General features: G+C 36.9%; 7 protein-coding genes and 1 pseudogene across 8 annotated transcripts; 2 read left to right on the top strand and 6 right to left on the bottom strand.

Annotated features, from left to right (window-relative positions):
• Positions 1-10,678: 10,678 nt before the first annotated feature.
• LOC107821770 (eukaryotic initiation factor 4A-8) lies at positions 10,679-14,150 on the bottom strand. Its single transcript, NM_001326083.1, is given in 5 exon segments — positions 10,679-11,519; positions 11,919-12,349; positions 12,948-13,054; positions 13,195-13,264; positions 14,105-14,150. Coding segments are annotated over 4 exon segments (1,242 nt in total). The 5' UTR covers positions 13,263-13,264; positions 14,105-14,150; the 3' UTR covers positions 10,679-10,883.
• A 2,368-nt stretch (positions 14,151-16,518) lies between these two features.
• On the top strand, positions 16,519-19,383 carry LOC107821769 (glycylpeptide N-tetradecanoyltransferase 1-like). Its single transcript, XM_016648221.2, has 2 exons — positions 16,519-16,657; positions 17,792-19,383. Exon 2 carries the CDS (start codon positions 17,817-17,819, stop codon positions 19,113-19,115), a length of 1,299 nt encoding a protein of 432 aa, XP_016503707.1. The 5' UTR covers positions 16,519-16,657; positions 17,792-17,816; the 3' UTR covers positions 19,116-19,383.
• Positions 19,384-60,628: 41,245 nt separating this feature from the next.
• Positions 60,629-72,482, bottom strand: LOC107820375 (U-box domain-containing protein 35-like). The gene is made up of 10 exons (XM_075218909.1): positions 71,994-72,482; positions 71,775-71,866; positions 70,587-70,708; positions 69,447-69,647; positions 68,377-68,989; positions 62,585-62,668; positions 62,046-62,474; positions 61,216-61,968; positions 60,984-61,107; positions 60,629-60,888 (listed from the first exon to the last, which is right to left on the bottom strand). Exons 1-9 carry the CDS (start codon positions 72,160-72,162, stop codon positions 61,060-61,062), a joined length of 2,511 nt encoding a protein of 836 aa, XP_075075010.1. The 5' UTR covers positions 72,163-72,482; the 3' UTR covers positions 60,629-60,888; positions 60,984-61,059.
• Positions 72,483-75,003: 2,521 nt separating this feature from the next.
• LOC107818451 (large ribosomal subunit protein eL20z-like) lies at positions 75,004-78,813 on the top strand. Its single transcript, XM_016644478.2, has 5 exons — positions 75,004-75,226; positions 76,431-76,483; positions 77,753-77,879; positions 78,030-78,147; positions 78,416-78,813. Exons 2-5 carry the CDS (start codon positions 76,474-76,476, stop codon positions 78,467-78,469), a joined length of 309 nt encoding a protein of 102 aa, XP_016499964.1. The 5' UTR covers positions 75,004-75,226; positions 76,431-76,473; the 3' UTR covers positions 78,470-78,813.
• A 1,849-nt stretch (positions 78,814-80,662) lies between these two features.
• On the bottom strand, positions 80,663-83,437 carry LOC107818452 (threonine synthase, chloroplastic-like). The gene is made up of 2 exons (XM_016644479.2): positions 83,146-83,437; positions 80,663-82,297 (listed from the first exon to the last, which is right to left on the bottom strand). Exons 1-2 carry the CDS (start codon positions 83,385-83,387, stop codon positions 80,962-80,964), a joined length of 1,578 nt encoding a protein of 525 aa, XP_016499965.1. The 5' UTR covers positions 83,388-83,437; the 3' UTR covers positions 80,663-80,961.
• Positions 83,438-84,371: 934 nt separating this feature from the next.
• LOC107818453 (PHD finger protein ALFIN-LIKE 3) lies at positions 84,372-89,128 on the bottom strand. Of its 2 annotated transcripts, none has more exons than XM_016644481.2 (5): positions 88,865-89,128; positions 88,538-88,570; positions 86,578-86,806; positions 85,371-85,506; positions 84,372-84,889 (listed from the first exon to the last, which is right to left on the bottom strand). In XM_016644481.2, exons 1-5 carry the CDS (start codon positions 88,977-88,979, stop codon positions 84,620-84,622), a joined length of 783 nt encoding a protein of 260 aa, XP_016499967.2. In that variant the 5' UTR covers positions 88,980-89,128; the 3' UTR covers positions 84,372-84,619. The 2 variants fall into 2 exon arrangements, with proteins under 2 accessions (XP_016499967.2, XP_016499966.2); XM_016644480.2 differs by having other exon boundaries at positions 84,423-84,892.
• A 24,079-nt stretch (positions 89,129-113,207) lies between these two features.
• Positions 113,208-125,336, bottom strand: LOC107811063 (polyadenylate-binding protein-interacting protein 3-like; annotated as a pseudogene).
• A 1,548-nt stretch (positions 125,337-126,884) lies between these two features.
• On the bottom strand, positions 126,885-131,854 carry LOC107811062 (phospholipid:diacylglycerol acyltransferase 1-like). Its single transcript, XM_016635913.2, has 6 exons — positions 131,413-131,854; positions 130,567-130,789; positions 130,189-130,472; positions 129,333-129,660; positions 128,241-128,497; positions 126,885-127,912 (listed from the first exon to the last, which is right to left on the bottom strand). Exons 1-6 carry the CDS (start codon positions 131,829-131,831, stop codon positions 127,432-127,434), a joined length of 1,992 nt encoding a protein of 663 aa, XP_016491399.1. The 5' UTR covers positions 131,832-131,854; the 3' UTR covers positions 126,885-127,431.
• Positions 131,855-137,510: the final 5,656 nt, after the last annotated feature.

Genomic DNA, 137,510 nt, shown 5'->3' with positions numbered 1-137,510 from the left:
AATTATTAACTAATTATGCCATGTGACTTTTTACTAGGCTTTCACTTGGCTTAATGTGGTGCTTTTTTTTTTTTTTTGCTTTTAATAATATATAACCTACTCCTATTACACACGAGACTAGGACTAATTACATATATTCACATTGCTATTAACACTCCCCCTCAAACTGGTGCATACAAACCATATGTACCGAACTTGTTACATATATAACTAATACGAGGACTGGTGAGGGATTTGGTGAAAATATCTGACTTCACAAACTTTGTAGTAATATCTCCTCAGAGTATCTTTCTTTGACGAATTGATAATCAATTTCAATGTATTTAGTTCTCTCATGGAACACCGCATTCGATGCAATATGAAGGGCAGCTTGATTATCACACACAAGTTTCATTTAATGTCATTGCTCGGTCGTGAGTGTTGCCATAAATATTGCTTGATATTCTGTTTCTGCACTAGACCGAGCAATGACATTCTGTTTCTTGCTCTTCCAATATACCAAGTTACCTCCTACTAAAACACAATATCCAGACGTAAAATGTCTATCAGAAGGTGATTTTGCCCAATCAGCATCTGAGTATCCAACAATTTGCTCATGGCCTCTATCAACAATAATCCTTTGCCTGGAGTTGATTTTATATATCGAAGAATGCAGACAACTGCATCCCAATGACTATCATAGGGAAAACTCATAAATTGACTCACCACACTCACAGGAAAGGAAATATCATATCTAGTCACTGTGAGAAAATTTAATTTACCAACCAACCACCTATATCTTGCAGGATTGCTAAGCGGCTCCCCTTGTCCTGGCAGAAATTTAGAATTCGGATCCATATGAGTGTCAACAGGTCTACAACCTGTCACTCATGTCTCCTTAAGAATTTCTAAGGCATATTTCCGTTGCGAGATCACAATACCTGAGCTAGACTGAGCGATCTCAATGCCTAAAAAATACTTTAATCTGTCTAGATCCTTAGTCTGAAAGTGCTGAAAGAGATATTACTTTAACTGAGTAATACCATCCTGATCATTGCGGGTAATAACAATATCATCAACATAAACTATCGAATAAATACAGAGATTTGAAGCAGAATGCCGATAAAACATATAGTGATCAGTTTCACTACGATTCATGCCAAAGTCCTGAATAACTGTGATGAACTTACCAAACCAGGCTCGAGGAGATTACTTTAGACCATGATGGACCGACACAACCGACATACAAGGCCATTAGACTCCCCATGAGCAACAAAACCAGGTGGTTGCTCTATATAAACCTCATCCTCAAGGTCATCGTGAAGAAAAATATTCTTAATGTTCAACTTATAGAGAGTCCAATGGCGAACAAAAACCATGGCCACGGGAGAGAAAGTATCACTGTAATCGACCCCAAATATCTGAGTATACCCTTTGGCAACAAGACGAGCCTTAAATCGATCAACCTGGCCATCTGGACCAACTTTGATTGCATACGCCCAACGACAACCAACAATAGATTTATCCAACGGGAGAGGAACAAACTCCCAAGTACCACTCGTATGTAAAGAAGACATCTCATTAATCATATCCTGTCGCCATCCTAGATGAGACAGTGCTTCACCTATAGACTTAGGGATGAAGACAGAGGACAAAGATGATACAAACACATAATGAGGTGATGACAAACGATGGTAACTTAAACCGACATAATGAAGATTAGGATTAAGTGTGGGCCGCATACCTTTTTGAAGTGCAATTTGTTGACTAGAAGGAGACAAGTCCACAGTAGAAGTAGGGTCAGATGCAGGATGTGAATCAGCCTGGCCTGATGTTGGGTGCAAACGACGATGATAAGTCAGAAGTGGTGAAGTTGTAGAAGGTTGAACTGGACTAGGTGATGGAATTAGAGCTATAGGTGGTGGAGTTAGAACTGAAGCTGTAGATGGTAGAGCTGGAGCTGTAGAGGAAGATGAACGGGAGATAGTGACTGAATCTCCAAAAGATGGAACCGATAGCACCTTAGAAATATCTAAGTGACTACCTGAACTTGTGAAGTATGATTGGGTTTCAAAAAAGGTAACATCAACAGACATAAGGTACCGATGAAGGTCAGGTGAATATCATAGATATCCCTTTTACGTTCTCGAGTAATCCAAAAATACACACTTAAGAACACGAGGAGCTAACTTATCTTTTTCTGGAGTAAGGTTATGAACAAATCATGTGCTCCAAAAGACACAAGGTGGAAGAGAGAACAAAGGTGAGTGAGGAAACAAAATAAAGAATGGAACTTGATTCTGGATAGCTGAGGATGACATACAATTAATTAGATAACAACATGTAAGAACTGCATCCCCCCAAAAATGCGACGGAACATGAGATTGTATGATTAGGGTATGAGCAGTTTCAATAAGATGTCTATTTTTTCTTTCAGCTACCATATTTTATTGAGATGTGCATGGACAAGATGTCTGATTTATAATCCTATGAGAGTTTATAAACTGTTGAAATAGGAAAGACAAATACTCTATGACATTATCACTATGAAATATGCAAATTAAAATCCCAAATTGATTTTGAATTTCAGCGTGGAAGGTTTGGAAAAAATAAAAAATAACTCAGATAGATTTTTCATCAAAAATATCCAAGTGCACCTGAAGTAATCATCAATGAAACTGACAAAGTAGCAGAATCCCAAGGTAGAACTGACCCGACTAGGACCCCAAACAACTGAATGGACTAAAGTAAAAGATAACTCTGCTAGATTATCAAGAAGCGGAGGGAAATGACAGTGAGTATGCTTACCGAGCTGGCATGACTCACACTCTAGAGTGGACAAGTGAGATAAACCAAGTGCTATTTTCTGAAGTTTTGACAAATTAGGATGTCCCAAGCGTTTATTTAATAAATCTGGTGAATCAGTAACTAGACGAGTTGTTGAAGGAAGATAAGATGTGAGTCCATGTGATTTTGTAAGGATAAGGTATTAAAATCCATTTGATTCACATCTGGTTCCAATGATCCGCTCCGTACTGCGCTCCTGTATAAAAACAAGGTCATCAAGAAATAAAATCGAGCATTTGAGTGATTTTTCTAAGCGACTAGCGACTAACGACTAACGACTATGAGATTAAAAAGACTATCGAGAACATAAAGAACTAAATCTAAATATAAGGAAGGAAGTGGGCTTGCTTGACCTATTCCAGTTGCCATGGTTTAAGACCTGTTGGCCATTATAATTGTTGGAAGAGCTTGAGAATACGAAATAGTAGTGAAAAGAGATTTATTACCAGAAATGTGATCATATGCACCTGAATCAATGACCCAAGACTCGGAGGATGAAGATTAGGAGACACAAGTCACGCTATTACCTATTTGAACAATAGTAGCAACCTTAGAAGATGTTTGTTTACATGCTTTGTACTAAAGGAACTCTATGTATTCCGATAAAGAAAATATCTGGATTGGATTCAATGCATTGAATCCAACGAATTGTGAGTCAAAGGCTTTTGATACGAATGACATTATAATGTTTACGCCGGAAAAATCATAATTTTTTTGGAAGTTATTGTTCATGTCGGAAATCACTCTTCACGATGGAAAAATATAAAGAGAATCGGAATTTAGTTTAAATTAGATGGGTAGGCTCGGAATTGCAATAGAAACAAGCTGTCCTGAAGAGTCGTCGCCAAAAACTGGCCGGAAGGTGGCCCACGCAGCGGCACATGACTTTAGAGGGTATTCTGACGGAAATTTTTTTATGGGTTGGTCATCGGAGGCCGATCTACTTCGTGGTGGTGTTGGTTTTTATATAACACTGACGAATAATAGCTTTTTACTTGCGGCAGACCCTTGTTTGCCGGAAAAAGACGTCTGATTGACTGTTTTCTCTTTCCGGAGTCGCTGGAATTTATGCACAACAATACATCTCTCACGATTGCTCTGATAACATGTGAGAAAGTACGAGGAAAAAATATTATTGATATTAATTGTAATACAATAAATCCTATTTATAAGTACACATAATATATAACCTACTACTATTACATACAGAATTAGGACTAATTACGTATATGTTCACGTAGCTATCCTACCAATTACTAGTAATTAGTAGCAAGTATGGTGAAACCTGCACATGTTAAGAAAAAGGAATATGCCCCCTCAAACGCCAATCATCCATATCGAGCTTATATACAATTATGAAGAACCAATAAACGAGGTTGTGGAATTCAATGAAGTTTCCTAGTATTAAATGCATATGCTTTGAGGGACTCAAAAAATCTCTCTTCTGGCTCTGTTCTATCTTTCTGAGCAAAAGGCAAATTCCCAATTTAACATTTCATAATACTGTACAATCTACAATTAGTCAATTAAATTTTGTAATTGAAGGCGATAACTATTGCAATCGGAGTAGTTAATTAGTAGCCAATATAATACTGAACCGAACCTAATGTTTTGAATTAATGTTTCCATCTACCAACAAAAAACTAAATAAATCAAACGAATGCTCACCCTAAAATATTCTACTGTACTAATTGAAGGCAGCCTTCTTGAATCAGTTCCACCTGGCCAGATACCATTCTTTCCTTTGTAAATTTTGGGTCGTGACAATATATATATATATATATATATATATATATATATATGTAACAAAACAACAATAACCTAGTATAATTTTATTAGTGGGGTTTGGAGAGGGTAGTGTGTACACAGATCTTACCCCTACCTGAAGGAGTAGAGAGACTGTTTTCGAAAGACCCTCGGCTCAAGAGAATAAAAAGACAAAAGGAGACAATATTAGTTTCACTATAGAAATCATAGGGAAAATAGGAACATAAACGATGGCTAGTAATAGGTCCTGCACTGAAAAGAAAAAATAAGAAGATACGACATTGCCACTAGCTATCTTAGACAAAAACCCTACCAGACTAAGTTCACAACCCTACAACCGTAAGGGTGTCAAATAATAAAAGATCTGCAAGAGGAGAACGCTCTGTTACATTACAGTGATGATTTTGCAAGGTCAAAACACTCCGAACATTGATCAGATCAATTTTTATAAGATGAAAACTCTCTTTTTCTAGCTCTCTCATTAACAGAAGATTAATAAATGCTTAATTAATTCTAAAAAAAAAATATTATGAAAACAGCCAAAGAAATTAATTACCACAATCCATTGATAACATGGTTGCAAGTATTTTTGATCCATCTAAAACTTTTTCTAAATGAACCTTTCATTTTACCTTCCACAGCATAAGCCTTATATCCAACTACTCTTTTCTTCCTCTGCAATTCAGGATCATTAAAACACCAATTCTTTAAAGAAGAAGATGACATTGCTTTGCTCTTGCTCCTCTTGATCTTCATTTCCTTATCATAATTAGGGTTTTGCTCTACTGATGAATAATTACAAGAAGTGTGTGAAGTACTATAACTCCTTAAATCTTGCATGTTTTTTGGACTTGCTCTACCACTGTCACTGCTGTAATAGTTTTCTATTGGCATACTTCTTCTTTCTCTAGTTGATTTGGATCTAAAATTCTCCATTTGTACACAAAGGAAAGAAAAGAGTTATTAGGCTTTGCTTCAAGTTTCAGCTTGGAATATATAATGGATTGATCAGTTCAATGTGGTGGCTTTAATATCTTTATTCTAAACTTTGAAGGGGAATCTTGGCTGGCGTAATTGGTAAAGTTGATGTCATGTGACCAAGAAGTCGCAGGTTCGAGTCGTAGAAATAATTTTTTGCAGATATATAAAGTAAAACTGCGTATAATAGACCCGTGTGTTCCGACACTTCCTCGGACTCCGTATATAACGAGAGCTTAATGCAGGCCTTTTTATTCTAAACTTTGATGAGTAGGTTTTTTATGTTCTTTTAGAGGTGTGCTATGACTTTTCCAATGATGCGAAATGGCTGTAAAATTAATGCTGTTCCCCACAAATTGCATGCTTATAGCGCATGGGGTATGACTCATGAAAGCTGCTGAGTGTATCATCATATTCATTCATTCATACTATATTATAAATATGAACACTTTACGTCAAAGTTAATTTACAAATTTACCCATCAAAGATTGAATGACGATTTTACCCTTAAATTAAAAAAATATTCAAACAATATTTATGTACAAAGAGGTAAATATACATTCCAATGAAAATAAAAAATAAATAAAAATTTAAATTAGAATGGGGATCCATTAAGATGACCAACTTTTAATAAGGCCTTATTAATGGGGATCCATTAATAAGGACTTCTTCGAAATTGTCTATGCAAACTTGAGTATTTTATTTATTATTCTACATTCAAAATTGTATAGCAATTATATTAAAAAAACTATTGTTGCTCAATTCATTACCGATGACCGTGAGCCTAGTTCTATTATATAAATATAAGCATTTCGTGGTAACTGACATTCAAGTTACTAGAGTCTCTTTTGCTTGCTACCGTAAAAGCACTAAATAATATAAATGTATCTGGCACCTTTGGAGTTTGTAAAACTTTTAGTATTCTTAATTAATTAATTAATTAATTATGCCACTTATACATTATGAACTCAATTCATGAAACTTTTGAGAAGAGAAAATACAAATCGAAATACAAATGGTCACAAAGCTCTCCCTGAATATATTGCTACTTTTGTTGCAGTTGCGTCTCCGTCCTCTTGATAGAGAGACATCAAAGCTCTCCCTGAATATATTACTACTTTTGTTGTGGTTGCGTCTTCGTCCTCTTGATAGAGAGACATCAGATGATACCAGTATAATGCATCAAGGAGCTGAAAGTTGTGTATCATCCAAGACGTGCGCGGAGATGATAATATACTATAAGCTATGGGCTCAAAGAAGTTTTGATATTTATGCTTGCTAAGTCAGGAAATATTTTCCAGTTCTTTTTTTTAAGAATAAGTGCACAATCCGTGTTTATAAGAGTAATGTGGGGTTTTCAGATGGGAATGAATTCAGAGCTCAGGTTTTTTATTTGTTATCAGAATTCTTTAAGTTTTACTCGACGAAAGTTCTTTTGAAATTTGGAATAAATTGGTTGAGGACAAAACTTGAAATTGAAAAGTAGAGGTAGTAATGTGTTTGATAACAAATAGTTTATATCAACAAGGGTTGTGGGGAATTAATAATTTATTCGTCCTTAACTATAGCTCTCGAGCCTTGTATGGAGTCGATAACAAATAGTTTAGCCAATTTATTTAATTTGCCAGAAGAAATGTAGTATATAATGATATGACGTAGAACTAATTAACTGATGACATCCAAACAAATGTTCTTGTGGAAGAATTTAGCCTCTGTCATACTAAACCATAATTAAGAATGAACTATTGGATATCTACTCATTCTTTTTTAGTTATTCACGACTTGGTATGTTTTTATCGCAAGTCAAGATTCTTTCTCCCTATGTGTGTTGCTCATATAGGTCGTATTATTGCATATTCTTTATTAATATGAATAATTTGACTGCACAAATAATTATATTACTAATAGTACAGAATAATCTACATTTAGGAAAAGAAGATGAAAATGGACAAAAAAGAAACAAAGTTTGAGACCATTTATAAATGCAATGTGGTTGCCACAATTTTTAGCCATCTATATATCATCTCTCTTTTTTTTTTGTGTGTGCACGCTTAATTTAGCCAGTCAATTAGGGTATTTGAATTGGCTTTTAAGATGGTCAAATCAACTTTTAAGCTGTTTTTAGCTTTTCTCAGTGTTTGACAGTTAAAAATTGCTTAAAATTAAAAAGCAATGCCCAGCTTATTGTTTTTGGCTTAAAAGCTATTTCTACTGAAAAGCCACTTTTTAAGTCAATCCAAACGGGCTCTAAATCAGGCTGAGAGATAGAGAGTTTTTGTCTTTCTTAACTAACTTGTTTGAGTAGAAGAAAATGACCCTAACGATCTCCTATATTAATTTTATAGATGTCCTATATTATTTTAACAGATATTTTATGAAAAGATATTATAATTAAAATAATACACACGTTATATTAGAACTTTATACTAAAAAAGTATCGTCCCATATTAGAACTTTATACTTTTAACACATGATACACACGTGCAACGCACGTGATCAAAGACTAGTTCTTTCATAATCACATGCAGGGCGGGGCTACAGTGCCAGAAGCGGGTTCGGCCGAATCCAGTAGCTTTGGTCGAAATATGTATTTGTCTTAAAATATTCATTAAATATATATAAATTATTAATTTAAAACCCAGTAACTTAAAATGATTAGAATTCCGAACCTATAAGCTTGAAATCCTGATTCAGCAGCCTCTGATCACATGGCGTGTGTATTATTATTAGTCAATGTTGACCGTTGAACCACATTGGAGTTCCTTTCTTTGAATATTATCAAATATAGTTGTCAATAACATACTCTCAATGGTTGATGGTTGAATAAGATTAGATTAGTCTCCCTAAATTCGTTGTCGAATGATTCATCGATAGAATTAGGCTTAGGTCTATGAAAATTTCTTGTGATTTCCCTTCTTTCTTCGACGAAGGCATACACGCATCGATAGGGAACCCAAATTTTTCATTGTGAAGCCTCAGCTTCGACTTTTGGTATATAATCGTTTTTTAATAGGGATCGCTTTAACCCTAATATGAAATTTCTCAATGTGTATCCGAATGTAATCGTACCCCAGTGCGACTATTTTGGTCATGATTCATGAGGCTACAATTCAACCAGTATACCACCACGACTTATGGTAATACTTGTAAGATACGTGTAGATTTAAAAAAAGACTTGGTCTATCTAGTTATCTTTTTAAATTCCTTTTTTTAACTCTTAGGAGAATGAGAAACTATTATCTTTTTCTTTTTTGTTTCTTTTCGTCTTTTCTAGGTAGTTTACATAAAGCAAATGACATATGAGAAATAAGCCTCTAAAAATGACTTGGGGATGTGATATTTTAAGATTTCCTGTATTTTTATGTCAATCCAAAGAAAATTTGATACATATTTGGTTTATCCATTGACTTGTTATATGAGGTTCAAGAAAGTAGAAGGAAAAATTCCATGCTTAGACTTTATATATGGGGAGAATTGAGAAGGAATATGTGTTCATATAAGTTAAATATTTTAGCAGTCTAATTTGAAGGGAATGCAAAAACTCCCAATTGAACAAGCAGTTGACAAATAGAAGTTTATTTGACCAAGCCTTGGCATTAACGTGATAGTTTGTTTTCATATGTAAGTTAAAAGCGCACTCCGTTGCATAAAGTATTTCATATCCACACAGAGTCAGGAGAAGGGCTGCACCTCAAAGGTATGATGTAGACATCCTACCATTTACACTAGCGGCTGCTTCCAGAGCTCGAATCCTTAACCTATAGGTCATACGAAAACAACTTCGGTGCGTAAAGTATTCACGTAGGGTCCGGGGAAGGGTCGTACCTCAAGAGGTGTGATGTATACATCCTACCCTTTGCACTAGCGGTTGCTTCCACAGCTCGAATCCGTGACCTATAGGTCATACGAAAATAACTTCGGTGCATAAAGTATTTCATATTTACGCAGGGTCTGGGGAAGGGCTGCACCTCAAGGGGTGTGATGTAGACAGTCTTCCCTTTTCACTAATGGCTACTTCCACAGCTCGAATCCATGACCTATAGGTCACATGAAAACAACTTCGATGCATAAAGTATTTTATATTCACGCAGGGATCTGGGGAAGGGTTGCACTTCAAGGGGTGTGATGTAGACAGCCTACCCTTTTCACTAGCAGTTGCTTCCACAATTCGAATCCGTGACCTATAGGTCACACAAAAACTACTGTAGTGCATGAAGTATTCCATATTCACGCAGGTCTAGGGAAGGGCCGCACCTCAAGAGGTGTGATGTAGACAACCTACCCTTTACACTAGCGGCTGCTTCCACAGCTTGAATCTGTGACCTATAGGTCACACGAAAACAACTTCGATACAGAAAGTATTCCATATTCACGCAGGGTCTGGGAGGGACCGCACCTCAAGGAGTGTGATGTAGACAGCCTACCCTTTTCACTAATGGATGCTTCCACAGCTTGAATCCGTAAACTATAGGTCACACGAAAATAACTTTATCGTTGTTCCAAGATTCCCTTACTTGTTTTCACATGTAAGTTGTACCAACTAAATTAATGTTATATGTGACTTCACATTGTTTTATGCAATTAAGTAAAGAGTACTTCAGCAGTGCCACACTAAAATATAAACCAGAAACATAGAGTATTCAATGATGACTCCTTGCATCGTCAGAACCTCAACTTTTGTTGTACAAACAACGAATTAATAACTCATGTACATTGAACAATATACCACAACCACCCAACAACTTGGATTTAATGTCATGTTTATTTATTTGTTGTATGCAATGCATTTCAAGTGTATCAACTGTCAATCAAATTGTGTAACTGACAACTTGAAATCATTTTTTTTCTTTTTCTTAGCTAAAAAATAAGGCTACACAAACTTACATGCGCGGAGTCCGAGAAAAGTCCGGACCACAAAGATCTATTGTACGCAGTCTTACCCTGTATTTCCGCAAGAGACTATTTTCACAGCTTGAACCCGCGTGACCTTCTGGTCACAACACTCTCATAAAGAAAAAGATTTCAAGACTTCCCAGTTTATAATTCATGTTTCCATGCAAAAAAAGAAAAGAAAAAAAAGCAAGAACACAAAATTAAGAACTCAAATAAACTACAAAATGCCAAAGAAGTTTAAGAATTAGGAAATGAAAAACAAAAGGCTACTGCAAAATTTGGAGCAGCATTACTGCCTCAGGTCTGTCTTAGACACTAGATGATAATGGTAGTTAAAAGACTAATTTCTATGGAATGGTGTGGACACTATAACATGGTTACTCTTTCTGCTTAAAGCTCCAGCCACAAACATAAGTTTTTCAGAGGAGATCAGCAACATTTGAGGGGAGTTCTTCGATTATCACGTTGTAAAACTTCTGAATATCGAACAACATTCTTTCGTCGTCTGTTGTCACAAAGTTGATAGCAACTCCTTTCCTTCCAAACCTTCCACTTCTTCCAATACGATGGAGATAATTCTCTGGCTGAGTCGGGAGATCATAGTTGATCACAAGTGATACTTGTTGTACATCTATACCACGAGCCAACAGATCGGTTGTGATAAGGACACGAGAAGAACCAGAGCGAAACTCGCGCATGATTATGTCCCTAGTGTTCTGGTCCATATCTCCATGTGTAGCTGAGACTGTGTGATCACGGCTTCGCATTTTGTCTGTTAACCAATCAACCTTGCGCCTGGTGTTCACAAATATGACACTCTGTGTAATTGCTAGCGTCTCGTATAGATCGCAGAGTGTCTCGAGCTTCCATTCCTCCTTATCAACATTGACATAAAACTGTTTGATACCCTCAAGTGTCAATTCATCGCGTTTAACCAAGATTCTCACGGGCTTATTCATGAACTTTCTTGTGATGTCAAGGGCTTCTGGTGGCATGGTCGCAGAAAACACTCCGACTTGGACTTTTGTAGGCAGCATCTGAAAAATATCATATATCTACCAGTATAGACACATGAAAAAAGAATCAAAATTAGCAGTTTCTCAAAGTCCGCATAAAATCAAATAAGAGGGAAACTATGATCAACTCTGTATATTTACTCTTTATATAATGGCCTTCGGAACTAAATAAATGGGAGGGGTACTCAGTGCCGCCCCAATGACACAAATGGTAAAAAAAACTTCAATTTCTAATTCCCAACAATGATTAAAATGACTGGTCGACAGAGTACAAGAACATCTAACATGATCTAAATTTGGATTTCTATATTGGTTGCTCCAAAGAACTAATTCCAGATATTCTCAAATTGGCAAACCTAGTAGACCTCGGACCTGAACTTGTTCAAACACAGTTATAGTTATAAGGTGTAAAATGCATTACTACAGAGGTTGAAGTACCTGATCCTTAAAACCACGTGACAGCATTTCATCAGCCTCGTCTAGCACAAACATTCTGAGGTAATCAGGACGGAGAGACTGTCTTCGCAGCATGTCAAACACACGTCCAGGGGTGCCAACAATAACATGAACACCAGCTGCGAGAATACGTTGATCCTCCCTGACACTAGTCCCACCTACACAAGCATGGACCTTAACCCCAAGGTAGTCACCAAGTGCTCGCATCACCTTCTCAATCTGTTGAGCAAGTTCACGAGTAGGTGCTAACACCAACGCTTGACATTGAACTAAACCATAATCAAGCTGCTGCAAAATTCCAGAACAAAAAGTAGCTGTTTTTCCTGTGCCAGACTGAGCCTGCTGAATTACATCAAGTCCCTTGCAAAATGGAACTATACCTCTTTGTTGAATTGCAGAAGGTTTCTCAAAACCTTCAAAAAAAGCATCAAAGATTGCATGCAGCAGAAAAGACCATTAAGATGTTGGAATATAAGGTCGCCTCTTCATAATATCATAAGGCACAAAGAGGATGGAAGTGGGAGATAAATATGAAGCACAACTAATATACAGAGAACTCCACTCTTGTGTAACAACATAACAAAATGAGTTTTTATAGGTGCTAAAAGACAATTCTCTCGGCACTACTAAATGCTATCGCACACACGCACCATGAACTTGGCCATCTTGAAAACACAAAAGCATGCATCTAATAGAACAAAAATCTTATCCTTGGAGCCATATGGATAAAATCATACACGTATTATTCAAAATTATTTTTCCAACATTAGAAGCACGGAGTGGGAAAAGGGAAAAGAGGAGAAGGATAATTTTTGAGTTTCAGCACCACTTTGAAGAAACAAAATTAATAAGTTTAAGCGAATTAAATTAAATGGTACTTCTGAACAAGAACCTACTAAAAATCAGCTGGACGCATCGACTTTTTGTGAATAATGGACTGCTTATCAGAATAAAAAGCAAAATCGAAAGAATTTCCGTACTAGAGAAAATTAAAAGGTCTACACACAGTACCATAGGCATAAATGCCCCTGAGAAGGTTCTCTTGCAGACCCATAGCATCAAAACTGTCATAAACTTCGTCATATGATGTAAAGAAATCTTTTCCATCAGCGGCAAGTCTGCACCATATAAGTAATAATAGAGACAAGTGCAAGTTTCAGCCGTTCACTGAGCAAGCAAACAAATATATATAAAAATGGTAATGATTCAAGGAAAAAGCTAATGTTAGTATTGTGCAATGAATCTCATGATAACTTACAAATCGTTCATCTTAGAATCATATTGACGGGCATCAAATTGAGCTCCATCTGGTGCCAAACGTGCCATGACTGTAATGTACGTACTTTATGCATCAGTAAATACTAGTATCGCCCATAGATCAAAATGTTGAACCAATAAGTGAAATAGAATCTCAAAATGATTGATTCTTGTCAACCCTCCCAAAACAAATATGATTCTGTAAACCTTAACAGACAAAAAGAATTTTTGTTACATCGCTCCTATTTTAATGGATCTCACAAACTACACAAAATGGATACTTTTTGCGAACCTTAAACTACAGATCTCATTCATTTCAATAACTATATATCTTCTGAAACTTATCAGAATCTCACAAACACAACAATCAACATGATCAAAAAGAGGAAACATTTCCTCTAATAGTATCTGTCGCGAACAGAACATACAACACTCTGCATTACCACAACTAAGTGCTTTCTCTGCACCCAATGGTGTAGCCACATATAATGAAGGATAATCAGTTGAACACCCTTCATCGTAAAATTGTACTGTATATTTACAAAAAATTATAGTGCATGTATATGAATTAAAAATTACAATTTTTTATACATCTAAATTAAATCTTGAACACACTTAACGAAATGCCTGGTTTCGCCACTGTCTGCACCTAATGAAAAGGTTGATCTTCTCCACTCTCCGATGTTCCAAAGCCAACAAAATAAGATCGACAAGAAATACATCCCAAAACAATGTAAATGAAAGAATTAAAGAGTTTGTAGCAAATTTCTCCATGATTTTCTCAGCGATCAGAAGACAAAACATTCGACAACAAACAGATATAATCCAGAAGGCAACGTTAATTAACAAACAAATGAGATGTAATTAACATGCAAAAATGAAGAAAAAGACAAGATTTAATGAGTTCAAACCTCGGAATGACGATGATAATAACTTTAGCAAAACTGAGAATTAAACAGAAAATTTTCTGTTTGATAGAGCTATCAAGATGGGGTCTGAGTGAGGAGCTGAAGAAACGAGGCAAAAGTCTTTCTAAAAGCATATAAAACGGGTCTGAAGACAGGTGTCAACACAACATTTCATGCAATTCGTTTGCTGTTTTTCCCCCCCACGTAAATAGTGTATTAGTAAAGTTTTACACTAGCGTATAAGTTTGATTAGAGTAAAATTTCTTGACATTGCTCATATTGTATTATAATTTAAACCCATAATTACATCATTAAGATAACGGAAAATGGCCAAATATATCCCGTACTATCAAAAAAGACTTAAATGTACCATTCGTTATATTTTAAGTTTATATATACCCCTGTTGTTATAATATTGGTTCGAATATATTCTTTTCCCGTTAAGTTTGTCCAAAGTGGACATCCAATCCTTCGTGGCACTGATATTTGATGATGTGGATGTCACATGGATTGCCACCTCTCGCCCCATGTGGGTAAAATGGATTAGAGGCGTTGAGGTGGCAATTCATGCATGTGGCATCCACCTCATCAAATATCAGTGTCACGTATGATTCGATGTTCAACTTAGACAAACTTAACAGAAGAAGGTATATTTGAACTAATAGTATTACGGCCGAAGTATATTTGAACCCAAAATATAACGAAATATATATTTAATATTTTCTCATAGTAAAAGAGTATATTTGGCCTTCGGCGCTAAGATAATAACAAATTTACTAACAATCCACGAGAGTTTTCCAAGAGAACACTTGAACTAAAGAGATAAAGGAAAATATTAGAAATCCATTCCCACTAAAAAAAGAAAATAAACGACAGGTCATGAAATATGCATATACCGTACTTTAGCATTTACATAAGGAACTCTAAAAGTATGGTAAAAAACAATAATTAAAGACTTTCTAATTAATAATACACGGTACAATCAAATCTCTCAGTCTCGTTTGTTCTTATATTTTTTGGATATTATAGTGAAGTGCTGTTATAAAGAATATATATTATAACCTAACATAAAAAATTGTTCCAAAGAAAATTTAATCATTATAATGAAGTGTCGTTATAAATGATAACTGTTATAGAGAGGTCTCGACGGCAGAAAGGAAGATAATATCACAAAATGAGGAGTTACTTTCTGAAAAGCTACAGCAAATCCTTCTATTACTACAGCCTACAGCTGGATCAAGTAATTCAATGATTTACATTTCCTTACTGGTTTTTATCATTACCTACCGCTTTATTACCAGGATTTAGAAAGCTTGTTTGAGCTGAATAATTATTTCAATTTATTTTATTATTTTTTCCTATTAACTAGTTATTAATCATAATTAGTGATTATGTATCGAATTAAGAAGTTCTTCCCATTAATTACTAAATATTACATCAATAAGTTTTCTCTTAATTTGGATAATTGGAAATGATTCTCATAATCTAAAGTTCTAAATCAAATTAGTCAGAAGTATTTGATATACTCTCAGATTTGAATGGCATGAAAATGTATGTAATTCTTGCATTTTATGCGACACTCTTATTGTTTTAGTGAGTCGATAGTTTTTTCTTTGACAAGAAGATTTCTTACTTTGTGAAACATTTTAAATTATACAAAATTATGAGTTATATTAGTTTTATGTGAGTTTTAAATACGTAAATTTATTTTAAGTAAATTAAAGAATCACTAAAATGAAATGATTTGGTATTATATATGCCCGAACTTAATGAAATGAATGAATGAAGTACAACATAAGGGAGAAATTCAAAAATAGCCAGATTTATAACTGGTTATTCAAAAATAGGCCAGTTTCAAAAGTAATCGAAATTTAGCCACTTTTCATGTAAAGATAAATCTGAGCGAAAACATTGTTTAAAACCCGGAAAATACGCCAGTACATTATACTGGAATTCCAGTATAAGTATGCTTGAACTCCAGCATATTATACTGGAGTTCCAGCATAATATGATGGAGTTCCAGCATAAGTACACTAGAACTCCAACATAATATACTGGAGTTCCAGCAAGTATAATTGTCCAGTATAATATACTGGAGTTTGGAGCACCGGTGCTCCAGTCTTCAGTATATTATACTGGAGTCAGCAAAGTATACCGGTCCAGCATAATATGCTGGAGTTGATACACAGGTGCACCGAACTCCAGTATATTATGCTGGACTGGTCTCTGTTGCAGAAAAATAGTGGTTATTTTTTATTGACTTCGTAAACGCTGGCTATTTTTGAATGACCAGTCCGAAAACTGGCTATACCGTGCTATTTTTACACAACATAATGGATCCAAGTTCATCCGGCCCAAAAGTAGAATACTGGACAAAGGCCCATTTACAGTTTCCAGATCCAGTTCATAATCGTTGGTTCCTATGCTAGGTGCTCTCTCTCTCTAAAGTAAATCTATTCGATATTTTTTGCCCTCTCAGTCTCAGATGCTCTCAATCAATCACTTTCTGAAACGATAGATCTCGGTCACCCTATTGTATCACTAAACATTGACAAGGTTCGATTTCCAATTTTTTTCTGTATATTCGCATTGATACTTTATCTTTCTTTTTGCGTTTTTAGGGAGAAATTTATTTATTATGATTTAGATCTTACGGAACTGAATTTTTGCTATATTTTGCACCTTTATGCTACCAGTAGACACTGCTTAAGTTTGACTTACTGTTTGTTAGGGTGAATATCGTAATTCAATGGTGAAATTTTGATTTTTTTTTTTGGTTTCCAATATTTCACTACTATTAGATTATGTAAAACTGATTTTAGAACAGTAATGAAAAGTTGATGCTTGATCAGGCTTACGTTGATAATGTGGAATTCAGCTTGGAAAACAGCTTTGCTATCCTCGTCAACAGTTACAATTGAGCTTATTTTATTCTCAGATAGGGAAACTTGAATATGATTTGAAATTATAGTTAAATCATGCATTAATTGATGTGCAAACTCACACGGGAACACATATAACTCAAATAGTGTTTGAAGGGGAGCCTTGGCGTAACTGGTAAAGTTGCTTCCATGTGACCAGGAGGCCACAGGTTCGAGCCGAGTAAAAAGCATCTTGCAGAAATGTAGGGTAATGATGCGTACGATAGGCCCTTGTGGTCCGGTCCTTCCCCGGACTCCGCGCATAGCGGGAGCTTAATGCACCGGGCTGCCCTTTTATTGTTTGTCAGGACGTTTTCTATTCATCTCGAGTAGCAAATACAAGATTCCTTGTTTACTCTTTTCTTTCCAGTATTTTGATTATGATTTCTTTTTTAGTATTTTACGCGTCACAGCAATTAGGAATCAAGAATCTATATCTTTAGATCAAAGAAGGTTCTAGCTGTTGGAATAATGGTATCTTTCTGTGGTATTGTGTTCAGCTCGGTCTCTGTGCATATATAGTTGTGATTATTACGTACATGCATATAGGTCCGAACCCATTTCTCAAGGAAGTAGTGGGTGCAGCAGTACTCTGCATTTTACTGACTTAATGTCCATTATACACCTTCTGCTGTAGTACCTTTATTAGAGCTCATGGACTCTACCCGCATGTATGCCGTAAATCTCGTATGTATTTGCTAATATGTTCTCCATGTTGCTTATGCGTTTTATACTTAGTGCTGGATTTTAATTTATGACGTTATGGCAGAGAATAATATATTGAAGTTGGGAAAATGGCTGACGACAGTAAGGCAACTGAGAACCATAGCGTCACTTCTGATAATAACTTATCTCCAGAGAGCTGTAATGAGGTATCAATTGATTCCTTAGCACGACAGGTGCAAGAATCTCTCTCACTGGCGAAGAAGCATAAGTTTTGGGAGACTCAACCAGTGGGCCAGTTTAAGGATCTTGGAGATACAAGCTTGCCCGAAGGTCCTATTGAACCTCCAACACCCTTATCTGAAGTTAAGCAGGAGCCTTACAATCTTCCTAGTCCATATGAGTGGACCACCTGTGATTTGGACTCCGAAGATATGTGTAATGAGGTCTATGTTCTTCTAACAAACAATTATGTCGAAGATGATGAGAACATGTTTAGGTTCAATTACTCAAAGGAATTTCTTCGATGGGCACTTCATCCTCCGGGTTACTACAAGAGCTGGCACATTGGAGTCAGAGTGAAGACCTCGAAGAAATTGGTTGCTTTTATTACAGGGGTACCGGCAAAGATACGCGCTAGAGATACTGTTGTGGTCATGGCAGAGATAAACTTTCTGTGTGTTCATAAGAAGCTTAGATCAAAAAGACTTGCTCCTGTCATGATAAAGGAGGTCACGAGGAGAGTTCACTTGGAGAATATTTGGCAAGCTGCTTATACAGCTGGGGTGGTCCTTCCGACACCTATATCAACATGTCAATATTGGCATAGATCTTTGAATCCAAAGAAGCTTATCGATGTTGGGTTTTCTAGGCTTGGCCCGAGAATGACAATGAGCCGCACAATAAAGCTTTATAAGTTACCTGATCAGACTGTCACACCTGGGTTCAGAAAGATGGAGCCCCATGATGTTCCCGCCGTTACTCGGTTGCTTAGGAATTACTTGAAGCAGTTTGCAGTTGCACCTGATTTTGATGAAAATGACGTGGAACACTGGCTTCTGCCAAAGGAGGATGTTGTTGACAGCTATCTGGTTGAAAGCCCCGAGACTCATGAAATCACGGACTTCTGTAGTTTTTACACACTTCCTTCATCGATTCTTGGTAATCAGAATTATTCCACTCTGAAGGCTGCTTATTCTTATTACAACGTTTCCACTAAGACTCCATGGATTCAGTTGATGAATGATGCCCTCATTGTGGCAAAGCAAAAGGATTTTGACGTTTTCAACGCCCTAGATGTTATGCATAACGAAACTTTCTTGAAGGAACTTAAGTTTGGCCCTGGTGATGGGAAACTCCACTACTATCTCTACAACTATCGACTAAAGCATGTTTTAAGATCATCAGAACTTGGGCTTGTACTGTTGTAGTTTGTGCACTGAAGATTGTTGGCTGCCTGGGAAGCATTTTTGGTAATATGTGTTCAGTTCTCGCTTTAGCGCCCCCTTAATTGCCCTGTTAAACTTTGTTTGCATCCATGTCTAGATTTAGGCGCCAGTGTGAAACTTCTGAATATAATTTCTTTTTTCCTCTTAATTTAATTGTACTTTATGATGTCTGATCTTCCATGGTTCATCCATTTTTGCTCCCAAGATCATAAGCATTCTTAACTATGGAGAAATAATTTCTTTCTTATCTCTTGTTAATTGTCATCTTTTGCACAATTCCAGAATCTTTTCTTTTCTTGATTTCCCTTTGGAATTTTGAAAGCAATTATATGGAGTATCATATTCAAAGATTGCTAGACTAATGACTGGTCTAATTTTCTTTTGCATATGCTTGGATTGCATATATGAAGAATTCTAGTAGGCTTTTCTATACCGTGAAATATGGACCCAAGAAAAAAGAGAATAATTTATCTACTTTGATTAGAAAATAAGTTCCCTCCAAGTTATTCCCCCTTCCCATTGGAAGAAACAATGCATTTGTGGGGATAACAAGCTGATACTCTGTTAACAAGGCAATCTTAACTTACAGTGCTGTTGATATATAAGGATATAGGGTTTGGGTTGTCATATTTTGATTGGATTGGAAATACTACTTAAGAAACTAAGTCAAAATAGAAATCTTGTTGTGGTTTCTAAACCCTACTAATAGCCTGGTTGGCCAAGCTTCTAAAATTAGCTTATTTTGATAAGTGTTTTTCTCAAAAGTACTTCTGGTAAGAAACAATTTGCTAAATAATTTGAAAAGTACTTCTAAGCAGAAATTTGTGTTTGGCCAAACTTTTAAAAAGTGTTTCTAATAGCCTGTTTGGCTAAGCTTCTTTTAAGGCAAAAACATTTTTTGTTGTTGTCAAAAGTGCTTTTTTTTCTAAAATTAAGGTGTTTGGCCAAGCTTTTGAAAAGAAAAAAGTGCTTTTGAGGAGAAATAGAAGCAGTTTTGGAGAAACAGAAAAAAAGTAGCTTCTCTTCAGTGCACTTTTCTGAAAAGCACTTTTGAGAAAAACACATTTAGAAGCGGTTTTTTAAAGCTTGGCCAAACACTAATTGTTGTTCAGAAGTGTTTTTCAAATTAATTAGTCAAACACAAACTGCTTTTCACCAAAAGTACTTTTGAGAAAAAGCACTTCTCAAAATAAGGTGATTTTTGTAGCTTGGTCATACGGGCTATAAGTGTATTTTTCTCAAAAGTACTAATTCTTCTTTTCCAAAGCTGCTTCTGCTTCTACTCAAAAACAGTTTTTTTTGTTCCGAAAGCTTGGTCAAACAATTCGTACTTTGAAAAAATAAATGCTTTTTGACTTGATGGAACTTGGCCAAACAACCTATATTAGTTTGAAAACTTGAAAGGATTCGTACAAAATCGATGTAGATTTGGTTGTTTCTCATTTGCTTTCAATACAACATAATTATCAAGCGAACAATTCAAACACAATTTATTTTGTTAAACTTTCTCCCAAAAATATTTTTCGAGAAACAAACCAAAGGACTATCTAAACGCACCCTTAGAAAAACAAAATGCGTAGGTTAGTCTTTTGGGCTTGTACCTAATCATGTACAATGTTTTATTACAAGTAATCATGCTTGTTGTTTAACGGAGAAAAAAATATACAGAGCTGGCTGATTCAGTATGCCAGCAAATGTTTCTATTCAACAATATTGTTCCTCACCACTTAAGGGGCAAAGAAAAAGGTCATTTGAAACTCTATGAACAAGAACAAGACAGCTTGTATGGTTATGCCTGAATTGGAATGACTAAAAGATTTTGCATTGGAAAGAGGGGCCAGGAACAACAATGGTTATGTCTCCTTCAACCTATTAGACCCTAATTGCCCTTAACGTTAAATTTAAACCTGAAATTATCCCTATTTTAATAGAAGTTGAAGATGTGAAATACGTGAACTTTAATTACAATGTGACACCTGCTACATAAATTTTATTCCCTTCTCTGTATAGGAAGAACTGTTGACAGAGATGCTCCCAGACACAACTCCCGAGGCATCTTTGTACCATGAATCTTAGGATTCTACCACCACCCACAGATAACCACCCCCATCGCGACCAAAACCCAGCAAAAACCTCCGACCAAGGGCCACCCATGCGCCCTCACGCGCAGCCCTCTTCTGGCGACCTCTCCGCCACGCGTCGACGCGTGAGGAACATTCCAGCCAGATCTCGACCAGCAGCCTTCAGACAACCTGTTCAAGAGGCTATTCCGAGCCTACCCATCGAACTTTTAACAAAATCCGACGACTTTCACTATTTTTCGGCGACGGGGAGGTTTTCTCCGACCAGATTTCAAATTTTCTTCTTCAGTCAGCCTCAACGCGAGGTCTTCGGGACGATCCCTTTTAGAAATGATGGACTCTACTGAGAGAAACTCCTACTTCTCTTTAGAATCTAGAAAATTGGAAAAATATCTTTTATCAAAGCTGCCTCTTGGCCAACCCTAGAACTTGAGGGAAGATGTCATCGAAAGCTCGACGTAGGGCAGAAGCCACACTTCTCACTGTCTGAGGAGCACACTCTCAGGTGCAAGGGTTTCTTGAAATCTTGTCTGATTGGATCTTTCTCCAAATGGGTTGGTTCTCAGAGGCTGTTAGGAATTGGGCAGCAGATGCATGGAACGTTAATGACGGGCTGAAAATAACACAACTGGGGGATACGCAATATCTCTTTCAATTTCTCGACGACTCTTAAGCTTCAGAAATTCTTGTTAGAGGAAATATATGGTTTGATGGGAACTTTTTACATCTAGACAGATGGGTGGAGCACGATGGGTGTCTCGACCATCGTTTCACTAGCGAAACATTGGTGGTCAACATGGTGGGTCTCCCGGTGCATCTTTGGTGCCTTGACCTCTTCAAGAAGATTGGGGAAATCTGTGGGGGCTTCATTGATGTCACTTGCAGCCTACATGATCTATCGCGAGTGAGGATTGTGGTGAGGAAAGGGGGCAGAATCCCTGTCAGTCTCCACTGTGGTGGAAGATGACTACCTGAGTTATAGGGTGTGATTAAGCCCTGAATTTCGCCCTAAGTTTGTGCTTGTGATAGTGGCGGAAGAAAAGGGAAGGTCAAATAGAAGGGAGGGGAGGGCTCACCGGATCAGTGGTCTAAGCCAGAACCAGATGTTAGATCGAGAAGAGACGAGAGGTTTGAATTTGGGAGAAGAAGACAAAATTTCAACAGGAGGGAAAGACGTGAATGAGTTAGTGATGCGGGCTGGAAAGGTAGAATGGGCCGGTCATCTTCTAATTATCCTAGGGACAGGCAAGTTTTTAGCAAGTATAGGTTGGGCCTCCTCACATGGGCCCAACAACTTTTCCCAATTCCATTAGAATTGATCCTAAGGGGCCCAGATTATTTCAAGCTGCGTCTGTTAAGGCTCCTAAGTGTCACACCTCCTTTTTCCGCCCCCGCAAGGGTACAAAGAGTTTTTTCCAATTAAAGGACAATCGAAACGGGATTTATTTATTTATTTCAGAGTCGCCACTTGGGAGATTTAGGGTGTCCCAAGTCACCAATTTTAATCCCGAATCGAGGAAAAGCATGACTCTGTATTACAGTCCGTGAACCAGAAATCCGGATAAGGAATTCTGTTAACCCAGGAGAAGGTGTTAGGCATTCCCGAGTTCCGTAGTTCTAGCACGGTCGCTCAACTGTTATATTCGGCTTGATTATCTGATATAATACGCATTATAAACTTATGTGCAGATTTTATCCTTTAGCCGCTTTTATTATTTTTTATTTATTGTTATTATTTTACGGAGAATTGCAACATTGTGAAAACGTATTTCAAACCACGTCGCAATCAATGCACTCGTGGTTATCGACACATTTCGACTTCGTTGTGATTTGGATTTAGGTTACATAAATGCACACCCATATTTAAGAAAATAATTTGTTAAAGACGCGCCTAGAGCGACTAGCGTATTGTTGATTTGGGAAAGGCCGTAAAATTTCACTAGACGGCCAACTCCGATGTTCTAAATAATTAATACATACATTTGTGAGGGCCCCGCAATCTATACATTTTACTAAGCGAGGCTCATCTCATTTATTTTAAATGGACAAATCTTAAAGTGACTACATTTTTCTATTAAAATTAGTCTCTAAAATGAAGAAAGAAAATCCTAATTAATTACGTTTTTTTTTATTATTTTAAGAAAACATGGATTCTATTGCTAGATTAATACAAATATTGATGAAAAGGAATTTTACTCAAAAAATTCGAAATTATAAATAAAATAAAAATTCGACAACTAATATTCAAAAGAATCAAATATAGCTAGATCAAAACTCAGCATTATTATAAAAAAAAAACTATTGAGATTAATTATTCACAACCATTTGAAACTAGATTTAACCATAATTACTAAAACTTATTAGTTCTTCTAATCTTGCTTGAACTCAAATCATGCCTTAATGCCTAATTTACGAAACTTAATTTAAATTTATGCCTTAGCTAAATTTAGCTACTTGTTCATGATTAACCTACTGTTGATAACCTTGAAACTTCCATAACTAGTGAATTAACCCGTTTTGCCAAACCGATTTATTAAAGACTAACTTATGTTATTTTTCTTATTCCAATTATTATTCAGTAATACATGAAATAGCTTAAATACAATCAATAAAAGGAACAAAGAAAAACGAAATTAAAACTTCAAAATTTCATTCTTCATATGTATTCATGCTTCCACATTATTAGCTTGCAATAGCTAGTATTACAGTCGTGTACCTGGTATTGGAAACAAAAGAAGATGAAGATGAGAATCAGCAGCAGTAATAACAATACAGCACAGCAACAACAGCCCAGCAACAGTAACAACCCAGGAACAGAGTTTGCAAACCGGTGGAGTAGTAATCCCAAAAAAGAAGCTTCAAGCTTCGATGAAACAACAACAATTAATGCTGATTTCAAACAATGAAAGAAAGTAGAAGATTTTTTTTTTCAGTTTTTGTTCTCTCCTTTAGTTTTGAAATTTCTTCAATTTTTCTCTTCTTTTTCTGTTCTGTATTCTCCTTCCTTTTTATTCTCTGTATCTGTTTTTATTCTCTGTCCTCTTTTTTCTGTTAAAATCTTTTTCTGTATTCTCCTCTTTTTCTTGTGTCTCCTCCAAAAAATCTGATCAAGTTCTTTTATTTATATCCCATCCCAAAACCCTTTAATCAATTAATAAACCAACCACTTTCTCCTACCAAACCCATTATCTTCCCACTCATCCCTCACTACATTAAACAAATATATCAACCCCACCCAATTACATCTTGTCCCTCATGCCTAACATAAACAAATACAATATTCCCCTCCACTACATTATGTCTTGTCCCCCATTATATTAAACAATTATATCACCCACACCCCATTACATTTTGTCCCCCATGCTTAACATAAAGAATTATTCAAAATGTTCAATTCCCAAACTACCCCTCCGATCTTATTGCAATTACCATTTTACCCCTGAACGTACTGCAATTTACCAAACTACCCCCATCAGCTATAACCAATAAATTAATCAAACTCAACCAAAATATAGCCAATATGACCAATTTCTACACAAATTCAAACAACAAATCACATGAACACGATTTCTGAACCAATTCAACAACAAATCACATGAACACAAATTGAACAACATCAAATTAATGTGCATAAATCAACCATATTGGGAACCAATCCTGGTTAACTTAGACCAAAAATGGATGAGCAATGAAACAACAATATTAACAACACAATACATGATTCATCAACGAATTAAAAACCAAAATATAAACTCACATTAAATCACTAGATTAAAATGAACTTCAAACCAGATGAACATGAATTAAATCCATTTTAAACAACAAAATATGACGGATTCACATGATTAAACCAACATATTTCCCTATTACAACTAAATTCTTTTAGACAAATAACAAGATCGAAGAAGAAACAATTATGAATTTAAACTTGAATCTAACAACATTAACAATTTCTGAAAAATACATAAAACACATGAAATAAATTGAAGAAATAATTAATTAAATTTCAATTTGAATCTAACAAACATTAAACTAACAATTTCTACCCTAAAAAAATAAAGAAGAACAATAAAACAAACATGAAACAAACTGAAGAAAAATAATAAAACGATAAATACGATTTGGTTAAACAACTAACCGGAACGGAACGACGATAAACTTGATGAGAACAAATCTGTCCGGACACGATTATCGCGCCAAGACTGCCAACGTCCTAACGGATCTTGAATTCAACGACGAACTCACCTTCCTTTTAACCTTGACGAACTTAAAACGACGATCGACGACCTTGACAAAACTTCGAATAAACGAAATGGTGGCAGCGGCACAGCTGAAACAAGATAGCTGCTTGTCGAGCAGTGACAACGCAGCAAAAGCGAGGTGCGTTTGGACGTCACAGAGCTTGGAGTCGACGTTGTAGAAGACGATGAAAGAGGCAGCAAGAAGCAGCTGGTTGAGCAGCGGCAGCAGCAAGAAGCAGAAGCAGCAGTGGACGCAGCAATAGCAGACGTGAAGGGCAGCCGTGGAGGGGTTGTTAGTGTTCGACGAGCAGCTGGGGGGGTGAAGGGGGAGCTGCTCGACGCCTTGGCTTAGTTGTAGCAGAAGCAGCAGGAATTAGCAGCAACACGAAGGGAAGACGACACAGCCATGGCGAAGCTGTAGCAGCAGCATGAAGAAGAAGACGACGCAGCCATGGCGAAGGAGGTGATGAAGCAGTAAGGTGGTCGTTTGGTTGCTGTCGGGGATCACTCAACGTGGGGGGGGGGAGCTGGACGAAAATGGAGCTCGAAGGTGTGTGTGTGAAGGTGAGGCGTGAGGGGGAAGGGCAGCTGCCATGGGAGGTGATGGTGGAGCTTGAAGATGGTGAAGGAGAAGAGAGAAAGAGAAGGGGGGGATGAGTTTAGGGTTTTCTTTTTTTGTTTTATTTTTTATTTTTTTTGAAATGCAAGATAGGGGGTGTTGGGTTATGGATTGGGTCGACCCGGTTTGAAATGGACCGGGTCGTGGGGAAGGTTGGACAATTGTTTGGGCCTGGGATTGGAATTTGAAGAAGTGGCCCAATCCGATTTTTCTTTGTATTTTTGCTCTCTTTTCTTCTTTTATTTTTCTAAAACTAAATTCTAAAAATCCTTAAATTATTATTAAGAACTAAAATAAATTATAAAAGTGCAAATTAACTCCCAATAACAATTAACGCACAATTAAGTAATAATTAAGCATAAAATTGTATATTTGAACATTAAATGCTAAAAATGCAAAAGATGCCTATTTTTGTAATTTTCATTTTTTGTAAAACAAACTTAATTACTAACAATTGTAGAATTAAATCCTACATGCAAAATGCGACATATTTTTGTATTTTTTTATTAATTTAACAAATAAACATGCACAAACAAATACAAATAATTATCCAAAAATGTCACAAAAATTCTCAAAATTGCATACCAAGGAAAATCATTTTATTTTGAATTTTTTGGGAGTAATTCTCATATAGGGAAAAAATCACGTGCTTACAGCTGCCCCTCTTTGCCCGAAGACACGAAGGGTTTTCGTGCAAAGATAAAGTGAGCGAGTTTTGCCCATCCGAGTACTCCGTGTGAAACATTTTTTGAAAAAGATTTGACCGAACCTTTGCTACAGAGGTTTCCTACATATCCTGGGCTGAACAGGAATTAGGTCAATGTAGTTCGGGAAGTTTTGGTAGCTGGGACTACCGTGGGACTGCAAGGTTACTGTTGTTGCATGCTATTATCACTGCTTACCGATCTCCTTGTTACACCGTGCTTAAAAGAAAACAAGACGCTAGGCTAGACTGCAATTTGTTCTTGTTGCCTTGCTTTCTTGTCTGCTTGCGTTTCTTCCGGTGCTTTTCTTCCGAGACTTCTAGCCCTATACCAGTTTTCATCATTTTGTTCGGTCCGATGGGGACATGGCTTTCTTCATTAAGCTTTTCGGCGGTTCCTCTGGGGATACGGCTTTCTTCATCAGATTTGATATGATGGGCATAATTTGATGTTCATATGCCCTTTCTTTCAAAATGTTTTTTCTTCCTTTTGACACATGCACTTGAGTTTGTGCTGGGACCTCTTGTTGCAACCTTCTGCTTCCCGGTGTCACACCTCCTTTTTCCGCGCCCGCGGGGCGCGAGAGAGTTTTTTCCAATTAAAGGACAACCGAAACGGGATTTGTTCATTTATTTCAGAGTCGCCACTTGGGAGATTTAGGGTGTCCCAAGTCACCAATTTTAATCCCGAATCGAGGAAAATAATGACTCTATATTACAGTCTGCGTACCAGAAATCTAGATAAGGAATTCTGTTAACCCGGGAGAAGGTGTTAGGCATTCCCGAGTTCCGTGGTTTTAGCACGGTCGCTCAACTGTTATATTTGGCTTATTTATCTGATTTTTAATACAATATGAACTTATGTGCAAATTTATCTTTTAACCGCTTTATTATTATTGTTTTTACAAGAATGTGAACATCGCTTAAAATATATCTTTGGACTGTGTCATATGAAATGCACCCACAATCCGAAACATATTTTATTTGATGTTTTAGGATTTGGATTTGGGTCGCATGAAATGCACACCCGAGTTTAAGAAAATTAAATTATTAAAGGTGCGCCTAAAGAGACTATCGCGTTATTATTTTGCGGAGGCCGTGAAATTCGCTAAACGACCCTCCTGAATTCTAAGTAATTTTAAACAAGTATTTACTGAGGGCCCCGCAATTTGTATTTTTATTCGGCGAGGCTCATCTCATTCTTATTTTTTTTTTATTATTTTATTATTTTTTTTTATATTTTAAAGGGATGCCATTTTTACGCTTTTAACCATACTAAACCTTACAACTTCTTTACAACTAAAATCTCATAACTTGTTAGAAGTTTAATAAAAAGATTTTTAGCGAATGAGTATTTCGGGAGTAGTAATAACATGTACTAATAATAATTTTTTGAATGAACTAAGCGAAGGAAAGGACGAACAAATTAACGGCAAACTTGTGTCATAGAACAACTAGTCAAACTTAATTAAATGACATCAAATAAACAAGAATCACATAACGCAAAATGAGCAAAAATGCATACGATGAAAACATAAGCAAAAAATTATCATACCAATTTCTATATTGCATTTTTTGAACTTTTGACATAACATTTCCTTATTTAATGCTCGAGGTTTACTAACCTTTGAACCTCAGCAAACTTAGGACGACAAACACGATTCCGACGGAACTCAAGCCGGACCTCTCTGAATGAAGAACAACGACGGAACCTCGGACAGCGCCTCGACGAACCAAAGTCGACCTCGACGGAAAAACAGAAAACTCGGCCAAGCAAGATCGCAGCAACCCACCGCTGCTCGGAAACGCAGCTACGACTGCCTGGCATGCAGCGATAGCTGCTCGTCGGACTGAAAATGGCGGACTGGTTCGTTAGAGCTAGGAGGAGGAGGGGTGGTTGCCGGTGTTTGGTGGTCGAAGGGACTGGGGCTGCGACGGGGTGGGTTGTTGACGTTGGTCGTGGTGCTGGGGTGACAGTGACGGGGGGGTCAGCTGGGTAGGTTTTGGAAGTGGTTTTGAGGCGTCAATGGTGGTTTTGGTCGGTGTCGTTTGGGTGTGTTCGTTGGTGGTGTCGGACGGTGGTGATGGGGTGGTGTTTGGTCGTTGGTTGTGTTGGTCCGGTGCTCGGGGGGGAAAGTCCGGTCAGTAGGGTCGTTTACAGTAGGTGTTTGGACGTTGCGAGGAGGAGGAGGGTCGTCGTGGGTTGAAGAGCGGTGGTCTGTTTGGACAGGAGGAGGAGGTTGGTTGTTTGGACAGGAGGAGGAGGTTGCCGGTGCTGAGGGGGCTGTTCGTTGATGGAGGGGGGCTCCTCTCGTTCTTTCTTTTTTTCGTTTCCTCTTCTTCTTCTTCTTAAGAAGAAGATAAACAGTACATGTTTTCTCTTTTTTTTTTTTTTTTTTCAAATTTTCAAAATCCCTCCCTTTGTCAAATGTGTAGTCCGTGTATTTGGCATGGTTTGCCCCGAAAAATGAGTCCACGTGTGGTGGGGTTCAAGGCATATGTTCCCCACGCGTGGTGGAGTTCCCCATGTGTCCTGGACACGGTTTATTATGGGCTAGGTCCGAAAATTAGGCCTAAAACTGGGTAGTTTGAACCCGAATATTATTCTTTTGCCCGGACCCGAGAAATAGGAATACGTTGCTTAACTAGTCCTATGTAAGCAAAATAACTACCAAAAATAAGACTAGTATTTAAACGAAACTATATATTCTTAAATATTTTTCAAGATTTTAAAATAGCTACAAAAATATTAATAAAACTATTTTTTTGTAATTTTCGTAAATATTAAGATAAAATATGAAGTACTATTTTTGTATTTTTTCAAAGTTAAAACGACTATAAAATATTAATAAAACCATTTTTTGTAATTTTCGTAAATATTAAGATAAAATATGAAGTACTATTTTTGTATTTTTTCAAAGTTAAAACGACTATAAAATATTAATAAAACCATTTTTTGTAATTTTCGTAAATATTAAGATAAAATATGAAGTAATATTTTTTGTATTTTTCAAAGTTAAAATAACTATAACATATTAATAAAACTATTTTTTGTAATTTTCGTTTTTTTTAATAAAGACAAAAATATGAAATAATATTTTTTGTATTAAAATGACTTCAAAACATTAATAGAATTATATATATATTTTTTGTTAATTTTCGAATTTATATAAAGTACCAAAATAAAGTGCAATTTTTTTGATTTTTTTCAAGTTTATGAGGGATACATAAACTAAAATTTATATATATACTTTTTTTTTGTAATTTTTCTTTTTGCAATGAAATAAAGTAAAAATAGTTAAAATAGCTATACTAGACCCAATTTCACATATTCACACTAAAAATGTGAAAATTCTCGGGGAGGGTCAAAAATCACGTGCTTACAGCTGCCCCTCTTTGACTGGAAACACGAAGAGTTTTCCGACAAAGAACGACTAGCCGTGTTTTTGACCCGACCATTACTTGGACGGACTACACTTCAGGAAAGGGAGGGAATGTGACCGAGCCCTGGTATCCGAGCTGCCTACATATCCTTGGTTATACAGGAATCAGGCCACGTGTAGTTCGGAAATGAGAGAGATAGTGAAGTGTACCGAGGTGAAGAACCGATCGAGGTGCCGTTCCGTTGAGGTTCCGGTCCGCGGTCCTATCGTTACAACAAAAATGAAAACTGAAAAAGACTAACTAAGCCTATCAGCTACTAGTTACAAGGATTCCTATCTCTTAAGTCTTCTGAAACTTGGTCTTGAGTCTTGAATGGTGCTTCATACAGACTTTGGATTTGAACCTTGATACTTGCTAGTTGTAGGTGCTAGTTCTTGAGCAGATCACATCCGTTCTCCACTTCCGTGCTTTGGATTCATTCATTTTTTCTTTTTTTTCTTCTTTTTTTTCTCTTTTTTTTTCTTTTTGTGACTAGCTTTTGTTGACCATCCCAGACTGTTGACTTGCGTTCTTGGGGCGAGCTTCTTGTTGCTTCTATCTTGGATTGAGTGCTGGGATTTTTGTTGTGACTTCCTGCCTTCCAATGGGTTACGGCTTGACTTTGAACGATCCCGCTGTTCTACAGGCGGACCCCTAACTTCTTCAATCTTTGACATATAACAATCTTCTGCTCTACAGGCAGGCCCCTGACAATCAAAACAAACAAAACAAACAAAATTTCCTAACCCAGTTTGCACTGGGAAGGTTTGTGAGTCGTTAGCAAAATCGTAGCCCACTGATACTACTGGTGCAGTGCTGAGAGTGAACTAAACACTAGATTAGGATGTATTCCCTTGTTATGCAGGTGGGCGCCTAACTCCAATGCTTGAAATGTAAGGACTGAAATGTATTCCTCCGTTCTATGGGCGGGCGCCTGGCTTTAGGAAAATGACTCTTCTTTTTTTTCAAAATGTTTTTTTTTAGCATCTTAGGAGAAAGATTCATCGGACTAAGATTTTGATCCTAGGAGAAGGTTCGTCAGACTAGGTCATTTTTGTTTTTTGGTTATCTTAGGAGAAAGATTCATCAGACTAAGATTTTGATCCTAGGAGAAGGTTCGTCAGACTAGGTCTCTATCTCAGGAGAAAAATTCATCGGACTAAGATTTTGATCCTAGGAGAAGGTTCATCAGACTAGGTCATTTTTTTTTGGTTATCTTAGGAGAAAGATTCATCAGACTAAGATTTTGATCCTAGGAGAAGGTTCGTCAGACTAGGTCTCTATCTCAGGAGAAAAATTCATCGGACTAAGATTTTGATCCTAGGAGAAGGTTCATCAGACTAGGTCATTTTTTTTTTGGTATCTTAGGAGAAAGATTCATCAGACTAAGATTTTGATCCTAGGAGAAGGTTCGTCAGACTAGGTCTCTATCTCAGGAGAAAAATTCATCGGACTAAGATTTTGATCCTAGGAGAAGGTTCATCAGACTAGGTCATTTATTTGGTATCTTAGGAGAAAGATTCATCAGACTAAGATTTTGATCCTAGGAGAAGGTTCATCAGACTAGGTCATTTTTTGTTTTTTGGTTATCTTAGGAGAAAGATTCATCAGACTAAGATTTTGATCCTAGGAGAAGGTTCATCAGACTAGGTCATTTTTGTTTTTGGTATCTTAGGAGAAAGATTCATCAGACTAAGATTTTGATCCTAGGAGAAGGTTCGTCAGACTAGGTCTCTATCTTAGGAGAAAAATTCATCGGACTAAGATTTTGATCCTAGGAGAAGGTTCGTCAGACTAGGTCTCTATCTTAGGAGAAAAATTCATCGGACTAAGATTTTGATCCTAGGAGAAAGTTCATCAGACTAGGTCTCTATCTTAGGAGAAAAATTCATCGGACTAAGATTTTGATCCTAGGAGAAAGTTCATCAGACTAGGTCATTCTTTTTTTTTTTTTTTATTTTTTTTTTCTTCAAAAACAACTTAGGAGGAAATGCATCTCCTATGGGTAAACTTAACTTTGAGGAAGTGCGTCTCCTGTGGGTACAATAAACTTAGGAAGTGCGTCTCCTATTGGGGATAACTGTTCTTAGGAAGTGCGTCTCCTACTGGGTGAAACTAAACTTTAGGAAGTGCGTCTCCTATGGTGAAACTCGCTTAGGAAGTGCGTCTCCTATTGGTGAAACTTGCTTTAGGACGTGCGTCTCCTATTGGGTGCAATAAACTTAGGAAGTGCGTCTCCTATTGGTAGAACTGAACTTAGGAAGTGCGTCTCCTATGGGTGAAATGAACTTAGGAAGTGCGTCTCCTATGGTGAAACTCGCTTAGGAAGTGCGTCTCCTATTGGTGAAACTTGCTTTAGGAAGTGCGTCTCCTATGGTGAAACTGAACTTTAGGAAGTGCGTCTCCTATGGTGAAACTGACTTAGGAAGTGCGTCTCCTATTGGTGAAACTTGCTTTAGGAAGTGCGTCTCCTATGGTGAAACTGAACTTTAGGAAGTGCGTCTCCTATGGTGAAACTGACTTAGGAAGTGCGTCTCCTATTGGTAAAACTGAAACTTAGGAAGTGCGTCTCCTATGGTGAAACATATAAACTTTAGGAAGTGCGTCTCCTATGGGTAAAACTAAAACTTAGGAGAAAGTGCGTCTCCTATGGGTAAAGACGTGGAATGTATGCCTCTATGATCTGGGCGGGCTCCCAATTTCAACACTTGAAATAAAAAGACTGAATGTATGCCTCTGTTATCTGGGCGGGCTCCCAATTTCAACACTTAAAATAAAAGACTGAATGTATGCCTCTATTATCTGGGCGGGCTCCCAACTTCGACACTTGAAAATAAAAAGACTGAATTTATGCCTCTGTTATCTGGGCGGCTCCCAATTTCAACACTTAAAAGTAAAGACTGAAACCAACATATCCTATTTGAGGGCGGATGAACCCAACATATCCTATTTGAGGGCGGATGAACCCAACAGATCCTATTTGAGGGCGGATGAACCCGACAGATCCTATTTGAGGGCGGATGAACCCGACAGATCCTATTTGAGGGCGGATTAACCCGACAGATCCTATTTGAGGGCGGATGAACCCAACATATCCTATTTGAGGGCGGATGAACCCAACAGATCCTATTTGAGGGTGGATGAACCCAACAGATCCTATTTGAGGGCGGATGAACCCGACAAATCCTATTTGAGGGCGGATGAACCCAACAGATCCTATTTGAGGGCGGATGAACCCAACAGATCCTATTTGAGGGCGGATGAACCCGACAGATCCTATTTGAGGGCGGATGAACCCAACATATCCTATTTGAGGGCGGATGAACCCAACAGATCCTATTTGAGGGCGGATGAACCCAACAGATCCTATTTGAGGGCGGATGAACCCGAAAATATCCTTAAGACTTGAAATGTCTTACCTCGAATACTTGCTGGGGATTGGGATGAATTTTCCCCCTTTTTTTCATTATTATCTTTTTTATTCTTTTTTTTTTGTTTTTGCATAGCTTCTTCCTTCGAAGACTACCTCCCCTGATTTACTTACCTGTTAGGGGTAAAATGTTATCAGCTGAGGGTACCTGACTTCCAGAAAATTTTCTAAATGAAAGGAAAATTTTCTGCCCCAGTTTGATAATATCCCTTGTGGCATGCGTTTCTGCATCAATGCCATTTCCTTTACCTGTTTCAAATCAAACAAAATTTGTTAGTTTAAAACATGGTGGTTGGCTGTGATACTCCTACTGGGATGGCTTTCCCTTTCTCCTTCCTTTCTCTGTGCTCCACAACTTGTTGGGGATGATATCGTGTGCTGGGGATAATCCCTTCCTGCTGGGGATATCCCTCTTCTTTTGTGGCATAGCTCGGAAACTGGCATTTTCCCGACCTTTTAGTCTAGTATGGATTTCGCCCAATCATGCTCACTGCTCTCCTTGCTCTGTTCATGGGCCTTGGCCTTTGAGGTTTATAACCTTGGTTTTGGCAAGGATATCTCTCTTGACGCTCGTCAATCCTTCTGTCAATTCCCTTTGCTGGGGATATCTTTTTGACACTGGCCTCGCGCTTGTTCCTTGCTGACTATACCATTTGGATATACTAGTCAGATCTCATCTTGGAAAGATGATGGCATATTTTGAAGTCATTTCATACTTGTTCTGACCGGACAGACTCTATTGGGGAAATTTTTTATGAAAGGAGAAAGATAACAGAAACAAAATAAAAGACAAAGGAAACGATGACTCTTTTACAAAAGAAACTATAAATAAAAACCTATCAAACGCAGATACCGACTCTAATGGCCATGACATGCATATGGGGCCTATCCTCTACCGTCAATCATCTTTCAAGATCTTCAATTGGCGATTCCCCATCTGATTCTCAATCTTATTCGACTTGTAGTGCCCGAAGGGTTTTCACTATCAAGTCTCTCTTATTTTTGGTTCTTCTCTCAGCTTTCATCGCCTTATGGTGCCTGTGCAGGTTTTCACCAATAAGACTCTCTCGTTTTATATCTCTCTCCAGCTGGGGATTTTGGAGTGTTTCTGGTATGACTCTTTCTGTTGGAGATTAGAGTCATTTCTGCTGTGGAACAGAATGTTATGTTCGCCGGTAAGACTCTTCATTTGTCTGACTTGGCATCTTTTGAAGACTGATCAGAAGGTCTTTCTTGGACCGTAATGTGGGTTTTGGATAGGGCTAGAAAGAAAGGGTATTAAAGGCTCCAAAGTGCATTGATTCTGTGTTATTAATTACAACCTTCGGAATTAGATTTATTTACAACGACCGCAACCTCTGCCCCAGTTTCTTGCTTGGGGATATCTTAATTGTTTTTTTTTTTCATTTTTTTTTCAAAACTATGACCGAGCCGTGAAGCGCCTACGTATCCTCTTTGAGGAATCAGGTCAAACGTATTTTTCATTTGACTTTCCCTTTTTTGCTTTTCGTTATCATTTTTCTTTTCTCTTTTTCTTTTCTCATTTTCTTTTGTCGTTTTTTTTTCTCTCTTTTTCTTTCATTCTTCTTTTCCCATTTTGTTGTTTTCTTTTCTTTCTTTTCTCTTACCCGCCATGCTTGCGTATTTTATTCGTTGCTACTAATTCCGAACGAGGGGTACGAAAGAAAATAAATAAGGCTCAAAAGGGGTTAACGAAGGATAAAGTGCTTGGGTAGCAGAACAAAATGCCTTCGTCATTCCAGTCTTCAAAACATGCCAAGTGCAAACAACACACTTTAAATTTGTAGTCTCTTCTGATGGTGCTGGACTTGACAATTATGTTAAACATTTTATTTTTCCTTTGTCATTTCTAAGCACCGTTGGGCGACACTCTCATTATCATGACCGACCCTCATGCCAATTTGGCGAACCTTGCTTTTAACGGTTTTCTTTGTGCTTAACTTGCCCCAGTTCCACATGACTCGGGCTCTGAATAATCTCGAACCGTCCTTATTTTCTTTAAATGGTCGGATCGCCTTTCCAGGGTTTTATGATTAACTTTAAAGACTAGGCCCAAAGTGTGTGCGCATGTCATGTTCCTAGAATCAGCATCGAATGAAATGATAAAAGGACTAAACAAAAGACGACTGGAACTAACAAAAGACCGACTTTGTATTAGACTACCGGCGAAATGGTTTGAATAATAAAACAAACAAAACAACCAGAATAAAATGCTAACATAAACTAGACAAAATTTAAACAAACTGCTATGACAAAAATGGAAAGATAAGAAGGTTTGACACATGACAAAATCCCAATTACAACCTTAATAATCCGAACAACAGAAATGACCACAAAATAAGCCACCACAAGCTTCTCTCTTGCTGACCAAGGAACGGAGCGTCCTCCCACTTTATCAAATTGGCATTTTAGCCGCTGAGCTTTGCATCAATACTGCCGAGACCATTACCAGCTTCAACCTCATCAACCTCCGTCGGCAAATTCTCGAGGAGGTTCGAGTGCTCCATATCGCTGTTATTAATCGCAACCCGCCCTTCTCGGATCATTTTCTCTACTTCCCTTCTCCAGCTATGACAGCTCTCAATGTTGTGCCCTACGACATTGGAGTGGTAGGCGCATCGTGCTGCCGGATCAAAGCTCCTTGCAAGCGGATTTATAGTACATGCGGGGAGTGGCTCAATCGAACCAGCATGCCTTAGCCTTTCAAACAGACTGGCATAAGATACCCCGATGGGGGTGAGAGCCTCTCCTCGTTTCAGCAACCTCTTCATTCTTGCATGTTGACAGGGCCGGAAACCTGATCCAGATGGCTTTTGGTAGGCTTGTGTAGGTGGGTAGGCATTTTGTGGAGCCGGGTGCCTGGAAAGTGAAGTATGGCGGGGAAAGAAGTGGTGTTGGGGAGCGGAAAAGCATTGAGGAGTGATGGAGCTACTCGGGTAGCTGGGAAGGCTGCCATAAGTGGGTTGGGATGGAGAGTATGGGGGATCTTCCATTATGGTGTTGGGTGCTTGGGCATTGACCGAGTTCAAGAGACTTGGCGGTGGAGGGGGTGGTGCTTTTCCTGTTATCCATGCCTGATACATGTCTGCCACATGCTGTCTCAGCATTTTCACTTCTTCTACCAACCCGTTGTTCTGTTCGACCAATTGTTGTCGGTCATCAATACCGACCCACTCGGTTCTGCGGTTCTGAGCCATTGTCCTTTGATTTTGCTTTGCAGGGAGGAGTTACCACAACCAACCACTTTCTATATATGGACACATCAAAGGGAAGCCATCACGTTAGTGTTAGGGCATTGGACAGACAATCATATATCAGAGATACAATGTACCTAAGCAGTTAGACAATTGTGCCCCCTGAAAATCTTCCACACTCTCTTTTATTTATTTATTATTATATTTTTTTTATTTTTTATTTTAGTGGTGGTCGAATCTTATGGAGATTGCCTACGTATCACGTCCCTGCGTGAATCAGACCTTGCGTAATTCGAACCAATAAATGATAAACAATAATAAACGCACACATTTTATTTTTGGAATTTCCAATTTTCAAATTAAAACAAACTTGATTGCAAAAACAGACTTTTGACAAGAGACAACAAACGGACCCGAAAATCAAAATAATTCGCATACTCTAATCAACAATTACAAACTCAAAAACAAACGGATAGTTCCTTTCCCCGTTTGCTAAATGCAACCGGACGGTTATTTTTTGCAAATGTGGCCCCTTCCAAATTTCATATAAATTTTGAGGCCGGGGAGGATTATTTTATGACACTTTACAAATTTGTCCATTCTTTTACGAAAATAACCTTTCGACAACCGAAGATACTCTAAGGCTATTTCGGCAAGAACGGTTTAAGACGCGGCCGAAGCTGGCTCGGCTTATTATGACAAAAGACGGTATTCACCTGACCGTCGACTCTTTTTCAAATTATAATAAAACTTGGTATTGCAAAACACGGCCCTTCAGCGCCTCGGGGACGAAGATCTTTTAAGGCTGTGTGGGTCAATTGGACCAAATCTAAAACAATGACCCAAAGGTGGCTGTTTATGCAAAGTTAGCCTTCCGGCGTCCCTTTCGGGAACATTCGGCTATTTATGATAAAACATCACCTGACTTATTTATGACTTTTTTTTCGTTTTTCAAATTAGAAAACTCAATATTGCAAACACGGCCTTTCAACGTCTCCGGGACGAGGATTTTTAAGGCTGTGGGTCAACTGGACCAAATCTTAAAAAATGATCCAAAGGTGGCTGTTTTATGCAAAGTCAGCCTTCCGGCGTCCCTTTCGGGAACATTCGGCTATGTCTTGATAAAACAGCGTCACCCGACTTCTTTATGACAAAAATTGAAATTTGACATATATATTTTTTTTATGATTATTATTTGTTTGTTTTTGGCTTTTTAGCAAAACGGTGGGGTTGGACCCGATGAGGGTTGCCTACGTATCTCACATCCGGTGAGAATCAAACCCGCGTAGTTCGGGCAAAAGAACTACTTTAGAAGAAGAAAGGAAATTTGATTGATTTTCTTTTTAAAAGAAACACTTATAAGATATATTTTTTGAATTTTCATTTGCTCTTTTTTTTTCTTTATTCTAGAGAAGAAGAAGAAAATATTTTTCGGAATTTTGCTTTTAATAAAAGAAATGCTTCTCAAAATGTTTTTTTTTTTGGATTTTGATTTTCTTTTCAATTTTGAAAAAGAATCAAAATATTTTCGGATTTGTTTTTTTTTATTTATTATTTTATATTATATTATTTTTTGAAAACAATTAGAAAAACTTCCTAGAGAAGCCAATAATGGAGAAAATATTTTTGGATTATTTTAATTTTGTCACTTTCATAAACAAATAAATAACACATATTTTAAAAACAAGACTCTTTTTTCATTTTTATGGCAAGACAAACAATTTTCTTTTCTATTAATGCTTTTTTTTTTAATAAAACAAACTAATAAGACATGTTTTTTATTTTATATTCTCAAAATTTCGGCAGAGTTTCGACACTACTTGGACATTTGTTTCCTTTGTCTTTCTAAAAATAAGTAGTTATATCTCTACACTGCCATTTCCTCATCTTTTCACGATTTTCTAATTTGTAGAAAATGATGACAACATACAAAATCTTTTGAATTTTCATGCCTTGTTTTTATATGCATTTTTATTTTTTTATGTTTATTGTTATTTTCAAAATGTGGCATGGGAAACATAAGGATTTCCAAGACATCTTGGATTTCGCAAATGTTCCCCATGCGCTTTTTCCAACATATGAAGCGTGGGGGACATATGGGAATTCCAAGACTTCTTGGATTCCACAAATGTTCCCCATGTGTTTTCCCAAAAAGCAAGCGTGGGGGACATAGGGAATTCCAAGGCTTCTTGGATTCCACAAATGTTCCCCATGCTTTGATTAAAATAACATCATGCTGGAAATGACCAAATGACCCATTCGCCCTTGACTGAATACAACATGTAGCACATAGGATGCCATAAGCTGGTCTATTATTTTCAGGTTGCTTGTCCTAGACGGACCCAACCCCTGTGTTGAGTCCCCTAAGTCAAATGCACATGATGCAAATAAACATTCCTACTAGGGATCCGGCATGTGGCTTTGTTATACTAGGTTCAGATCCTGGGTGTTTGTTCTAGACCTGGCTTACCCGAGCGGACAGCTCGAGCCGAGAGGGGGCAGCGTACCGGGAATACAGAAGCTTCACCGGCTTAGCAACTTGTCCGAACCTCGTTCTAAATTGGGGTTTGACACTATACAGAAAAGAAGTCGTACGAACTACACCCTTCTTCATGATTTAGAAGACTCAGATAATATCAAAGCGGTAAAAGCAGCATTTAACACATTAGGCTCAAACATGTAAAAATCAGATAATAAATAAAGCCAAATAATAACAATTATTTCAAGCTCGAATTCTTAACCCTGAACCAGTGGTTCTGGGTCCCAGTCCCCAGCAGAGTCGCCAGAGCTGTCACACCTCCTTTTTCCGCGCCCGCGGGGCGCGAGGGAGTTTTTTCCAATTAAAGGACAACCGAAACGGGATTTGTTCATTTATTTCAGAGTCGCCACTTGGGAGATTTAGGGTGTCCCAAGTCACCAATTTTAATCCCGAATCGAGGAAAATAATGACTCTATATTACAGTCTGCGTACCAGAAATCTAGATAAGGAATTCTGTTAACCCGGGAGAAGGTGTTAGGCATTCCCGAGTTCCGTGGTTTTAGCACGGTCGCTCAACTGTTATATTTGGCTTATTTATCTGATTTTTAATACAATATGAACTTATGTGCAAATTTATATTTTAACCACTTTATTATTATTGAATTTTACAAGAATGTGAACATCGCTTAAAATATATCTTTGGACTGTGTCATATGAAATGCACCCACAATCCGAAACATATTTTATTTGATGTTTTAGGATTTGGATTTGGGTCGCATGAAATGCACACCCGAGTTTAAGAAAATTAAATTATTAAAGGTGCGCCTAAAGAGACTATCGCGTTATTATTTTGCGGAGGCCGTGAAATTCGCTAAACGACCCTCCTGAATTCTAAGTAATTTTAAACAAGTATTTACTGAGGGCCCCGCAATTTGTATTTTTATTCGGCGAGGCTCATCTCATTCTTATTTTTTTTTATTATTTTATTATTTTTTTTATATTTTAAAGGGATGCCATTTTTACGCTTTTAACCATACTAAACCTTACAACTTCTTTACAACTAAAATCTCATAACTTGTTAGAAGTTTAATAAAAAGATTTTTAGCGAATGAGTATTTCGGGAGTAGTAATAACATGTACTAATAATAATTTTTTGAATGAACTAAGCGAAGGAAAGGACGAACAAATTAACGACAAACTTGTGTCATAGAACAACTAGTCAAACTTAATTAAATGACATCAAATAAACAAGAATCACATAACGCAAAATGAGCAAAAATGCATACGATGAAAACATAAGCAGAAAATTATCATACCAATTTCTATATTGCATTTTTTGAACTTTTGACATAACATTTCCTTATTTAATGCTCGAGGTTTACTAACCTTTGAACCTCGTCAAACTTAGGACGACAAACACGATTCCGACGGAACTCAAGCCGGACCTCTCTGAATGAAGAACAACGACGGAACCTCGGACAGCGCCTCGACGAACCAAAGTCGACCTCGACGGAAAAACAGAAAACTCGGCCAAGCAAGATCGCAGCAACCCACCGCTACTCGGAAATGCAGCTACGACTGCCTGGCATGCAGCGATAGCTGCTCGTCGGACTGAAAATGGTGGACTGGTTCGTTAGAGCTAGGAGGAGGAGGGGTGGTTGCCGGTGTTTGGTGGTCGAAGGGACTGGGGCTGCGACGGGGTAGGTTGTTGACGTTGGTCGTGGTGCTGGGGTGACAGTGACGGGGGGGTCAGCTGGGTAGGTTTTGGAAGTGGTTTTGAGGCGTCAATGGTGGTTTTGGTCGGTGTCGTTTGGGTGTGTTCGTTGGTGGTGTCGGACGGTGGTGATGGGGTGGTGTTTGGTCGTTGGTTATGTTGGTCCGGTCCTCGGGGGGGAAAGTCCGGTCAGTAGGGTCGTTTACAGTAGGTGTTTGGACGTTGCGAGGAGGAGGAGGGTCGTCGTGGGTTGAAGAGCGGTGGTCTGTTTGGACAGGAGGAGGAGGTTGGTTGTTTGGACAGGAGGAGGAGGTTGCCGGTGCTGGGGGGCTGTTCGTTGATGGAGGGGGGCTCCTCTCGTTCTTTCTTTTTTTCGTTTCCTCTTCTTCTTCTTCTTAAGAAGAAGATAAACAGTACATGTTTTCTCTTTTTTTTTTTCAAATTTTCAAAATCCCTCCCTTTGTCAAATGTGTAGTCCGTGTATTTGGCATGGTTTGCCCCGAAAAATGAGCCCACGCGTGGTGGGGTTCAAGGCATATGTTCCCCACGCGTGGTGGGGTTCCCCACGTGTCCTGGACACGGTTTATTATGGGCTAGGTCCGAAAATTAGGCGTAAAACCGGGTAGTTTGACCCGAATATTATTCTTTTGCCCGGACCCGAGAAATAGGAATACGTTGCTTAACTAGTCCTATGTAAGCAAAATAACTACCAAAAATAAGACTAGTATTTAAACGAAACTATATATTCTTAAATATTTTTCAAGATTTTAAAATAGCTACAAAAATATTAATAAAACTATTTTTTTGTAATTTTCGTAAATATTAAGATAAAATATGAAGTACTATTTTTGTATTTTTTCAAAGTTAAAACGACTATAAAATATTAATAAAACCATTTTTTGTAATTTTCGTAAATATTAAGATAAAATATGAAGTAATATTTTTTGTATTTTTCAAAGTTAAAATAACTATAACATATTAATAAAACTATTTTTTGTAATTTTCGTTTTTTTAATAAAGACAAAAATATGAAATAATATTTTTTGTATTAAAATGACTTCAAAACATTAATAGAATTATATATATATTTTTTGTTAATTTCCGAATTTATATAAAGTATCAAAATTAAGTGCAATTTTTTGATTTTTTTCAAGTTTATGAGGGATACATAAACTAAAATTTATATATATATATTTTTTTTTGTAATTTTTCTTTTTGCAATGAAATAAAGTAAAAATAGTTAAAATAGCTATACTAGACCCAGTTTCACATATTCACACTAAAAATGTGAAAATTCTCGGGGAGGGTCAAAAATCACGTGCTTACACCCGGTGCTGGGGATTTTTATCGTTTCCTGCTGTGGATTCCTGTTGTAACCTTCTACCTTTCGGTGGGGTTACTGATTTCAAAATATGCAGTATAAGACTAAAAATTATTCCTCTCGTTATACAGGTGGGCGCCTGACTTCAACAAACAACTTTGAAAAATAAAACGCCATTCCTCTCTTCAGGCGGGCTCCTGATTTCAAAAACAACTTTTAAAAATAAACGCCATTCCTCTCTTCAGGCGGGCTCCTGACTTCAAACAAACAACTTTTAAAATAAACGTCATTCCTCTCTTCAGGTGGGCTCCTGACTTCAACAACAACTTTAAAAATAAAATGTCATTCCTTTCTTTAGGTTAGCGAGATTTCAACAACTTTTAAAAATAAAACGCCTTTCCTCTCTTCAGGCGGGCTCCTGACTTCAAACAAACATCTTTTAAAATAAACGCCATTCCTCTCTTCAGGCGGGCTCCTGACTTCAACAACAACTTTAAAAATAAAATGCCATTCCTTTCTTTAGGTTGGCGAGATTTCAACAACTTTTAAAAATAAAACGCCTTTCCTCTCTTCAGGCAGGCTCCTGACTTCAAACAAACATCTTTTAAAATAAACGCCATTCCTCTCTTCAGGCGGGCTCCTGACTTCAACAACAACTTTAAAAATAAAATGTCATTCCTTTCTTTAGGTCGGCGAGATTTCAACAACCTTTTTTAAAAATAAAACGCCTTTCCTCTCTTCAGGCGGGCTCTTGATTTCAACAACTTTTAAAAATAAAACGTCATCCTCTCTTCAGGCGGACTCCTGATTTCAACAACAACTTTAAAAATAAAATTTCATTCTTTTCTTTAGGTCGGCGAGATTTCAACAACCTTTTTTAAAAATAAAACGCCTTTCCTCTCTTCAGGCGGGCTCTTGATTTCAACAACTTTTAAAAATAAAACGTCATTCCTCTCTTCAGGCGGGCTCCTGATTTCAAACAAACAACTTTTAAAATAAACGCCATTCCTCTCTTCAGGCGGGCTCCTGACTTCAAACAATAGCTGAACATTGATAATCTTAAGAAAACTAAAAAAATGACTCCCTTTTTTTCCAAATTCAAACTTCTTCTTTTTTTCAAATTATCCGACTAAGATTTTATTATATTATCTTGGGAGAAAAATTCCATCGGACCAAGATTTTGACTCTAGGAGATAAATCGTCAAACTAGGTCCATTTTGTTGTGATCTTAGGAGAAATATTCATCGGACTAAGATTTGATATCTTAGGAGAAAATTTCATCGGACTAAGATTTAATTTCTTATCTTGGGAGGAAAAATTCCATCGGACCAAGATTTTGACTCTAGGAGATAAATCGTCAAACTAGGTCCATTTTGTTGTGATCTTAGGAGAACGATTCATCGGACAAAGATTTGATATCTTAGGAGAAAATTTCATCGGACTAAGATTTAATTTCTTATCTTGGGAGGAAAAATTCCATCGGACCAAGATTTTGACTCTAAGAGATAAATCGTCAAACTAGGTCCATTTTGTTATGATCTTAGGAGAATGATTCATCGGACTAAGATTTGATATCTTAGGAGAAAATTTCATCGGACTAAGATTTCTATCTTAGGAGAAAAATTCATCAGACTAAGATTTGGTATCTTAGGAGAAAATTTCATCGGACTAAGATTTGATTTCTTATCTTGGGAGGAAAAATTCCATCGGACCAAGATTTGATATCTTAGGAGAAAAATTCATCGGACTAAGATTTGATATCTTAGGAGAAAATTTCATCGGACTAAGATTGTATCGGGAGGGAAATTCATCAGATTAGGACTTTTTATCCTAGGAGGAAAATGTAAAGATCAATGATTTGAGAAACTTACCTTTGTAATTTCTTCTTTTCTTTTCTTTTTCCTTTGCGCTGCTTTGTTCTTGCTTGTTGGGGATAATACCACTGGGGGAGTCTCCTTTCTTCCCCTCATTCATTTTTTTTTATTTTCTCTCAATACTGCTGGGGATAAAAGTGTTATCTTCTTGGGATAACGTTGTTGAGGATAATGCTGCTGGGGAATTTTATCCCTTCAAATCGATGCTTCATTCTTCTGGAAGCTGCTGGGGATGATAATGGCCTTTTGCTTTTTCTGAGCTCAAGTTTCATCCCTTTGTTCTGTCCGCTAGGGATACAACTCCTTTTATTAAAACTCATTATTTTCTTTCTTTCAACACTGCTGAGGATAACTCTGCTGAGTAAATATGTTATCTTACTCCTTCCAAAACTACTTCCTTTTAAGTAGGATGTTTCATTCCTCTACAAACTACTTCCCTTTTTATTTATTTATTTATTTATTTATTTATTTGTGCTTCTTCCTTCGAAGATTACCTCCCTTAAAACTCGTTTTGCCTTTCTCCAAAAGGAACCGCTGAGGATACCGATTTTCACCAAACTTGTGTTGGACTCCTCGAAACTGCTGGGGATAACCCTGTTGGGGAATTATTTACTTACCTGTTGGGGGATAGAATGTTATCAGCTGGAGATAACGCTGTCGAGGATAACACTGCTGGGAGATTCTGATTCCTTCAGAACTAGTGCTTCACTCTTCGGGAGGCTGTTGGGAATGATACTGGCCTTTTGCTTTTCTGAGCTCAAGTTTCATCCCTTTGTTCTGTCCGCTGGGGAACAACTTCCTCCATTGAAACTTATTATGTTGGGGGCAACACTGGTTCTAAGACCACTTCCCTTGAGACTGGTGTTATCTTTATTCTTCCCCGAATGGGTACCTGACTTCCAGAAAATTTTCTAAATGGAAGGAAAATTTTCTGCCCCAGTTTGATAATCTTTCTTGTGGCATGCATTTCTTTAATCAATGCCATTTCCTTTATCTGTTTCAAATCAAACAAAATTTGTTAGTTTAAAACACGGTGATTGGTCATGATACTCCTACTGGGGATGGCTTTTCCCTTTCTCCTTCCCTGCTCTGCGTTCCAAAACTTGTTGGGGATGATATTATTTGCTGGGGATAATCCCTTTCTGCTGGGGATATCCCTCTTCTTTTGTGGCATAGCTCGGAAATTGGCCTTTCCCCGACCTTTTAGTCTAGTATGAATTTCCCAAATCATACTCACTGCTCTCCTTACTTTGTTCACGGGCCTTGGCCTTGAGGTTTATAAACTTTGGTTTTGGCAAGGATATCCCTCTTGACACTCGTCAATCCTTTTGTCAATTCCCTTTTGCTGGGGATATCTTTCTTGACACTGGCCTCGCGTTTGTTCCTTGCTGACTATACCACTTGGATGTACTAGTCAGATCTCATCTTGCATAATTGTAAAGCTGATGGCATATTTTGAAGTCAATTCTCACTTGTTCTGACCAGACAGACTCTATTGGGGAATTTTTCTATGAAAGGAAAAGATAAAAGGGAACAGAATAAAAAAACAAAGGAAAAAGATGACTCTTTAACAAAAGAAACTATAAATAAAAGCCTATCAAACGCAGATAACGACTCTAATGGTCATGACATACACATGTGGCCTATCCTCTGCCGTCAATCGTCTTTCAAGACCTTCAATTGGCAATTCCCCATCTAATTCCCAATCTTATTCGACTTGTAGTGCCCGAAGGGTTTTCACTATCAAGCCTCTCTCATTTTGGTTTTTCTCTCAGTTTTCATCGCCTTATGGTGTCCGTGAAGATTTTTACCGATAAGACTTTCTCATTTATATCACTTTCCAGCTGGGGATTTGGAGTGTTGTCGGTATGACTCTCTCTGCTGGAGATTAGAGTCTTTTCTGTTGTGAAACAGAATGTTATGTTCACCGGTAAGACTCTCATTTGTCTGACTTGGCATCTTTTGAAGACTGATCAGAAAGTCTTTATTTGGACCGTAATGTGGGTTTTGGATAGGCTAGAAAGAAAGGGTATTAAAGGCTCGACAAAAAACAAATCAATTTGGGGTTCAAAATTACAACCTTCGGAACATATTTGTTTACAACAAGCGCAACTCTTGCCCCAGTTTCTTGCTTGGGGATTATTTATTTATTTAATTTTTTTTAATTCTTATTACACCATGACCGAGCCGTAAAGCGCCTACGTATCCTTTTTGAGGAATCAGGTCAAACGTAGTTCCCAATTCCTCTGTTTTCTTCTCACTTTCTTTTGTTTTTTTTTGTTATCATTTTTCGTTTCTTCTTCTTTTTTTTTCATTTTTGTTGATTATTTTTCTTCTTCTTTACCTTCCAGGCTCGTATTTCCTAGTCGTTGCTATTGATTCCGAACGAGGGGTACGAAAGAAAAACAAATAAGGCTCAAAAGGGGTAACAAAGGATAAAGCGTTTAGGTAGCAGAACAAAATGCCTTCGTCATTCCTGCCTTCAAAACATGCCAAGTGAAAACAACACAATTGAACATAGATTTATAGTATCTTCTGATGGTGTTGGACTTGACAATTATATTCAACATTTGCTTTTGATTTGTCATTTCTAAAGCACCGTTGGACGACACTCTCACTCTTATTATCATGAACGACCCTCATGCCAATTTGGCGAATCTTGCTTTTAAACGGGTTTCTTTGTGCTTTACTTGCCCCAGTTTCACACGGTTCGGGATTCAAATGATCTCAAACTATTCTTATTTTCAAAGGGGTCCCGATCATCCCCAAATTGCTTTAAGATCAACTTTTAAGATTAGGCCTAAACTGTGAGCGCATGTCATGTCACTAGAATCGGCGTCGAACAAAAGCAAAACAAAAGGGTAAAGAAAACTAAACAAAGAAGATGACTGGAGATATTAAAAGATCGGAATTTGCATTTAGACAATCGGTAGAACTGTTTAAACAACAAAATAAACAGTTACAACCCTAAAACCAAACCAGATAACACCACATTAGGTACTAGACAAATAAAAGGATAAGGGGGTTTGACCACAAGACAATATCCGGATTACAACCCTAAGAATAATCCGGACAACAGAAATGACAACAAAATAAGCCACCAAAAGCTTCTTTCTTGCTAACCAAGGAACAAAGCGTCCTCCCATTTTATCAAAAATGGCATCTCAGTCACTGAGCTTCGCATCAGGGTTGCCCAGACCATTGCCAACTTCAATATCATCAACCCTAGTCAACAATTCCCCAATAGAATTCGAGTGCTTCTGTCATCAGGCCTGATCCCCGCAAAGTGTGTATCATGATGTGCAGGTAATGGATTCTGCGCGACATTCTGGGTGTCATTGTCCAGCTTACCACAAACCAACCACCTTAACTTTCTTTGTGATTCAAAGCAAAACAGGTTAGAATGGACTCCGTCGGTCCCCATTATTAACAACATCTTTTTCTTTCTTTTTCTTTTTTTTTTCATTTTTTTTTCATTTTTTTTTCATTTTTTGTTGTGGTCGAATCTTATGGAGATTGCCTACGTATCATGACCCCGCATGAATCAGATCTTGCGTAGTTCGGACCAATGAAAGGTAACAACAATGATTTTTTTTTGAATCATCAATTTTCATATTAAAACAAACTGGGTTTCAAAGGTTTAAAGATGACCTACAAACTTGAAAATCAAACGACCCACATATTCTAATCAAAAGTTTTACAAACTCAAAAACAAACGGCCAGCTCCCTTTCTCTGTTCGACAAATGCAATCAAACGGTTATTTTTGCAAATGTGGCCACTTCCAAATTTCACATGAATTTTGAGGTCGGGGAGGATTATTTTATGACACTTTACAAACTTGTCCGTTCTTTTACGAAAATAGCCTTTCGACAACTGAAAGATACTCTAAGGCTATTTCGGCAAGAACAGTTTAAGACGCGGCCAAAACTGGCTCGGCTTATTTTTGACTAAAAATCCAAACGGTATTCACCTGACCGCTGACTCTTTGTTTTTCTTTTTTTTTCAAATTACAATAAAAACCTGGTGTTGCAAACACGGCCCTTCAGCGCCTCAGGGGCGAAAAGTTTTAAGGCTGTGTGGGTCAACTGGACCAAAAATCCTAAACATGACCCAAAAGGTGGCTGTTTATGCAAAGTCAGCCTTCCGGCATTCCTTTCGGGAACATTCGGCTATTTATGACAAAACAGCATCACCTGACTTATTTATCACTCTTTTTATCGTTTTTCAAATTAGAAAACTCAATATTGCAAACACGGTCTTTCAACGTCTCGGGGACGAAGATTTTTAAGGCTGTGTGGGTTAACCGGACCAAATCTTAAAAAATGACCCAAAGGTGGCTGTTTATGCAAAGTCAGCCTTCCGGCGTCCCTTTCGGGAACATTCGGCTATGTCTTGATAAAACAGCGTCACCCGACTTCGTTATGACAAAATTAAAATTTGACATATTTTTTTTGGCTATTTTTTTAGCAAAAGGGGAGGTTGGACACCGTCCGACTTTTTGACAAAATTAAAATTTTGACACGTTTTTTATTTATTTATTGGTTTTTGGCTATTTTAGCAAAAAGGGGGGTTGGACCCGATGAGGGTTGCCTACGTATCTCACATCCGGTGAGAATCAAACCCGCGTAGTTCGGGCAATCCCGAATAAAGTAAATAAACTAACCTTTTTTTTAATTTTATATTTTGAAGGAAAGACTTATAAAGAAGAAAGAAAATATTTTTGGAATTTTACTTTTAATGAAAGGCTTACAAAAATATTTTTGAATTTTGAAATTTCTTTTCAATTAAAAAAACTTTTTAAAGAAATCAATAATGGAAAATAAAGATATATATATATTTTGCAAGACATATCTTTTTGGAATTTTACTTTGAATTTTCTTGGCAAGACAAATACTTTTTGCAACAAATAAAGATATATATATATACATATTTTTTGGAAATAAAGAAAAATACTTTTTGGATTTATATATATATATATATATTGCAACAAATAATAAAACCACGTTCAACGCACGACTCTTTTTATTTTTATTTTTGGCATTTTCATAAACAAATAAATAAAAAAAACATTTTAAAAACAAGACTCTTTTTCATTTTTATTTTCATGGCAAGACAAACTATTTTCCTTTTCTATTTTTTTTTGTTGAAAAACAAGACAGAACAACGACTCTTTTTTTCCTATTTTTCCTTTGCTTTTAATAAAACAAACTAATAAGATATTTTTTTCTCATTTTCTCAAAATTTCGGCAGAGTTTTGACAGTATTTGGGCATTGGGTTTTTTTCAAAAATAAACAATCAATTTCCTAGCCGCTATTTCTTTTTCTTTTTCTTTTTTTTTTTCAATTTCACAATATTCCTGATATTCAAAAATCGGTCGACACACAAGTCTGAATCAAATAAATGCGCAAGTAGCAGCAAGTAAGATGCATCAGGATGGTCATTTTCATTTTTTTTTTGGTATACCTGTCCTAGACAGACCCAACCCCTGTGTTGAGCCTCCAAAGTCAAATGCACGTGATGCAAACAAACGTTCATACTAGGGATCCGGCATGAAGCTGAGTTATTCTAGGTTCATAACCTAGGTATTTGTTCTAGACTGTGTACCCGAGCGGACAACTCGAGTCGAGGAGGGGGCTACGTACCGGGGACCCGCGGGATCGTCCGGCTTTGTAACTTGTCCGGCCTCTTTCTTATTTCAAGGTATGAAACTAATAGAATAGGGAGTCTCGACCAGCGAGCTTCTCCCCGGAGGTAAGAAGAGAAGGGTTTCGGCACAATTTATATATACAGTCAAATAATATCAAAGCGGTAAAAACATCATTTAGCACATTGAGCCCAAACATGTAACAAAATCAGATAAAACCAAATATAACAATTCATCTAAAGCTCGAATTTCTAACCCTGGACCAGTGGTTCTGAGTATCATCCCCAGCAGAGTCGCCAGAGCTGTCACACCTCCTTTTTCCGCCCCCGCGAGGGTACAAGGAGTTTTTTCCAATTAAAGGACAATCGAAACGGGATTTATTTATTTATTTCAGAGTCGCCACTTGGGAGATTTAGGGTGTCCCAAGTCACCAATTTTAATCCTGAATCGAGGAAAAGCATGACTCTGTATTACAGTCCGCCAACCAGATATCCGGATAAGGAATTCTATTAACCCGAGAGAAGGTGTTAGACATTCCCGAGTTCCGTGGTTCTAGCACGGTCGCTCAACTGTTATATTCGGCTTGATTATCTGATATAATACACATTATAAACTTATGTGCAGATTTTATCCTTTAGCCGCTTTTATTATTTTTTATTTATTGTTATTATTTTACGGAGAATTGCAACATTATGAAAACTTATTTCAAACCACGTCGCAATCAATACACCCGTGGTTATTGACACATTTCGACTCCGTTGAGATTTGGATTTGGGTTACATAAATGCACACACATATTTAAGAAAATAATTTGTTAAAGACGCGCCTAGAGCGACTAGCGTATTGTTGATTTGGGAAAGGCCGTAAAATTTCACTAGAGGGCCAACTCCGATGTTCTAAATAATTAATACATACATTTGTGAGGGCCCTACAATCTATACATTTTACTAAGCGAGGCTCATCTCATTTATTTTAAATGGACAAATCTTAAAGTGACTACATTTTTCTATTAAAATTAGTCTCTAAAATGAAGAAAGAAAATCCTAATTAATTACGTTTTTTTATTATTATTTTAAGAAAACATGGATTCTATTGCTAGATTAATACAAATATTGATGAAAATGAATTTTACTCAAAAAATTCGAAATTATAAATAAAAATAAAAATTCGACAACTAATATTCAAAAGAATCAAATATAGCTAGATCAAAACTCAGCATTGTTATAAAAAAACTATTGAGATTAATTATTCACAACCATTTGAAACTAAATTTAACCATAATTACTAAAAATTATTAGTTCTTCTAATCTTGCTTGAACTCAAATCATGCCTTAATGCCTAATTTACGAAACTTAATTTAAATTCATGCCTTAGCTAAATTTAGCTACTTGTTCATGATTAACCTACTGTTGATAACCTTGAAACTTCCATAACTAGTGAAGTAACCCGTTTTGCCAAACCAATTCATTAAAGACTAACTTATGTTATTTTTCTTATTCCAATTATTATTCAGTAATACATGAAATAGCTTAAATACAATCAATAAAAGGAACAAAAAAAACAAAATTATAACTTCAAAATTTCATTCTTCATATGTATTCATGCTTCCACATTATTAGCTTGCAATAGCTAGTATTACAGTCGTGTACCTGGTATTGGAAACAAAAGAAGATGAAGATGAGAATCAGCAGCAGTAATAACAATACAGCACAACAACAACAGCCCAGCAACAGTAACAACCCAGGAACAGAGTTTGCAAATCGGTGGAGTAGTAATCCCAAAAAAAAAAACTTCAAGCTTCGATGAAACAATAACAATTAATGATGATTTCAAACAATGAAAGAAAGTAGAAGATTATTTTTTCATTTTTTGTTCTCTCCTTTAGTTTTGAAATTTCTTCAATTTTTCTCTTCTTTTTCTGTTCTGTATTCTCCTTCCTTTTTATTCTCTGTATCTGTTTTTATTTTCTGTCCTTTTTTCTGTTAAAATCTTTTTCTGTATTCTCCTCTTTTTCTTGTGTCTCCTCCAAAAAATCTGATCAAGTTCTTTTATTTATATCCCATCCCAAAACCCTTTAATCAATTAATAAACCAACCACTTTCTCCTACCAAACCCATTATCTTCCCACTCATCCCCCACTACATTAAACAAATATATCAACCTCACCCCATTACATCTTGTCCCTCATGCCTAACATAAACAAATACAATATTCCCCTCCACTACATTATGTCTTGTCCCCCATTATATTAAACAATTATATCACCCACACCCATTACATTTTGTCACCCATGCTTAACATAAAGAATTATTCAAAATGTTCAATTCCCAAACTACCCCTCCGACCTTATTGCAATTACCATTTTACCCCTGAACGTACTGCAATTTACCAAACTACCCTCATCAGCTATAACCAATCAATTAATCAAACTCAACCAAAATATAGCCAATATTACCAATTTCTACACAAATTCAAACAACAAATCACATGAACACGATTTCTGAACCAATTCAACAACAAATCACATGAACACAAATTGAACAACATCAAATTAATGTGCATAAATCAACCATATTGGGAACCAATCCTGGTTAACTTAGACAAAAAATGGATGAGCAATGAAACAACAATATTAACAACACAATACATGATTCATCAACGAATTAAAAACCAAAACATAAACTCACATTAAATCACTGGATTAAAATGAACTTCAAACCAAGATGAACATGAATTAAATCCATTTTAAACAACAAAATATGACGGATTCACATGATTAAACCAACATATTTCCCTATTACAACTAAATTCTTTTAGACAAATAACAAGATCGAAGAAGAAACAATTATGAATTTAAACTTGAATCTAACAACATTAACAATTTCTGAAAAATACATAAAACACATGAAATAAATTGAAGAAATAATTAATTAAATTTCAATTTGAATCTAACAAACATTAAACTAACAATTTCTACCCTAAAAAAATAAACAAGAACAATAAACCAAACATGAAACAAACTGAAGAAAAATAAGAAAACGATAAATACGATTTGGTTAAACAACTAACCGGAACGGAACGACGATAAACTTGAATGAGAACAAATCTGTCCGGACACGATTATCATGCCAAGACTGCCAACGTCCTAACGGATCTTGAATTCAACGACGAACTCACCTTCCTTTTAACCTTGACAAACTTAAAACGACGATCGACGAACTCGACAAAACTTCGAATAAACGAAATGGCGGCAGAGGCATAGCTGAAACAAGATAGCTGCTTGTCGAGCAGTGACAACGCAGCAGAAGTGAGGTGCGTTTGGACGTAACAGAGCTTGGAGTCGAGGTTGTATAAGACGATGACAGAGGCAGCAAGAAGCAGCTGGTTGAGCAGCGGTAGCAGCAAGAAGCAGAAGCAGCAGTGGACGCAGCAATAGCAGACTTGAAGGGCAGTCGTGGAGGGGTTGTTAGTGTTCGACGAGCAGTTGGGGAGGTGAAGGGGGAGCTGCTCGATGCCTTGGCTTAGTCGTAGCAGAAGCAGCAACAATTAGCAGCAGCACGAAGGGAAGACGACACAGCCATGGCAAAGCTGTAGCAGCAGCATGAAGAAGAAGACGACGCAGCCATGGCGAAGGAGGTGGTGAAGCAGTAAGGTGGTCGTTTGGTTGCTTCCGGGGATCGTTCAACGTGGGGAGGGGGAAGCTGGACGAAAATGGAGCTCGAAGGTGTATGTGTGAAGGTTAGGCGTAAGGGGGAAGGGCAGCTGCCATGGGAGGTGATGGTGGAGCTTGAAGATGGTGAAGGAGAAGAGAGAAAGAGAAGGGGGGGGGGGGGATGAGTTTAGGGTTTTTTAGGGTTTTCTTTTTGTTTTGTTTTGTTTTGTTTTGTTTTTGAAATGCAAGATAGGGGGTGTTGGGTTATGGATTGGGTCGACCCGGTTTGAAATGGACCAGGTCGTGGGGAAGGTTGGACAATTATTTGGGCCTGGAGTTGAAATTTGAAGAAGTGGCCCAATCCGATTTTTTTTTTGTATTTTTGCTCTTTTTTCTTCTTTTATTTTTCTAAAACTAAATTCTAAAAATTATTAAATTATTATTAAGAACTAAAATAAGTTATAAAAGCGCAAATTAACTCCCAATAACAATTAACGCACAATTAAGCATAAAATTGTATATTTGGACATTAAATGCTAAAAATGCAAAAGATGCCTATTTTTGTAATTTTTATTTTTTGTAAAACAAACTTAATTACTAACAATTGTAGAATTAAATCCTACATGCAAAATGCGACATATTTTTGTATTTTTTATTAATTTAACAAATAAACATGCATAGACAAATACAAATAATTATCCAAAAATGTCACAAAAATTCTCAAAATTGCACACCAAGGAAAATCATTTTATTTTGAATTTTTTGGGAGTAATTCTCATATAGGGCAAAAATCACGTGCTTACAAGTACTACAAACAAGGTTTGAATCAAAGATACAATGCTTTGTTCATTTATGCACCGAGCTCTAGTGACCTTCGCCCTTCTTCGATGGCCGCGGCTTCAGGGGCGGCACTGGCTATAGATGGTGCTGATATTTCATGGCCTCCCGCCTCAGATGGACCCAGCTCTATCGCCCCCTCATATGCTCCTGGGCTTAGTTGTGTTGAGACTACACTTCAAGCTTCTTCTTCTTCTGGGAAGATCGTTGAGCATGCCCCATCTGATGTTAGTGTCGGACCAGTATTTCCAGTTAAGATGCCGCCAAGGGCTCCATGCTCTCCTCTTTCCTGCTACCCTACTGGTGTTCCTGGTCATTCATATAGCAGTAGGGTGCTAATTTCAGAGACTGATACCCCTCAAGGAAATGGCGAGATCCTTTCGGCACCTAAAGTTCCTATTGCTAGCAATGCTATGGTCTTGTATTCCTCCGGTAGGGGCAAGGAAAGGATACATATAGAAGACGCATGTCCAATTTCGTCACAGATTGAAGGAGGGGATATGTCTTTCTGGATGAAGGATAAACTATTAAACTTTAGGAAGTTTCTTGGTGTTTCTTTTGAAGGGAAGGAAGATAGGGTGTTAGAACTGTTTAGGGAGATTGAGCAACAATCTTGTTATGATGGTGCAGGGAAGGAGTTGGGTCAAGGTGTTAAGCTAAATAATTTAAGAGATGTAGTGGTGTACCAGAGAAGGGGCCGAGTGTGTGACAGGGAGGAAGGGAGCTCGGTTAGAGGGGGTGGGGAGAAGGGGGATATTATTTATTATGGAAGTTAAGATTCTTTCATGGGATGTGAGGGGGATGAATGACCCAAACAAAAGGGTCATCATCAAAGTGGGAGTTAGAAAGTGGGGTGCTAACCTAGTTTGCTTTTAGGAATGGAAGTTTTGTCGGATGTGATTGTGAGGAGTGTCTGGGGAGGTAGTTAGGTAAAATATGACTGGGTTCCAGCAGTGGGAAGTGCCGGGGGCATTCTTCTAATGTGGGATGATATAAGCTTGGAGGTAAAGGAGATTAAGAAGGGAGTTTTTTCTTTAGCAGCTCTTGTCAAAGATAGAGTGCGTGGGGTGGAGTGGGGATTTGGGAGAGTGTACGGACCGGTAGGAGAAGGGTCCAAGGTATTTTTCTGGGAGGAACTGGCCAATATGATGGGGGAATGCGGCTTTCCATAGGTTATGGGGGGAGACTTTAACACTATTAGATTCCCGGAGGAGAGATTAAGGTGTAGTATGTTTTCGAGGGCCATGGAGGAGTTTTTTGACTTCATCAATGATCACTTTCTCATTGATCTTCCTCTGTCAGGGGAAAGGTTTACTTGGGCCAGGGCGAAGGATTCCAACTCAAGGTCTAGACTTGATAGATTTCTAATATCGCCTTCCTAGGATGAGCTGGTGCCGAATGTGTTGCAGATTCCTTTACCTAGGCTGACTATGGATCATTTGCCTATCTTGCTAGATGGATGCAGAGGGAGGGGGTGCGTGCTCCATTCCGATTCGAGAACATGTGGTTGAAGGTGCCAGGATTTGGTGACAAGGTGAAAGAATGGTGGACAAGCTATGGAGTATCAGGGACACCTTCATTCCGTCCTTTGAAGAAACTTAAATTGCTCGAGGGTGATATTATTAGGTGGAATAAGGAAGTTTTTGGTAGGGTAGAGGTTAAAATGAGGGAGTTTATGCATGAAATGGGGGATCTAGAGAGAGGGGAAGGGGCGAGGGAGTTAGATGAATCTGAGAAAGAGAGATTGGGGGAGGTAAAAAGGGAAATAGTCGAGTTAGCAATAGCTCAGGAGACTAGTTGGCGGAAAAAATCAAGGGCGCTATGGTTAAAGAAAGGGGATTCGAATACCAAATTTTTCCACAGGGAGGCAGTTTCAAATCGAAGGAGAAACTTCATAGAGTCCTTAGTTGTGGATGGGGTGAGGATTGAGGGAGAGGAGGAGGTAAAAGGAGCGATAGTGGGGTTTTATGAGAACTTATACAAAGAGGAAGTTAGTTGGAGGCCGACTTTAGGGGGAATAGAGTTCAACCATATAGGGGAGGAAGACAGTGAGTGGCTAAAAAGGGCTTTCGAGGAGGAGGAGGTGCACGAGGCTATGTCGAGTTGTGCTGGTGATAAGGCCCCCGACCCTGATGGTTTCTCCTTGGCCTTCTTCCAGCTCTGTTGGGACACCATCAAGGGGGAGTTGATGGAATCCATTGAATACTTCCATGTGAATGGTGTTTTTGAGAGAAGTATCAATGCTTCTTTTATTACTATTGTGCCTAAGAAAGAAGATGCATCTTCTATCAGTGACTACAGGCCTATTAGTCTCGTGGGGAGCATTTACAAGATTATTTCTAAAGTGCTTTCCAATAGACTCAAGAAGGTTTTTGACGTGTCTGGTTCAATTTCCCAGAATGCGTTTGTGGAAGGTAGGCAGATCCTGGATGCCGCTTTGGTGACAAATGAACCTGTAGACTCCAGAAGGAAAAATAGAGATCGCGACTTACTATGCAAGTTGGACCTTGAGAAGGCTTTCGACCATGTCAATTGGGAGTTCCTGGATTTCATTATGATGCGGATGGGGTTTGGGGCAAGATGGAGGGGATGGATCAAGTTCTGCATTTTTCTTAGTCAGATTCTCTGTCCTGGTTAATGGTAGCCCATGTGGTTTCTTTAGCAGCTCCAGGGGTCTCATGCAAGGAGACCCCCTATCCCCCATGCTATTCATTCTAGTGATGGATGCTTTGAGTAAAATGATGGATCGAGCGGCGGGCGGAGGCTTCTTGAGAGGATTCTCAGCCCCGATCGGGGTGCCCAGTGCCCGAAGAGTCTCTCATTTTCTCTTTGTGGATGACACCCTGATTTTCTGTGATGCCGATATGGATCAGTTGACCTACCTGAAGCAGGTCCTACAGTGGTTTCAGATAGTATCAGGTCTCAAGATCAACCTCGGCAAGTGTGAGATTTTCCCAGTAGGTGAGGTTGCTAACATCGATGCTTTGTCTTATGCTCTCAGATGTAAGGTGGGTTCCCTTCCCACTACTTACCTGGGTCTCCCATTGGGCGCTTCACATAAGGATATTACGTTTTGGAATCCAGTGATCGAAATGGTTGAAAAAAGATTAGCAGGCTGGCAGAAACGGTAAAAGTACCAAGACGGAAAGGAAGTGCTCATTAAAAGCACTTTATCGAGTATGCCCACCTATTACTTGTCCCTGTTGCAAGCTCATATGAGCATCACAGAAAAACTAGAGCGGCTTCAAAGGAATTTTCTTTGGGATGCAGCAGATGGAACTAGAAAGTATCATCTAGTGAATTGGCAGACAATCACTATCTAGTGAATTGGCAGACAGCCACTTCCCCAAAGAAGTAGGGTGGACTTGGAGTAAAAGATCTTAGGGTATTCAACAGAGCTTTGTTGGGGAAATGGCTGTGGAGATTCGGGGTAGAAGAGCATGCTCTATGGAGGGAGGTCATAGTAGAAAAGTACGATTCCATGGGAGGGGGTTGGAGGACCAAGGCAATCACAACACTTTTCGGGTGTGGCATGTGGAGGAGCATCATGAAGAATTGAGAATCCTTCAGTGGCAACATCTCTTACAGGGTGGGTGATGGAAGATAATCAGCTTTTGGAATCATAGGTGGTGTGGAGAGGATATTCTGAGGGTCTTTTTCCCCCACGTCTTCAGAGTTTCAAACCAGAAGGAATTGATGGTCCAACAGATTCGTAAGGAGCATGTAGGGGGAGGGGGGTAGTATAGGACCTTTCATTTAGAAGTAACATGCAAGATTGGGAGATTGCGGAGCTCCAAGATTTATTGACACTATATGGGCAAGACAGGCCTCAGCCATCATGTGATTCTTGGAGATGGGGTTTGTGTGGCGATTGTCTATTCACCATAAAGTCCTTTTACCAGAGTATGTTAGTGAGAGAGGAGGCCTCGTTTCCGTACTCCTCGATCTGTATTCCTAAGGCGCCTACGAAGGTGTGTTTTTTGCATGGCTAATGGCGAGAGGAGTGATTTTGACTGCTGAGAATCTGTGAAAGAGGGGAATTACACTTGTTAGTTGGTACTATATGTATAAAAGCTCAGGGGAAAAAGTTGATCATCTTTTGTTGCATTGCCATGTGTCCTCAGCTTTGTGGAAGGCGATCATGAACCTTTTCAGTGTTCAATGGGTGATGCCAAGCACTGTAAAGGAAATGCTATATAGCTGGGCTGGTTTTCGTAGAAGAAGAAAGAAAAAGGCGTGGAAGTTCGCCCCGTTAACTCTAATGTGGATAGTTTGGGGGGAGAGAAATAGGAGAGCTTTTGAGGGGATTGAGTCTCCTTTTTCACATCTTAAGAATAGTCTTTTGTCTTTGATCGCTTTTTGGTGCACTCATATAGCCCCTATTTGTATGGAAGATTGGGCATCTTTTGTAGAGAATCATGTTCTGATGTAAATTCTCTACTTTTTGGTATACTTCTTGTATACGGGAGTTCTCTCCCTTTTGATTAATACAATTTACCTTATCAAAAAAAATTACCATGTGGCATTAATTTTTTAGGGAGAATTAAAAAATAGTCAGATTTACAAGTGGTCACCAAAAAAATAGGCACAATTTCAAAAGTAATCGAAATTTAGCCACTTTTTATGTAAAGATAAATCTAAATGAAAACACCGTTCAAGATTTGAAAAATATTCCAGCATAATATACTGGAACTCCAATGGTATATTATGCTGGAAATATACCGGTTCAGCATAATATGCTGGAAGTTCATACATAAGTGCTCCAATCTCCAGTATATTATGCTGGAACTTTTCGTGTGTTGGAGTTCCAACATAATATGCTGAAAGGTCATACACATGTGCACCAATCTCCAATATATTATGCTGGAACTTTCTGTATTGCAGCAAAATACTGGCTATTTTTCAATGACTTTGTAAATGCTGGCTATTTTTCAATTACCAGTCCAAAAACTGGCTAGTCCGTGCTATTTTTACAAATTTTTAATCTACATGTTATTAAACCGTAGCAGATGAAGTATTAAATTTAAGTCTAAAATTATAGAATTTTTTTCTAATAAAATCTAGTCATTGGATAAAGTGAATGATAGAACCTGGTGAACCACTGTGCACTTTGCTCACCTCATATTGAGCACGGGCCTAGTCACTTAACTAATCCACTAGATCAATTCTCTTGGACTTACCCCATAAAGATTAGCTCAATGTGGTTATGTACTGGATACATGCCTATTTTGACAATTCTTGTTCTCAGGTTCCTTTTTACTCTCCATTTGCAGATTCGAGAGGGCAATCTAAACATCAATGAGGAAGGTGTATGGGCCAAAAATTATCCTAGTTATATTTGGGCCACGTCGACATTAAAAGACCTTCGAAGGCTGCCACGCGTCATCAATATGATTTCAACAAAAGACGAAGATAAGGTCGAAGTGACCTGACAAAGGACGAATGCTAGATCGAGGAGTCATATCGAGGTCCTTAACAGAACAATAACAGCTAGTTTTAGGGATAAAACTTTAAAGAGAATATTCCAATGAATATTCTAGAATCTATACTATTAGGGTTTTATGGCTCATGTTCCCTTATAAGTAGTTATAGAAGGGGATGGGACACTTGTTGTAAAAGAACAACACTTTGATATTCTCTGAAGGTTCTTATTTGATATACATACACAATATACATTTTTCCAGATTTGATTCTAACTTTTCTTCCACGATCCAAGAAGAATATTAATATTCAAAGGTTCATCAATCACTTATCATTGTCAGGAGAGATATCAGCGAATCCAACCCTTTTTCGGTTATCTCACTCGCATTTATTTACATAAATACCATTATATTTCATTTATTACTATTGAATGTTGTCTTTTTGTTCTTGGGTCATTAAATACTGTCTTTGCTGCATATTTATTATTATCCGGCGGCACTTGAGCCATTTTGCCACGAAATCAGTCAAACGGCCTTTTGGATATTAATATTAGCTAAAATTAACCCTATTCTATTAGAAAATCTAATTGTTTAAACCTAGATCTAAATTTTAGGTCAAACAGATGGATATACTTTGTTTTTGCACCTGAAGTCAAGTTACATGAAGCAAGTCCTCATATGTATGCACTGACATATACAAATCTGCAATGCTGTTTCTTTACCTTATTGCCTCAACTGCTTGATTTACTTTTGCCATGTTTGTCATAAACTTAATTAATGTTCTGGAGAAACCAAAAGTATGTCTGTTCTTGTGCTCTTTGCATAGGCTCATTTACAGGATTCACAAAAAATGACAAGATTTCATTAGAATATCAGTTGGTGTACAAGATTTCCATTTACTTTGACATTCACTGGTCAAAAATATTGTATTAATGTCAATAAAAAGTATTGTATCTTTCCTGTTTCCAAAATTACAACGGGCGTTGTGGTGGTGACTATAGATTGTATCTCTGTACATTTAGTATTCACATTCTTGCTGGATAGTAGAGGCCAAAATATGCTTGAATATTGAGGTGGAAACCACAGCTGAATGGCATCATCTGTTTCCGAAAATAGTAGTATGAGTTTATCTTGGCATAAAAATTTCAGAAACTATTTGAAAGTAACCTTAGTGAATGCTTCTGGAAATCATTACCTTGCCAATAGGTACTAGTAAACCAGTGCTTGTTGAAAGTAATTCAGGCGTTTTACCCCTTACAGCCATCGTGCGGTTATGGTACTTTATCTGATTGGTTGTCAGAAATGCCGCGTCTTACTTCCTGAGAGATAAAAGGACATAGAACAGCTTAAGTACATGTAATTTCTATATGAATGCATAAACATAAATATCCTTGAACATAAAAGGAAGCTTAGCGTAGATAGCCAACCTCAGTCACTGCTAAGCTTTCTTGTGAACTTGTGGGACGTGAAGTAAACCGACCTCTGCGTCTATAGTCTAATGCAAAATCTTTTAGTCGTTCCAATTCAGGCAATATGTCTGAACCGAGGTCTGGCCTGTCCTTCCTCCTGAGTTCGCAACATTTCAAAGCCAATTTAGCGAAGGATAGAGCCTCCTCCAAGGGCCAATCATTTACTGATGGATCTAGTATATCATCAAAATTTCCCTTTTCAATTGACCTCTCGACGTGGTGTGTCAATCCCATTGGAGGCCTTGCTGTAATTATTTGTAATAACATGATACCCAAAGAGTAAATATCTGATTTTGGATTCAGCATCCCAGTCTGTTGGTATTCTGGGTCAATATAGCAAAATGTCCCAGCAGCTGATGTCATGATAAACTGAGTGACACTATCGGAGACAGACGCTGGAACCAATCTGGCTAAGCCAACATCGCTAATCTTACTTTTGTAGTTAGTATCCAAGAGAATATTAGCAGGTTTGAGGTCTCGATGCACGATGGGTTCTGGTCTTGATCGGTGAAAGAAGTGAAGGGCAGCAGCAATCTCCGCAGCTATCCTGAAACGAGCAGGCCATGGTATAGGAGGACTTCTGTTTTTACAGAACAACCTGTCCTCTAAGCTGCCATTTTCCATATATTCATAGACAAGGCAACCATACTCCGGACAAGCTCCCAAGAGGAGAACCACATTTGGATGTCTCAAACGGTTTAGAACATCAAGCTGCAATAAAAGGGACCTAATCGTAATGGATTTCCAAATCGTCTGCTTTATCTGTAACGAAAAACATGGAAAAGTACCTCTTGCTGAAACTGTGTTTGTCCCTGTGACATGTCTGACCTTAAAACTTTAATAGCAACTGCAGTGTGATCCAGATAGGCTTTGTACACTGGACCATATCCACCTTCACCAATCTTCTTTGAATTGGAGAAGTAATTTGTTGCAGCTTCAATTTCGTCAATTGAGTATCTCCTATAGGGAATTGTACTGCAGGCAAATGCATCTTGTGCTTTCTTCATCTCTTCTGCTTCATGCAGAAATTTCTGTTCTACACGCTTTCGCTTCTGAGATTCCAATTCTGCTATTTGCTGCGCCATCCGTGCTACTTCTAAAGCAGCCTTGCACTTCTGCTTCTCCTTTTCCACCATAGCATGTGCAGCCACTTGAGCCTCCTTGGCTTCTTCTAATTTGCATGCCTCTTCTGACTTCAAATGATCAATCTCTCTTGCCTTTAAAAATGAAAAATAAGTTTCATCGATATGGTCTAAAGTATTTATTATGAATAATGAAGATAAATACTTCATGTGCTGATAAAAATATGTGACTGCCAAATTCTGACCTGTTTTCTGCAAGTTTCATTGTACATATCCAGGGTTTGCTTCAGTTCAAGTTTTAGCCTTTTCATTTCCTCCTCCAACTCTGCCTGCAATGCATGCAAATATGAGCAAAGACTAGTCAGTTGATCTATGTTAGCTGCAATCTTTCACGTCACGTAATGGGCAGTTTTTTGTAAGTTCAAGGACACTTAAAACTTAATTATCTTATGACATGGGCAAAACCGTAAAACAGATCGGCCATATGGGTATTTAGTATAGTTTTTAGGAACACTATGAAGTTTTACTATCGTAAAATAAACTGAGTACTGATGCTATTATCTACTCATGGGATCCGTGGTGAAGCCAGGAATTTCATCTAGGGGGTTCAAACTTGAAAGAAGTTAAAAAAAATTCGATAAAGGGTATTCAATATATATTATATACTTCTAAAATATAATATTTTATCTATATATACAGTGTAATTTTTCGGCTATGTAGCTTCGCCGCTGCATGGGATAGTCATTACCAAGGAAAACAGAAAAGAAGTTCAAATTTAATTGGTATTGTGATTCTTTTGTCCAATGCACAACTATCTCCTAGCTATACATGTCCATTTGGACAGATTTCTAGCAGAATAGCTGCTGCGGATTTCCTAAAAAGCAAAGAGTAGACGACAACATTGTTGCGGAAGCCAAATGTATAGAGTGTGAATAAGTTACAACTACTATACCAAAAATTATGACAACCACCAAATAATAAATAAGACAATAAAGCAATAATAAAGGGAACACCAGAATTTACGAGGTTCGGCTAATTTTGCCTACTCCTCGGACACAACCAAATATTTTATTCCACTCCAAAAATACAAGTGAAATAATACTAAAGAGAGAAGATACAAATGCCTTAAACAGATGAGAAGGCAAATGAGAGGTGTGTTTCAATCCTAAACATTAGGCCTTCTTTTATAGGGGAAAAATCCCCCCAAACTTAACTCCCAACCAATGTGGGACTTTGGCATTTTGCCAAACTTCAACAAATCTCCACCTTGGCAAAATTCCACATTTTCAATTCTCTCTCAATAACAAATTTTGGTTGTGTCTTCATCTTCAATCTTCAGTGTTCAACAATGTTGATCAAATCCAAACAATGTTGAAACTTGACCGCAGTCACCACCTTTGTCAGCATATCAGCAGGATTCTCTGTAGTATGAATTTTCTTCACCGTGACTCCACCTTCTTCTATGATTTCTCGTACGAAATGATACCGAACATCAATGTGTTTCGTCCTTGCATGATAAACTTGGTTCTTCGCTAATTGAATAGCACTTTGACTATCACAAAAAATTGTGATACCTTTTTGTTCAACACCAAGCTCCTTTAGCAATCCTTGAAGCCAAATTGCCTCTTTCACAGCATCTGTAATAGCCATGTACTCTGCCTCTGTTGTAGACAAAGCAACTGTTGACTGCAAAGTAGACTTCCAACTAACTGGTGCCTTTGCAAAAGTAAACACATAACCAGTAGTTGATCTTCGTTTGTCCATATCACCCGCAAAATCTGAGTCACAATATCCAACTACAAACTGATTGTCTTCCTGCTCAAAAACTAACCCGACATCTACAGTATTATGAATATACCGTAGAATCCACTTCACAGCTTGCCAATGCTCCTTCCCTGGATTGTGCATATATCTGCTAATAACTCCAACAGCTTGTGAAATGTCAGGCCTTGTGCAAACCATTGCATACATCAAGCTACCAACAACATTTGCGTATGGTACCTTTGACATATACTCTCGTTCAGATTCATCCATTGGCGACATAGTAGTACTTAGCTTAAAATGGGAAGCAAGTGGAGTACTAACTGGCTTAGTCTTGTCATCTATGCCAAAACGTTGAAGTACTCTCTTCAAATATTCCTTTTGAGATAAACAGAGTTTCTTTGAACGTCTATCTCTAATTATCTCCATGCCAAGAATTTTCTTTGCCTCACCCAAATCCTTCATCTCGAACTCCTTCTTCAGTTGAATCTTCAACTTATCAATTTCTTCCGAATTCTTGGAAGCTATCAACATATCATCAACATATAGGAGAAGATATACAAAGGAACCATCTTTAAGCTTGTGCAAATACACACAATGATCGTATTTGCTTCTCTTGTACCCTTGCCGCAACATAAACTCGTCAAATCGCTTGTACCATTGTCTAGAAGATTGTTTCAATCCGTACAACGATTTTTCAAGTTTGCACACCATATTTTTTTCCAGCAACTTTGAATCCTTCTGGCTGAGTCATGTAGATTTCCTCCTCCAAGTTTACATGTAAAAACGCAGTTTTTACATCCATCTGAACTAGTTCCAAATCCAATTGTGCTACCAAAGCCAACATAATTCTAATGGAGGAATGTTTTACAACTGGAGAAAACACTTCATTGTAATCAATTCCCTCCTTTTGAGCATATCCTTTGGCCACCAATCTTGCTTTGTAGCGAACATCTACTTGGTTAGGAAATTCTTCCTTCTTTGCAAATACCCATTTGCACCCAATTGCTTTCTTTCCCTTCGGGAGATTGGCCAATCTCCATGTATGATTCTGATGAAGGGACTGTATTTCATCATTCATGGCAATCCTCCACTTATCTTCTTCTGAACTTTGGACAGCGTCTTTATAAGTAGTAGGAACATCATCAGCTACAATTGAGGTTGCACAAGCAACCGTCTCTATGAGACGAATAGGTTTCGTTATTGTTCTTTTTGGCCTGCTGGTTGCTATTGATTCAAGTTGTTGTTGAGATTCCTGAGTTGGAATCTCCTCTACTGGCTCTCCTTCCAGAGGGTAATCTTCATTTGTTTCCTCCTCTGCTTCTTGTGTAGGAAAAATAAATTTTCCCTCAAACTCCACCTGCTTAGAAGCACCTTCATTTTGTTTGGTATCTTCTGTTACCTTATTTACCATAGCAAATTCATCAAAGGTAACATCTCTGCTGAATATTACTTTCTTTGTCATAGGGCACCATAAGCGATATCCTTTGACTCCAGAAGTAATTCCCATAAAAATAGCCTTCTTTGCCCTTGGATCCAATTTTGACTCCGTCACATGATAATATGCAGTTGAGCCAAACACGTGCAAAGAGTTATAATCTACAGCAGGTTTTCCGTACCATTTTTCAAATGGTGTTTTGCCATCAATAGCAGCAGATGGTAGACGATTAATGAGGTGACATGCATATGTAATTGCCTCAGCCCAAAATTCTTTGCCCAAGCCAGCATTGGACAACATACACCGTACCTTCTCCAGCAAGGTCTGGTTCATACGTTCTGCCACTCCATTCTGTTGTGGTGTATGTCTAACAGTGAAGTGTCGGACGATGCCATCATTTTCACAGACCTTATTGAAATGATCATTTTTGTATTCACCTCCATTGTCTGTGCGAATACACTTGATCCTCCCGCCTGTTTGATTCTCCACCATCGTCTTCCATTTGAGAAAAATTCCCAGCACTTCATCTTTGTTTTTCATTGTATACACCCACACTCTTCGAGAAAAATCATCAACAAAGGTTACAAAATAGTGTTTCCCACCCAATGAAGGTGTTTTGGAAGGACCCCAAACATCAGAGTGTACATAATCCAAAATGCCTTTAGTATTATGGATCGTTGTACCAAATTTAACCCTTGTCTGTTTCCCTTTGACACAATGCTCATAAAACTCCAAGTTGCAAGCTTTTACTCCTTTTAACAATCCTTGATCTGATAGAGTTTTCAAGGATTTTCCTCCAGCATGTCCCAAGCGCATGTGCCATAGCTTGGTTGCTTCTGCCTCTTTGTCGTCACTGGATGTTACTGTCGATGTCCCAATAACTGTACTGCCACGATAGCGGTACATATTATTATTCTTCCGATTAGCCTTCATTACCACTAGTGCACCGGAGCATACTCTCATCACTCCATTTTCTGCAATGATTTTGAACCCTTTTGATTCTAGGGCTCCCACAGAGATGAGATTCTTCTTCAAATCCGGTACATATCGAACATCTATCAATGTTCTGATCATTCCATCATGGTTCCTTAATCGTATTGAACCAATGCCATATGAGGTAAGAGGGCTGTTATCCGCTGTGTGGATGACTCCATATTCTCCTTCTTGAAATTCCATGAACCAGTCCCTGTTGGGACACATATGATAGCTACAAGCCGAGTCCATCAACCATATGTCTGATGATGTTGATGACTCTGTTGTAACTAATGAGAAGTCTGAATCATCACAATCAGCTACATTTGAATCCATAATGGCCTTTCCATTGTTATGTTTGGCCTTATTCTTCAACTTCGGACAGTCTTTCTTCCAGTGCCCTTTTTCTCGACAAAAGGCACATTCATCTTTGCTGGGTCTGGATCTTGACTTGGATCTTCCCTTCTTTGTCCTCGTTTGATTTTGAGGACGACCCCTCACAAATAGTGTTTCTCCTTCTCCGCCCTTCTGTTTTTCTCGCTTTCTTTGTTCATAGCTGTACAAAGCCGAACAAACTTCTCTGAGAGAAACTTCGTCATTTCCATGGAGTAGAGTAGTTTCAAGGTGCTCGTACTCATCAGGAAGTGACGCCAACAATATCAAGGCCAAGTCACCATCATCATAAGTTGTATCCATATTTTGCAAATCTGTAACCAACTTATTGAAACTGGTGATATGTTCATTCATCGTGGTACCAGGAACATAGGTGAAGTGAAACAGTCTCTTCTTCATGTACAATTTATTTTGACTGTTTTTCTTCAAAAATTTATCCTCCAGTGCTTTCCATAATTTACTTGCAGAAGTTTCCTTTGTGTATGGATATTTCTGCTCTCTAGCAAGGTAGGATCGAATGGTACCGCAAGCAACACGGTTGATAATTCTCCAATCTTCTTCTCCAATAACATCTGGTTTCTTTTCTTCAATGGCCAGATCTAGCCCTTGTTGAAAAAGGACATCTAGAACCTCGCCTTGCCACATCCCAAAATGTCCGGACCCGTCAAATATTTCGACCGCAAATTTCGCATTTGACACAATTCTTGTCATAAGCGAAGATGCCAATGATGACGTATTGTTGACACTTGATGTAGATTCTTCTTGTTTATTGTCTCCCATCTTTGACACAAATATTATTTAATAGCTGACGACACAAATCAAGATTATTTCCTTTCTGGTGTGGAAGATCAGACTAAGCTGCAACCACAGAGCATACTCAGACAGAACCTTGACTCAGTTATCAAGATAAATCTTTTCTGATGTGGAAGATCAGACTATGCTGCAACCACAGAGCATACTTAGACAGTACCTTGGCTCTGATACCAATTGTTGCGGAAGCCAAATGTATAGAGTGTGAATAAGTCACAACTACTATACCAAAAATTATGACAACCACCAAATAATAAATAAGACAATAAAGCAATAATAAAGGGAACACCAGAATTTACGAGGTTCGGCTAATTTTGCCTACTCCTCGGACACAACCAAATATTTTATTCCACTCCAAAAATACAAGTGAAATAATACTAAAGAGAGAAGATACAAATGCCTTAAACAGATGAGAATGCAAATGAGAGGAGTGTTTCAATCCTAAACATTAGGCCTTCTTTTATAGGGGAAAAATCCCCCCAAACTTAACTCCCAACCAATGTGGGACTTTGGCATTTTGCCAAACTTCAACAAACATAATGGCCTTAGATGTTTGCTGATGTAGCAAATAGTGTAATAACAAGTGTTGCAAACAGCTAAAATGGTTAGTGAATCCAAGGTTTATTCATTTTTGCCAGATCAATGGAGCATATTTGAACTTACTGCATTTTGAGAGGAGACGGAGCACCTAGAAGCATCTGAAATGTGACAAGAGTCCAAATGCTCAAAGGACATATCAGAGGACCGGAAATTTGAGGAGCCAGAAAGATTACTTGAACCAGATGTAGAGTAGGATGAATTCTCTTTAGTGTGGATACGAAGATTTAGGTTATTGACTGGGCGCTGGGATGAAGGTATTAGGTCATGATCAAGGTGTCTGTCATGTAGTATTTGAATAAAATCCGTATTTGAATTCTGAGAGGAATTTTCACTGCTTCCGGGCAGTTCTGGTTTTGGCATCCCTTCACCCAATTCACCACTATGATCCAATGATTGTGCAGGAGTAAGATTCTTGCTGCCAGGCTGTCTCACTAGTTGAGTTTTCTTGATAAGTTCATCGATATTGTTAACAGATTGATGATTTGGTGAAGGAGCTGTGCTGCTGTGTTGGCTGTCCGAGAATGCCTGTGGCGTACCCTCACTGGCACTGCTGTAGTTTGGTGAAGCATTCTGGCTCACAGGAAGCCTATCCGACGCACTGCTGCTATCAAATGATATGCTCTGGCTACCTGCACCGATAAACTCAGAAGATCCTGTACTTCTCCAACTCCCCTGGCTGAAAATTTGTGTATTAAAATCATGAAATAAGATGTCAAGACATACATGCCTCATGTTTGAGACTTAGCCCCTTTTATACTTCTTTGTTTGATCCAGCATTATCAAATTTAGAAACTAATCATGAGAAGAAAAAATCTTTTGGAGTAATAAGCTAAAAAGAGTCTAGACTCTATAGTCTATACAGTCGCTTTAAACCATGAAGAATCGTACTTTCATCGACCATGTTCAGGGGCGAATGTAGCCCTATAGCAACGATTCAATTGAACCCATAACTTTCGATACAAAGCATAGATTTATGCGTAAAAATTCACTGAAATTGCAATAAATTATAGATATGAACCCATAACTTTAAGGATATAATGAGTTTAATACTAAGAACCTTAAAGGTTGAACCCATAGAGTTTAAATTCTGAATCCGCCTCTGATCATATGGAAGATTTTGTGAATATACTTACGCGGTAAGTGCTTGAGAAACTGGGGAATCTTGTGTAGATCCTGTTTGAGATGATTGGCCGGAGCTTGCTTTACTGCTAGGTGTGGCAGGTTGACTTGCTGACTTAAGTTTTAGAACTTTTCCTCTTGATATTGCATATATTGAGCAGAATTCAGGCACTGATCTGGTTAAAGAGCTTGGCACATCTTGGTTTTTAAATGCTCTGACATAGAAAGCCAAGAATTATAACTCCTTTAAATACAAGGAAAAACCAAGGAAGCAAATTAGAACTCCTTTAACAACAACAACAACATACCCAGTATAGTGGCAAACAGTCGGGTCGGGTCGGATATGGTTCGAGCCGAAAACGGGTAATGAAAAATGGATAAATTCTCCGATCCAACCCATCTTTAATACGGATAAAAAACAGATTAACCGGCGGATAATATGATTACCCATATTATACATGACTTCTTGCATATAATCACTTTTGGAAGAATTGCTAGTCTTCCTATCTTGAGGAACCCCCAATTTGATGTTTTATAAATCTAAAAGTTAGACCCATTGGTTATACATTGGTTACCTGTTGGTTATCCATTTTCTAAATGGATAATATGGTTCTTATCCATATTTGACCCGTTTTTTAAAAATAGTTCATTATCCAATCCATTTTTTAGTGGATAATATGGGTGGTTAACTGTTTTCTTTTAACTATTTTGCCACAACTACCCAGTATTATCCCACACCGTGGGGTCTGGGGAGGGTGGTGCATATGGAGACCTTACCCCTTTCTTCTGAGTATAGAGAGGTTGTTTCTAATAGACCCTCGGCTCATGAAAGCATATTAGAACTCCTTTAAATACAAAGAAAAACCAAGGAAGCAATTGATGTGCACAAAACATCCCATATTCACACAGGGTCCTTCCGCACCCTAAGGGGGTGTGATGTAGAAAGTCTACCCTAATGCAAGCATCAGTGGCTGATTCCACAGCTCGAACCCCCGAGACCCTGCTTAAAAAACCTATGAGAGACAAGTTTCTAAGAGTTCCATGACTCAACAAGTGCTCAAAAACAGGGAAAAAAGGAGCTTAAGTTTCCTGCTTAACATACTGTGGACTCCCAAAAGCACAACTAAGGACATGGAAACTAATAGAAGTTATACCTTGCTAGGGCATTCCGGGTTGAAGCGCCAACGACAATGGTGGTGATGAAGGTCTGAGTGATATACTCAGCTAATGCATGTGCAACGTCGTCGTCCTGGAGAATTACTTCCTTTGCTTGAATCTGCAATGATCAAAGTAATTACATTTACAGAATGCTCACAACTACATGTATAAGTGATTTCCAAGATATTTGGATCTTCTTCATATTTCACAACTGCATATATAAGTGATTTCCAACATGTTTGGATCTTCTCACCTTAAAATATGAAGAAAACTGTTTGTAGCCACTTTGCTATAATACCATTTAATGCTTTGTCTTCCTCACAGTTTTTAACTTAATATACAACTGATAAGGCCAGAATATCATGCTAATTGCTAGAAAAAACCCAAAATTAAACCAAACACCAAATAATGTTTAACTTACAGCTTGTTTGGATGGTTGTTACCAGAGGCAGACCGATGCTATACCGAGAGGGGTCACCGGAACCCGTAGAATTCGGCAAAAATTCCATGTATTCATGTATATGTCTTTAGAAATTAGTAGTAATATATTAGTAGTGGGCACCCTATATACAAAGTAGAATTTTGATTGAATCCAGAAATGCACTCCTGACCTTCAAATCATAGGTCCCCCTCTGGTTGTTACCTGTTGTATTGTATCGTATTATTTTATTGTTACTTAAATTTTATTGTATTGTATCGTTAAATCCGTCATTACGTAACGACAAAAAATGTCACTTTATAGAACAACCGATTTGGTGTGGTCGCGTCGTTTTATTATTTTTTTTCTCTCATCTTGCCCTTTTTTATTATTAAAAAAAATCATATTTTATCATTTACCCTACCTTTTTATATAATAATATTACCTCTTATCTTACTTTTTTTTTAATAATATTGCAAGTTTATTCTTCATATTGTTGGTACATGACATCATGAAATGACGGAAAACAATACAATCTATGCAAACATTGTATATACCAAGATGATACAGTACAATACAATACATATTATACGATACATTATGAAACGATACATAACAACCATCCAAATAAGTTGTTAAAGCATCAAATCATCGATTAGCCCTTTTCGTGTTCCTTCATAATCTCCACAAAGTGGATTAGAATACTAACAAGGTTGATTTAAAGAGATCAAGCAGGGAAAAAATTGGATGAGAACAAGGTTATTACCCCCTTTCGAGCACAAATTCCACGATAAGGAAGAAAGAACTGATTCATTTCAGCCAGCGTTGGAGAATGGCCTTCTTTAGGAATCATGCTATCTGCAATGTATATGACACAATGAACAACATAATACAAAGTGACAACCAGCGTAAAAAACAATCAAATTATTACACAAAAATTAAGTTGATTGAAATCAGTTTCTAGAGGATTAATTCTGATATATACGAGAATGGGAATGCAGGTTTTCTTGGACATGAACGTGGATAAGGATGATTTGGCCATTCTTTATATTGAGGTTATCAACCGCCCATCGGACAGCATATTGGCTGTTCTTGTCTCTGTCTATGGCCACAGCTACGGTGGTTTCATCTCGGGAACTTCCACTCTTTACCATGCTATTTAAATATATGGTTCGTAGAGGGCGAATCTAGGATTTATAACCCGTGAGTTCAGAATATGTTAATTTTTTGCTTGTGTACTCATGGATCGAGCGAAGCAATGGATGTTGAATCCATTGATCCGCTCTATATCCGCCTCTGGTCGCTACCAAACCAACACGAGCACCACTTGCACCCGTTTGGTTTGGCCATTACAGGGCGGAACACATCCATGCATGCATGTGCCACCACCACCACCACTACCAAAAAAACAGAAAATTTCTTGTTATGAATATATGTGAATGTTTTTGAAAAAATATTTATGAAAAATGATATATGGAACAACAACGTTGTTTGTGATTGGGACATCGTTCTTGTTGTTTTATTCAGATCCTTCCCTTTACTTATGCATGCTCTAAGTTTTAGGAGGCTACTTCAAATCTCCACCTCTCAATATTGGTTAGTCCTTTTGTGAGTTTAATTCAAATCATAATGCCACTTGATTTGACTTCCACTAGAACAAAGCCAATTATGGAAAGATTTAGCCCATATACATTGCAGTAAATTATGTCTTATTTTTCATTTTACTATATATTTCACTTATTAGATTATATTATTTTAAATTTTAATTAACGGAATAATATAGGAGTAACTTATTTACAATATTAGTAAATAGAAGTTAAACTAAAAAAACAGTTCCAATGGATAAGAATACTTCTCAAACATATACTTAAACTAATAAACTATTTCATTTGTCCCAATTCATATTACTGTGTTTGAATTTCGAGAGTCAAAAGAATTATTCTTTGATCGTAAATTTCTCATATCCTTGTCACTGGATGGCAACTATGCCAAAAAAGAATAAAATGAATTGTTGGTAATGGTTCTCTTACTAGTTTTTGGACAGACTCCTGGTTAAACTACAATACACCACTTCGCAATTCTGTCATTGGGCCACTACCACGTCAAGCCTATACAACTACTGTCTCAACATATCCTGTACAACTACTATCTCAACCGATCTCTCCCATGGTCACTCTACTGCCATCTACTCCCTCCAGCCCCTACTCACTCCTTCAAGTCAGCGGCGGAGGCAGGATCTTCATGAAGGGGGTTCAAAAAGTTTTTTTGTATCTAGTGGGAATTGAACTCATGACCTTATGTAGATTTTGAACCCCCTTGACCAATAAACTACACTTTTGGATTGTGTTAAGGGGGTTCAAAACTTAATATATAGAGGTAAAAAACAGATTTTGCCTTATATATACAGTGTATTTTTTCGACGAAGGGGGTTCAGTGAACCCCTTGCGCCCCCCTAAATCCACCCCTGCTTCGAGTAGATTTGAAAACTCCAAATACCTCCGAAAATAAAATATTTTCTGTGGCATGGACTACCCACGACAGCGCATTATCATCACTTAGGCATACTTACCACTGATACTTGTCCACTGCCTCAGTAATACCGAAAATATTACCCATCTCCTCCTAGAATGCCCAATATCCACACAACTCTGGTCTAACCTTAATATGCTCCGAGAAACCGCTAGACTGATTACTCTTGCGAACCCCCCAATCCAGTGGCTGAAACGAATCATGTTACACAACGACGTTCCCAACTCCTTCAATATCCCAAAATTCATACTCATACCTTTCTGCTTCTGGCATATATGGCTAGCTAGAAATAAAAAAGTCTTTCGTGCACATACAACATCACTCTCCTCGACTCATATACTTAACATGGAAGCAGAGTACTATTACATTGTCGTACGACCACCCTTTCTACATAATCGTATACCTCTACCTCTCAAATGGCACCCCCTAATATTGCAACTTTTAAACTAAACAGTGATGGTTCAACTAGATTGAATACAGGTCAGGGCAGAATTGGCAGGGTAATACGTGACTCGTCAGGTACCTGGCTCATAGTTTGGGACACCATATCTCGCATGGGAGTGTTGAAACTGAATTACTTGCACTATATCACGGTTTGCAATTGGCTTTTATTCATGGATACAAACCATCCGAAGTTAACCTGGATGCACAGGCAGTCATTACTATATTACAGGCATCGCATCTTCTATATGCTAATCTTATGCGTGAAGAAGGGTGGCTCATCGCGAGACTGGATGATCCTACTATACGTTCCACTTATAGGGAGCAAAACCAAGTAGCAGATATACTAGCTAAGTCTGGATGGTCATATAAATAGTTCAACAGGTATCACTGGCTTTGGACAACTACCACCTTTTATTTGCAAAGCTTTGGAGGACTGCCAATCAGACAAACTTTTTGTTAGAAGAGTGGCACCACTAGCTCTTCCGCCCTCCAACTGTTTGCAAAGTCCTTTTGGACAATCTTTTTATATTCCTCAAGATTTGGGATCCACTAGTAGTAGTTTCTCCCCGGTCCCCCCTTCCTAAAGGCGTTAGGAAGAGATTTAATCAGTCAGCGTAATAACTTCAATCGATAGAAAAATCTGTCTGATAGTTTTTCCTTCTGCCCAACCTCTTCCCCTATTGTCACGATCCAACATGAGGCCGCCCCCTAGGACTATAATTATGTTTCCTTATGCTCCTTGTACTATTCCACCTTAACATAATATAAATAGTTATCCTTTGCACCCAAAAAATAATGTCAATTCGGCCATTTGTACCTACCCGGGGAGACAAGTGAGGCTTGCTCAGTTGGTAAAAGCACCTCCACCTACGATCGTTAGGTCCTGGGTTCGAGTCACCATGGAGAGGAAGTATGGATACACTATAGATCCTCCTAGTTTGGGAAAAGAAAAAAAAAAAACTTACCCGGGGACTGGGATAGTGTGTGTATTTTATTAAACCTTAGGGGTTCGAAAAGTAATTACTCAATAAAACTCGTAATTGAACGCTGCTTTTTTGTGAACAACCAGTCTTTAACTGGCCGGTCCAAAACCACCGGTTCAGTGCACGAACTCCAGAGCGGAGCATACTGATTACGGAGGAGAAAGCGGTCGTCGCTGCTTTCAGTGACCAAATTTGATTCTTCCTTTTTTCCATTCGCATTTTTGAGACTTTCTCGCAATCCTCTCCGGCTCTTCAGTTTGGGGTAAGACATTTTTGTATTTCATTTATTCTCTTCTTTATCTTTGGTTTTGGGTTCGGTATATATGCCAATCAGTCAATCAATTAATTAAGCTTAAATTCCTAATTAGTTGAAGTCTTTGATATGAATCCTCTATATTTTCTCTCTCAACTATGTGTATATATGTATATACTTTTTGCTCTAATCAGGTTCATTTCATTCTAATACTGATAAGTAAATTGTTTTTAAGATAAATTAGGGTTCTATAAGACTAGGTATATAGAACATTAGGGAATATTTCCTTCATTCTTGGTCTTCTTGCATATGCCCTGGTCATCTATTGGAGCTGCATTTGAAAGGTTTCAAAGAGTGGTAAATTATGTTGTAATTTTCATATACGATGTAATTGAACCCGTTGCAGTTCTCTTTTGTGTATCCTTATGCTTTTGGGTTTAAAAGAAAAATTACTAGAGAAGACAGTGAATTGTTTCCAAGTATGAGCAATAGTGGAATAGAGGGACTTATCTGGATTGTGCTTTATTGTCCGAAAGAGATATCTCATTAATTATGAGTTGTTATTGGTTCTACTGTAGCTCTACTCGTGGTCTCGTTTGGCTAGGACTTATGGAGTGAGAATTATAAAAGCTGTGGAGGTTTGAAACAATGTGCTTCTGCTTTCTGCTTCTGTCTTTGTTTGGTTTTTGTTTCATGCACACATGCCTGAAGATAAACTAGGCAAGAGGCTAGACATTTGATAGTGAGGTCTTATGGGTTAAGTAGTTTCTTAATGGTGTTTGACTAAGAGTTGAGTGTAGTCTTGTGAGTTTAGAGAGTTGTTAGCAATTTCAAAAACTTCAACTGTGGCCTAAAACTTGAGTTTTTTTTTTTGTTATAAGATAGCAGAATTGCAATCGGTGTTGAAGTCATGTTTTCGAGGAATATTAGAGGTCTTCCATTTCAACCTTACCTGGGAATTTGAGTGGTTACTAATATCATGTTTGGTTGAAGTTAAACCCAACCTCTTTTATCCATTTAGATGGACCAATTATAAGTTAGATGCTTATTTGACTCCACTTGATGAAGGTTCTGTTGAATTTTCTTCCAAAAGATGGTATTTTTGTTTCAAAGATGGTATTATTTCCTTGTCCAACACTTCATTTGCTATTGAGTTTTAGCACAATTAGACCAGAGCAACGGCTGTTAAAGTTGCAAATATCACTTGTTGCAGGAGTCGTGGAGGAGGAATTGAGGATCAGAACCCAGAATAGCAAATGGATCAGAGTATGTAACCGTCTTTGATATTAGTAGCCAGATCCATACTTTGTTTTCTTAATGAATCTCGTAAAACAATTTCTTAAATCTGATGTTTTTGCCTTTGGGTAACATTATGAGTCTGGCCTTTTATACAATTCTTCTACAAGCATGGATGATACAAAATCCAATGTATGTTCTTTGTTTGAAATTTGATAAGTTGGATTATATTGTGGAGATGGGTAATGGTAGTAATCACTCTATCTTGGAATTGCATTATTTTGAAAACATTTGACTACAATGACTGGGATTGTAATATGTCAATAAGGTGTATTCTCTATTTTGACTATCTGGTACTGCGATGCATTGTTAGATGCTGTGGTTATTGATTTAAGATGTAATCCGGTTGCACTAGTGATTGACCTCGTCTTTGTACAAAGAAAAACAAGGACTGAATTTTCTGGTTTAATATGTCCTTCAGGATAAACCCGTCCATTTTTCTCGTTGTTTCATGTTCAGAGGACACATTGGTCAGAATAAGTTAGATGATGACTTGAATGCTATCGTGCATTCATGCTTTAGTATCAGTGATGGTATACAGTATTAACATGAACACTGTCCTTTTAGCTCTTTGCTAAAGCGTCACAAAATTATTGCATTTTTGACAGAGTAAAGCCATCTGACTTTCTTATCTCCTATATGGTTAAAAGGGCAGCCCGGTGCACTAAGCTCCTGCTATGCGGGGGGTCCGGGGAAGGGCCGGACCATAAGTGTCTATCGTTAATTAGCATTAAATTCAAGAAAATAGAATTCTGTACTTCTGCTTTTTAAGCTTATAGTAAGCTCATGATCAATTATTTGTTTCTTTTGTACTCTTACCTCAAAGGTAATGAGAAGACCCAATAGCCTTTTAGGCATCATATGTTGAGCTTTGTTAGCCCTTGAAGGATACATATGTTTCAGGGTTGGATTCAATATACTAAAGTTTAACCTCTCTATAAGATTCAGAATACAAGGTCAAGCATGAATTAGGACTTCAGAAAAGTATTTACTGAAGAAGTATTTTGACGTTCATATATTTGTTACTAATCAAACTTGAAGATTTACCTTTTGATATTAAATGGAGAGAGATACTACTTTTCAAAATAAATTTTTTAAGTAAATAAATGGAGATACTTACTTGGTAGCTTGGATCTTAATATATTCTGTTGCTGCAGTCTACTCCATCTGACCACTGTCGACCTACTTTGTATTATTGGTTATATCAGTAGTGGTTGCTTAGTCATTTTATGCATACAGATCTTCTGCAAGATGCCAAAGAGCATCCCAGAGACAACTATATGCTCCTCAAAGATGTGGAAGACAATCGGTTGGGAATCTTTGACAGACCTCTTCCTTGCTTTGGTTGTGGAATAGGATGGTTTTCGTGAGTGTCGTGCTTGTTGCTCCTTTTCTCGTTCGCATCCTCTCTCTTCTATCATTGTATCATTTGTATCCTAATCTAGGCTTCTTTTTCTATCAGTATGTTACCATGCTCTAACTTGCGTTCTTCTCCTCTTATCTATTATAATTGCAGTCTGCTGCTTGGTTTTGTATTCCCATTCATGTGGTATTATGCAACAATTCTTTACTTTGGGAATTACTACCACAAAGATCCAAGGGAGCGAGCAGGGCTTGCTGCCAATGCGATAGCTGTGAGTTACCATCCTTAAGTGCAAGTTACATCGATTCTGATTTCAGCTTGATCACCTAAAACTCCTGATAATTTCAAGGAAATCTAGTTTCTCTCAGCACAAGCTTAGTGCCATTTCTTTATTGCACTTTTTTCTCACCTTCCTAAGTAAAAAAAAAAACAAGGAAATCTAATCGTCGGTTATTTGTAGGATCGGCAGCATTTTTGTCCTAAAAGTTCTCAATCTATTTACCTTTGTACATTTATCTCAAATAAGATCACTACTGCAGGCTCTGATATTTACTGTAGCAGTGCTAGTTGCAGTTGCCGTTGTTCTACTTTAGTCGTCATCTGCAATGCTCTAGTATATTAGCTGATATCCACAATCAGAGAACTTAGAGATGACTCTCCTATGGAGAAAGTAGCTTCACCTGAGCACACATACAGAAAGGTGATGTCTACTGGAACAGTGCAGACCACATGGAAAATGAGAGAAAAAGAGGCCATTACACAGGCTATGAATATGTAAATATATGTTGTACTAGTATCCATTTGTTGTGCTGTCTATTACATGAGAATATGGCTTAGTCCTGTAATATGTTGGTCATCGATCAATCTTCTGCTAGAGGAACCAAAAAAAAAATGTTTTCAGTTGCTCCTTGAAATATAATGTGTACTAATTTTCACTACTAACTTCTTTCATGGTGCTACCGAGGAGTTGTGTGTCCATCAGTATTATGTTGTTCTAAATCCATTAAGTTATTTTGGGGAAGCAAGTCTGATATTTAGGTTGAGAAGGTGAAAGAGGCAGGCCTATTGTTTATAGAGTTTTGAGGCTGAAACAATGAATTTCCCAGTTATCCAAAAAAAAAAAAAAGGAATATTTTACATATGCCCTTTTATAAGAATAAACTCGATCTATCTCCAGAATACAGCAGATTACTTATTAGTGCCGTTAATAATATTTAACCTCAAAAATCAGGCAACAGTTTCAGCAGCAATGCCAGTGGGAAACGCCAATTTGTCAAGTCATAGATATGCAAGAACGTCTGAGGTAGGGGTGTTCACGGAAATTCGAAAAATCGAAAACTGAACCAAGCCGACCAAAAAAATCGATATTTTTTAGGTTTGATTTTGGTTTTGAATTTTAAAAACCGATCAAGTTTGGTTTGATTTTGGTTTTAATTAAAAAATAACTAGAAAAATTGAACCAAACCGACTATAGAAGTAGCTATTTAAATTTATTATTACACCTATATATATATATGTATATTTTTATATAAAGTTTTTGAAATATTATGGTACATATTAATTAGTCGTTTGTATTTTAAGTCTAGTTATTTGCTATTACAATAATCTAATTCTTTGCTTTTACATTCTAGCTTGATTGGCAATTTGCTTTTGCCAAGTACAAGAATTATTTCATGTTAAAAATAATTGATTTTTAATTGAGTACTTAAATTATTCATCACTATTTGATTCAATTATCAAAATATCATGGCAAATGATAGATTTCTCAAAGAGCAATTGGTTTGATAGTGTTACGTTGAAAATGTAGTCGCCGAAATATGTGTTTGGTAGTGTATATCTCATAATAAGAAGAAAAAAAACGATAAATAATCGAAAAACCCGTGATAAAAACCGACAAAAACCGAATCGCTAAAAAACCGACTCAATTGATTTGGTTTGGTTCCAATAATTTAAGAACCGACTTACTTGGTTTGGTTTTTTTTTAGGGAAAATCGATCCAAACCGAACCATGAACACCCCCAGTCTGAGTACTCTCTCAGCACATCGAGCAGCATTAACCACAATTCCAGTCCACCCAAATCATATGCGCAAATCAAATACTAATTCTTATTTCAGCACTAAAGTTAGGGACTCCGGTGAAGCAGAGTTTAAAACCAGTGATTGAGAACAACTAAACTAAATGTAGAAAGCAGTTGACGCAGAACTAAATAGAGCACAGGGACCAATAGTATGTCCGTTCTTCCAGTTGCCAAAGAGAGCATACTTGAGTAATGCAGCGTTCTCCCCATTTAGAACAATGTAACAGAAAGCATGCAAAAGAACATTGTTGTGTGGTTCAAGATTAGAGATTTTGGTGAGAAATTCTAATAAGTTACCAACTGAGAGCCTTTCTGGGAAAGCAAGAGAGTTACATGCAAAGAGAAACTAATCAAATACCGTGGGGTCTGGGAGGATAGTGTGTACGCAGATCTTACCCCTACCTTGTGAGAATAGACATAAGATAGGTTGTTTCCAATAGACCCTCGGCTCAAAGAGAAACTAATCAAAACAGTGTTAAAAATGAATCCTCTTTAAGATATCGATGACCCTACTGAGGTGATCATCGACATGTAAAATAAACTTGTTTCCCCTTCCAAGAAAAGGTTGGATTTTCACTTTTAGCTATCAAAGCACTTTGGGGTAACATAGAAATTCCAGACGATAAACAATCCCATTTGAGGGGCTTTTTCCTCTGTTTTCATGTTCTGTGTAGGATATAAATGAACAAGGGTAATATCCCCTCAAAGTACTGGAAAAAACCACTCAAATTAGGCAGATGCTATGCTACAAAATTTTCAGTAACAATTCTGGTACTTGCCAACATAATCAAAGGAGCATATAAATAGCAGAAAGTTACAACCGCCAAAATGTTCCATTGAATTACTTAAAAGTTTATTTCGCTCATAAGAAACTCTGAGCCTTTCATGACTGCCTAATTCTACCAGCAGATGGATCAGCATCTAACCAAATTCTACACCATGAAGTGAACGAGATGAACCAAAAGATGATGATTTGGTATATAAGCAGAACTTACTCTGCCAACAAATTAGAACTTGGAATTTTTGCTCAATAGATATTTCTTGAGAACATCCATGACTGATCCGAAGTCTGCTTTCACCTGCACTGGTGGATTAGCAAACCGGCACTCCATGTTCTTTATTTCTTTTGAATGATAATCAACCTTGGATTGAGTAAACTTCAACCCATGAGCTGTACTCACAACCACGGTCCTATCAGTTGGCCTAATAACCCCCGTCTTTCTCAGCTTGGATAGAGCTGTCAATGCCACACCAGTGTGGGGGCATATGAACATCCCAGTTGAATCCGCCTGAGCCATTGCATCCATCAACTCTTCCTCAGTTGCCTCCTCCACTATCCCATTGGAGTTCTTCAGAGCATAAACAGCCCTATCGATAGATACAGGGTCACCAATCTGTATAGCAGATGCAAATGTTGTATTTGCCTTGACAGATTTGAATTCTTTCCAGCCAGATTTATAATGCAAGTAAAGTGGATTTGCATTGGCTGCTTGAGCACAAACAAGTCTCGGGATACGATCAACAAGTCCCAACTCCTTGCACATTTGAAAACCTTTATAAAATGCATATATATTGCCCAGGTTTCCACCAGGAATTATCACCCAATCAGGAACTTCCCAGTCAAACTGCTGCAGAATCTCTATAGCTGCCGTCTTTTGCCCTTCTAGCCTCAAACTATTCAAGGAATTTGCCAAGTAAATGGGCAACTCAGCTGTGACTTCGCGAATCAACTGCATGCATCCATCAAAATCAGTGTCAAGACTCAACACAAAAGCCCCATTGGCTATTGGTTGAACAAGTTGCGCCATAGAAATCTTATTTGCTGGTAAGAATACAATTGATGGGATGCCTGCAGATGCGCAGTAAGCCGACAGTGCAGCTGACGTGTCTCCAGTGGAAGCACAGCCGACACCCACGACTGGTTTATGCATTTTCCGCAACCGATTTACTTGACTCACCAGTACAGTCATGCCAAGATCCTTAAAGCTACCAGTGTGGCTGATTCCACAATGTTTGACCCACAAATCACTCATGCCCAGGAACTGTTTGCCGAAACGTTCAGCCCAAAAAAGATTGGAATTTCCTTCAAAAGCACTGACAATATCATCACTGTCAATTTCAGGTAGGACCCATTCCTTCTTGGACCAAACACCAGAACCATAAGGCCAAGTGGTCTTGCCCACCCGGGAATCAAACAGGGAGCGCCAGTACTGGCCATCAAACTTCTTGAGAGCATCCATATCATGTTGGACATCAAGTAGGCCACCGGAGCGGCTGCGGTAAATGATCTCGTCGAGAGAATACCACTCACTGGAGTTAGGATCAGCATTAAAAGGCACATACCTGTAGAAGTAGATGCAAAATTTTAAGTAGGTGCCTAGTACAATTACAACCACTTAGTGGTGAAGTAGACAGGAACTTTACATAAATATACATTCATATGATTTGTTAATCAGCTGGGGAAAAAGCAATTTAGTCGATCTGCTATTCCATTATTCCAGTTTTGATTCCCGTATTATTCAGCTGAGTATACTCAGCCTTTAATTAAAACAAATGTGCAATTTTGATCCCTGAGTTAACGTTGTATAAAAACTTAACAGAATCATTATTAAAAACAAACATAAGATAAAAGGTGAATAAGGTGTAAACTCTGCCTGCAACAGATCATCTTTGATGCTCCTGCACCGATAGTAGATGCGCATCAAATTAAGAGTATGCAGCTATATTACTTCAAATCTCGTGAGGAGTTTGATCCTTTCTGAATCATTCTTCATTTGCCTCAATCAACTATCAAGCTCTCTCACATCATTAACATTACCAATACTCAAAATTCCAAGGACGACCCATAATTTAGAACCCAATTATTTTCTCGCATAGGATACAAATTAAGCTGAAAAACAACGGAAAAAAAAGGAATCTTGAAGGATGATTAATCAAGAATACCTTGGAAAGAGCGCTTTTTGATTGCCACACTATTTCTGCTATTTTTTTTTCTTTTTTTCATTTAACATAACAATCCCGTTAAAGTTTTTTCACTGTCTGTTAGTTTCAGGAACTGAAAACCACACATTTGAATGTATTGAAGATTAAATGAACTCAATCGAATAATACAGAAACCAAAACAGGAATAAAGCAATAACCCATGAACTAAAATACACCGTCGAAGTGGAAGGGCAATGGGTAGGTGATACCTGGCAGAGAAATTGTGGGAAGAGATGTGGCGGCGGGCTTCCTCACGGATGTTCTCGTCAGCAGGGCGTCGGTGTTTTTGAGGTTGTGTAGATGCGGAGATTGCATCATCCGTAGAAGAAGCTGTGGCTTTAATAGGAGTGAAGAAGTGAATGCCGTTAGATTTAGCAGGAGATTGTTGCTTTGAATAGGGATTGGGAGAGAAGAAAGAGGATCTGAACATGCAAGTTGAAGAAGCCGCCATTGTCGAAGCAGTGACAGTGGAGATTGTATAAAGGAGGGCTGAGAAATGTACGCTCAAGTGGTTAAATAAGAAAATGCACGTATAGAGTTGGCAATAGGAATAAGAGATAATTAATTTCAAAATTAAATTTGGAATGAGATTATTTCATATTTGATTGGAATAAAATTATAATATAATTAATTTTAGGATTAGTTATTTCAAGATTGTAGCTTATTTTTATCCCATAGTGTCGGATAACAATATCGGAATAATTAATTCCGAAATAAGTAATTCTGGGATAACTTATTTTCCAACCAAACGATCCCTTACTCGCAAAATAAATATCCAGCACGTGTAAATTTTTATCGGGTGTGGGGCCCCATTTGGGAGAAGTGCTCCCTACCAAGAATTTTTTCATACCCAGACCTAAAAGTATTTCTACTGACCAACAAATATAGAGTATCTTACCTCGAATATAAGTTAAAATTTCAAATACAAAAAAAGAAAATGTGGACATAGTAGATTATTAAGAATTACTTTTTTATATAAACAAATGCAAATGATTCACTTTAGATTAAGATGTGTGATCAATTTTAAAAATTCAACAAAAAACTTCCAAAATAAAGATAGAAACCAATAAAACTTGTTCTTCACAACTAGAGCTTTCGGATTTGAACTCTAAATATAAAAATATCTTATTAGAGCTTTACGCCTTAATGAGCCTATTCGATTCCTTTGGAGGAGGGCGACAAGGAAATATACGATGCAAGTATACCATCTTTTGAATAATAAACATGACCATTATTTACAATGCTAGGCAACACAATTGCACATAAGTGACACAACAATAACAAATCCAGTATAATCCCACAAGTGAGATCTGGAAAGGATAGTGTGTACGCAAACCTTACCCCTACCTTGTGAAGGTAGAGAGACTGTTTCCGACTGACTAATTGCATATAAGTGAATATTGCGAAAAAAGAGAAAGGAGGTGGGAGCTCAATAGATCACAATAAAGAGACTCAATCCCACTAAAACAGAAAGAAATTAAATATCTAAAATCACAATGTGGACCTGTTTGGCTGAATTAAGACAATTTATCACTAAACCAACAATTAGAACCCTAATTCATCCGCATGTTAGAGCCAAATGTATACAAAGATGAAGCTTAACCATTACAAATCCATACGTTAGAGCCAAACAAGCTGAATAACCTATCCAACAAAGGCAGTAAGATGCTACATTATCCGATTTTATATGTCAACTCGAGCCCTCTTGTTGCTACAAGCTGGACACTTGTATTGCTTAATATGCTCAGCTCTGGCAGGGGTAATCTTCACACACTTGCCGTGGAACCACTTTTCACATAAGTCACAGCATATCCAGAATTCGTCCGACGCATAATTTTCTCCACAGGCACCACACAGTGTCTCGCCATGCTCCTCCTCATCCTGCTCATCCAAGCCCTCCTCTTCATCTTTAGGCTGCAACTTTGTAAGCTTCTCCTGATAATCTGGTGCCCTCTGCTTTTGCCACCCAAAAAAAACAATGATAAATCAAAGAAGTCAAGATCATGTGCAGAAATGATAGGTATCATCACAAGGTTAGACCAAATCAGCTAGTTCAAGACAAGCTCTCCGAGCAAGGAATAAGGAAATGTCCTGCGCACAAGTGATGTGCGAATTCATAGTCAAAAACTTTACTAACTTAATTAGTTGCAAGGCAGCTTTGTTGTAAAGTTTATTATACTCTTTAAGTATTTTATAAACTAAAACCCGTATTAGTATTACAACAATTAGTGATTACAAATATTCTTACCCTTGCAGTGCAAATATATTTCACTAGTTTAGTCTACTAAAAGCATAGGAGAGGAAAGAGACAGTTAAAAATTAAAATCTCCCAAATCATGCAAGCAATGCATCCAATGCAAAGTTGCCTCATAATAATTTAAAATCATGATGCATCTAACTTGGAACCAACATATTGTGCAATAATAGTCCTTACCACTTTGGAATTTGACTTGGATTTTTTGCCACTGTGGCTGGAGATGGAAGATTTTTCTCTCTGTTGTTTCTTGGCAGCACCAGTCACTACTTCATATATTGTAGGCAGATCATTTATCATGTTGAAAAGCCTCTTCCTGAGAGAAAAAAAGTAGGAAACTATGAGCAAGGGAGAAAATTAATGCAGTAAACTTCATGATGTGTGGAAGGCTGATGACTTCTGTCGCCACCGAGGCACATATTGACTATGTATATTCTGATGTGTGTCTCAAAAGAAGGCACAACCTTGGGTAGATTAATAGGAATGGACCTAATGGACTATATCCTCTACACAGTAGGGCTTATGAGAAAATAACCAGAACATGACTTCCCATTAACATCAGATTTACTTTTCTAACGAAAAAGTTGGAGCATTTTCAATTTATCAAACCCTCTGACAAAAGGAACCTACATGTAGCAAACGCAAAATGTGGAAATGAATTCAAATTAAATCAAGTAATTGAACCTTGCCTCAATAAGAGCTCTTTCACAATTTCAAAGAACATACTTGAGCTTGAGTACCATTCGATGTTGGTTGATTGACTAGATTTAGCCCAACATAGGCTTGAATAACACTAGGTATGTTAATCATACAGAAATCCGAGTAACGAGAGGTCAACCGTCTATTGTTTTTTAACACTGATTCGGGATTTGCCCATATAATAAATAGTAACCAAGTTTGAGGAAGAATCTTTTTGGCATGTAACTGGAACACCTAGTGGTCTGATCGAATCAGCTCAGTTCTACCCATGCGTACAACTTAGTATTAAACAGGCTTAATATTTGCACCTTCTCTGGCAAAGTAGCACAGTCTATTAGCAGCAGCTAGATGCCAAGAGTGTCTGAACTATATTACCGACCTCAATAAAAACTCAATGCAACAATCCCAATTCTAATAGAGGTATGGATTTGATAAAGAAAACAAACCAGGGAAAATAGATCAACAGATTGTAGCACTGAGAATCAGAATTAACAAGAAGAGATTACTTTAAAAATTCATATGAACAAATATCAAATGAATAACTGGAATGGAAAATATCCTAGGTTGATCACATCAAAAACAGAGTTTCAGTTATCTACTGATACTTTTCTATCAACCAATGCTCTTAACAGTCTTTAAGCATCGAAATATTACTGGCAACAATAAAAAATGTTTGGACGAGGAGTACCTGTGGGATTTATCAAACCCAAATCTAGCACCGAAATAGAAGGCAACAGAAAGCAACCAAGAATCACTGTGGACTGCGACTAAGGATAGCCAGTCCTTTTCTTGCATCCCATCCCTAGCAAAGTTAATACCAAGAGCAGGCTCGGGAAGCTCTGGTGGTACCTCTTCAGCAGGCAGATTGACCTCCCATTCTTCATTCGGAAGTCCGTATAAGCACAAGTTTTCCTTCTCTGCATAACACACAATGGACAGGTTTGACAGCTTGAACCCGAAACTATACACATCATAATAGATGAATTAAATTACCAAATTAAAGGATACCACATTAATGTTAACAAAAGCTTTTCATTCCGTTAAGAAGGGGGTCCATAGCATGAAAAAGGAGCATTAGTAAATATCACCACAAACTGAGACTCAATAAAAAGAGAAAGATATGACACATCCGGTAGCAGAATATAAGTTAGTGACAATACATATGACACTCTAACAGCAAAGCAAGTTAACTTTTGAAAAGTTTAAGCAAATATTTTCATCCGTAAATCACCACTATGTCGGACAATATATTGGTACACTCATTTAGCAGAGCTACAGAAACAAGGGAGTAAAAGCAAAAATCAGGAGCAAGGACTCAGGATAAACAATATTTTAAGATCAATGCCCTGTAATTTATAAGTGTTCTTCTGCTTCTATGGAGGATAAACACTTATTACAAGTATGGCAATAATTGATATGCAAGAGCGTTTACACTTCTTCAATCATTTTTTTTCTTTTGTCCTTGGCTAATGGAACAAAATAGAGGGGGCTGCAAAGAACTTGACGTGCCAAACATAGTAAGCTGCAGAAAGTCACATGTATGATGGCAGTTCTTTTACGCAGGCTGGCCGCTGAAACGTGACAACGCCAGATTTATAAAAGTAACATGTATAACAGTGATGTTTGTTAACCATTGAGCTGTTTAAACAACCTTTTTTTTTATAACCATGGCATCCGGAGGATACATGCTACCTCCCACCAGCAATAAGCACCAATAACTCTGTCTACAGAGGCTTGAATAGATGGAATAAAATGTTTAAACAACCATTTATACAAATATTTTAACATTATTGCTGATTCAAAAACCCAATGCAGTCTAATTTTCTCCAAAGGGATCTCATTGTGTGTGGTACAAATAAAGACAAATGATTGAGCAATTAGAAAAGAAAAAGGCCGAATTGATTATAACAAAAACGAGCTAATCAATTGGCTGCTCCATAAATTCCTAGGACCAAAACACACCCTAATCCTTTCTTCCAACTCTGAGCACTTATATAAGCAAAATCACATATCACCACCACCTTATTACCCATAGAATGAAAAGGAAGCCAGTTCAAGGGAAAGAAGAAAGAGGGGGCAAAAAACGAAAAATGGAGCAGATGTGTGGCTAGTGTCTAATCTAATCAAACAATAAAGTTGTATTCACAAGGCATAATATGTTCCTTGACTCCTTCAACATAGCTTCCTTCCCGCATGTGATTGCATCAGACATCACATTGACTTCTAAGTCAAGTAAACGGCTGGGAATCAGATAAAACGGTTACTGTGGGTCAATTCTAGATTTTTTTAGACATAGTTATCACCATATGACAAGTTGACAACTAGCACAAATCTGTGTAACTTGCTCATAGTGAATTGATTCTGTTTCCTTCAAAATCTTTTCAGGAAAAAGAAAAATACACATATACACATAACAACATGGACAAAAAAGTTGCTCATGAACAAATAAATTCCTGCATCAATGGCAGATAACATTCACGGCCAACGCACAATGACAGCATCTTTATCTAGTGCAATCATATTCTCTAATAAGCACACAAAACAAAAATGAAACAACAATCAAAATTTCAGTTACTATAATTACAGGTCATGCAAGTGAAAATTTTCCAAACTTCGCACGGAAGCTCCAACTAGAAGAAAAAACTTACCAGGATCGCATTGCTGATAAAATTCTTCCACATCTGGAATTTTACAAGAAAAAAAAACCACAATTAGATAAAAATATATTTTTTATGAAGACAAATAGACAAAAATCTGAAGACACAATTACTACTATATGAGAAGTCAAAAATATATGATTTTGTTCAACAAAAAGGGGAGGTCTACAATTTTCAAAGAAAAAATAAAAATTGTAACTTTTTAAATATAATTTCCAAATATATAAATCTTACCCTAATTTCAACCCCCAAAAAAATTATAAAGGCTTTAATACGGAAGGAGTAGTCATTAAACTTTGAAAAAAAAGCAAGAGAAACCTGTGGTAAGGGCCTTAATCAAGGCAGCACGACGAGCCTTGAAATCCCTAAATACATCGTCCACACTCCGGGGATTATACTCTTCTCCTCCTACTCCTACTCCTCCACCCTCCATTATTATGAATTACAGCAATAATTTAGAAATTAATAGTAGAAGGAAGTATAGTACGTACGGTTCACTGTGGGGAAAAAAGGAGGGAGGACGACAACGTGGAACGGATTTGAATGTGTTAAAGTAGAATTGAAAGGGGAGATGATGAGTCCGAGGAGGAAAACCTAGTCAGTGGATAACGTTAATATTAGTAGCAGTTGACTAGGAGTTCCAAGTAGAACAACAACAACAACAACAACAACCCGGTATAATCTCACTGTTTCCAAATAGATCCCCGGCATCCTTCCCTCCGAGTACAGTACATCTATAAAAAGTTAAAATTTATTTTAAGTAATGTAACAAATTAAACTCTTTTTTTATTTATTAGGGAAAAAAAAGAATTAAATTTTTGTTATAAAATAAAAATTGTAAAGTAAATAAATTGAAGACAAGTTTAGAGAGATATTGATATAATGTGTACATAATGAACTGAAATAAGAAATGAAGCTATTGTGTAAGTTGCTACTGTAAGTTGTTGTGTAAGCTGCGTGCAAGCTACTACTTTAATTTATTGTGTAAGCTGCATGCAAGCTCCTACTGCAAGCTGCTGTGTAAGTTTCTTGTAAGTTGTTATTGTTACTAGCTATAAATAATCTTATACATGAATAATATTTATCCACAACAGAGTGCCGAAATAATAAGTTTCTTTAGGATACTTGTTTCCAATAGATTACAAAATAGATAAACATATTACGATGGAGTTTAATATGGATAAACTCTTCAGAAAGCTTATTTACAACAGAGTACTAAATGAACATCCATAATATAACATATTTATAACAGTTTTCATTTATTGTTTATTGTCTTGGTTTTAACATTCTATCTTTATTGGTCACTATTTGATATTCACTTATTTTATTCTTTTTTGCTAAACAATGAGCCATTCTTGTGAAGTTAGTGGTCGTTTAAATTAGAAGCAAGTTATATCATATATGGATTAATGATATAGTATAATATAAGAATTAGTAATGTAAAAATTAATACATGAATTAATAATGTAAGAAATAGTAATATATGAATTAGGAATACATGATGGTAAATTCTTAAAATTTTATACAGGCAGAATAGCCTAAATGGCACCTATACTTGTGTCACTTTGTCATCCCGATCCCTGTATTCAATGAAATTTCAGCCAAACACATGAACTCAGTCAAAACATGTATTTTAACCCCCCCCCCCCTGGCATTACGTGTAGGTCACTTGCCTAACGTGGAGAAAAATATCATGTCCACATCAAATAAATCAATGCCACATCTTTATTTATTTAAAAATTATTTTTTAATAATGTTAATGTTTCAAATCCATTACCAGCTTCTTATGCTATTGGTGACCCTTATCACCGGAAAACAACCGGAAAATCGGAGTCGCCTCCACCGTTCTGCCCTCTTTCCCCCTTTCTAAGCACAATCTTAAACCCCAATTCATTTACATAAAACTCTTCAATTTTGATTTAAAAAAAATTATCTTGCTTCATCTACTTACTCTCACTATTTTAGGTAAAATTCAGATTACCAGTGTAATCTTAGAATTTACAGAGACACAAAAAGGGCAACCAACGAGCAGTGTACCATCACTAGAAAACAAAGGACTACATCGCTGGAAGTATTTTACTACCGACCACGACAAAGCAAAATCAGATCACTGTAAGCACGTGATTTTTACCCTATATGAGAATTACTCCCAAAAAAATCAAAATAAAATGATTTTCCTTGGTGTGCAATTTTGTGAGATTTTGTGATATTTTTGGATAATTATTTGTATTTATCTGTGTTTGTTTATTTGTTAAATTAATAAAAAAATACAAAAATATGTCGCATTTTGCATGTAGGATTTAATTCCACAATTGTTAGTAATTAAATTTGTTTTACAAAAATTAAAAATTACAAAAATAGGCATCTTTTGCATTTTTAGCATTTAATGTCCAAATGAACAATTTTATGCTTAATTATTACTTAATTGTGCGTTAATTGTTATTGGGAGTTAATTTGCGTTTTTATAACTTAATTTAGTTCTTAATAATAATTTAAGTATTTTTAGAATTTAGTTTTAGAAAAATAAAAGAAGAAAAGAGAACAAAAATACAAAGAAAAATCGGATTGGGCCACTTCTTCAATTTCAAACCACAAGCCCAAATAATTGCCCAACCTTCCCCATGACCCGGTCCACTTCAAACCGGGTCGACCCGGTCCTCCCCATTAACCCAAATACCCAACACCCTTCTTCATTTTTTTTCAAAACACAAAACAAAAACAAAAAAAAAAGAACACAAAAACCCTAAAAACTAAAAAAACATCCGCCCCTTTCCCTTTGCTTCTTCTTCTCCAAACCTTCCAAACACCAACGTTCATGGCTGCCCTCCGCGTCTTCTTCGTCACCCTCCACCTCCAAGTGACCCCTCCAATCGCTGGAAAACCAGCCTCCTCCTCACGTCCGCCATTGACGAGCAACCATCGTTGCTGCGTCAACCCCCACTGCTGCGTTCGTCGGCCATGGCTAGTGCTTCCAGTGCTGCCACTGCTGCGTCTTCGTCGAGCTCCAACTGAACGTAGCTGCTTCATCTGCGTCTGCTGATGTTCAAGCCGCGCTGTTGCTGCCGCGCTGCTGCTTCACTTAATCTTCTTCGAGCTTGAGCTCACCATGGCCAAGTTGTTCCGTAGCTTCTTCTTCTGCTTTCAGCTTCAAGCAAACCAGACGCACCCCCCAACTGCTTCTGTTTCATCACTACTGCTTCGGCATCAATTTCTTAAATTCGTGTTCGTCGTCGTTTCTTCGAGCTTTGGTCGAGGCTCGTCAAAACAGTCCGTACATATTTCGTTTCGATCCGGTTAGTAGATTTTGAGTTTTATGTTTGTCCGTATTTCGTTCTGATATTTCTCGAATCTAAAATCGGTAGATATTTGATTTTTTGTTTTGTTCATGTTCATGTGTTTTGTTGAATTAATTTTCAGATTTCAAATGGAAATTTAATTAGTTGTTTTTCATGTTTATTTCATGTTTGTTCTATTGTTTAGGTAAAAATTTGTTTGTTTAATGTTTGTTAGATTCAAATTGAAATTTAATTGATTATCTCTTCAATTTGTTTCATGTTGTTATATTTTCCAGAAAATTATTAATGTTGTTTGAGTCATTTAATCCGTCATGTTTATTGTTTAAAAATAGATTTAGTTCATGTTCATCTTTGTTTGAAGTTCATTTTTAATCCGGTAATTTAATGTGAATTTGTTTTTGATTTGTTGATTTAGCTTGAATCATGTATTTTGTTGTTTGTATTGTTGTATCCTTGCTCATCCATCGATGGTCTAAATTAACCAGGATTGGTTCCCAATATGGTTAATTCATTCCATTAATTTTGAGTTGTGTTGTTCATCATGTTCATGTGATTTGTTGTTGAAGATTGTTGAGAAATTGGTCATCTTGGCTATATTTTGGTTAAGTTATGATTAATTGATTGTTTATAGCTGATGGGGGTAGTTTGGTAAATTGCAGTACGTTCAGGGGTTAAATGGTAATTGCAATAAGGTCGGAGGGGTAGTTTGGTAATTGAACATTATTTTAATTCTTTATGTTAACCATGGGGGACAAAATATAATGGGGTGATTTTGATATAATTGTTTAACATAATGGGGGACAAAACATAATATAGTGGAGGGGAATATTGTATTTGTTTATGTTAGGCATGAGGGACAAATTGTAATGGGTTGGGTTTGTTGCATTTATTTAATGTAGGCATGGGGGACAAAGTTTAAAATAAAGAAAACATTAATTAGTGGGGACAAAGCATGCCATTGAGGGAATATTTGGGGTTGGGAATTCAAGACAAGAGTCTTGTTATAAATAAGAGTCATTCTTGACATAGAAGGGGACGAGAAGATCATTATTAGGAGGATTATTTTCTAGAGAGATTATTGACAGACTTTTACACTCGAGAGAGAGTTTTTGAGGGTAAAAGAGAAAGACAATTTGAATTTTCACTTGAACAATTCCGTTTGCTTTTCTGCGAGTGTTATTCAAAAATCAGAAACTACTGCATCTTGTATCTTTTCTCTCTTCTGCTTTGACTGCGATTGTACTTTGGCATTGCTGATTTTTCAATCCGTTGCTGGGTTATTCTATTGGTTGTTACTGGTTTTGCGGTGTTGCTGAACCTGCTTTTGCTGTGTTATTACTGCTGCTGACTTCTCCTTCTTTTGTTCTTGTACTGTTATTTCCAGGTACACATTTGTACACTCTCGACTTGAAGCGAAATGAAATATTAATCAGGCTTTGTTCCTGTTGAATTCCTCCTGTTTAGACTTGTGTTTGAATATAATTTTCCTTTCTTTGTATAAAGATGTAGTTGAATGATTAATGAGTAATGAGGTTGCATATGTATAATTTCTTCATCTAATAATGTTAGTTTAAATTAATCGAAGAATAGTTAATCTGTTTTGATATTATTGTGTATCTATCTCATGTTCTAGTATTAGTAAATGGTAGAATATTGAATAAAAGCAATCTTTCTTGGTACAAACTCGATTGCAATTTTCCATTTGCATTAGCCGTAAACTAATAACTAATAAGTTACGTCTTTTTTTAGCATGTAATTAATTAAGGAATTTTCTTTTATTTTAGAGACGAACCTAATAGAAAAATGTAGTCACTATAGGTTCATCCTTTTAAAAATAAACGAGACGAGCCTCGCCAAATAAAACGTATAGATTGCGGAGCCCTCACAAAACGTATGGTTTAATTAGATTTCGGAAGGACCGTTTAGTGAATTTCACGGCCTTCCCAAAATAATAACGCGATAGTCTCTTTAGGCGCGTGTTTAATAGTTTACTTTCTTAAGCTTGGGTGTGCATTTCATGCGACCCAAATCCAAATCCCAAAACATCAAATAAAATGTGTTCCGGATTGTGGGTGCATTTCATGTGACGCAATCCAAAGACATGTTTTAAGCGATGTTCACATTCTTTTAAAAATAATAATAATAAAGTGGTAAAAAGTTAAAATTGGCACACCGGTTCATAATTGTATAAAAATCAGATAAATAAGCCGAATATGACAGTTGAGCGACCGTGCTAGAACCACGGAATTAGGGAATGCCTAACACCTCCTCCCGGGTTAACAGAATTTCTTATCCGGATTTCTAGTACGCATACTGTAATATGGAGTCATTCTTTTCCTCGATTCGGGATTAAAATTGGTGACTTGGGACACCCTAAATCTCCCAAGTGGCGACTCTGAAATAAATAAACCAATCCCGTTTCAATTGTCCTTTAATTGGAAAAAACTCCTTGTACCCTCGCGGGGGCGCAAAAAGGAGGTGTGACAGCTCTGGCGACTCTGCTGGGGATGCAACCCAGAACCACTAGTTCAGGGTTAGAAATCGAGCTTAGAATAAAATGTTATGTTCAGCTTTATCTGATTTTGTTACATGATCTGTGCTTAATGTGCTAACTAATTGCTTTTACCGCTTTGATATTTTGTGAACTGTATATAAACTGTGCCAAAACCCATTTTCTCTCTGAGTCTTCTGAATCATGAAGAAGGGTGTACTACGTACGACTTCTTTTTTGTATAGTGTCAAGTCCCAATTTAGAACGAGGTTTGGATAAGTCGCAAAGCCGGTGAAGCTTCTGTATTCCCGGACTGCCGCCTCCTCCTCGGCTGGAGCTGTCCGCTCGGGTAAGCCAGGTCTAGAACAAACACCCAGGTTCTGAACGTAGTATAACAAAGCCACATGTCGGATCCCTAGTAGGAACGTTTGTTTGCATTACATGCATCTGACTTTGGAGGATCAACACAGGGGTTGGGTCTGTCTAGGACAGGTGCATCAAAAATGAAAATGACCATCCTGATGCATCTTACTTGCTACTACTTGCGCATTTATACGATTCGGACTTGGGTGTTGACAGATTTTTGAATATCAGGAATATTGTGAAATTGAGGGGAAAAAAAAGAAAAAAAGAAATAGCGGTTAGGGAATTGATTGTTTATTTTTGAAAAAAAAACAATACACAAATACTATCAAAACTCTGCCGAAATTTTGAGAAAATGAAAAAAAAAATGTCTTATTAGTTTGTTTATTAAAAGCAAAGGAACAATAGAAGAAAAAAAAAGTCGTTGTTCTGTCTTGTTTTTTCAAAAAATATAGAAAAAATAGTTGGTATTGCCATGAAAATGAAAAAAAAAGTCCTGTTTTTAAAATGTTTTTTTATTTATTTGTTTATGAAAATGCCAAAAAATAAAAAAAAAGAGTCGGGCGTTGAAAGTGGTTTTATTATTTGTTGAGTCGGGCGTTGAAAGTGGTTTTATTATTTGTTGCAAATATATATATATATATCTTTATTTGTTGCAAAAATATTTGTCTTGCCAAAAAGTCTAGAAAAGTTTTTTTAGACCCCCAATTTTCAAAACAAAAAATCCAAAAATATTTTTCATTATTGACTTCTTTAGAAAGTTTTTTTTAATTATTTAAAAAAAAAAGATAAAAAAATATAATAAAATAAAAAATCCGAAAATATTTTCCGTGTTCTTTCAAAATTGAAATGAAAATTCAAAATTCAAAAAATACTTTTAGAAGCCTTTCTTTCATTGAAGGTAAAATTCCAAAAAAAAAAAAATCTTAGAAATCCTTCTTTGCAAAAATGCCCCTTCTCTTCTTTATAAGTCTTTCCTTCAAAAAATAAAATAATATAAAATAAAAAAAGGAGTTAGTTCATTTACTTATGCATGATTTGCCCGAACTACGCGGGTTTGATTCTCACCGGGTGTGAGATACGTAGGCAACCCTCATCGGGTCCAACCCCACCTTTTGCTAAAAAGCCATAAAAAAAACAAATAATAATAATAATAAAAAAAAAATATGTCAAATTTTAATTTTGTCATAAAGAAGTCGGGTGATGATGTTTTGTCAAAAATAGCCGAATGTTCCCGAAAGGGACGCCGGAGGACTGACTTTGCATAAACAGCCACTTTTCGGGTCATGTTTAAGATTTGGTCCAGTTGGCCCACACGGCCTTAAAAATCTTCGTCCCCGAGGTGCTTAAGGGCCGTGTTTGCAACACCAAGTTTTTATTGTAATTGGGAAAAAAAACAAAGAGTCAGCGGTCAGGTGAATACCGTTTGGATTTTAGTCAAAAATAAGCCGAGCCAGCTTCGGCAGTGTCTTAAACCGTTCTTGCCGAAATAGCCTTAGAGTATCTTTCAATTGTCAAAAGGCTATTTTCGTAAAAGAATGGACAAGTTTGTAAAGTGTCATAAAATAATCCTCCCTGTCACACCTCCTTTTTCCGCGCCCGCGAGGGTGCGTGGAGAGTTTTCTCCAATTAAAGGACAGTCGAAACGAGATTTGTTTGTTTATTTCAGAGTCGCCACTTGGGAATTTTAAGGCGTCCCAAGTCACCAATTTTAATCCCTGAATCAAGGAGAATATGACTCTGTTTATTATTCTGCGTACCAGAAATCCTGAGTAAGGAATTCTGTTAATCCGGAAGAAGGTGTTAGGCATTTCCAAATTCCGTGGTTCTAGCACGGTCGCTTAACTGTTTTTATTCTTGGCTTAATTATCTCGATTTTACATTTTTTATTTATCGCTTCTGTTTCGATTGTTTATAATTAAAGACCCTTCTTCGAATCGAATCACGCATACGTGTATCCGTTTTATATATTATATATTTTTAAACGTGAAAATCGTGTCACGCGTACGTATACACAACGATATTGATAATATAATAATTTTTTTTTCGAAATTTTTTTTTATTATAAAATTAGACTTAAGTTCGAAATTGTGCTTAAAATAAAATTAAGAACGTCTGTCGCTCTTGTATGATTAAATAGTGAACTGCACATCTCGGGTTATATGAAATTAATTTGATATTCTTCGAAGAGCCCCCTTTTTTATTAAATGTTTGCTCGAAGTTGCGCGAACGCATAATCCGAATCGCCTTTAGAAATATAATCAGGTCACGCGAACGTATCCCTAATCACACAAGATATTCTTGATGGTAGTATAAATTTTCCACAAATTGTTTATTACATCCATACATTTTTATGTGAAAGTCATGAGAAATCACTATTTGAGATGCCTCTAAATTCCTTGAAAAGAATTCACAATTCATTAAGTGTTGACCACAAATTATATTTTTGCGTGGGAATTATATTCCTCAAAAACCATTCGAGTTTAAAGAGTAAAAAATAAACAACGCGTGATTAATACTACCATTTGTAGTGAATACATTATTTGCCTACCCAAATAAACAACGTGCGAATTACGTATAAACATTGGGAAAGAATTGATGTAAGAAAGGAAATGATATTTTCCAAGAATTTTCATTATTCTATTTGAGGCGAATACTATTTTTTATATTTTTTAAAATGTTATAATCTATAAACCTAATCACCTTCTACATTACTTGTTTTTAATCCAAAGTTGTAATCGTTTGGTTAATTTGTTTACGATGGTAGATATGCATCAAGTTGATAAAAAAAATTATTATACAAATCGATTCAATAAAATTGCATTACATGCAACATAGTTGTACGTCTGAACCGTTCATAACATTCTAACATCGTAACGAGCTATATCAACTCACCTTCCACATATGATTATATATATACTCATCATCATGCCATATATGAACATACAACTTATATCAATCTAAACCAAAATCAGATTTTTTACAAGATATACTAATAATGTAATTTCTTGATACTTTCATTCTACTTTACATTTAGCTAACAATATTACGGGATGTAATTAATGGCCCATTTTATGCCATGTTCCCTACCTTGATAATTCAATCATGACTTCACTTAATGAAAATTCCGAAATAGGTGATATTATTACAACACTTATACGAATTTTAAGATGTAACAATTATCTTATATTCATTACGTCAAACGTACTACTATATTAATCAACTGAAACAAAACCAAATTTTAAACTAATGAACTTTAACGAATGGAAAACAGAATTATAATTCCCGAACTTCATTAATTTGTCATGTTGAAGCTTTTCTGACATGAATTTACAGATATGTACCTGATATTGGAAGCAAAAGAAAATGAAGATGAGAATCAGCAGCAGTAATAACAGTACAACAGCAACAACTGCCCAGCAACAGTAACAACCCAGTAACAGACCGGTGGAGTAGTAATCTCAAAAACAAAAGCTTTAAGCTTTGAATGAAACAACAACCATTGATACTAATTTCAAACAAAGAAAGAAAGCAGAAGATTTTTTAGTTTTTATTTTTTATTTTGAAAGCTTAAATATTTTTCGGAATTTTTTTTTCTCTTAAATGTTCAGCCTTTTTTTTTTCTCTCTTCTATTCTCTGTCCGTTTTTTTTTCTCTCTATCTGTCTCTGTGTATTTTTTTTCTCGTATCTCTATTCTGATTTCAAGACTTCTTATAACCCATCCCATAAATCTTTTCATTAATTAAAATCAATACTTTTTCTCTACCCAACACATTATCTTCCCACTCATCCCCATTACATTAAATAAACATATCACACCACCCCATTATATTTTGTCCCCCATGCCTAACATAAAATAATGCAAGAATCCCCCTTTGAATTTTGTCTTGTCCCCCCTTTATATTAAATAACCATATCAAAACCCACCCCATTTTATTTTGTCCCTCATGCTTCATATAAACAATTACAAAATGTACAATTCCTAAACTACCCCTCTGACCCTATTGCAAATTACTATTTTAGCCCCGAAAGTACTATAAATTACCAAACTACCCATCAGCTATAACACATCAATTAATCAAACTTAACCAAAATATAGACAATATGATTAATTTCTAACAATGTTCAAACAACAAATTTCATGAACATGATTTCTTCAACATTTCAACAACAAAGCACATGAACATGATTTCAACAACATTTCAACAACAAATCACATGAACACAAATTGAACAACAAAGAACAACTAAAATTTGATTGAACAATATTTTAGCAACAAACAATCCTATTTTCGGATTCAACAACAACAACAAATAAAGTATGAAGATTTCTAAATTCAATCATATTTAACTTAAAATCAACTCTAACAATATTACAACCAACAATTCCTATATTAAACTTAAACGACAAGATTATGAGACAAATTCAAGAAATAATTACAAATGGTAAACAAGAAATCAAGCTATACAAATTTCGGATTCAAGAACAATCAAACAAAGTATGAACATGAATTAAATCTATATTAAACAACAAGCATGACGGATTCAAACGATTAAATCAATATATTTCCTTTAACACAACTAAATTCTTTTTAGACAAATAACAAAATCGACGAAGGAACAGTTATGAACTTAAGCTTGAACTTAACAATATTAACAATTTCTAACAATACATAAACACATGAAACAAATTGAAGAAATAGTTAATTAAATTTCAATTTGAATCTAACAAACATCAAACTAACGAATATTCACTTAAACAATAATACAAACATGAAATGAATATGAAAACAACTAATTAAACTTCTATTTTGAAATCTGAAAATTAATTTAACAAACAACATGAACATGAACAAAACCAAAAAATCAAATATCTAACCATAGACATGAACAAAGCAAACACTCGCCGATTTTAGATTCGAAAAATATCAAAACAAAATAACGGACAAAATAAAATTCAAAAACTACTAACCGGATTGAAACGACGAATGACTAACCAACGACGAACTCGAACTCAAAGAATGGATGAAACAATGCCGAAGCAGTAGGGAAGCTACGACGAGCAGCAACAACATCACGGCAGCAGCTATGGCGGATGGCAGCAGCTGTTCGTCGAGGAGGACGACGGGGAAAAGATGAAGCGAAGTAGCAACTCACATGATGGGTCTGTTTGGTTTGCTTGAAGCTGAAAGCAGAAGAAGCAGCTACGACAGCCATGGATGGAGGTCGAAGCTCGAGCTTTGACGAAGAACGGAGAAGATGAAAGCAATCACCATGGACGACGATGGCAGAAGCTGTGACGGGCAGTCGCGGGGAGCTTGGTGTTGAAGATGATGAGCGTGATGCAGTAGCTCGGAGACAGAAGCAGTCGCGGAAATATCAACTGTGGGTTTTCATGGTGGAGCTCGACGGACTGGTTGTTGGTTGTCGAAGACGAAGCAACGACGGGGTTGGAGAAGGTTGTTGGTTCGGTCGCGTTCGGAGGTCGTTTGGTTGAGCCGGGGTCGTGAGGGTGGCGTGCGTGTGTGTGTGTGAGTGTGACGTTGGGAAGCCATGGTTGAGCTTTGAGGGGGAATCCATGGATGACCTTGGAGAAACTTGAGGAAGAAGAAGAAGATAGGAGGGGGGGCGTATGACTTCTTAGTCTTTTTAGGGTTTTTTCTTCTTTTTTCTTTTGTTTTGTGTTGTAAAATGTAAGAAAAAGGGTTTTGGGTCTTTTGGGTTATGGACTGGGTCGACCCAGTTCGAAATGGACTGGGTCGTAGGGAAGATTGGGCCATTTTTTGGGCATGTGGCTTGAAATTGAAGAAGAGGCCCAATTCCGACTTTCTTTATATTTTCGCTCTCTTTTCTTCTTTTATTTTTCTAAAACTAAATTATAAAAATACTTAAACTATTATTAAGAACTAAATTAAGTTATAAAAGCGCAAATTAACTCCCAATAACAATTAACGCACAATTAAGTATTAATTAAGCATAAAATTGTATATTTGGACATTAAATGCTAAAAATGCAAACGATGCCTATTTTGTAATTTTTAATTTTTGTAAAACAAATTTAATTACTAATAATTGTAGAATTAAATCCTACATGCAAAATGCGACATATTTTTGTATTTTTTTATTAATTTAGCAAATAAACACGCATAGACAAATACAAATAATTATTCAAAATATCACAAAATTGCACACCAAAGAAAAATCATTTTATTTTTGAATTTTTTGGGAGTAATTCTCATATAGGGCAAAAATCACGTGTTTACACTCCCGGCCTCAAATTCATGTGAAATTTGGAAGAGGCCACATTGGCAAAAAATAACCATTTGGTTGCATTTGTCAAATGGGAAAAGCAACTGGTCGTTTGTTTTTGAGTTTGTAAATATTTTGACTAGAATATGTGGGCTGTTTGACTTTTGAGTTTGTTGGTCATCTTTCAAACCCTTGAAACCCAATTTGTTTTATTATGAAAATTGATAAAGAAAAATGTTTCATTGCTTTTACCTTTCATTTGGTCCGAACTACGCAAGGTCTGATTCATGCGGGGTCATGATACGTAGGCAATCTCCATAAGATTCGACCACCACTAAAAAAAAATTAAATAAAGGAAAGTGTGATAAATTTTCAGAGGGGCACAATTGTCTAACTGCTTAGGTGCATTGTATCTCTGATATATGATTGTTTGTCAAATGCCCTAACACTAACGTGATGGCTTCCCTTTGCTGTGTTCATATATAGAAAAGTGGTTGGTTGTGGTTTCTCCTCCCTGCAAAGCAAAGTCAAAAGACAATGGCTCAGAACCGCAGAACCGAGTGGGTCGGTACTGATGACCAACAACAATTGGTCGAACGGAACAACGGGTTGGTAGAAGAAGTGAAAATGTTGAGACAACATGTGGTAGACATGTATCAGGCATGGATAACTGGAAAAGCACCACCCCCTCCACCGCCAAGCCTTTTGAACTCTGTCATTACCCAAGCACCCAACACCATAATGGAAGATCCCCCATACTCTCCATCCCATCCCACTTATGGCAGCTTTCCCAGCTACCCGAGTAGCTCCATCACTCCCCAATGCTTCTCCTCTCCCCAACACCACTTCTTTCCCCGCCATACTTCACTTTCCAGGTACTCGGCTCCACGAAATGCCTACCCACCCACACAAGCCTACCAAAAGCCATCTGGATCAAGAATGAAGAGTTTGTTGAAACGAGGAAAGGCTCTCACCCCTATCGGAGTATCTTATGCCAGTCTGTTTGGAAGGCTAAGGCATGCTGGCTTGATTGAGCCACTCCCCGCATGTACTCCAGATCCACTTGCAAGGAACTTTGATCCGGCAGCGCGATGCACATACCACTCCAATGTCATAGGGCACAACATTGAGAGCTGTCGTACTTTGAAAAGGGAAGTAGAGAAAATGATCCAAGAAGGGCGGATTGTGATCAATAACAGTGACATGGAGCACTCGAACCCTATCGAGAACTTGTTGATGGAGGTTGATGATGTTGAAGCTGGCAATGGTCTTGGCAGTATTGATGCAAAGCTCAGTGGCTAAGATGCCAGTTTTTGATAAAGTGGGAGGACGCTTCATTCCTTGGTCAGCAAGAGAGAAGCTTGTGGTGGCTTATTTTGTGGTCATTTCTGTTGTTCGGACTATTAGGGTTATAATTCGGATATTGTCTTGTGTCAGACTGTCTTAACTTTCCGTTTTGTCATAGCGTTTGTATAAATTTTGTCCAGTTTGTTTTAGGATTTTATTCCGGTTTGTTTTGTTTGTTTTGTTATTCAAACCATTTCACCGGCAGTCTAATGCAAAATCCGGTCTTTTATTATTTCCAGTCATCTTGTTGTTTAGTCCTTTTGTCATTTTGTTCAGCGCCGATTCTAGCGACATGACATGCGCACACAGTTTGGGCCTAATCTTAAAAGTTAATCATAAAACCCCGAAAATAAGGACGGTTTGAGAATATTCGGAGCTCGAGTCATGTGGAGCTAGGGCAAGTTAAACACAAAAAAAAACCGTTAAAAGCAAGATTCGCCAAATTGGCATGAGGGTCGTTCATGATAATGAGAGTGTCGTCCAACAGTGCTTTAGAAATGACAAATGAAAAAGCAAGTGTTTAACATAATTGTCAAGTCCAGCACCATCGGAAGAGACTATAAATCTATGTTCAATTGTGTTGTTTGCACTTGGCATGTTTTGAAGACTGGAATGACGAAGGCATTTTATTCTGCTACCTAAACACTTTATCCTTTGTTACCCCTTTTGAGCCTTATTTATTTTCTTTCATACCCCTCGTTCGGAATCAACGAAAAAAAAAAACAACAAAACGAAAAAAAGAGAAAGAAAAAAGAAAAGAAAAGAAAAGAAAAATGATAACAAAAAAAACAAAACAAAGAAATTGGGAACTACGTTTGACCTGATTCCTCAAAGAGGATACGTAGGCGCTTCACGGCTCAGTCATAGTTTTGAAAAATGAAAAAAAAATCATCAATTAAAATATCCCCAAGCAAAGAACTGGGGCAAAGGTTGCATTTGTTGTAAATAAATCTAGTTCCGAAGGTTGTAATTAATAACCCAAAATCGATGCATTTTTGAGCCTTTAATACCCTTTATTTCTAGCCCTATCCAAAACCCACATTACGGTCCAAAGAAAGACCTTATGATCAGTCTTCAAAAGATGCCAGGTCAGACAAATGAGATTCTTACCGGCGAACATAATATTTTGTTCCCCAGCAGAAAGGACTCTAAACTCCAGCAGAGAGAGTCATACCGGCAACACTCCGAATCCCCAGCTGGAAAGTGATATAAATGAGAGAGAGTCTTGTCGGTGAAAATCTTCACGGACACCATAAGTCGATGAAAGCTGAGAGAAAACCAAAATGAGATAGACTTGATAGTGAAAACCTTCGGGCACTACAAGTCGAATAAGATTGAGAACCAGATGGAGAATTGTCAATTGAAGGTCTTGAAAGATGATTGACGGCGGAGGATAGGCCACATATGCATGTCATGACCATTAGAGTCGGTATTTGCGTTTGATAGGTTTTTTTATTTATAGTTTCTTTTGTTAAAGAGTCATCTTTTTCCTTTGTCTTTTTATTCTGTTCCCTTTTATCTTTTTCCTTTCATAGAAAAATTCCCCAATAGAGTCCGTTTGGTCAGAACAAGTGTGAATTGACTTCAAAATATGCCATCAGCTTTCCAATTATGCAAGATGAGATCTGACTAGTACATCCAAGTGGTATAGTCAGCAAGGAACAAGCGCGAGGTCAGTTTCAAAAAAATAAAATATCCCCAGCAAAAGGGAATTGACAAAAGGATTGACGAGTGTCAAGAGGGATATCCTTGCCAAAACCAAAGGTTATAAACCTCAAGGCCAAGGCACGAGGACAATCAAGGAGAGCAATGAACATGATTTGGGGAAATTCATACGAGACTAAAAGGTCGGGGAAATGCCAGCTTCTGAACTATGCCACAAGAGAAGAGGGATATCCCCAGCAGAAAGGGATTATCCCCAGCAAATAATATCATCCCCAACAAGTTGTTGAACGCAGAGCAAGGAAGGAAAAAGGGAAAAGCCATCCCAGTAGGAGTATCACGACCAACCACTATGTTTTAAACTAACAAATTTTGTTTGATTTGAAACAGGTAAAGGAAATGACATTGATGACAGAAATGCATGCCACAAGGGATATTATCAAACTGGGGCAGAAAATTTTCCTTCAATTTAGAAAATTTTCTGGAAGTCAGGTACCCATTCGGGGAAGAATAAAGATAACGTCAGTCTCAAGGGAAGTGGTCTTAGAACCAGTGTTGCCCCCAACATAATAAGTTTCAATGGAGGAAGTTGTTCCCCAGCAAAGGGATGAAACTTGAGCTCAGAAAAAGCAAGAGGCCAACATCATTCCCAACAGCCTTCCGAAGAGTGAAGCACTAGTTCTGAAGGAATCAGAATCCCCCAGCAGTGTTATCCTCGACAGCGTTATCCCCAGCTGATAACATTTTACCCCCCAACAGGTAAGTAAATAATTCCCCAACAGTGTTATCCCCAGCAGTTTCGAGGAGTCCAACACAAGTTTGGTGAAAATCGGTATCCTCAGCGGTTCCTTTCGGGGAAAGGCAAAACGAGTCTCAAGGGAGTTAATCTTCGAAGGAAGAAGCTATGCATAAAACAAAAAAAAAGAATAAAAAAGAATAAAAAAAAAAGAGAAAAAAAAAAGGAAGCAGTTTGCAGAGGAATGAAACATCCTACTTAAAAGGAAGTAATTTTGGAAGGAGTAAGATAACATATTTACTCAGCAGATTTATCCTCAACAGTGTTATCCCCAGCGGATCATCGAGATGTAGAAGCATCCTCGACAGAGTTTCAGACAACCCAGAGTGAGTAAGGAAAAAAAGGGGGAAAAGTCATCCCCATCAAAATAATCCCCAGCAGTTTCGAGGGAAGACAACACATGTAAGTAAATAATTCAGGAAGAAGGAAATGGTTCACGCATATGAGACACACTTCCTAAGTGAAGATTTCATTAATAGGAGATGCACTTCCTAGTTTGAAATCATTAAAGTCTTACCCATAGGAAACGCACCTCCTAAGTTTGTTTTTACCCATAGGAGAGGCATTCCCTCCTAGGTTTAGTTTTACCCATAGAAGAGGCATTTCCTCCTAAGTTTAGTTTCACCCATAGGAGATGCATTTCCTCCTAAGTCTGTTTTTACCTATAGGAGACGCATTTCCTCCTAAGTTGTAGTTTAAATAGGCGCCCACCTGTAATAATGATAGGAATATTTTCAGTCTTAGTTTAAATAGGCGCCCACCTGTAATAATGAGAGGAATATTTTCAGTCTTAGTTTAAATAGGCGCCCACCTGTAATAATGAGAGGAATATTTTCAGTCTTAGTTTAAATAGGCACCCACCTGTAATAATGAGAGGAATATTTTTCAGTCTTAGTTTAAATAGGCGCCCACCTGTAATAATGAGAGGAATATTTTCAGTCTTAGTTTAAATATGCGCCCACCTGTAATAATGAGAGGAATAATTTTCATGTCTTAGTTTAAATAGGCGCCCACCTGTAATAGTTAGAGGAATATTTTTCAGTCTTAGTTTAAATAGGCGCCCACCTGTAATAATGAGAGGAATATTTTCAGTCTTAGTTTAAATAGGCGCCCACATGTAATAATGAGAGGAATAATTTTCATGTTTTAGTTTAAATAGGCGCCCACCTGTAATAATGAGAGGATTAATTTTCATGTCTTAGTTTAAATAGGCGCCCACCTGTAATAATGAGAGGAATAATTTTCATGTCTTAGTTTAAATAGGCGCCCACCTGTAATAATGAGAGGAATAATTTTCATGTCTTATCTTAAATAGGCAATATTTTCAGTCTTAGTTTAAATAGGCGCCCACCTGTAATAATGAGAGGAATATTTTCAGTCTTAGTTTAAATAGGCGCCCACCTGTAATAATGAGAGGAATATTTTCAGTCTTAGCTTAAATAGGCGCCCACCTGTAATAATGAGAGGAATAATTTTCATGTCTTAGTTTAAATAGGCGCCCACCTGTAATAATGAGAGGAATAATTTTCATGTCTTAGTTTAAATAGGCTCCCACCTGTAATAATGAGAGGAATAATTTTCATGTCTTAGTTTAAATAGGCATCCACCTGTAATAATGAGAGGAATATTTTCAGTCTTAGTTTAAATAGGCGCCCACCTTTAATAATGAGAGGAATAATTTTCATGTCTTAGTTTAAATAGGCGCCCACCTGTAATAATGAGAGGAATATTTTTCAGTCTTAGTTTAAATAGGCGCCCACCTGTAATAATGAGAGGAATATTTTCAGTCTTAGTTTAAATAGGCGCCCACCTATAATAATGAGAGGAATAATTTTCATGTCTTAGTTTAAATAGGCGCTCACCTGTAATAATGAGAGGAATAATTTTCATGTCTTAGTTTAAATAGGCGCCCACCTGTAATAATGAGATGAATAATTTTCATAGGCGCCCACCTGTAATAATGAGAGGAATATTTTCAGTCTTAGTTTAAATAGGCACCTACCTGTAATAATGAGAGGAATATTTTCAAGTCTTAGTTTAAATAGGCGCCCACCTGTAATAATGAGAGGAATATTTTCAGTCTTAGCTTAAATAGGCGCCCACCTGTAATAATGAGAGGAATAATTTTCATGTCTTAGTTTAAATAGGAGTCCACCAGTAATAATGAGAGGAATAATTTTCATGTCTTAGTTTAAATAGGCGCCCACCTGTAATAATGAGAGGAATAATTTTCATGTCTTAGTTTAAATAGGCACCCATCTGTAATAATGAGAGGAATATTTTCAGTCTTAGTTTAAATAGGGGCCCACCTGTAATAATGAGAGGAATAATTTTCATGTCTTAGTTTAAATAGGCGCCCACCTGTAATAATGAGAGGAATATTTTCAGTCTTAGTTTAAATAGGCGCCCACCTGTAATAATGAGAGGAATATTTTCAGTCTTTGTTTAAATAGGCGCCCACATGTAATAATGAGAGGAATATTTTCAGTCTTAGTTTAAATAGGCGTCCACCTACATAATGAGAGGAATACATTTCAGTCTTTAAATTTCATGTCAGGCGCCCACCTACATAACGAGAGGAATACATTTCAGTCTTTAAATTTCATGTCAGGCGCCCACCTACATAACGAGAGGAATACTTTTCAGTCTTTACATTTCATGTCAGGCGCCCACCTACATAACGAGAGGAATACATTTCAGTCTTTACATTTCATGTCAGGCGCCCACCTACATAACGAGAGGAATACTTTTCAGTCTTTAAATTTCATGTCAGGCGCCCACCTACATAACGAGAGGAATACATTTCAGTCTTTAAATTTCATGTCAGGCGCCCACCTGTATAACAAGAGGAATACTTTTTAGTCTTATACTGCAGATTTTTTAATCAGTAACCCCACAGGAAGGTAGAAGGTATACTTTTCAGTCTTTACATTTCATGTCAGGCGCCCACCTACATAACGAGAGGAATACTTTTCAGTCTTTACATTTCATGTCAGACGCCCACCTACATAACGAGAGGAATACATTTCAGTCTTTACATTGCATGTTTCAGGCGCCCACCTGTATAACAAGAGGAATACTTTTTAGTCTTATACTGCAGATTTTGAAATCAGTAACCCCATCGGAAGGTAGAAGGTTACAACAGGAATCCCCAGCAGGAAACAATAAAAATCCCCAGCACCGGGAAGCAAAAGGTTGCAACGAGAGGTCCCAGCACAAATTCAGGCGCATGAGTCAAAAGGAAGAAAAGACGCGTCTTGAAAGAAGCGACTTGTGAACATTAAATCATTCCCACCATAACAAATCTGATGAAGAGAGCCGTACCCCCCAGAGGAACCGCCGAAAAGCTTAATGAAGAAAGCCATGTCCCCAGCGGACCAAGCAAAATGATGAAAACTGGTATTCAGAAAAGCAAAGGGCCAGTATCATTCCCAGATTCACGGAAGAAAAGCACCGAAGGAAACACAAGCCGACAAGAAAGCAAGGCAACAAGAACAAATTTCAGTCTAGCCTAGCTTCTGTTTTTCTTTTAAGCACGCTGTAATAAGGAGATCGGTAAGCAATGATAACAACATGCAACAGCAGTAACATTGCAGTCCCACGGTAGTCCCAGCTACCAAAACTTCCCGAACTACATTAACCTGATTCCCCTTTAGCCAGAGATATGTAGGAAACCTTTGAAGCAAAGGTTCGGTTAAATCTTTTTCAAAAAAAAAAATGCTTCACACGGAGTACTCGGATGGGCAAAAATCGCTCGCTTTATCTTTCCGCGAAAACCCTTCGTGTCTTCGGGCAAAGAGGGGCAGCTGTAAGCACGTGATTTTTACCCTATATGAGAATTACTCCCAAAAAATTCAAAATAAAATGATTTTCCTTGGTGTGCAATTTTGTGAGATTTTGTGATATTTTTTGATAATTATTTGTATTTGTCTGTGCTTGTTTATTTGTTAAATTAATAAAAAATACAAAAATATGTCACATTTTGCATGTAGGATTTAATTCCACAATTGTTAGTAATTAAATTTGTTTTACAAAAATTAAAAATTACAAAAATAGGCATCTTTTGCATTTTTAGCATTTAATGTCCAAATGAATAATTTTATGCTTAATTATTACTTAATTGTGCGTTAATTGTTATTGGGAGTTAATTTGCATTTCTTATAACTTAATTTAGTTCTTAATAATAATTTAAGTATTTTTAGAATTTAGTTTTAGAAAAATAAAAGAAGAAAAGAGAACAAAAATACAAAGAAAAATCGGATTGGGCCACTTCTTCAATTTCAAACCACAGGCCCAAATAATTGCCCAACCTTCCCCATGACCCGATCCACTTCAAACCGGATCGACTCGGTCCGCCCCATTAACCCAAATACCCAACACCCTTCTTCATTTTTTTTCAAAACACAAAACAAAAACAAAAAAAAAGAACACAAAAACCCTAAAAACTAAAAAACATCCGCCCCCTTCCCTTTCCTTCTTCTTCTCCAAACCTTCCAAACACCAACGTTCATGGCTGCCCTCCGCGTCTTCTTCGTCACCCTCCACCTCTAAGTGACCCCTCCAATCGCCGGAAAACCAGCCTCCTCCTCACGTCCGCCATTGATGAGCAACCATCGTTGCTGCGTCAACCCCCACCGCTGCGTTCGTCGGCCATGGCTAGTGCTTCCAGCGCTGCCATTGCTGCGTCTTCGTCGAGCTCCAACTGAACGTAGCTGCTTCATCTACGTTTGCTGATGTTCAAGCCGCGCTGCTGCTGCCGCGCTGCTGCTTCACTTCATCTTCTTCGAGCTTGAGCTCACCATGGCCAAGTTGTTTCGTAGCTGCTTCTTCTGCTTTCAGCTTCAAGCAAACCAGACGCACCCCCCAGCTGCTTCTGTTTCATCACCACTGCTTCGGCATCAATTTCTTAAATTTGTGTTCGTCGTCATTTGTTCGAGCTTTGGTCGAGGCTCGTCAAAATATCCGTACATATTTCGTTTCGATCCGGTTAGTAGATTTTGAGTTTTATGTTTGTCCGTATTTCGTTCTGATATTTCTCGAATCTAAAATCGGTAGATATTTGATTTTTTGTTTTGTTCATGTTCATGTGTTTTGTTGAATTAATTTTCAGATTTCAAATGGAAATTTAATTAGTTGTTTTTCATGTTTATTTCATGTTTATTTTATTGTTTAGGTAAAAATTTGTTAGTTTAATGTTTGTTAGATTCAAATTGAAATTTAATTGATTATCTCTTCAATTTGTTTCATGTTGTTATATTTTCCAGAAAATTATTAATGTTGTTTGAGTCATTTAATCCGTCATGTTTATTGTTTAAAAATAGATTTAGTTCATGTTCATCTTTGTTTGAAGTTCATTTTTAATCCGGTAATTTAATGTGAATTTGTTTTTGATTTGTTGATTTAGTTTGAATCATGTATTTTGTTGTTTGTATTGTTGTATCCTTGCTCATCCATTGATGGTCTAAATTAACCAGGATTGGTTCCCAATATGGTTAATTCATTCCATTAATTTTGAGTTGTGTTGTTCATCATGTTCATGTGATTTGTTATTGAAGATTGTTGAGAAATTGGTCATCTTGGCTATATTTTGGTTAAGTTATGATTAATTGATTGTTTAGAGCTGATGGGGGTAGTTTGGTAAATTGCAGTACGTTCAGGGGTGAAATGGTAATTGCAATAAGGTCGGAGGGGTAGTTTGGTAATTGAACATTATTTTAATTCTTTATGTTAAGCATGAGGGACAAAATATAATGGGATGGTTTTGATATAATTATTTAACATAATGGGGGACAAATCATAATGTAGTGGAGGGGAATATTGTATTTGTTTATGTTAGGCATGAGGGACAAATTGTAATGGGTTGGGTTTGTTGCATTTATTTAATGTAGGCATGGGGGACAAAGTTTAAAATAAAGAAAACATTAATTAGTGGGGACAAAGCATGCCATTGGGGGAATATTTGGGGTTGGGAATTCAAGACAAGAGTCTTGCTATAAATAAGAGTCATTCTTGACATAGAAGGGGACGAGAAGATCATTATTAGGAGGATTATTTTCTAGAGAGATTATTGACAGACTTTTACACTCGAGAGAGAGTTTTTGAGGGTAAAAGAGAAAGACAATTTGAATTTTCACTTGAACAATTCCGTTTGCTTTTCTGCGAGTGTTATTCAAAAATCAGAAACTACTGCATCTTGTATCTTTTCTCTCTTCTGCTTTGACTGCGATTGTACTTTGGCATTGCTGATTTTTCAATCCGTTGCTGGGTTATTCTATTGGTTGTTACTGGTTTGCGGTGTTGCTGAACCTGCTGTTGCTGTGTTATTACTGCTGCTGACTTCTCCTTCTTTTGTTCTTGTACTGCTATTTCCAGGTACACATTTGTACACTCTCGGCTTGAAGCGAAATGAAATATTAATCAGGCTTTGTTCCTGTTGAATTCCTCCTGTTTAGACTTGTGTTTGAATATAATTTTCCTTTCTTTGTTTAAAGATGTAGTTGAATGATTAATGAGTAATGAGGTTGCATATGTATAATTTCTTCATCTAATAATGTTAGTTTAAATTAATCGAAGAATAGTTAATCTGTTTTGATATTATTGTGTATCTATCTCATGTTCTAGTATTAGTAAATGGTAGAATATTGAATAAAAGCAATCTTTCTTGGTACAAACTCGATTGCAATTTTCCATTTGCATTAGCCGTAAACTAATAACTAATAAGTTACGTCTTTTTTTAGCATGTAATTAATTGAGGGATTTTCTTTTATTTTAGAGACGAACCTAATAGAAAAATGTAGTCACTATAGGTTCATCCTTTTAAATAAAAACGAGCCGAGCCTCGCCAAATAAAACGTATAGATTGCGGGGCCCTCACGAAACGTATGGTTTAATTAGAATTCGGAAGGACCGTTTAGTGAATTTCACGGCCTTCCCAAAATAATAACGCGATAGTCTCTTTAGGCGCGTGTTTAATAGTTTACTTTCTTAAGCTTGGGTGTGCATTTCATGCGACCCAAATCCAAATCCCAAAACATCAAATAAAATGTGTTCCGGATTGTGGGTGCATTTCATGTGACGCAATCCAAAGACATGTTTTAAGCGATGTTCACATTCTTTTAAAAATAATAATAATAAAGTGGTAAAAAGTTAAAATTGGCACACCGGTTCGTAATTGTATAAAAATTAGATAAATAAGCCGAATATGACAGTTGAGCGACCGTGCTAGAACCACGGAACTCGGGAATGCCTAATATGGAGACTATAATAACTCGGGAATTCTCTTAACAGAATTCCTTATCCGGATTTCTGGTACGCAGACTATAATATGGAGTCATTCTTTTCCTCGATTCGGGATTAAAATTGGTGACTTGGGACACCCTAAATCTCCCAAGTGGCGACTCTGAAATAAATAAACCAATCTCGTTTCGATTGTCCTTTAATTAGAAAAAACTCCTTGTACCCTCGCGGGGGCGCAAAAAGGAGGTGTGACAAAATCACTGAAAAATAATCACTAGCGGACTCCACCACCTAGTTCTCCACTCACCGGATTCCTTTGCAAAACCCATGACCACAATGGACTGATGAACACGAAAATTACTTGCCCATAGCTTCTTAATATCTTTAAAAACTTTAACTCCATTAACAGATCTGTTTATTTAGCTTCCCTAAAAGAAAATTCTTTTCCTTTTTATACTATTAATTTCGTTGCTAACTACCCACAAGGGGTAGAGGGGTGGGGTTGGGGTTGGGGATGTGGGGGGTGTGGGGCTTACGATAGGAAAGAGGGGGAGAAGAAGATGGGGAGAAACGTGGGGAAATAAGGCCGAAGGGTTAGGAAACGGGTAGAGATACTTGGGTTGGGAAATTAATTTACTCCTTTTCTTTTTATGGTAATTCTTTATTATTTTAATATTTTTAAATCAAAATAAATGTATCCACTCTCCTTTTCAGAGTGCGTAACCATTCATTTTTCTGACTCAGCAAAAGTCAGCAAAATGAATGACATATAAGCTCAGTCAACGGTCGATGTTAAGTCAGGTGTTTAGATGAAACTTCATTGAATATAGGGACCGAGATGACAAAGTAGCACAAGTATACGTGTCATTTAGGCTATTCTACCTTTTATATAAGGACGTAAGAAATATCTTGCATTTATACTACTGTCGACTTTCCTGAAATTGAAAAGCCATTGGAACTTAAGGCAATCAACGTTCTAATCTTGTAGAACATTGCGTTGTATTCTACTGTTACATGTAAGCAGTACCTAATTTTTAGTTGCGCCATAAAATCGGTTTGTCTCACCATAATAACTGATAATGTGTTCCTTTTGTTTTTCATTTCTCATTAAGTTTGCATTATCTTCTTTGAGTATAATTTCCACGTAAACGAAACTAAACTTTAACACAGTGTAACTCGACTCTTGTTCACATCTTTTTTGGTTTATTTTTCCACCAATAAGTAGCTAAAAGTCCACTAAAATAGTATTGAAAAAATAGAACAACAAACATTATCAGGAATACAGATCAAAGAGAAGAAATATGAAGTATACCAAAGTAACACCTCAGTAAATAAACTCCATGAGAGACTGTAAATCTGAAAGCTTACAAATCTATGATTATGACAATTCGAATCAGTGAAATTCCACTACAAGGAAGAGCTCTAATCAAAACCATTTGGAGATCAACCAGCTGAACCTCGTTCACCAATAAATGTTCCACAATCTCTAGCGTCAGAAATTATTTTCTATATCAGCAAATTGGGTCAACCCACCACGCGATATTGTTAGCAAACTGGTTAATACTCTCTTCCCTTAAACGGCATTTCCTGTCATGTATGAATAAAGCAACAGTCAGTTTGAGCCACTGTCCGTTGGTTTTCTTACTCACTAGAGGGGGGGGGGGAGTTAAGGTTCCACTAGTTTGTTATATGACCTACTGAGACTTAATACAGAGAGAGATTATGCATGACAGGATGAATAAACATTGAGATTTGGCTCTCGCTAGAAACAAGAGAGATTTCTCATAGAATTAGAAAACTCATCTCTCAAGTACTAGATCTAATTATGCACAAAAGGAGTTATTTGGCCAAATATAAGATCAAGCACATTAATCAGAAATGAAGTGTGATTGATGTAGGAAGCAGCCAACAGACCGGAGCACAGCTTTGGGCTGTCATGTAAAATAATCATTATTTTGGTGTTACCGGACAATTATTGGTCTTTATCCAGAAAGCTTTCCCCACAACTTGAACTTTTATCAATGCTGAACTATGATAATGGGAAGAATAGCAAAACTGGAAAAGATCAACAAAGATAAATGTAAAATGTCAAAAATAATTCTTACAGGGGGGTAATTCGGCATATAGACAACTTGCCGAGGGTGACCAATCATCATCTGCTGTCCATATTGCATCAAAAAGATTAGAATGTTGACACATTCTCAAACGCACTTCAAATATAATGGCAGAAGAATCAGTAAGCATATAGGATAATAACCCAAAAACTAACGAACCTGCGGTCCATTTGGATGAAAATACGGTTGTGGTACAGGAGTCGCCTGAGGATTAAATATAACAGGCTGATGTGCAGAAAATGATGCACCAACCTGCCACGCATACATGATTAACAAACTTTCAGTAATGCATTAAAATGTGGAAAGGGGAAAACAAGTAATAACATATCTTTAGTTGAAACACCAAAAAGGATGGGGAAAATATTTCACAAAAACGTGACAGCAGTTTCAAAAGATTAGTGAACTTCACCGGCTATCTTCTAACAATATGAAATAGTAGAGCAGTTGCAAGCAATTTCAGCTTCTTAAAATTACTCCATAAGTTGTAGTTCAAAGAGGAGCATAAGAACATGAAGATTAAACTTATATAGCATTGCATCTCTTATTGCCACAGGAACATTAGGAGTACTTTGGAGGAAAATGGAAAAGAATAAAGTAACGACACACACAGAACAAGTTCCCTGCTTATTTATTTCTTTAAACTATAGGCAGATCATAAGGCAAACCGAGCTTAACGGTAATACCAGAAGATAGAGGATGACACAAAGTCAAAAGCATGAATATTCTCGAAGAACACACAGCACTAGTTATAACCGACAAGAGAAGCACAATATTTTACCAGAATTGACTACAAGAGCAAATGGAGTTCCAGTTACACCGTAAAGATGAGAACAAAGGGTAAACAATCACAGAAGTGTTATTTTACGAATGACAAAGAATCCTTAATTTACTCCACTCATGTAAATGACCATTCTTAGGAAAACTCACAAGCAGATATTACATAATAGGTTACTAGACCAAATATATAATATTTCCACCAGCATAAGCCAAATAACCGAGTCAAATTAGCGCTGATGAACACTACATAAGTACATATCTAGACATAACATGGTAATACGGACTCTACAGAGTCGACCATGCTTTAACTTCCAAAGACATACCAGATAAGATTCATACAAAAAAATTGTGTCTCAAAAAATTTAGCATTATATTAACATTTGACGGTAAACAATACAAGCATCACTTACCCCAATGCCAACAGGCATGCCATGCATGTGCGGGACAGTAGTCACACCAGCTGGATAGTAGAAGGAATTATCAGACACAGGCGAAGCAGGTCGCAAAGGTGATTGAGATGGGGTGAAACTCTTTGCATTAGGATTTAGTTTAAATTCCTGACAAAATATACAACAGAAGCAGAATAGATAAACATGTAGATGTTTAGCCAAAGGAAGGGACAAAAACTAAACAACATAACTCCAATTGAACTATGGAAATTTTGTTGTCATTTTGTTGAACAAAGAAATATTAAGAAAAAGTCCTTACCTTAGCATGTGGATTCAATGTGGATTTTTCTGACGAAAATGAATTTATAGAAGAGGTTCGTGATAATCCATTGTCAGCTGATGTTGAGGCAACACCTGTTCCATCAGAAGCGGATAGAGCAGAACTACTAGGTCGCACACGAGAATTAGCAGATTGTGCAGTCCCCTGAATCTTGGAAGACACCACACCCTCCAATTTCTCTCTAGAAGAACTTGTGATCTTATCCTGGTGCTCTGGATGGACACACGATGCGGAGATGTCTGAAGACAATCTACCCCTATCAGAGGTATCCATCTTTATTCTTGAAGAAAACTTTGAATCTGCACGAGTTTAACCTAACATCAACAAGAAGGGAAGTTGGGAAACAGACATTTTGACAGAGCTGAATTTGCACTATCAAAGGCACAAGTGTGTCACAGACCAGCAGACAGAAATTACCAACATGAAGTAACTGTTCTTGCACAAGCATGAGAGAGCTTGTTCCTCAGTCACAAATTCAATCTCAATTTTCAAAACTAGAGAGTTGGAGGCAAAATGTAATCGACCTAAAATTTTACCATAAACAGGGATCTCTGAGAGACCCTATATCATTTGATTGCACGAACACCAATATATGTGAATGTTACCAAAATTAAACCTAGATTGTATCTTCGGGCGTGCTTTGATGCTAAATTAGCATTTCATCTACGTGGAAGATCAGATCTGTGAAAAGGCTACCTAGAACCGTGCTTCATAGCATAGGCAGCTATTTTGTTCTAAGTGAAGCATCAAGGCACATCCTCAACAGTCTTAGGGCAGATACAGTTCGTTCTTCAAGATAACAACTATTATCCTACTAAGTTTTAAGAACATAAATTACAAGAGACTGGAGAGATAAATTAGCAAGCTACAATGAAGCATGTGTTACTCAAAACAAAATAACAAAAAGCTAATTCGGTGTTACCACTTTAACATTATCCAGTAAAAAGCACATTAATAGGATAACCTAATTATTCTTGGTCAACTGCATAGAGAGAGCAATAGATCAAGTTCGATGAAGCAATTTAACCATCAGCACACAAAAGGTCAAAACTTGAAATTAACAAACTAGATAAATTGTAGATAGTAAATCAAAAATATGGAAGTCCATAACAATGCTACTTTATCCCCCCCCCCCCCCCCCACACACACAAAAAAAAAAAAAAAACAAGAAAGATTTTGTAGTCATACAGTAACATCCACCTATATATAGTGTAGATTTTGCATTAGGGGCTTGAAACTTAATGAGCCATTGACAGCCAGAATTTATCAGGTGGATCCAAAAGCTTACAGTTTTACAAGAGCAAGGTATGCAATATGCATCATGTTTTACTGGTATTTCACCACTTCTATAGAATTCCAAACGCACAAATAACCTGTTTCCTTGCACAAGTTACCATTTCAAGAAAGTTCAATTATTAAAGATCTCTGTTCTTTCTTTTAACAGGTCAAAATTTCTCTGTTCTTTGGGTACAACTGGTTACTCTCTTTTACACCTAAAAGTACCTTTAACATCTTAAGGTATGTATCATGATTAGAGGTAACTTCACTACTTCTGTTGCAAAACTTGCATTTTAATTGCAGAAGATAACCTCCATTTTTCCCTTAATAAAAAAGCCTCCATTTTCACTTTGCCACAGATTACCATTTTGAGAAAGCTTTATCGTAAAATTTTCTAATCCATTTCTTTTAAAAGCTAAAAGTTCTGGTTCCTTCATTTGCAATTACGTAGCTGCTTGCAATTTACGCCTGAGTATACTTTAGCATCTTGGAAAACCATATGTTAATATCTAAAAAGTTATTGGAGGTCACTTGACGAGGAACTAATTGTGCCGTCACCTGTTGACACATCAATATTTTTAGAAATTCTAGTATGAGGGAGTTAAAGAGGCCATTGGAGTATTCAATCCAGCCCTGAATTAGAAGTACACAAAGATGAATTTACACATCCAGATGCAAAAGAAAATAACATCTTTATAACCCCCTCCCCCCCCCCCCCAAAAAAAAAAGTTATTCCTAATATTTTTTGCTCTCTATAGTACTGATGATAATGCAAATAATACATGAAACAAGGCAAAAGCCCCACATATTACAGAGATAAATTAGCCAAAATAAATGAAAAATGCAAATATTGTTGGAGAAGATTCCACTATTCAATGTAAGGGAGATAATTAAAAAATTCCATTCACATGAGTTGGCATGAAAAATGATACTACTCCAGCAGCAGAAGACATGCTCACCTTCCGGTAATGACGTTTGAGCTTCTTCAGCTATCTGCATGAAACAACGAACACCAACCATAAGAAAAAAATTCCAAGCGAAAGAAGACAAACATTAATAAGTAAAATGAAAGCAATAAGCATTATGCAAGTCAGAGATTAGCTAACCATTTGATTTCTTCTATTCTCATTATTGCAATTTGCCCCAGCATGCTCACTATACAGACCTTTGAGTCCCCTAAAAAGATAATTTCAGTTAGAGAGATGATAAATGAGATCTTTAACAAGGCTATTTATCAATTAAAACAATAGCATTCATGATACCAGAATATAGACTTCCCAGCCTAAGGAGATAAAAAGAATCACCATGGCAGAAAGGAATGATTAATAGCAAACCTGTTTAAGATAGAGGCACCTTTAGGAACAATTTCAGCCGGTGACTGTTTAGCATGATCATCATAACAAGTCTGATAGAGATCCCTGCTGGTACTTAACTGGGAAGATTGCACTTCATCCTTCAGACAAGAAAGGCACAGAAATACTAGAAGACGTCATATAATTAGACTTATGTCAAACTGTAATCAAGTACATAGAAGCTAAGGTATTATTTATACGCTCTTAAACCACATAACTCACTCTGAAAGTGCTTGGTCGAATACATGGACAATCTCATATTCGCCAAAACTAGTAGACTTTAACTAGCCAATGAATATTTTCTAACTAGCTTGAGATATTTGACTAGCATGAGTATGACGATACACTTCTTTTGTCATCCATATCCTAAGTGCCTTGGATTTCGTAATAAGAAATTACAAGTTACACGAACAGAACCCAAAATACACCCATAGAAGGAAAAAAGCCCCAGTACCACATATGAACAATTTTCCCATAGAATAATGAATGTATTTGAACAAACTTATACCATGGAGGAAGGTCCTGATGACACTTGTGCACCATCACTAATTTTCCTGCTGCTCTTGTCAGTAGATAACTTGCCCATAGTACTAGATACACCTTGAAATGTTTCGTCATTACGTGAATCCAATAATATGTCCTCACAGTCGTCATAACCGCTATCATCAATCTCTCTAACAACTGCTGAAAACCTGGTTTCCTCATCAACTTCTAGGTTCCCATGAAGTTGAATCCCTCTCTCCTACGAAGAGGAAATTCCAAAAAATGCAACTCAATTAGAATGGAAGAAGCAGGGAAAGATCTCTAAGAAACCAAGGGTTCCAAATAAACAATTATCCCACCTCTGCTAGATGAAGATCACGTGTATCCTCACCCTCAATTTCTCTAGCTATTCTTAGAGCTTCTTTTTCCAACTCACTCATCAGAGGACCTTTCTCAAGCTTTTGTCGTATAAAGTTCCTCATTAAATGTGCTTTTTACTCCAAACAGTGTTTCATTGGCTTCAAATTGATCCCAGCCCCTAACAAACACACACATTGTAAATGTGTAAGAGTTGAAGCAACTACAAAATCATCGGAAGATGGCTTGTCCAGACATGCAAATTTTACAATTAGATAATAACATTGGACAAAGAGAGTCTAATAGACCATGTGTTACTAATAAATTGGAGACAGAATAATCAAGCAGACCATTTTATGCATGCATCTTTCATCATATAGAGCACAAAGGGGCACTCTGGTAATGTAATTGAGTGAAATTTATTTTATATCGTACGAGAAAGGGGCACTCCTCCTGAATTAACATGCAATAATCTGCTACAACAAGTACGCAAGATCTTTACACCAGGGAAAGACATCTTTTTAATCCTTTTGGCGATTACTAATTACCCACACAAGGGCAGCACGGTGCACAAAGCATCCCGCATACACGCAGGGTCCGAGGAAGGGCCGCATAGGAGGGATATAAAACAAAAAAAAAAGCTACAGGAGGGATTAACCCTTTCCACCAAGAAATACTCTGCTCCAAAGACAGTTGAAGACTTGAAGTGACTTGAAATATGATTCAGAAATAAAATAACAATTAAACCATAAGAACTTTTCCAGTGCTAACATCTGGCGCAGTCCAACTCAATGTCTTACTTCAGCATAATTGAATTCATATTTACTTAGCTTTAGAGAAAAAGGGATGTCTATAAGGAAGAATTGCACAAACAACACTTCGACGACAAAGGAGGAGTATGTTCTGGATAGGAAAATGACATAGAGCCAGATAGAAAGAGAAGCACTGAGACAAATGATGTAGGAAGTATGCATGAGGGACGGGACCAAGAAAATACAATGACGCCCCAATCCCACAAATGGAATAGTTGGCATATGAATTCTCACTATCCATTTGCTCTATTTAGACCCATTTCATTCGAACATTCAAAAATTTGGGGTTCTCTATGCTAGAATTTGTAGTTCCTAAGAACATGCATATCTAAGTGGACTAAATCACTAAAAAGACTCTTAAAAGCACTGGACCTAATGTAAGCATAACACCAAGACCAAGCCTTAATCCTGCTAGCGTGTGTCACCTATACGGATCTTTCCGTTCCATTCTGTCCAATTTTCGACTAAATCTGCATGGATACCAGAGATTGTAGGCCTATATGAATATGATGCTCAAGAACAACCAACATAACCATCCCACTAGAAGTATGCAGAGAGTTCTTTTCTTTTAACCACACTAATAATCAGTTTCCACAAGAGCATAGGATAATTCTATAAGAAGTTGATAATACATGCTCAATTTTTTGCTATTAATTTCATCATAGCTCATAAGTCGCAGGTTAACTACTTTGAGACACTATCAAATTAACTATTGTATAGAGAACTACAAATAGCTAATAAATCCACGAACAATCAAAGGAAATGATGTGAGCTAACAACCTATTCCAATGGCCATCAAATATATTTTCTAGTTCAGGACATTCAGGAGCATCATCATCAGGTACCCAGCGTTCCAACTGCCGCTCTACCTCATTATGCTGAGATTGTGAAATGCATGAATCTGTCAAAAGTTCCTGCTGCTTTTCCAGCATGAATTCTGTTCTGAAGCCATCTAAAGTTACAGGCACACCCTACTCCAAAGCAATAGAGCATCATCAGTATAATTAAATCTACTTTACCAGTTTAAAAAGAGATGATAGAAAGTGACAACAATATGAGTCAAGAAATTCAATTAGAAATGATATATACAGGTCTTTCATGAAAAGACCATCACTATCATATACTGTGGCCTGATTTGTTTGGTTGATTATTTAAAGATATGTTTTTGTTGACGGTGCATAAAGTAATTGCCATAAAGAATTATAGTAGTTGCACACAAACCTTTGCTATAACTTGCACAAACTCTTTACCCGGGATTATTAAAGTCTTTGATGGAGGCTTGCTAAAAGTTTCAGAAGTATTTTTCATTCCCTCTGTACTATCTTTTATCAAGTGGGCCATTTTCAGAATAATACCTGTGCCAGGCGAAGGTAAAAAAGCTGATGTTTAATATAAAATAGTTAAAAATATGTCAAACAATGTTGAGTCTTTAATTGATACCCCAAAAAAGATACTGCAGTCTAATTTAATTTTTCTAATTCTAACATACCAGAATCTTTTTCAGTGTTTGCTGCATGAAGTATCCCTGAAAACACAGATCCGTCCAGCACTTGTACTTCCACTTGATGTCCAACAAGACAAGAAGTTAAATAAACTAGTCGATCACGTGACGGGCTTTGATATGCTCCCCCTTTACCTGGAACACTTGGAGTTAGACCTAGGGAAGAAATCATGGATAATTCTAAGTCAGCGGTTCTCACCTACACCAGCAAATTGAAGGTAAGTAGCTTTTCCAGATTGAACTTTACTCTCCAACCTAGTACCCACTTCTTTTTCAACTTTACGACGGCCATATCCATTGGCATAAGGCCTTGGCTGCACAGGCTGCTGCATCGTCCTCAAAAATGTGTTTATAGGCGAGATGCAGTTCAGCTTGGGTTCAGTATGTACACTGCAGAAGACAACACTCCTATAAACAAATAACCCTTACTGCAAAGATGGAAATGTAAAAGACGCATCTTTTTTTGTAATCTTAGCAAAGTACATAACTGCACAGTACACACCAAGGCGACAATCAAGACCTGAATCTTCCAGTAGCTGTTACCAACAAACCAGAAACAAGAAGTATAGAATGCGAAAATATTGCATCTTTTGAACAATAGCTAGGCATAAATGCACTTTGTTGAACTGAGATTAACAAGATTCAAAGTAAAATAGAAGGCAATGTCCTCTGCAATGCAAGGTGAGAATTACATGTTAATAGATGCAGACCCTTAATTTCTCTTACGACTAATAGAGAGTTTTTGAAATGAATTCATATAACATCACAGATGGAGATCTTCAACCAGCCTAACATATACTGCTTAGAGAGATAACTAATAGTATCGGAATTAAATGTTAAGGAGATATGTAATATTTACGATAAGACAAAACCTCAACGAAAAATGACCACTATGCATTGTTAGAAATGGATAGCAAAGTATAGGTTAATCTTGCTGGATTCTACACATAATGTTATTCGGAGTACTTAAACCACATTGTATAGGTTCATCACAAGATGTATTGGATGAGAACCAAAGTAAAGCCAATGTTCTAATCACTTCCAAAAATACTTGGCATTTCTATAACCTAGATTTGGGTGTTGCTTCATTTTGATTCCAAACAATGACCAAAACTTTTTACATCTTGAAGTAGTCACATCCAATTGAGACATAGAAGTGAGCAAAGAAACATCCTAAACATACATACACACAGAGACCATATGAATGGCAAGGAATTAACTGTTCAATACTAACTAGCACAATTTTGACCTACTAATAGAAATCACCCAAAGCATCCTTATGATACTGACAGAAGTATATTATCCTAAAGAAACACCAACAGGATTATCCTTTTCCTTGTTTTACGCGATCAAGATTACAATTACCAATTACAGCAGAAGTTGCATATGTCAAAAAATATGATCCAGGGGCTAAGTAACTAACTACGAAAACCCCACTAACACAAGTAGATTGCAGAAAAACTGTAGATTCATAGATGAAAAGAAACACAATAGTTATCCCTCCGCCCCCCACTTTAAGTATTTATTTCCAAAGAAAAGGAGAGCTCTTGTACAAGAAATGTACTGGAAGAGAAAGCTTTAAACAAGAAGATGGTTTTCCACAAATTACATCTAATATGCAATTTGTACTCCAAAATACACAAGAAATAAAAGGTCCAACGAATCTGGAAAAGGACTATTATGTCCCTGTAATAGCTCTGAGAGTTAATGTAAGTGCATCAAGGGGTAACTTATTTGGCAGAGTTCGACTTGTGACAGTCAAACCTTTTTATTTCATCACTATCTTTCCATATTTGACAAAAATGCTTACAATATAATCATCACCTTCATAATAATTTTTACTGTAATTTTCCATTATTCAAGTTTCAACCGACAGTAAATTAAATTCAACATTTGATTGGCTTGACCTGAAAGCCAAATTATGTCACATAAAATAGCACAAAAGAAGTGTTAGTTCCGGACTGTAATGGTGTAACCCCCCCCCCCCCCTTCTTTTTTAAATGGTGGTGTCCGGCTTAGATTGATATTTCCACAAATGCCTGCTATCTCCCACCAGCACAAACACAGGGTAACTCTACCACCCAAGACTTAGCCAGATGGGAAGAAATCACCCTCTCCAATGTTTTCATCTCATTGACCATTGGGTACCCTTGGGTGCAGAAGCAAACCCAGCCTCACTTCTGATGCTTAAGATAGACCAAATTGCTAGAATAAAATAAATATACACACACGTCTATGTATGTATGTATAAGTAGCTTTAGAATAACAGGATTGGTAAATATTTGGGTGCATCTTTCTAACTTGATATATCAAGATTTAGATAATTCATATTCAAGGATGGGTGGCAAGGCTAAGGCTTTGTGTACTTCAATTATCATAAATAGAATATATTATCAGTTTGGATTCTCAAAGCGCCAGGAAAGGTGTGTGTTTTTGTATAGTTGGCGGCTAGAGGAATGATTTTGACTACCAAAAACTCAAAGAAGAGGGGGATCTCCTGTGTTAGGAGATTCTGAGATGGTCTGGTTAGTATGGACCATGTCGGTCAGCTTTAAGGTGGATAGTGTGGATAGAGAGAAATAGGAGATCTTTTAAAGGAATTGAGCATGATTTTGAACATTTGAAGAATAGTCGTTTATCATTAATATCTTTTTAGTGCACCGGTGATGTTCCTATATGTATTGAAGGATGAGTGTCTTATGTAGAGAACCATTTATTTTTATAGGTTCTCCATCTTTTGTATATTTCTTGTGTACGGGAGTTTTCCCCAGTATTAATAGAATTACTCCTTACTTGATCAAAAGAAAAAAAGGAATAAAATATCAATCTTTGCTTGACACTAAGCTAAAATGACTTATATTTTCCATCTTTAAAAAAATGACTTGTATGTTCCAAAGGGATTCAAATTAACAAGGAAATAAATGTTCAACTCACTAAAACCGTAGCAGATTGTTCTAAGAAATTTGTGAAAAACATCACCTCTATCATCTATATACTTTCTTTTCGAAACAGTACTTTATTAGCATTTCTATACTTGATTTAAAGGAGGGAATGACCTTAAGCTCAAGGTCAGAGTGCTTTCTTCCTATAATTAAGTAGGGGTTTCATTGATAAGCTCAAGATCATTAGATCAGAGACTTGGTGAAGAACAATTATGAACCTAACTAAAACCTCAATTGCTCTTAAGCTTTTAAATGATGAGCTTTTCCAGTCAAATATTGAACTAATAGAAGGTTATAACGTGTAGAAAGGAACAATGATGAACGTGCAATACGGATGGGAACATAGAACACTTCCCGGAAAAGGGAAGCAACAACTTGCCAAAGAATCTATTTTCTATTCAGTGAAAACTTGAGCTAAGTCTTCTATCCAACCTGCATTCAGTATCTTTTAGCTCTTTATTTCTTTCTTTCTTTCTTTTTCTGTGGTATACATAATCATACCAAGTGATAACTGGAGTCTACAGGCTCACAATTGCTAGTTAACATACAACAACAATAAGAGCTAAATTGGCAAAGAATAAACAGCATAATCCATAAAAAAGTTTCTCTACAACGATCCAAAATCACCTACTCGATTGACAATAATAGCTTTTGTAGCTACTTTACAAAATCTTAAGTAATCAATAGAAATCCCAACTTTAAAGGGATTTTAAAATAAAAAATTGTTTTCAGAGCTTAATTCAAAACCCTAGACCCATTTTCTTGTGCGATCCAAACTAGGTGATCCGTCAATACAGATGTAGACAAGTAAGACGAGACTTACAAAGAGAGACGGGGAAAGAGAGAATGTAGCGATCGTAGCGAAGAGAATTGAATTTGACCAGAAACGACACCGTTTTATGTCAACGGAATTGGAAAGGGTGAAGAAGTCACAGCGCGTCTACCGCCACCGAGAAAACTGAAATTGCCCGAATTGCAAAAATGGGTTCTTTCTCTTACATTACACGGAGTCCATTATGATGCCCTCCCTATAAAGATCTTGTCTGTATTTTACTAATTTACAATTTACAATTTACAATTTACAATGTATTAATAAAATACAATAAAGATTGACTGACAGGACTAATATCAACATAAAATTTACTATTGTTAATACATTATTTGGATTCTATTTTTATGTTGTGCAACAATATTTGTATGAGCAATATAAGCATTAGTAATAAGTAAACTATAATAACTTTTCTAATAAAGATTTTACTAAAAACGATAATATAAGTGTAACAATATTCCTTTTTATTTTATTTTATTTTATTATAAGTATAAGCTAGACAGTGTAATGAAACTTTTACATTAATCATTAAAGTTTAATTTGTTATAGAAGGTTATTTAATTTATTTTTTAGATTACTAATTCACTTATTATGTTTAGCTAGTTACTTCTAATTATTTTTTAAATGGCATGATATATTAAAAACGAAAAAGGGACAAATATATCCTTATACTATAAAAAAGATTTAAATATAGCTTTCGTTATACTTTGGGTCCAAATATAGGCCTACCGTAATAGTATTAGTTCAAATATACCCCTATTCCGTTAAATTTGTTAAAGTGGACATTCAATCCTACGTGGTACTGATATTTGATAAGGTGGATGTCATGAGACATGTCAACTCAGCTCCCCTAATCCATTAAATGGTGGGAAAAAAATAGAAGGGAGGGATAAAATGAGTTAGGGGCATTAAGGTGGTATTCCCGGTGACATTCACCTCATCAAATGTCAGTGTCACGTAGGATTGGATGTCCATCTTGGACAAACCTAACGGAAGAAGGGTATATTTGAACCAATAGTATTACGGCAGGGATATATTTGGACCCAAAATATAACGAATGCTATATTTAAACCATTTCTCATAATATAAGGATATATTTGACCATTTTCCGTATTAAAAACTGCATTAAACTATCAAGTATAAAAGTCAAACATTATCTAATAGAGTATACTTTTAATGCCTATTTGGCAAAGAATCCAGCTTTTTAGAAGTCAAACATAACCATTTGATTCCCACACCTATATGTCAGACCTCCATCCTTCCTTCCAATTATCTTTTACAGGGCATTTTCTTTTTCATTTCTTTCCTTCCAGCTTTTTACTTGTAATTTCTTTATACTAAAATGTAAATAAACCACATAAATAAGACCAAGCAAACGAATTACTACTACATGATCAGTACCATTATTGCAAATGTGCGATAACTAGATTAATGCTGATGCCACACCGAGGTTCTCATCTCCCTGACCAAAAAAAAAAAAAGAAAAGCAGTCTGTGACACTAAGCTCCCGCTATGCGTTGGGTCCGGAGAAGGGCCGGACCACAAGAGTCTATTATATGCAGCATTTCCCTATATTTCTACACGAGACTGTTTTCGCGGCTCAAATCCGTGACTTCCTGATCATATGACAGCAACTTTACTAGTTATGTGAAGGCTCCCGACAATTGTTACTTTTTCATTTTTTAACTAAACTACACAAGCCAAGAAATTGATCACTATCGAAAATAAGGAACAAAAGCCATCACTAAAAAGCTGCTCATTCACTGAGCACTGGAGCAGGTATTCCACAAGTTCATGTTACAACAAAATTAAAATGCCAAACTTTTGAAAAGCTATGATGGTACAATATCAACTCTATCCCTGCTGGTGGTCTACTTCCTTGTTCCTGATTAGGGTAACAAGTTTCAACTTTGATAAATTACACTGCGCGATACATAACGCATCCTGCATTCTATCTGTGAACAATTTAATCTACTTAATCAAATAAACGAAAGCAATTGCTAGGTTCTCCAATCGTCAGCAATAGTTCCAGAGTTTCCAATGATTCTATAAAGCATAGAGTATCTTTTCAAGTGATATAATTGACAGGAGAGGTTCGTGTGGCCTCCAGATGAACGCGTATCAATCAATTCATGATTATACATGAAGCAGGCATTTTGACACGACGAACCTCAAAACAAAAGAATGATCACCATTACTATGACTTAGATATGAACGTGATACTCTAGTCGTTAAGTCACCATATAAGAGAAAGCAGCGTAACCAAAGTTCCCTAAAGACGTAAATTGATCTTCTCAGACCATTTAAATATATCTGAGTGAACTTGATCACCTCCCAAATCTTTGCCAGTAGCACCAGCTGCAACTCTCATAATATCTTCAATCAAAGCAAAATTTCCCATTATATCAACATGTGCACCGCTCTGAGTACCACGGCCCTCAAGAAGATTAGCAGGTGGAGCATGATCATACTCTCTTAAATAAGTCTTGATCCCTGAAGGATTAAACCTAGTTTTCCCGCGCCATCCTTTTGCACACATAAAGCCAGCACTTAAAATAGGTACCGTCTCATCGCCATCAACAGTGAAAACACCATTCTTCAAGCAACCTTCATTTCCTTCATCAGCTGAAGTATCAATCTGGAATGGAATATGACATTGTGCTATTGGTGTCTGCTTGTAAACATATGCTCTTTCAGTTGGAATGCCGACTCCATACATTGAATAAATCTCCATGTCAGGAGCATTTGGTAACCTGCAGGGTTAGTAAGGTAAACATGAAATGTCGAGGCTACTTCCTTTTATAACATAAATGTCGAGGGAAAAGAGACTAGACGAGAAAAGATCTCTTTTCCACCAAGTAAAAGAAAAACGAAGAGCCATTTTCTACCTGTGAAATATCAAGTAATAAGAGGCATCATCTGTACAACTACAACAACAACTCAGTGAAATCTCACAAGTGGGCTCTGGAGATGGTAAAATGTACGCAGACCTTACCCCTACCCTGGGGAGCTAGAGAGCATCCGTACAAAGACTATGAACTAAAATAATATGGAGACAGAAGTGCAAGAGGAAGAGCTCACTTTGTTTCCAATGGATTTGACCAGTATTTGTAGTGTGAAAACTTCGGATCATCCAAATCTTCAGCTATCCCATATGAAAATTGAGCATCTCCGCGAGCCATCATTTTTGGGGCAACAAAGTTGAGCAAATCCAAAATATCACCAGCTGTATAAACCTTGTATTCTTCCACTGCTTTGATACCAGCAACACCCATGTCATAGTATTCGGTCCACACATCGCATGTGTTATTTGCAACGTTTGTGCCCTTCACTGCACCCTGCATGTAAAAAAACGCTAGCTACTTCCAGGTAACAACAAGTGAGTGGGAAAGATATAATTTCGCAAAGCTTGTAAGTACCAGATATTAAGGCATAAATTGATATGTCAAAATATTGGAACTTAGTATAATAAGCTTATGAACACGAACCACAGAAAGACATAGATTTAGACATCACATATTATTCACCTTAGTTGCCATTCAGTTAAATCCTGTGGGACTGCTGAATTATGTTCATCTTATATGTGTTTCTGTTGAACCGCTATGTAGTTATTATTTTTATTTGTTTTTCTTTGCTGTACAAGGATCAAAATGTCTAGCATTTCCCTTGATGTTTGCAGACTTAAAACATTTCTAGAAAAGTCATCATAGAATATAAAGGATGAAGGTGGAAACTATCATATCCTATACCTACATAACACCAAGCACATCTGCTCGGGTTTTAAGATAGGAAACCATGTATGATGCATCCCATATGCATATACGATTCATCTTTGGCAATTCTCAAATCAGAAATGTAATGTTAAGTGACAGATCTACCAATGCTATGCCTCACAAGTGTTTTTCTCAAGCAAAAAAAAGCAGAAACCTTAAATGAACCAGAATAAGAACTTCCTGTGAAAGCGCTAATTTTTTTACAGATAATAAATCTATTGGTACTCTTTCATGTTTATCTTGAGTCTTAAAAGTTCTAATTTGCAAAGTGTCCTTAAAACTGTCATCCATAATCTTCAAATGACCCACAATAGACTCAAAGTTGAAACAAATAGAAGAAAGAATGGAAATACGTATAGAACGAAAAACAAGGAGCAGTTAGAGTTCTGATTAGCATTACTCTGAAGTCGATCCTCTTAAGATCTGAGGAATGTCTCTGTGCTGCATCCTTTCCAAATGCTATCATCCTTCCATAATTAATATATTTTCCTTTAGATTCTATCGTTTGATTGTCATTACGACTTGATATCTGATTATTGTTGTCTCGTAGCTTTCTTTTGCAAGGAGAATAGCCTTCTTCAGGTGACCAGTCAATACCACCCCAAATCGTCTCTCCTCCTTTTGGTATCATAGACATGGTTGAATCCCATGTTCGCAGCATCTTCATTAAGTGCGGTAGTGTTTGAATACGAAATAAATCCTTGTCCATAACAGCCGGTGCTATAGCCCTGAAATATAAGGTGAATTACTAACAAACAAGGAGAACTACAAAGGAAGAAGGAACATATTACACGCAAAAGTAATTCAGAACATATTACTTAAAATCATTTACATATAGCATTTAGTTTTAAAGCATAAAAAGCTATCAAATAGTATCTTGCGGAACATCAGGGATTCATACTGGAAAGTTGAGGGAAAAGGAAATAAGGATGTATGTCACATGTTCAACTGCAGTTACTACTCAACCGACTAGTATTAGCTAAGAAGAGCTGGTAAGGTTTCAGAACACAAGACAAAAACAACAACAAAAAACAAACCCAGTGTAATCCCACAGGTGGAGTATGGGGAGGGTGATGTGTACGCAGACTGTACCTTGTGAAGGTAGAGAGGCTGTTTCCGATAGACTCTCAGCTCATTTCAAAAACATAAGACGAAAGCACAAAAAAAAAGAAAAACTCCCAACATCAACAGAAATTTGATGCATTACACTACTTCTAGAAACGAAGAAATGACTTAGCTCTATGAACCAGGTTTACCTGGCAACAGCAATATCCCGCGCTTCTGCTGAGAAAAGCGAAGCTAGTGCTTTAGGAACACCAAGAAATGGCCCGCCAATATTCATCACTGCTTTAATATGCTTGGCACACCAATCAGGACCACCCCCACCACCCATCGGAGCCGGTGTCTCCACCCATTTCATAAAATGCAGAAAGTATATAGCCCCCATAGAATGTGGAACAATGACTGCCTTATTGCCTTTATTAGCTGCAACCATCAGTTCTATTTTGCTTTTTATATGACTTAGCGTCTGGTCGCGCACCTGATGAAATGAATTGAGCATTATCATTACAATTGATTAAGAAAACAACAAAGTTCAAGCGCAAGGACAACCCCGAACAAAGTGACATTTATACCTCAGTATTCTGAAATGAAAGCCTCCAGTCATATGCAGCCATATACATTGTTTTCTCCTCATATCCTATTTGCGCCAAATTAGCAATCAAAACTGCCCAGACAAAATATCCAGGTGCAAAGTAATCAGCAGCAACAAGTCCAGCAACTGGCCTAATCCTAATACCTGGAGGATCCAATCCAGATTCATTGTCCAATGACATGTGTTCCACCCAGCACAATGGTCTGTAACCATCATACACAATAAATGAAAATCAAAAGTAACTTTTTTGCGACGTTGTTGAAGACATAATTAAATAATTAAAAGTATACTCTCTCAAACAGTTTAAGCTTTTAAATAAGATAGTCACACAGTTCAACATATTATCAGAGCTGGCAAGAGGTCTTAGACTTGTGTCTCACCACCACCTATTAAAAAGTATTAAGCCCGCACGTGAGAGAGGAATCTTAGTAGCTCAGTTGGTTGGTTACCTGAACTTTCACCTAGTTGGTAACGACTCGATTCCCACCTTGTAATCTCCTCCCCATTTTCCCTTCTCCTACCCCTATATATAAAGGAAAGGAAAACAAAACAGCACGTAAGGGTGTGTTGATGACATAATTAAGTAACTAAAGTGTACTCTCTCTAACAACTTAAGCTTTTAAATGAGATAGTCACACAATTCAATATGTTATCAAAGCCGACAAGAGGTCCTGGATTTGTATCTAACCGCCACCTAATTCGCCCATGAAAAAGAATTAACCCTCACGTGAGGGGCGTGTTGATGACATAATCAAGTAATTAAAAGTGTACTCTCACTAACAATGATCACATTATCGCGCAATTTAACAAAATTAAAGTATCATACCTTTTGTATACTTCTCCAAAAGTGCCACCCCAGAGCCGTTTTCGAAACAATCCGTCAGCACATTGATGTCCTTCCCATAACTCAAGGCCACAAGTAACAATTCCAGGAACAAAAACTACTGGATGTTTAGCCATTAATCCTTCTTTTCGTAACTTAACACCAGGGGGATCAGCTACTGGCCCATTAATCGCCTCTGTTACGTACTGAGGAAAAGACGCTGGCATTGCATTGTATGAAAATAACAAAATCCACCACACAGTGCATATGCATCCTACAAACCAACAACAACTATCAATACATGACCATTTCTGCTTGGTTCTAACGTTACTATTCTTAATTTTCTTATCATCTTCATCGTCTGTTATGTCATGCTGATGAATTTCATTTTCGGGTGCTTTTCTTCTTCTAATTAACTCCATTTATCTCTCTAATTAGCGTTAATTTTTTTTTATACGTAATTAAAGTTAGTGTTGATGGATGCAAATATTTTATGTGTATAGCAGATTAGCAGTGTACCTTCCCATAATGGCGGATCAAGATTTCTAATTAGTGGATATAAATACAACATTTGTACTCGCTACTTCTACTTTATCGTAAATAAATATGTTTATGCTAAATAAATAATATCTTTGTAAAACAATTCAAATAACGCAATTTGAAGACAGCAAGTCGGCACTCACATGGCTTCCTATGAGCTTGGTAGAGCATTCGTATAATAATAATAATAATAATAATAATAATAATAATAATAATAATAATAATAATAATAATAATAATAATAATAATAATAATAATAATAATAATAATAATAATAATAATAATAATAATAATAATAATAATAATAATAATAATAATAATAATAATAATAATAATAATAATAATAATAATAATAATAATAATAATAATAATAATAATAATAATAATAATAATAATAATAATAATAATAATAATAATAATAATAATAATAATAATAATAATAATAATAATAATAATAATAATAATAATAATTTCCATCTATTATTTGAGCTTCGTTCTTATCTTTTGCGTATTTACAGAAGAGGATGGTGCTATTTATACATTATACTTCTTTACAATTTTAAAATTAAGAAAATGATCGTTTTAGATCTTTAAAATTAAGTAAATCTTCCGCATATAGTTAGCTGGGTCATAAAACTAAAAATAAATATGCAAAGAGCAAAATCATTGACCCGAATAGATGTTAGTTCTAGCGTCAGCCCAATTTGTCCCACCACATGGCTGATTTATGCAAAAGTCCCTTTTTAGGTCCGGAAATCCTTGGAGCAATGATAAAATTATTTTTGTTTGACTTATAGGTCACAGGTTAAAATCGTAGAATCAACCAGTACTTGCATTAGAATAGGTTATTTGCATCACGTCCCTTGCAGTATGGCTCTTTCCGAATCTTGCAGCACGGAACGGAACGACTTATACACTAGGCTGCCCTTTTTTTTTCGGCAAACGCTTAGATTTTGTTTCTATTTTAGAAGGTTAGTGCAAATATAGGCTATAGCTCTTAGAAAATTCTATTTCCGAATAAACATTAGGCTCAGGTCTGATATTTGTTCATTTAATTTTCAATTTGATCCACCTTAAAGACGAAATTTAAGATTGTGGTCTAACATTTTCGATAATCTACAAAAATTTAAAATTGAGTCTTACGTTTTTTCTTATAAGATTCTTCGTTTGCTCAAATTAATCTTAAGATTGTGGTCCAAAAGGTACATAATTTGCAAGAGAAAAAAAGGCCATTTATTAAACAGTTTATACAAAAAATGGACAACCAGTGAATTTTTTTTTATTTATGCAAATGTCCATTTTTAAAGTCATTGTTTAGATATTTTTCCCCCTATTTCATAAAGTTGTGCAAATATAACCCTTGAAAAATTACCTCCATCTCGACAATGCTAGGCTCGGATCTAATATTTGCTCATACAATTTTTAGTTTGCTCACAAAATATTAAACTATGGTCTAACACCTATAATAATTTAAATTTTTTTACACCTTTTCAGTTTGCTCACACAATATTAGACTTGGTTTAATATATGCAACAACTTACAAAATTTTAGACCATGGTCTATTATTTTCTTATTAGATTTTTAGTTTGCTCAAAATGGACCTTTAGACGGAGGGCTTAAAGGTCCATCAATTGTAAAAGAAATAAAATTAGAGTCATTTTGTTAAACAAGTTGATACAAAAGGAAAAAAAATTATAAAAACATGACACCATAAAGGGGTGATCTTGAATTTTAGCCTCCCGCTTGTCCCATGGGCAAGCCTTCAAGGTTAAAAGAGAAATTTTTTGGTCATGGGCAAAACTTGTTAAACTTAAGGTTTACTATTAGAGCAAGCAGGGTCTAATATTCAAGATCGCCTACTTCCAAGGTCATTCTTGTAAATCACCATACAAAAAAGGACAACCAAGGAAAATTTTACGAAGAATTAACCTAAATAGCTGTCATCTAATCTCTTAAACTAAAAATATTTGGCGGATGTATAATGTATGTATAATTCATGAATAATATGTGTATAATCAATATATAATCTATGTATACCAGCTGCAAAAAATAAATATTGAATCTAATTTACTATTTGTGTAATACTTTTTGGTGTGCTGTGGGCAAAAGTAAAGCATTTACATTACAGGCCAACTCTTGGCATAGCTCTACTTTAGGGGACAAAAAGTATAATATATCCCATAAAGGAAACTCAACTTTGTTCTCCTTACCCCGTTGTCCCGTGCAATTTTAGTCTTATTTCAGAACTTTGGATTCATCAAAGATATTTAAACATAATAATACCATATGGCTTGAAACTGAGCTAGCTACTTCATTCAACTTTTTTTTTTTAACGCAACACATGAATATATTATATTAGTTATAATAGAATAAAAAACTATATAGGCGAAATAGATGTTTTTAGGGCATTACTGTTGCCCACAGTGACCAAATAGTTACAAACATTTGTAAAAATACTCCTAGCACTATTACAAACTCTATGCTTGTTCTTGATCACTTCTTGTTCGACAAAAAAGAGTGGACATGCATGGTAAAAACACGTTGATGATGGTGGGTTCTTGATAGCTTACTTGGCCAGTAAATTTGCCACCTCATTTCCTTCCCTGAAATGATGCTTCAAATGTGGGAGCTTCAATTGTTGCATTAACCATCTGCATTCAGAAACAATATTAGAGAAGTTAGAGCTATCCTCGTAAATAAGTTTGATGATATCCGTACAATCATTTTCAATTTCCAGATTTAGGAAGTTCATTTCTTTTGCAATTTTTAGTCCTTCTAGCAATGCCAACAGCTCTGCTTGAGTAGAAGAAATTGTTTGGCTTGTTTTGTGGTATCCCATAATCCAATCTCCTTTACTAGTTTGGAATGCTCCCCAAGCCCAGCTGCATTATTGTTACTAAAAAAGCACCATCATAATTTAATTTGATCATATATTTAGGATGTTTGTTACAACTGTTCAATTTTGACTATTTTTTCCAATAACAGATTTTTTTCAGTGAAGAAAATGAATTCCCAGGACGGATGGATAAGTTTCCCTATTTCCATGTAGTTATTAAGATTGTTGATATTATTATAATTTTTGTTCTTCCATAACTCCCATATGGAGAAGGGAAATAGGTAAGTCCACTTTATCTGTAGTTTACAGTTTTGAATAAAGATATCTCTCAACTTTACTAGCTAATTTGTGTCAGTAATAATGTTTATAGAGGGAAGACCCATTTTTCGTCAGAGACGGTTAGAGACTAGACAATTAACAAAAATGTGTTGAATGTCCTCTACCCCAGATTTGCAAATGGTACAGGTAGCATCAATATTGATACCTATTTTGGCTAGGTAGGCTCGGCAAGGAATACGATTGTGCATGCATTGCCAAAGTTAGAACTTTATTTTATTTGGGAAATGGGGGTTCCAAATCCACTCAAAAGGCTTGGAAGTAGGGTTGTCTTCAGAAAGGAGTTTATAGCAAGATTTGGTGGAAAACAGATCATTTGAGTTGAGACACCAGCGTGTTTTATCAATATATGATCTCTCACTATGGACCAGGGCAATGTTAAGATTGTTAAGGATATCATCGAGCAATTCAAAGGAAATAACTTTTGTATCCCATTCCTTGTTATGGATGAGGCTCATATAGTAAGAATTTGGTCGTTTCTACTTAGAGGCCCTTCTATTGAGCTTCTAAGGGAATTTGAGTTGTAAATCCAATTGGTATACCAAATATTAATCGTGGAGTTAATAGATGGATGCCAAAGAATGCCCTTGTTGTACGCTTTCCATCCTTTTAGGATAGATTTCTAGATGAAGGATGTGTTAGTGATGGTTTTTTTGTGTGGCATATTTGGCCATAATCATGTGGCCCCGGGGAACGGTAGGATTTTTTAATAGTCTCCATGTAAGACTAGAGAGTAGAACTAAATTTTTAGCTTTAGCAGGACGAATACCCAACTCTCCCTCATTTTTATCCTTTGTAACATTATGTCAGCTAATTAGGTGAAGATTTTTAGTTATGCTGGTGGATCCCCAAATAAAGTCCCTTTGGATTTTATCGATTTTAGGGGGAGAAGGGTGTATTGCATAGAGTGAGTAGGAATTGCACTTAAAGTACTAGAAGATAGAGTAGTCCTTCCTGTCATGTTTAGGAAAGCGCATTTCTAGGGACAGCTTGGTTTGCATTTTATCTATGATAAATCGGAAGTCCTTGGTGATGGGAGAGTGATTGAGGATTGGAAAGCCAAGGTACTTATCAAATTCATTGGTGGATTTTATACCAAAGAGGCTTGTTAGAAATAATTTAAAGTCATGGGGGCAATACTTAGGTAGGACAATCCTTGATTTACAGGTGTTAATGTCTATCCCATATTTTTCACACAGCATAAAATCATACATGATTTTATGCAATGACCTATCTTTTTGTTTGCTTTCCCCATTAGGGTTATATCGTCAGCAAAAAGAATATGAGAAAAAGGAGGGGTCTTTGTCTAATATAGATTGGATCTCATCTTAATGTGTCTACTTGGTGATTTATTAATCTAAAAAGTAGTTCAAGGCAAAGTATGAATATATAGGGAGATATGGGATCACCCGGACAAATGCCTCGACTGAACTGGAAAAAATTTGTTCTGGCACCATTCACTAGGATTCCCATAGAACTAGTACTTATGCAATGCATAATAAGACGAGATAAATTGGGAGGAAATTGGAAATATTTAAGGGTCTTATACACAAAAGACCATTCAAGTCTATCAAAGGCCTTTTCCAAATCTAATTTGATTATTATATCAAAGTTGGATCTTTTTGTTCTACGAAGATTATTCATAATTTCCTGGATGATAATGATATTAGCACAGGCTCTCCTATTCTTAATAAGGCTAGATTGCATAGGACTAATAAGGTAAGGAATAAAGGGTTTTATCCTACTAGCAATAACTTTAGTGATTATCTTATAGGAGGTATTACAAAGACCAATAGGTCGAAATTTTTTAAGGTTGTTTGCATTGGAAAACTTAGGAATGAGACAAATAAATGTATCATTGATACCACTTGGTAGAGATTGGGTTTTGAAGACCTTCTGACAGAAGTTAGTTACAGAGTTACCAATGATATGCCAATACTTCTGATAAAAAAAAGGATGAATGTCATCAGGGCCTGGAGCCTTAAAAGGCATAAAAGAAAATACAGCCTTGGTGATTTCCATATTATTTAGTGGGTTATCAAGGCTACTTAGGTCAACCTTATTAAAAAATAAGAGGCATCACATATGTTAATGCTGTTAGGAGAGGAAGTTTTGGAAGTCTTAAAGGCATCCCTAAAGAAGGAGAGAGCAGGATCTAGAATTTGAGGTTCAGAGATCCAGTTCCAATTTTTATTAGTGAAGTACATAATTGCATTACGACGTTTACGATTAGATGCCATAATATGATAGTACTTGGTATTTGCCTCACCCTCATTAAGCCGATTTATTCTAGATCGTAGTTTCCATAATTCATGCTCCATTTTTAAAATAGAGTTATATTCTTGTTGTAATTTTGACTCAAGATCTTGTAAGAAATAACTTATTGGGT

The sequence above is a fragment of the Nicotiana tabacum genome, chromosome 8 (assembly GCF_000715075.1).
Source record: "Nicotiana tabacum cultivar K326 chromosome 8, ASM71507v2, whole genome shotgun sequence".
In the NCBI taxonomy this organism is placed as follows: Eukaryota; Viridiplantae; Streptophyta; class Magnoliopsida; order Solanales; family Solanaceae; genus Nicotiana; species Nicotiana tabacum.
The sequence above is the reverse complement of the archived record's forward strand: the minus strand, read 5'-3'. Positions and strand labels throughout refer to the sequence as shown.

Bases quoted from the DNA above. Each gene is read 5' to 3' on its own strand.
- LOC107818451 (XM_016644478.2), top strand. The intron at 77,880-78,029 runs GTGAGTGTCGTG...TTATAATTGCAG, and splicing joins TGTGGAATAGGATGGTTTTC to TCTGCTGCTTGGTTTTGTAT. The intron at 78,148-78,415 runs GTGAGTTACCAT...TCACTACTGCAG, and splicing joins TTGCTGCCAATGCGATAGCT to GCTCTGATATTTACTGTAGC.
- LOC107811062 (XM_016635913.2), bottom strand. From the start codon at position 131,831: ATGGAGTTAATTAGAAGAAGAAAAGCACCCGAAAATGAAATTCATCAG. The intron at 129,661-130,188 runs GTAAACCTGGTT...CTTATATTTCAG, and splicing joins CGGGATATTGCTGTTGCCAG to GGCTATAGCACCGGCTGTTA. The intron at 128,498-129,332 runs GTAATGCTAATC...TTTTACATGCAG, and splicing joins TTAAGAGGATCGACTTCAGA to GGTGCAGTGAAGGGCACAAA.
- LOC107818453 (XM_016644480.2), bottom strand. From the start codon at position 88,979: ATGGAGGGTGGAGGAGTAGGAGTAGGAGGAGAAGAGTATAATCCCCGG. The intron at 88,571-88,864 runs GTTTCTCTTGCT...GTAAAATTCCAG, and splicing joins GATTAAGGCCCTTACCACAG to ATGTGGAAGAATTTTATCAG. The intron at 84,893-85,370 runs GTAAGGACTATT...GGGTGGCAAAAG, and splicing joins CCAAGTCAAATTCCAAAGTG to CAGAGGGCACCAGATTATCA.
- LOC107818452 (XM_016644479.2), bottom strand. From the start codon at position 83,387: ATGGCGGCTTCTTCAACTTGCATGTTCAGATCCTCTTTCTTCTCTCCC. The intron at 82,298-83,145 runs GTATCACCTACC...CTACTTCTACAG, and splicing joins TCCCACAATTTCTCTGCCAG to GTATGTGCCTTTTAATGCTG.
- LOC107821769 (XM_016648221.2), top strand. From the start codon at position 17,817: ATGGCTGACGACAGTAAGGCAACTGAGAACCATAGCGTCACTTCTGAT.
- LOC107820375 (XM_075218909.1), bottom strand. From the start codon at position 72,162: ATGGTAAAGAGTGGAAGTTCCCGAGATGAAACCACCGTAGCTGTGGCC. The intron at 62,475-62,584 runs GTCAGAATTTGG...TCATTTTTAAAG, and splicing joins ATGAAACTTGCAGAAAACAG to GCAAGAGAGATTGATCATTT. The intron at 61,969-62,045 runs GTACTTTTCCAT...CTTTTATTGCAG, and splicing joins AAACACAGTTTCAGCAAGAG to CTTGATGTTCTAAACCGTTT.